The sequence below is a fragment of the Triticum urartu genome, chromosome 4A (assembly GCF_056163025.1).
Source record: "Triticum urartu cultivar PI428250 chromosome 4A, HENAU_Tu73, whole genome shotgun sequence".
NCBI classification, from domain to species: Eukaryota; Viridiplantae; Streptophyta; class Magnoliopsida; order Poales; family Poaceae; genus Triticum; species Triticum urartu.
The window spans coordinates 541,445,770-541,589,948 of NC_141876.1; the positions used below are offsets into that span (position 1 = coordinate 541,445,770).

Sequence of the window (144,179 nt, forward strand, 5' to 3'; positions counted from 1 at the left end):
CCCGCCATGGGCAGCTGGCTGCTGCTGCTGCTACTTGCGGCCACCTCGGCGCGACGCCCGCCCCGGCGCTGCTGCTGCTCGGCGGGGGGCGGCGAAGGGGCCTGCGGCGGCGCGGGATAGGGGAACCCGGGCGGCGGCTGCGCGTGGAGGGGCCCCTGGGCGGGCCGCGGCGGGGGAGCCGGAGCGGTGGGCGGCGCATCGCCGCGGGTTCCGGTGGTGAGAGCCGTATGGGTGGCCCGGGTGCGCGACATCCGCATCCTCCTCTCCTCCAGCTTCAGGTACGCGACGATCTTGGGGAAGGTCGGGTTGGTGATGAGAGGGATGTTGGAGGCGGCGTTCCCGAAGTCTTCGTTCAGGGCGGCGATGAGAGTGCTGAGGAGGAGCTCGTCGGAGACCTTCTCGCCGAGGTCACGGAGCTCGTCGACAAGCTTGTTGAGGCGCATGCAATAATCGTCAACCGACGAGTCAAACTGCTGGCACCCAAAAAACTCGCCGTGCAAGAAAACCTTGCGTTGGAGCGCGTTGTCGGTGAAGAGGCCGTTGAGCTTAGTCCAAACGGCGTGAGCGTCATCATCGACGGAGACCGCCGTGTGAAAGAGGTCCTTCGAGATGGTGGTGTAGAACCAGCGGATAAGAGTGGCGTCGATGGACGTCCACTCCTCGTCGTCCTCCATGAAGCGGGAGTCCACGGAGCCATCGATGTGATCCCGGAGATTGTACTCACAGAACACAAGGGAGAAGTACGTCTTCCAGGCATAGTAGGTGGAGGTGAGGTGATCGAGAACGACGGGAACCCGAGCGAGGATATTGAGATCACGGATGACGACGGGATCGGGGCCGTCGAAGGGGTTGATGCGGCGGCTGCGGGTGGTACCGGTGGAACCGGGGGAGGCTATGGCCGAGAGGGGAGTGCGGCGGCGCATGGTGAAGCGGCGCGGCGAGAAGGATGGCGGCGCGGCGGGTGGCGGCGTTGCGGGTAGCGGGAGGCGGCGCGGCGGGTGGCAGCGGCGGCGGCGGCGAATCACGATGGCGGCATGAGTTAGGGTTAGGATCGTAGGTATGATACCATGTTGGAAACGAATATTTTGGCAATGCTACGCGATGTATTGATCGGTGCATAGTGCACGTATATATAGAGTACAAGATGGACCACAACCTCAACTATATAATGACTAAGAGGTGAAGCCGGACTATACAATGTACATGCACAAATCATATATTCAACACGCGTGGCCTGTGTGCATGCGCCGTCGCGCTGGAGCATGTATGTCGGGCATAAAGGGTTGGCCTGACAGAGCGCGACAAGGCGCATGGCCTCAACTTTTCCCACGTTCAGTGGGTCGTGGCCTAGTCGCCTGCGGCCGAGTTGCCATGAGTGGTTGAAGATTATCATCTCAGAGGATTAGGTAGCACACGCAGCAAGTTCAAGGCTGGGTCAACCTTCCTTCCGTCGCCGTCCCGCCATCCTTTTCCTATGCCACAGGCAAGGCAGGCAATACCAACATGTGTTCTTTCCAATTGTTTATCCTGCTCTGCTCGGGCCACGCCCGTCGAGGGTTCCTGCCCCTTGCCCGCACTCGGCACACGATGCCGCCGGAGACGGCCACGAACCAGGCTTCCCACTTTTCGCCTCCCGTCTTCCTACTAAAATATTGCAGGGTTTGCACTAGGGCTGGCGCGTGCCGTATGGAGGCCTAGCACGCGTTTGTGACCGGCCTCCACGGCTCAGAGGAGGCGCTTGCGGGTGACTCGTTCAACAATGTTCATCGCGGAGACCAGTACGTCGATCGTCTTGGTGAGGCCGGTGAGATCTTCTTTTGTTGTTGCAATGAATCTGGTGAGAGATGTGTGCATGCCTGGCATTTCCGCGTGCATTTTGTTGGCTTGTACCGTTGTATATATCTACGCTGCTTTGACTGCGCATGCGTACCGTCGGTATTACTGGCGGGCCGTATGTATGCATGCATGCATGTACGTATCCATATGGTCGAACCAGACTTGGACAGTGACGTCTGAAGCTGCACTGCGGCTTGCTTTGGTTGCGCGGCCAAGGCACAGTGGGTGGGTCGTCGACCCGGTCGCACCTTTGACTGCTCATGATAACTCTGGGAAGTGGGGACTCGTTTCCATGGAGGAGTAGTCCCTGTTGCATTGCATGGACGTACTACGTCGACCGTGTGTTGATTCTGGAATTTTGACTGCATGCATGTACGTGCTGAGGCTGACTCATTCGAGGGTTCAGACCACAGGGAGAGCCGAGCCAACCAAGGAAGGAGCCGCCACGGCGACCACAAACCTGGATTTTAGTACACTTGTGCATGTGTAACATATATTTTTCGAATGCAACGGATTTTCGCACTTGGACAGGATTAATTTCCACTTGCACGCTGCAAACTGGTCACAAGAAAAAACATACGGTGCTCCACGAACTGAAAGTGCATGCATACCATTCTTGTTCCGAACGAAGTACGACCGCGGACCGCCTGTACTTCAGTTCACGAATGTCCAGAAAGCTCTACGTACTTCAGTTCACGCATGAGCAATCCCACTTCAATTTAAGTAAGAGCAATTTCAATGGGCCTCGACCCAAACGGACATGCATTTTGTTCATTTTTTGTCTGTTTGAATCGGCGAAACGGACATCCGTGTCTCCTTTTTGGTTTGGGTCGCATGTGCGCCCAACAGGTGGCCTGACGCATTTTTGCCATGTTTATCCTGGCATTTCGTCGAACATGTAGCAGGCAGCGGGGTTGGCAACGGCTAGACGGTCGATGCCTTCAGCTACACAGGACCGGCGCGACTGCTTCGCGCGCCGCCTGCTGCGACCTGGCCGCCGCCCCCGCGCCTCCAGCCCGGTCACGCCGGCCGCGGCCGTGCCTGTTCGAGCCGGCTCACTAGTCTTCCCGCGCCCGAGTCACTCCTCCTCGCCCCGCCAAGGCTGCTTCGCGCGCTGCCTGCTCCGCCCCGTGCCCGGCGGCGCCCTTCCCCTGCGTCGCGGCGCCGCGCGGCAGCACGTACGACATGGATGCCGCGGTGCTCGCCGCCACCACCCACAGGTACGCGCCTCCTCCTCCCCCGCACACCGTGGCAAGGGATGAGCAGCGCACGCGTGGCGGAGACGGCGGGCAGGTCGACGAGGAGCACGACGAGCAGGGGCGGCCCGCAGACGAGCAACGCGCGAGGCGAGCATGGCGACGAGGAGCACGACGAGCAGAGGCGGCGCGCAGACGAGCAACGGCGAGGCGAGCATGGCGACGAGGAAGAAGGCCGTCTTGGCCCTCGGCTGCGCCCCCAGCAGCCCGCGCCCTTCTCCGGCGCTACCCCGGCCTCGACCCTTCTCCGGCACTGTCCCACAGCGTGGTTGATGGTCTGGAGCAGGGTGGGTGGGTGGGTGGGAGAAGAGAGAGGAAAGGAGGACAGAGATGAGATGGGTGGTTGGATGACATGTGGGCCATGCAGCACATGCAGTGGGCAGAAGCGAACGAGGAGAGCAAAGAAAACGTCCGTTTTGTGTCTGCCGCCGACACTAATGTGTCCCAAATTTGAGACGAAAATAGATCCACGCGGACACAAAGCGGACATGAAATGAAAATGGGTCTCTGCGTTGGGCAGTCTTTTTGTCCGTATAGATCCAAACAGACATGGGCGGACGAAATGTGTCGTCACATTGGAGTTGCTCTAATCGAGTACGATTATCGATGGTCATTTTCACCATAATTGAGCCCTTTTTAACACTACAATAAAAGCCGGATCGGTCATTTTCTCCGCGTGATGCAACCACAACACTCAAGAGCAAGTGTCACACTGTCAACCGCACCAGGTAATAAAAGTTCTCCAAAGCCTCTACGTCTACGCATCACGCCACACTTTCGCGCAGGAGATATCCTTCTCCGATGTTCATGTGGCCGTCTTTAGTCTTCACCGCCGTTGCACGCAATTGAAACACGCGGCAGACGTCTGCTTCCACCTTCCCTTGTTAACTTGCAGGTTACTGCCCAATGAAACTCGACGGAGGAAAATGAAGGCATTGTGACAACCTGCTCGCCTCATCTCCCGGTCAAATCAGAAATCCTACTATATATCCTGTCTGTAAATATCTGCGAATTTGATAAGCCAACAGTCTATTCTGGCAGCCGCTGTGAAAGCTCGATGCATGCAAATTGCCAACGACGTGTTCAACTATGGAGGAAAACTGGAAAATTTGAGGGATGAGACAAAACTTGAATGGTTGGTGGCTGTATGCACAATCACTTTGAAGATATGATAACATACCGGTAACTTGGGAAGTAGTACAGTCCCGAAAGAACAAAGGCGCCGAGCTGTACTCCCTCCGTCCGAAATTTACTTGTCATAGAAATGGATAAATATGAGTGTATCTAGAACTAAAATATGTTTAAATATATTTATTTTTCTGACAAGTATTTCCGGACGGAAGAAAAATATCTACATAGGGAGAACATCCATGCGTTCTGTTAATCAAATGGTGCTGGAGAAATAGGCCGTATGCAGCAAGATCCTCCGCATAGCAAACAAAGCGTGTGCCTACTTGAAGGACCAGGCTTTCAGCAGGACTAATTCTTGAGATGGCGCACGCCGTGTTCACTGATGACCTCAACCTGCCGCAGCAATAAACAATATTAGTGGGGGAGGCAGGCCGGCTGATTCTATATTAAGGTTATGTTAGTATGTAGACAGTTCAGACAATCATTCCAATACTTCTGTTTCAGCCTGACTAGGCAACAGCAGTGGACAAACGAAGGTGCGAAGTAGGAACACATGTATACCAGCAAACCATATAATAATGTTTTATGTACCGAGGACCGGTTGATGTGTTTTGACTTGGTCCTCGCTGTTCAAAGGTGCACGTGCTTTCTTCAACAACGGCACAAACGGACAGATACATGTGATGCAAGAACTGATATGTACATTTCTTTTTAACGGAAAAGCACTCATTTCTTTTTCAAAAATTCTGAAAAAATACAGATATACGTGAAGGCATAACACATGTGTGTGTAAATTTTTAGAGCAAAATACGTTGAAATGAGGGTTGTGCAAAAAAACAAAAAACAAATCTGAGGCTTTTTAACACATGATACTATTCATCATCCCAGGCCATGAATTATCTTTTTTGTATAGATCGTAATTCAGTGTATTTCATCATAAAAAATTACACATATACACATAACATCCTTGTTTATTTGCACAAATTTTTTCATATTTTTCTGAAACCGGAAAGTTTGAATTTTATTTTATTTTTCAAAAATTCTGAGCTCCAATGGGCTCGGTCACCAAACATCCGTCTCAACAGACACTACAACTAAAAGTTACATTGAAGTCCATGGGGTCGATCGCCTTTGTCCTCCCGAATGGGCCGATGGTTTCCTGACGCATGTTGCTCCGCTGCCGGAGCCGGTCTGTCATTGTTGAACGTGAATAGAAAGTCATCAAGGCTATGGTCCTGCCAGGTCAACGTCCTCAAGAAGAAACCGTCACCGCTAGAACAACAGTAGATCCAAGAGTCAAACCTATATTATATCTCACAGACCTCACGTGGAGGATGCATCGACATGACGGAGATGAAGCCGGAGGACCAAACTGCAAAGGGAAGTCTTTGATGTCGCCGCGCCAACAAACCCTGTGGACCATAATCTCACCGGTTCAGACTACCGCCAGGAAAATACGCCAACGAGATGGGAAGGCTCGACGGAATATTATTCGCCAGAAAACCGCTGCCCATATAATACTTGTTGAGCGCTGCTGCCACCACCGTGGGAAGGGCCGAAGCGACGGAGAATGGAAACCTACCTAAAGAACCCAAATCAGGGAAATCAACATCTCCTTCTGGTAGATCATGGCGTCCCGCATTCCCACACCGGCGGAGCCAACAGAGGAGGAGCGGCAGGGGTGGTGACATACCAGCGGAATAGAGATGGCGATGGGGAGTGCCCAGAGGTTGCCTCTCCTAGGGTTTGGAGTTGAATAATTGGTAGATAAAAGTATGTGATGTAACATTATTTATGACTAGGATAATTGTTATGCTTGAAGGGTGCTGCTAGCCCCTGATTGTTAGTACTCCATTGTTATGTTGTTGACCTTTTGACCCCAATTCTTGTACTACTACCTTCGATGCAAAATTCCTACCTTTTTAGAACTTTACCATTCAAATGAATCTAGCTAGTTCGACCAACTAGATAAACAAAACCTTTTAACATAGAAATATCAAATTGATATGACTAGATTTGTCATGCATGAAATATAATTAAAATGTGTAATTGTTTTTTGGTCAAGTAACATGTGTTGCAAATAAATTGATGGTAAAAGTACCGTGTTGGAGATTGTGTAATTTCCTAAGACAACTTACATTTTGAACCGAAGGAAATAGTTTCCCATATACACATTTCAAATATCTTAAATATGAATATGTACATGTTCGGGAGAACCTGAGATGCTGCTCTTTCACTTGTACACATGATGCAATATCAATGTCAACAAAGTCACCGATACTTATACACAACTATCATATATACATCTTGATGGCAAAAGGACATCAATGATTGTCACAGATAAAGGGCGCTTCTATTCACTCATGTCGTCACATTAAGAAGATACAAGCAACATGAGTTCATACCCGGCCTATGCATAGGTATGTGCCTATGCATAGGTATGATGCACATAGCCCAAAAGGAGGAGAAAAAAAGCCGAAAGGCAAAAACATCACGCCTAATTACTTTGTCTATGTTAAAATGATATTATGTTAACAAAATAATTTACAGCTTGCTATGTGGAGTGTGTTGGGTAACGTAGCAATAATTCAAAATTTTCCTACGTGTCACCAAGATCAATCTAGGAGATACTAGCAACGAGAGAGAGGGAGTGCATCTTCACACCCTTGAAGATCGCTAAGCGGAAGCGTTCAAGAGAACGGGCTTGATGAAGTCGTACTCGTCGTGATCCAAATCACCGATGATCCTAGCGCCGAACGGACGACACCTCTGCGTTCAACACACGTACGGAACGGAGAGACGTCTCCTCCTTCTTGATCCAGCAAGGGAAGAGGAGAGGTTGACGGAGATCCAGCAGCACGACGGCGTGGTGGTGGAAGCAGCGAGATCTCGGCAGGGCTTCGCCAAGCACCAACGAGAGGGAGAGGGAGGCGCTAGGGACTTGGGTGCGGCTGCCCTCCCCCCCCCCCCACTATATATAGGACCCCTAGGGGGGCGCCGGCCCTAGGAGATCCAATCTCCAAGGGGGGCGGCGGCCAAGGGGGGGACTTGCCCCCCAAGTCAGGTGGGGCGCCCCCCACTCCTAGGGTTTCCAACCCTAGGCGCAGGGGGAGGCCCATGGGGGGCGCACCAGCCCACCAGGGGCTGGTTCCCCTCCCACTTCAGCCCATGGGGCCCTCCGGGATTGGTGGCCCCACCCGGTGGACCCCCGGGACCCTTCCGGTGGTCCCGGTACAATACCAATTACCCTCGACACTACTAGGAAAAGGGCTATAGATAGGATTGACACTAATGACGCACCAGGGAAGTAGTGCGCCACTACTATATACTAATGGCGCACCAGTTGGTGATGCGTCATTAGTGTGGAAGACACTAATGGCGCACCAGAAAACTGGTGCGCCACTAGTGATATTTTTTTTTTCATTTTTACATACATACTAATGGCGCATCCTACCTCTGGTGCGCCATTACTAGTTCTAACTAGTAATGACGCACCAGACATGGAGTGCGCCAGTACTGAATTTTTTTTATTCTTTTTTTTTTGCAAAACTACTAATGGCGCACCGCCTCACAGTGCGCCATTACTAGTTTAAACTACTAATGGCGCACCCTGTAAAAGTGCGCCATTAGTATATATATATATATATATATATATATATATATATATATTACTTTTCTGCAAAACTACTAATGGCGCACCACCTGCAGGTGCGCCATTAGTAACCAGGGTTACTAATGGCGCATTTGCAGGTGGTGCGCCATTAGTAACCTGGGACCCCAACAAGAGATATTTTGGACAGCCCCACACCTACCCACTCACTTTCCCCACTTCATTCCCTCCACCTCCTCCAAGCTTTCGGCTGCCTCCTCCTCCTCACCTCATTTCCACCATAGATTCATCAAAATTAAGTGGTGAAATTACCTTTTTTTGATAGGTAAGTAAGGGGAAAGCTATCTTCATGATGTAGATCTACTTTTTTTCTCCCTAGCTCGCTCCAACAATGTGCACATGCACTTTTTGTGGCCTAGCTAGATCTATGTATGTTTGTGGTGTTGCATGTGTTTGTGGTGTTGCATATATGTTTGTGTTTGCAGGTACCGGTATTTGAAATGTGATAGTTGCCAATATTTTGCCGGAATGTTGATTCATTTCCGTTTCGGTGAGAATTTTGGCACTATGCATTCTTTTTGGTCCTATTTTTAGGGAAGGTCATGCCAAATTTTTTCTTGGTTCTAAAATATCATTTTGCTCTACCCCGCAGGCGACCATGGTCCGCACGATGACCGAAGCATCGTGAATAGGTTTTTGAGCTCCGCGAAGGCCGAGATGCTTCAAAAGAATGAGACGGAGATAAGATGTCTGTGTCGAAGATGCAAGCTGAAGAGCCTTATTGCGGACCCGGATTTTGGGCAGGTGCGGGACCACCTGCTCTTGTGTGGTTTCATGGATGGCTATCGGTGGCAAGGTGATGAAGATGACTATGAAGTCGTCCATGGGGGCCGGGCAAGAAAGGAGGAAGGGCAACAAGACAAGTACCACCGCGGCGAGGGCGGGCGAGAAGACGAAGAATCTCCAGGACATGATCACGACGGTGATGCTGTACACAGTCATCATGTAGAAGATGTCGTACATGATGATGAGGAAGATCAAGACGAAGGGCATGATCATGAAGATGAAGATGCCGGAGCAGACGACGATGGAGGCTGGGTGCAGGACCCTCATATTCAAGAGCTGCTTCTCAAGCAGACGGATAACGCAAGAGTTGCCGCCCGAGAGAAAGCCAAGCTGGATCAATTGGAGATAGACGCGGTTACTCCATTGTATGAAGGATGCAGGCCCGAGGATACCCGCCTGAAAGTAACGCTCATGGCTCTGGAGATGAAGGTAAAACACAAAATGACCGACGCATGCTTCGACGAGAACATGTCATTCTGGCACGAACGTCTTCCCAAGGGGAACAAGTGCCCGACCAGTTTCGAGGAGGCGAAGAAAATCGTGTGTCCTCTGGATTTACCGCACGTGAAATACCATGTGTGCATGAACAATTGCATCATTTATCGGGACGAGCACACAGAGTCTACCATATGTCCGGTGTGCGGCGTCACTCGATACAAGAAGAGGAAGAAAGCTCCTCAAAAATCGGTGTGGTACTTTCCGATCACTCCTCGTCTGCAGCGGTATTTCGCGGACCCTAAGGTAGCAAAGCTCCTGCATTGGCACGCGGATAGGGAGGAGAAGAAGCGGGAAGATGACGGAAATGATCCGGAGATAAATAAAAAAGACAAGATGCTGAGTCACCCTAAGGATGCGAGCCAGTGGCAAGCGTTGAACTTCGAATACCAAGAATTTGGGAAGGATCCAAGGAACATCGTGCTGGGCGCGAGCACCGATGGAGTCAATCCGTTTGGCAGCCAGAGAAGCACACATAGCACGTGGCCTGTGTTTGTGTGGATGTACAACCTTCCCCCCTGGTTGTGCATGAAGAGGAAGTACATTCACATGAGTATGCTAATTGAAGGGCCGAAACAACCAGAGAACGACATCAATCTGTATCTGGGGCTGCTGAAAGAGGAGCTAGACACGCTGTGGAAACGCCAGCCAATACGTGGGACGCTGCAGAGAAAGAATATTTCCCTATGAGAGCCGCACTGCTCACGACGGTGCACGACTATCTCGGTTACGAATATCTCGCGGGGCAGGTAGTCCACGGATTTTCTGGATGCGTAAGGTGCATGGATGACACAACGTATCGCCAGCTAGATAGAGATCCCGGATCTTCGAAAACCGTGTTCATGGGATATCGAAGGTGGCTTCGCGACGATGACCCGTGGAGGAAACGCAAGGATCTGTTCGATGGTGAAACCGAACCCCGAAAACGCCCGCGTACGAGGAGCGGCGAGGAAATAGACGAGCTGTTGAAAAATTGGAAAGATTGCCCACTGCCGGGAAAGAAGCAAAAGGCGCCAGAGCCGGGAAAGAAGCGAAAGGCGCCAGAGCCGCTGCTGAAGGTATGGAAAACGAGGTCTGTTTTCTGGGACTTGCCGTACTGAAAGATCCACCGTGTGCCTCACAGCCTTGATACCATGCATATCACGAAGAACGTGTGCGAGAGTCTGCTTGGTACCCTGCTCAACATGCCAGAGAGGACCAAAGATGGGCCGAAAGTAAGGGCAGACTTGAAATCAATGGGCATCAGGCAGGAGCTTCACGCTAATGATGATGATGATGATGAGGCGAAGTAGGACACAGAAACTCGTCGCAAAGGCAAAAAGGCCAAGAAGACCGGAAGTGACTACCCTCCCGCGTGCTTCACTCTAAGGCAGGAGGAGATCGAGCAGTTTTTCACCTGCCTCGTAGGAGTAAAACTTCCTTACGGTTACGCGGGGAAGATAAGCAGATACCTAGACCCAGCGAAGTAGAAGTTCAGCGGGATGAAGTCTCACGACTGTCACGTGCTGATGACGCAGATACTTCCAGTTGCAATCCGTGGGATCATGGACGCGCACGTCCGTGAAACGCTATTTGGCCTATGCAACTTTTTCGACGTCATCTCTCGGAAGTCGATTGGCATGAGGCAACTCAGAAGGCTACATGAAGAGATCGTGGTGATACTATGTGAGCTTGAGATGTACTTCCTGCCCGCATTCTTCGACGTTATGGTGCATCTGCTGGTCCATATCATGGAGGATATCATCCAACTCGGGCCGACGTTCCTGCACAGCATGATGCCGTTCAAAAGGATGAATGGTGTCATCAAAGGATACATTCGCGACATGTCACGTCCAGAGGGAAGTATAGCCAGGGGCTTTCTGACCGAAGAGTGCATCTCCTACTGCACGAATTATCTAGGCATCGAGAACCCCGTTGGTCTGCCCGTCAACAGGCACCTCGGCAGGCTCGCTGGATGGGGTCACCGTGAGGGTCACCGCGAAATGTATGTCGACTTCGAGGGTCGACTCACCGACTTTGAAAGAGCAAACCTAGTCGCGCTACAACACATAGACGTGGTCGATCCTTGGGTGGTATAGCACAAAACCTTTATTGAGAAGACGTACAATGACCGAGGCCAACAGAGGACGGACGGAGATATAATCAAAGAGCACAACTCATGTTTCACGCGTTGGTTCAAGCAGAAGCTTCCGTCGTACCCTTTACATGAGGATTCTTCCGCGGAAGAACAACTCATATTCGCCTTGTCACAGGGCGCCGAGCACAACCTGATGACCTATGAGGCGTACGATATCAACGGCTACACATTCTACACCGAGGACAAGGACATGAAGAGCGATGGTTATCAGAACTCCGGGGTAACGATGGAATCCTACACCGGTAACGACAAGGACAGATACTACGGAAGGATCGAGGAGATCTGGGAGCTGAGCTACGCTGGAGAGAAGGTCCCGATGTTCCGTGTCAGATGGGCCAAGAGCGTCCTAAAAGAAGACCGGTATTTCACCACCATGGTTATACCCGAAGCCAAATCCAAGACCGCGGGCGCAAACGTCATCGCGAAAAATGAGCCATGGGTACTGGCTTCCCAAGTGAACCAATGCTTCTTCATTACCGACCCGTCAAAGCCCAGTCGTGTTGTCGTGAGAAGAGGCAAAAGGAAGATCATCGGAATGGATGGAGTAGCCAATGAGCAAGACTTCGACAAGTACGGCGACCCGAAGATCGAACATGATGACGACGATGAAGTAGCAGCACACACCACAAGAAGAAGCAGGACCACCCTACCTAAAGGACGTCCGTTCCACAGAAGAACTCCATTTGCGAAAAAGAAGGGCAAGACGATTGTGAACAGATAGCTAGCTAAGATTGATTGTATTTAAATCGTAGTCTTCATTTCTCGATTGTATTTCATGGGCACTTTTTGATATCATGAATATTTTTAAATTTCACAGGCACTTTTTGAATTCATGAGGACACTCGATCTCGATCCCCCTCCACCGCCGCCGACGAGCACCCGCCCCCCCCCCCCCCCGCCCCCTCCCCCGCTCCACCGCCGCCAACGGGCCCCCCCGCACCCTCCCCCGCTCCACCGCCGCCGCCGATGATATTTTCAAGTAACAAATTTGAATATATTTTTTAAAAAATTATTACTGTTTTTATAAAAAATATTACTGTTATGATTTAAACAAGTTTGAACATATTTAAACACAAATAAATATCAAATAGCATTTAAAATGAAAAAAAATATTACGGAGCCTGGAAATCAAACCCAGGACCTCCTGGTGTGTGTGCTGCGTGCTGACCAGTCGGGCTAGTGGGCAGGTTCTGATGTGGATTGGGTTAGGTGCAATATAACCTGTGCTCGAACTGTAATAAAAAAATTCTAATGGCGCACCGCTGTGGGGTGCGCCATTGCTATCTAAAAAAAGATTTCTAATGGCGCACCGCTGCGGGGTGCGCCATTGCTATCTAAAAAAAGATTTCTAATGGCGCACCGCTGCGGGGTGCGCCATTGCTATCTAAAAAAAGATTTCTAATGGCGCACCGAGGTCTGGTGCGCCATTAGTAAGCTTCCCCCTAGCTATCTCCTTCGACCCTCTCTCCCACGCCACCAGATCCCCATCGATCGATCGACCCACCCCCAACCCAACCCCAGAAGCGAGCGAGCGACCGCCTAGGGTTTCGACCGCTGCCGTCCGCCGCGCCTCATCCTCCCGTCCGTCGCCTTCGCCGCTCCGTCGCCCCGTCGCCCTCGCCGCTCCGTCGCCCCGTCGCCCTCGCCGCTTCGTCGCCCCGTCGCCCTCGTCGCTCCGCCCCAACCAAGGTGCTCCCTCCACCCCGCCTGCCCCTGCCGTCCTCCGCCACCGGCCCCCTGCTCTCCTTCGACCGCGGCGAGCGAGGAACAGGACGAGCTCGGACCCCGACCCCGACCCCAACCCCTCCGGCGACCAGGTATCTCTCCTCCTTCCTCCTTCCTCCCTCTCTCCACCATTCCCCATTCCCTCCCTCCCCTCGACCGTGGCAGTCTATGGTTGCAAGATTGGGGAGAGCCTCCTCCTTCCTCCTTTTCCACTGCTGGTGGCAACATCCTCAACCCCCATCTTTTTTTTCATTTTTGTTAGTTTGATTATCTGTAAATTGATGTGCCATGACCCAGTAGAGGCACATCCGAATTTTGTGTTTAGTTTTCTCACCCCAAATTGCATCACATGACCCAGTAGACTAGCACAGATGACATGCCATGACCTAGTGCACTAGTAGAAATGTCATGGCAAATTTCACCACCATTCTGTACCATGGTATTTTTGTGATATGTAGTTTTTGATCTGGTTCAGAACTGGTAGGGGTATTCTAGGGCAATTTCCAATATGCAGTGAATGGCAAATTTAGATTCGTTCCACCACAATTTTTCCATTTTGTTTTTAGGGAGAACCAAATTTTGCCGCGGCAAATTCATACGTTCTGCCATCACTACATATGAGTTCTTTCTTGCCATGTCGTAGTTGCCATCAAGTTTTACATTTCTGTCATAGTTTTGATGTGTCAATCGCATTATTTCTTCGAGCTGATGCATTGATTATGCCTTTGAGGCAGTTAGTTAACCTCTCACCTATGTTCATGCAGGGATATTATTCTTGGAAAAGCTACTGTTGGTGACGGAATAGAAATATAAGCAGGTACCTATCTTCAGTCCCAATCTAACAGGGTAGTCCATGGATTCAAACTAGCTAAAGGAGATTCAAACTGCAGAACCTTTAGGTTAACAACTCAACACAAACCAATCCCTGAAAGCAAAAAATCAACACAAACCAAGTGCATTATTTTTGTGACTGTTTTCATGTTTGCAGAACCAATATTTTTGTGCCAACAATCAGTTTACTCCCTCATGCCAACAACCACTCATTTTTCAGTTAACTCCTTACAGTTCAGATCATATTTTGATTGTCAACAATAGTGGACTTTTAAGGCTTTTTTAGAGGCAATACTAGTGGATATTAGGCCTTTTTACAGGCAATAATAGTGGAATTTTAGGCTTTTTTTGGAGGAGTGTGTTTCATGCTGGCCTACAGTGATGAATTAGTCGGAATTGTGTATGATTGTGCCTAAAGTAGATAATCTAAAGATACAGACAAAATAATTAGGGCAGCATGTGTGAATCTAAAGTATATTGTCAACTTCCAACATTTGCTCTGTTGTCCATGTGGTTGAATCAATGAAGTTGAGTGTGTCATTCTTGAGCTGAAATAGAACTTGACAACCTGTACAGTGAATATATGCAGTGAACAGAAATTGATAGGTTTTCTTGACTGAATTCAGTCCTGTACAGTGAATATATGCAGTCAATATACAATCATTGTAATTTTTGGGAGTAATTTTTGGTGTCAAATCACTCAAGCAGTAACTGAATTTTCAAACTGAACTTGACACAATACTATTCAGTTAATTTGCTTGGACAGTAGTATGTATGCTCATCACTTTATGTATGGTGTTATGCCCTATTATCTCTGTTCAGTTGACTAATGAAGCACTAGGCTCATCCATGGTACAAGTTCACCTGTGAACACTTGAAATTAGTTAGGACATCCCGTACTGATAGATGTAAATTGTGTCCAGTAGGCTTTGAAGCACCGGTTTTTCCTGTTTCTAACTCTGAATCTGATATAAACCATACTGTTGGCATAAGTGGTCTTTTGTATATGTGCTGATGCTTTGTTAATATAAAGCTATAGATGATGTTGTACTTGTGATGATGCTACTTGTGATCTTCTGAAATAACCCATTGGCGACTTCATTACGCGGGGATAATGATATTGCAGGTATCTCGAGAGGCCCTTGAGTTTGCCGGAATGTCGATTAACTTCCGTTCCGGCAAATTCGGGTACTCCATATGTCCTATTTTCAGCAAAGGTCATGCTGAAATTTTCCGTGAATTTTAGCATGAATTTGCTAAAAATAGGACATATGGGGTACTTGCGACTAATGCATGGTCCGGGGTATCTTAGTACTTAGTTAAGTAGGATCAACTGCCCCACCATTCTTGCTGCATAGGTGGCAATAGAGCCAAGTGATTAGTGCCAAGTGATTAGGCCCAGCCTAGGGTGCCTCGACATCGATAAACCCTAAATGATGAAAACTTAACTTAGCATTTAGGGTGCCTCGGCGTCGACAAACCCTAAATGATGAAACCTTGGCTTCTATAGGGTGCCTCGGTGTCGATGAGAACCTAAATGATGTACGCTTAGGCTTTTAGGGTGCCTCGGCGTCGACAAACCCTAAATGATAAAAGCTTAGCTTTTAGGATGCCTCGGTGTTGACAAACCCTAAATGATGAGACCATGATCTTGTTCCTTGACAATAACCAACTTTTTGACCAAACTTTTTTCCTATTTAGAGCGAAACATGGCCCACAATGATGAGGCCGGCGGTTCGGGCGGCAAGCAATTCTGGGAGCTGTCCCAGGAGTTGGAGGAAGAACCTCACCGTTATGAGGACGCCGCGGAAGACACCGATCCTGACTACACAAGCCCTAGTGGCGTCGGGGATGACACCACTGATGATGGCGCCGCAGATGCCACCACTGATGATGGCGGCGCACGCACAGATGGCAGCCAACCGAAGAGGCAACGGAAGGACCGGCGCCCGAACGTGCTCGGCACCGCCAGGGAGGAATTTACTGAAGTGAACTCCGACGGGCATCCGACGGCGCCCAAACACGTAGCCAAGGGGTACTCGATTCAGCTCGGGTGCATTCTCCGGAGCACCGCCTCGATCAACACCGAGAACCTAAGGCATAAGGACCGAGGGAATTTGCGCAGCCTCCTCTTCACGAAGCTGCACGAACGATACAAGTTCCCCGTTGAGTTCGCAAACACACGCCTCTCGGGTAATAAAGTGAACGGTGCCGCCCTCACGACGATGAGCATGGCCCTGTCTAATTGGAAAAGCACGGTGAAGGCAATGATTGACAAAGGTGATAGTTATGAGAAGATCAAGGCGAAATATCCTTTGATGAGCGAAGATGACTACAAGGAGTTCAAGATCAAGTGCGAGAGCCCCGCAACCTCCGAATCAAGTCAGTGGGGGAAAGAAATGCGGTAGTTGAACATAGGGGTCCACCAACTCGGTCTCGGCGGTTACAGAGTGGCGGAGCCTGTATGGGACAAGGAGGACGCGGAGCGTGCCGAGCAAGGCCTACCGCCCCGCTTCGAGAAATACAGTGACAAGCAGACCAGGAACTTTCTTAGGGCCCGGTACAAGGAGGACCCGGTAACAAAGGAGCTTACCACAGATCCGAAGACCAAGGAGCTTGAGCTTGTTCTGGTAAGGAATACACCCCCGCGTAATTAGCTCCATATGGTTACATTCTAATTAATCCCCAATATTTCTAAATGGTTCACGTTCCTTCCGCAGGACAAAGAAAGCAGTAGCTCGGGGTCGTCTCAGAGCTCCCCTTTCGACACCCCTTTGAATAGGGCATTGAACGTAATGAAAAACAGGGATAAGCTCGATAAGCCGACGTCAGCTGGTCGTGTGGCCGGCAAAGGCTTGTCCACAAAATGGTCGTCATACTATGGCGCTGGTGGGCAAAAGGAGAAAAAGACCAGCTCGGAAAGCCAGTCGCGCGAGGTTGAAGCACTCAAGGCGCAAGTGGCGCGGATTCCGGAGATGGTCCAAGAGCAAGTGCAACAACAACTGGGATTGACGCTTACCGGCATTATGCCTACCTTGATTCATGGGATAACGACGTGGATTGCGGGTGGCCAACAGGGGCCGCCCCCGATTCCCAGCTTCACGGCCAGCAACTCACACAACGCGCAGGCGGCGCCATTGGTGTCTCCGGCGGCGGCGGTATTGGTGTCTACGGCGGCGGCGCCATTGGTGTCTCCGGCGGTGGCGGTATTGGTGTCTCCGACACCGGCATTGGAGCTTAATGCACCCGGGTGTACGCCGGCCGGCACCTCGCTAGCAAGCGGCCCCTCCGTCAGTTGCACGCCCGCCGTTGGCGGTGCCTCGACATTAGCCGAGCTCGACGGCATCACGGTAACTAAGCCTCTCGGCCGAGGACTTCATCTCCTTGCCTTTGACTGGGCATCCCTGACGCCCTACATGTTTTCGCAGGGCGCCGCCAACGTTCCTTGCACTCTCCTGCACTTCGTGGGCGGCAAGTTGGTCGATGTCGCCAAGGGCAGAATCGTTCAACCGGGCAACCCTGTGTTCCACGGTAATCCGATGCCAGCCACAATGTATAGGGTTGAAGTGGTTCGGGTGCTGCCAGGCTGCGACGAGCTGTTACCTCCGATTCGACCCGCTGGGGCCGACGAAGAAGATGAGATGACCCTCAGCGCCTGGGTAAGCTGTCCCCTGCTTTGGCCGAAGAGCCAGATTCATTTGGGGGTGGGGGACACCACCCCCCAGACAAGACCGCCAGTCGTGCCGGCGCCAAGCCATGGCAAGAACGTCGCAACGCTACCGGACATGCCGGACATCCCTATGGCACAGGATCCGGACATGCATATGGCACAGGATCCGGACGACGACGACAACGACGATGGTACATTTACCAACGTTGATAAGTACTTTGCCGAACATGGGTAGGTGACGAGTTCTGTGGGCCTCCTTCTCAAGAACCCAAACAAGACAACCGCGATCTAGCTAGTACGACGGAGAAACCCAATTGCAATAGGCGTCATCTGGCGTTCAGTTCTCAAGAGACGCCTCCAGCTGCCGCCTTCACCGAGCCTCAGATAGCGGAGGTGCCAAATATTATCAGCCCCAACACGCTCAAGAAGGCGGTCTGTGAGCAGAACTCGGTCCCATTACAGCAGATCAAGAAGAAGGGCCGGAAATGGCCGACTAAAAAGGCCGCCAGTGCGAGCCAGCCGGCACCGAGTATGATCCGTGCTCAGGACGGGCCACCTTCACCTAAGGATATCTCGAGGAGGGTGCATGTGGCGGGTAGGGCGATGCTACCGGCAAATATGCTCAGTGCTGCAACTAGTGCTATGTGGAGTCTGCACGACAGTGTTCTTTCTTTGGAGAAGTGGCGTCTCAGAGAGAATGATGTGGCATACCCGGTTTTCGTGGCCAAGGTGCCAGAGGGCAAGGGCTTTGTGGATGGCGCCATCGGGGGTACGATCGTCCTGCGGTTTGATGACATCTTTGCTATGTTCAACCTTCATCCGCTACACTACACCTTCGTTCGGCTGTTTTCGCTGAGTATGGAGATGTGGATCATTAGAGACAAGACCCCGGACATCGTGATCGTCGACCCCTTCTACATGCGTGCCAAGCTCTTGAGCAGCGCTGGGGACCGCCAAGTCACGAGCTCACACCTCAAAGACATCATTCTGGCAAACCCAGATAAGGATAAATTCCTTGTGCCTTACTTTCCCGAGTAAGTCATCCCTTAACCGCCCCGTAACATATGATTTCTTAGATTTCGATCGTTCTTTTTTTCTAACATTCCGTGTTCTGTGCAGTGACACACATTGCACACTCATCCTCTTAAGCCCGAAATATTCCATGGCCACGTATTTCGACCCGAACCGTAACTCCAAGATAGACTACACAAATATCAAGAAAGTTCTTGATGATGTTCTCCCTGGCTACGCCAAATCTGGAGGCACCTTCATCAGGGCAGTTCGTAAGTACGGCAAGCACGTGTTCGCCCACAATACGACGTTCTGCTGCGTGAAGCAGCCGCCTGGCGGTCAGAAGGATGCCTACTACGCCCTCCATCACATGCAGGCGATCGTAAGGGACCATCATCACCTTATGCTACCAAATAATCTCAAAGATTTGGCCGCGAGCTTGTCGGAAATCCAGGACGCGGACATCAGACAAGAATTCTTTCGCGTCCAGTCGGAGTTTGCGAACATCATCCATCAAGATGTCCTTCATACCTCGGGGCAGTTCTTCCTCAGATATCAACCGTCCAACATTGAGATAGACGGAATGCTACAAATGCAGGCTGACAACGCCCGTGATTTCATGACCATCACGACAGACGGCGGCTTCATCCACGCTCCTATCCATGAGTCGAGTCGAAAGTAGTGATGTGTAGTTCTGAAACATTGATTGGCTCATGTTGTAATTAAACTTTAATGAATTGTATGTCTCTTTGGTTTGGACAGTCGTTCAACTTAGATGTAATCGATGCTATTTATTAGTAAGACCATGAATCGTGCTATTAATGTCTTGCTTTTCTCTTCCGATCCTTTTGTTGCATACTTATATATTGCTTATGTATGTATTGTCTGTTGTTTGGCTTGTGCATAGAGATGCCGTCGTATGTCGTGTACAAGGGTAAGGTTCCCGGAGTCTACGACGACTGGGAGGAGTGTCGGAGACAGGTTCACCGTTTCAGCGGTAACAGTTACAAAGGGTACACCACTAGGGCGGAGGCCGAATCTAGATATGCCCGCTATCTAGCGGGAGAGAGAGGGAGCGTTGGAGGAACCGGATGAAGACCAGTTTGATCGCGATGGTGCTCATCGTGATGACCGCAACTCTCTTCTATGTGATGGTAGTTTAGATGATTGATATTGACTTGTAATGTGAAGACAAACTCGATACTCGCGGTCTCGAGACTTGTAATGTTTTATCTTTGTTCGGTCTTTTGAATTCGGAGACTAATATGATGAATTGTATTCAGAGACTAATCTTCTATTGTATTCGATGAATCTGTTGTTGCTGTGTGCTACTATCTATATTCTGTCAAATAATATATTTTGTAACCTGCGCAAAAATCAGAAAAGTAAAAAAAAACAAATATTCATACTAATGGCGCATCACCACAAGGTGCGCCATTAGTATGCCAAAGGATACTAATGGCGCATCAATACAGAGTGCGCCATTAGTATGCCAAAGGATACTAATGACGCATCAAGACAGAGTGCGCCATTAGTATGCCAAGTATACTAATGGTGCATCTATCCACAGTGCGCCATTAGTGTGCCAAAGCACATGGTTAAATATGGCCCCTGGGAGGCACACTAATGGCGCATGGTGTTATATACTAATGGCGCACTGGATGGTGCGCCATTAGTATACCAGATACTAATTGCGCACCAGTGGTGCGCCATTAGTAAAAATTACTAGTGGCGTGCTACTAGTGGCGCACCGGTGATGCTCCATTAGTAGGCAAAACCGGTGCGCCATTAGTAGGCCTTTTCCTAGTAGTGAGAAACTTTCCCGATGGCCGAAACTAGACTTCCTATATATAAATCTTCACCTCCGGACCATTCCGGAACTCCTCGTGACGTCCAGGATCTCATCCGGGACTCCGAAAAACTTTCGGGTTACCGCATACTAATATCTCTACAACCCTAGCATCACCGAACCTTAAGTGCGTAGACCCTACGGGTTCGGGAGACACGCAGACATGACCGAGACGACTCTCCGGTCAATAATCAACAGCGGGATCTGGATACCCATGTTGGCTCCCACATGTTCCACGATGATCTCATCGGATGAACCACGATGTCGAGGATTTAATCAATCCCGTATACAATTCCCTTTGTCTATCGGTACGATACTTGCCCGAGATTCGATCGTCGGTATCCCGATACCTCGTTCAATCTCGTTACCGGCAAGTGTCTTTACTCGTTCCATAACACATCATCCCGTGATCAACTCCTTGTTCACATTGTGCACATTATGAAGAGTTGTATATGATGCAACCGGAAGATTTTGTCGATCCAAAGGGAGCTAACAAAGTGTGCAAGCTCCAGCGATCCATTTATGGACTGTTGCAAGCCTCTCGGAGTTGGAATAAACGCTTTGATAGTGTGATCAAAGCATTTGGTTTTGTACAGACTTTTGGAGAAGCCTGTATTTGCAAGAAAGTGAGTGGGAGCTCTGTAGCATTTCTGATATTATATGTGGATGACATATTACTGATTGGAAATGATATAGAATTTCTGGATAGCATAAAGGGATACTTGAATAAGAGTTTTTCAATGAAAGACCTCGGTGAAGTTGCTTACATATTGGGCATTAAGATCTATAGAGATAGATCAAGACGCTTAATTGGACTTTCACAAAGCACATACCTTGACAAAGTTTTGAAGAAGTTCAAAATGGATCAAGCAAAGAAAGGGTTCTTGCCTGTGTTACAAGGTGTGAAGTTGAGTAAGACTCAATGCCCGACCACCGCAGAAGATAGAGAGAAAATGAAAGATGTTCCCTATGCTTCAGCCATAGGCTCTATCATGTATGCAATGCTGTGTACCAGACCTGATGTGTGCCTTGCTATAAGTCTAGCAGGGAGGTATCAAAGTAATCCAGGAGTGGATCACTGGACAACGATCAAGAACATCCTGAAGTACCTGAAAAGGACTAAGGATATGTTTCTCGTATATGGAGGTGACAAAGAGCTCATTGTAAATGGTTACGTAGATGCAAGCTTTGACACTGATCCGGACGATTCTAAATCACAAACCGGATACGTGTTTATATTGAATGGTGGAGCTGTCAGTTGGTGCAGTTCTAAACAAAGCGTCATGGCAGGATCTACATGTGAAGCGGAGTACATAGCTGCTTTGGAAGCAGCAAATGAAGGAGATCGGATGAAGGAGTTCATATCCGATCTAGGTGTCATACCTAGTGCATCGGGTCCAATGAAAATCTTTTGTGACAATGCTGGTGCAATTGCCTTGGCGAAGGAATCCAGATTTCACAAGAGAACCAAGCACATCAAGAGACGCTTCAATTCCATTCGGGATTTAGTCCATGTGGGAGACATAGAAATTTTCAAGATACATACGGATCTAATTGTTGCAGACCCGCTGACTAAGCCTCTTCCACGAGCAAAACATGATCAGCACCAAGGCTCCATGGGTGTTAGAATCATTACTGTGTAATCTAGATTATTGACTCTAGTGCAAGTGGGAGACTGAAGGAAATATGCCCTAGAGGCAATAATAAAGTTATTATTTATTTCCTTATATCATGATAAATGTTTATTATTCATGCTAGAATTGTATTAACCGGAAACATAATACATGGGTGAATACATAGACAAACAGAGTGTCACTAGTATGCCTCTACTTGACTAGCTCGTTGATCGAAGATGGTTATGTTTCCTAACCATAGACATGAGTTGTCATTTGATTAACAGGATCACATCATTAGGAGAATGATGTGATTGACTTGACCCATTCCGTTAGCTTAGCATTTGATCGTTTAGTTTGTTGCTATTGCTTTCTTCATAACTAATACATGATCTTATGACTATGAGATTATGCAACTCCCGTTTACCGGAGGATCACTTTGTGTGCTACCAAACGTCAAAATGTAACTGGGTGATTATAAAGGTGCTCTACAGGTGTCTCCGAAGGTACTTGTTGGGTTGGCGTATTTCGAGATTAGGATTTGTCACTCCGATTGTCGGAGAGGTATCTCTGGGCCCTCTTTGTAATGCACATCACTTAAGCCTTGCAAGCATTGCAACTAATGAGTTAGTTGTGGAATGATGTATTACAGAACGAGTAAAGAGACTTGTCGGTAACGAGATTGAACTAGGTATTGGAATACCGACGATCGAATCTCGGGCAGGTAACATACCGATGACAAAGGGAACAACGTATGTTGTTATGCAGTTTGGCCGATAAAGATCTTCGTAGAATATGTAGGAACCAATATGAGCATCCAGGTTCCGCTATTGGTTATTGACCGGAGATGTGTCTCGGTCATGTCTACATAGTTCTCGAACCCGTAGGGTCCGCACGCTTAAAGTTCAGTGACGATCGTAATTAGGGTTTTTGTGTTTTGATGTACCGAAGGTTGTTCGGAGTCCCGGATGTGATCACGGACATGACGAGGAGTCTCAAAATGGTCGAGACATAAAGATTGATATATTGGAAGCCTATATTTGGATATCGGAATCATTCCGGGTGAAATCAGGATTTTACCAGAGTACCGGGGGGTTACCGGAACCCCCCGGGGGGTTAATGGGCCTACATGGGCCCTAAGGGAGAAGAGGAGGGCCGGCCAGGGTAGGCCGCGCGCCCCCTCCCCCGTAGTCCAAATAGGACAAGGAAGGGGGGCGGCGCCCCCTTTTCTCTTTCCCCCTTCCCCTTTCCTTCTCCAACAAGGCAAGAGGAGGGAGTCCTACTTCCGGTGGGAGTAGGACTCCTCCAGGCGCACCCCTAGGGGCCGGCCGCACCGCCCCCTCCCTCCTTTATATACGGGGGCAGGGGGGCACCCCATGACACACAAGTTGATCTTCGTGATCGTTCCTTAGCCGTGTGCGGTGCCCCCTTCCACCATATTCCACCTCGGTCATATCGTAGCGGTGCTTAGGCAAAGCCCTGCGTTGGTAGAACATCATCACCGTCATCACGCCGTCGTGCTGACGAAACTCTCTCTCAACACTCGGCTGGATCGGAGCTCAAGGGACGTCACCGAGTTGAACGTGTGCAGAACTCGGAGGTGCCGTACGTTCGGTACTTGGATCGGTAGGATCGGGAAGACGCACGACTACTTCCTCTACATTGTGTCAACGCTTCCGTTGCCGGTCTACGAGGGTACGTAGACACTACTCTCCCCTCTCGTTGCTATGCATCACCATGATCTTGCGTGTGTGTAGGAATTTTTTTAAAATTACTACGTTCCCCGACAGTGGCATCAGAGCCAGGTTTTATGCGTTGATGTTATTTGCACGAGTAGAACACAAGTGAGTTGTGGGCGATATAAGTCATATTGCTTACCAGCATGTCATAGTTTGGTTTGGCGGTATTGTTGGATGAAGCGGCCCGGACCGACATTACGCGTACGCTTACGCGAGACTGGTTCTACCGACGTGCTTTGCACACAGGTGGCTGGCGGGTGTCAGTTTCTCCAACTTTAGTTGAACCGAGTGTGGCTACGCCCGGTCCTTGCGAAGGTTAAAACAGCACCAACTTGACAAACTATCGTTGTGGTTTTGATGCATAGGTAAGAACGGTTCTTGCTAAGCCCGTAGCGGCCACGTAAAACTTGCAACAACAAAGTAGAGGACGTCTAACTTGTTTTTGCAGGGCATGTTGTGATGTGATATGGTCAAAACGTGATGCTATATTTTATTGTATGAGATGATCATATTTTGTAACCGAGTTATCGGCAACTAGCAGGAGCCATATGGTTGTCGCTTTATTGTATGCAATGCAATCGTGCTGTAATGCTTTACTTTATCACTAAGCGTTAGCCATAGTCATGGAAGCATAATTGGCGAGACGACAACGATGCTACGATGGAGATCAAGGTGTCGCGCCAGTGACGATGGTGATCATGACGGTACTTCGGAGATGGAGATCACAAGTACAAGATGATGATGGCCATATCATATCACTTATATTGATTGCATGTGATGTTTATCTTTTATGCATCTTATCTTGCTTTGATTGATGGTAGCATTATAAGATGATCTCTCACTAAATTTCAAGATAAAAGTGTTCTCCCTGAGTATGCACCGTTGCCAAAGTTCATCGTGCCCAGACACCACGTGATGATCGGGTGTGATAAGCTCTACGTCCATCTACAACGGGTGCAAGCCAGTTTTGCACACGCAGAATACTCAGGTTAAACTTGACGAGCCTAGCATATGCAGATATGGCCTCAGAACACTGAGACCGAAAGGTCTAGCGTGAATCATATAGTAGATATGATCAACATATTGATGTTCACCATTGAAAGCTACTCCATTTCACGTGATGATCGGTTATGGTTTAGTTGATTTGGATCACGTGATCACTTAGAAGATTAGAGGGATGTCTTTCTAAGTGGGAGTTCTGAAGTAATATGATTAATTGAACTTAAATTTATTATGAACTTAGTACCTGATAGTATCTTGCTTGTCTATGTTTGATTGTAGATAGATGGCCCATGTTGTTGTTCCGTTGAATTTTAATGCGTTCCTTGAGAAAGCAAAGTTGAAAGATGATGGTAGCAATTACATGGACTGGGTCCATAACTTGAGGATTATCCTCATTGCTGCACAGAAGAATTACGTCCTGGAAGCACCGCTGGGTGCCAGGCCTGCTGCTGGAGCAACACCAGATGTTATGAACGTCTGGCAGAGCAAAGCTGATGACTACTCGATAGTTCAGTGTGCTATGCTTTACGGCTTAGAATCGGGACTTCAACGACGTTTTGAACGTCATGGAGCATATGAGATGTTCCAGGAGTTGAAGTTAATATTTCAAGCAAATGCCCGGATTGAGAGATATGAAGTCTCCAATAAGTTCTATAGCTGCAAGATGGAGGAGAATAGTTCTGTCAGTGAACATATACTCAAAATGTCTGGGTATCATAATCACTTGACTCAATTGGGAGTTAATCTTCCTGTTGATAGTGTCATTGACAGAGTTCTTCAATCACTGCCACCAAGCTACAAGAGCTTCGTGATGAACTATAACATGCAAGGGATGGATAAGACGATTCCCGAGCTCTTCGCAATGCTAAAGGCTGCGGAGGTAGAAATCAAGAAGGAGCATCAAGTGTTGATGGTCAACAAGACCGCCAGTTTCAAGAAAAAGGGCAAAGGGAAGAAGAAGGGGAACTTCAAGAAGAACAGCAAGCAAGTTGCTGCTCGGGAGAAGAAACCCAAATCTGGACCTAAGCCTGAAACTGAGTGCTTCTACTGCAAGCTGACTGGACACTGGAAGCGGAACTGCCCCAAGTATTTGGCGGATAAGAAGGATGGCAATGTGAACAAAGGTATATGTGATATACATGTTATTGATGTGTACCTTACTAGAGCTCGCAGTAGCACCTGGGTATTTGATACTGGTTCTGTTGCTAATATTTGCAACTCGAAACAGGGACTACGAATTAAGCGAACACTCGCGAAGGACGAGGTGATGATGCGCGTGGGAAATGGTTCCAAAGTCGATGTGATTGCAGTCGGCACGCTACCTCTACATCTACCTTCGGGATTAGTATTAGACCTAAATAATTGTTATTTGGTGTCAGCGTTGAGCATGAACATTATATCTGGATCTTGTTTGATGCGAGACGGTTATTCATTTAAATCAGAGAATAATGGTTGTTCTATTTATATGAGTAATATCTTTTATGGTCATGCACCCTTAAAGAGTTGTCTATTTTCGATCAATCTCGATAGTAGTGATACACATATTCATAATGTTGAAGCCAAAAGATGCAGAGTTGATAATGATAGTGCAACTTATTTGTGGCACTGCCGTTTAGGTCATATCGGTATAAAGCGCATGAAGAAACTCCATACTGATGGACTTTCGGAATCACTTGATTATGAATCACTTGGTACTTGCGAACCGTGCCTCATGGGCAAGATGACTAAAACTCCATTCTCCGGTACTATGGAGAGAGCAATAGATTTGTTGGAAATCATACATACAGATGTATGTGGTCCGATGAATGTTGAGGCTCGTGGCGGATATCGTTATTTTCTCACCTTCACGGATGATTTAAGCAGATATGGGTATATCTACTTAACGAAACATAAGTCTGAAACATTTGAAAAGTTCAAAGAATTTCAGAGTGAAGTTGAAAATCATCGTAACAAGAAAATAAAGTTTCTACGATCTGATCGTGGAGGAGAATATTTGAGTTACGAGTTTGGTCTACATTTGAAACAATGCGGAATAGTTTCCAACTCACGCCACCCGGAACACCACAGCGTAATGGTGTGTCCGAACGTCATAATCGTACGTTATTAGATATGGTGCGATCTATGATGTCTCTTACTGATTTACCGCTATCGTTTTGGGGTTATGCTTTAGAGACGGCTGCATTCACGTTAAATAGGGCACCATCGAAATCCGTTGTGACGACGCCTTATGAACTGTGGTTTGGCAAGAAACCAAATTTGTCGTTTCTGAAAGTTTGGGGCTGCGATGCTTATGTGAAAAAGCTTCAACCTGATAAGCTCGAACCCAAATCGGAGAAATGTGTCTTCATAGGATACCCAAAGAAGACTGTTGGGTACACCTTCTATCACAGATCCGAAGGCAAGACATTCGTTGCTAAGAATGGATCCTTTCTAGAGAAGGAGTTTCTCTCAAAAAAATGAGTGGGAGGAAAGTAGAACTTGATGAGGTAACTGTACCTACTCCCTTATTGGAAAGTAGTACATCACAGAAACCGGTTTTTGTGACACCTATACCAATTAGTGAGGAAGCTAATGATAATGATCATGACACTTCAGATCAAGTTACTACCGAACCTCGTAGATCAACCAGAGTAAGATCCGCACCAGAATGGTACGGTAATCCTGTTCTGGAAGTCATGCTACTAGATCATGATGAACCTACAAACTATGAAGAAGTGATGGTGAGCCCAAATTCCGCAAAATGGCTAGAAGCCATGAAATCTGAGATTGGATCCATGTATGAGAACAAAGTATGGACTTTGGTTGACTTGCCCGTTGATCGGCAAGCAATTGAGAATAAATGGATCTTCAAGAAGAAGACTAACGCTGACGGTAATGTTACTGTCTACAAAGCTCGACTTGTTGCGAAAGGTTTTCGACAAGTTCAAGGGATTGACTATGATGAGACCTTCTCACTCGCAGCAATGCTTAAGTCTGTCCGAATCATGTTAGCGATTGCCGCATTTTATGATTATGAAATTTGGCAGATGAATGTCAAAACTGCATTCCTGAATGGATTTCTGGAAGAAGAGTTGTATATGATGCAACCGGAAGGTTTTGTCGATCCAAAGGGAGCTAACAAAGTGTGCAAGCTCCAGCGATCCATTTATGGACTGGTGCAAGCCTCTCGGAGTTGGAATAAACGCTTTGATAGTGTGATCAAAGCATTTGGTTTTGTACAGACTTTTGGAGAAGCATGTATTTACAAGAAAGTGAGTGGGAGCTCTGTAGCATTTCTGATATTATATGTGGATGACATATTACTGATTGGAAATGATATAGAATTTCTGGATAGCATAAAGGGATACTTGAATAAGAGTTTTTCAATGAAAGACCTCTGTGAAGCTGCTTACATATTGGGCTTTAAGATCTATAGAGATAGATCAAGACGCTTAATTGGACTTTCACAAGGCACATACCTTGACAAAGTTTTGAAGAAGTTCAAAATGGATCAAGCAAAGAAAGGGTTCTTGCCTGTGTTACAAGGTGTGAAGTTGAGTAAGACTCAATGTCCGGCCACCACAGAAGATAGAGAGAAAATGAAAGATGTTCCCTATGCTTCAGCCATAGGCTCTATCATGTATGCAATGCTGTGTACCAGACCTGATGTGTGCCTTGCTATAAGTCTAGCAGGGAGGTACCAAAGTAATCTAGGAGTGGATCACTGGACAGCGATCAAGAACATCCTGAAGTACCTGAAAAGGACTAAGGATATGTTTTTCGTATATGGAGGTGACAAAGAGCTCATCGTAAATGGTTACGTAGATGCAAGCTTTGACACTGATCCGAATGATTCTAAATCGCAAACCGGATACGTGTTTATATTGAACGGTGGAGCTGTCAGTTGGTGCAGTTCTAAACAAAGCGTCGTGGCGGGATCTACATGTGAAGCGGAGTACATAGCTGCTTCGGAAGCAGCAAATGAAGGAGTTTGGATGAAGGAGTTCATATCCGATCTAGGTGTCATACCTAGTGCATCGGGTCCAATGAAAATCTTTTGTGACAATGCTGGTGCAATTGCCTTGGCGAAGGAATCCAGATTTCACAAGAGAACCAAGCACATCAAGAGACGCTTCAATTCCATTCGGGATTTAGTCCAAGTGGGATACATAGAAATTTGCAAGATACATACGGATCTAAATGTTGCAGACCCGCTGACTAAGCCTCTTCCACGAGCAAAACATGATCAGCACCAAGGCTCCATGGGTGTTAGAATCATTATTGTGTAATCTAGATTATTGACTCTAGTGCAAGTGGGAGACTGAAGGAAGTATGCCCTAGAGGCAATAATAAAGTTATTATTTATTTCCTTATATCATGATAAATGTTTATTATTCATGCTAGAATTGTATTAACTGGAAACATGTGTGAATACATAGACAAAGAGAGTGTCACTAGTATGCCTCTACTTGACTAGCTCGTTGATCGAAGATGGTTATGTTTCCTAACCATAGACATGAGTTGTCATTTGATTAACGGGATCACATCATTAGGAGAATGATGTGATTGACTTGACCCATTCCGTTAGCTTAGCACTTGATCGTTTAGTTTGTTGCTATTGCTTTCTTCATAACTAATACATGTTCCTATGACTATGAGATTATGCAACTCCCGTTTACCGGAGGAACACTTTGTGTGCTACCAAACGTCACAATGTAACTGGGTGATTATAAAGGTGCTCTACAGGTGTCTCTGAAGGTACTTGTTGGGTTGGCGTATTTCGAGATTAGGATTTGTCACTCCGATTGTCGGAGAGGTATCTTTGGGCCCTCTCGGTAATGCACATCACTTAAGCCTTGCAAGCATTGCAACTAATGAGTTAGTTGTGGAATGATGTATTACGGAACGAGTAAAGAGACTTGCCGGTAACGAGATTGAACTAGGTATTGGAATACCGACGATCGAATCTCGGGCAGGTAACATACCGATGACAAAGGGAACAACGTATGTTGTTATGCGGTTTGACCGATAAAGATCTTCATAGAATATGTAGGAACCAATATGAGCATCCAGGTTCTGCTATTGGTTATTGACCGGAGACATGTCTCGGTCATGTCTACATAGTTCTCGAACCCGTAGGGTCCGCACGCTTAAAGTTCGGTGACGATCGTAATTAGGGTTTTTGTGTTTTGATGTACCGAAGGTTGTTCGGAGTCCCGGATGTGATCACGGACATGACGAGGAGTCTCGAAATGGTCGAGACATAAGGATTAATATATTGGAAGCCTATATTTGGATATATGAATCGTTCCGGGTGAAATCGGGATTTTACCGGAGTACCGGGGGGTTACCGGAACCCCCTGGGGTTAATGGGCCTACATGGGCCCTAAGGGAGAAGAGGAGGGCCGGACAGGGCAGGCCGCGCGCCCCCTCCCCCCTAGTCCGAATAGGACAAGGAAGGGGGGGCGCCCCCTTTTCCTCTTTCCCCCTTCCCCTTTCCTTCTCCAACAAGGCAAGAGGGGGGAGTCCTACTCCCGGTGGGAGTAGGACTCCTCCAGGCGCACCCCTAGGGGCCGGCCGCACCTCCCCCTCCCTCCTTTATATACGGGGGCAGGGGGCACCCCATGACACACAAGTTGATCTTCGTGATCGTTCCTTAGCCGTGTGCGGTGCCCCCTTCCACCATATTCCACCTCGGTCATATCGTAGCGGTGCTTAGGCGAAGCCCTGCGTCGGTAGAACATCATCACCGTCATCACGCCGTCGTGCTGACGAAACTCTCCCTCAACACTCGGCTGGATCGGAGCTCGAGGGACGTCACCGAGTTGAACGTGTGCAGAACTCAGAGGTGCCGTACGTTCGGTACTTGGATCGGTCGGATCGGGAAGACGTACGACTACTTCCTCTATGTTGTGTCAACGCTTCCGTTGCCGGTCTACGAGGGTACGTAGACAACACTCTCCCCTCTCATTGCTATGCCTCACCATGATCTTGCGTGTGCGTAGGAATTTTTTTGAAATTACTACGTTCCCCAACATTGCACAAGCATGAAATTGTCATGCAAAGATCTGCCCTTGACGAAAGCACTTCGGTGATTACCAACCAGTTTAGGTAGATCTTCCACGAGTCTACACGCAAGCACCTTCTCGAAAATCTTCACTGCCCCATGCACAAGGTTGATGGGTCTGAAGTCACACACCTCCAGGGCACCATCTTTCTTGGGCAAAAGAGAGACTAAGGACTTATTAATGGCCGCCAAACCCCTCATGTCACCATTGTAGAAGTAGCCCATCGCTCTCATGAAATCCTCCTTGATTATACTCCAGCAAGTAGCATAAAATCTGCCCATAAAACCATCAGGACCCAGCGCTTTACCCCGAGGCATTAACTTGATCACTCCTTCAACCTCCTCCTCCGTAAACGACCGCTTAAGATGCGCCAGGTTTAGGCATGGAAGGCCCAGCTCATCCAGGTTGAGCGCATATCCACGAGGGCATGCACCTCGAAATGCCTCACCAAAATAGGCATCCACCGCCGAAGCCACCTCATCCTGGCCGGAGTATAATCAATCATTGTACTTGACCGTCCTCAAAACATTCTTTCTTTGCCTATGACTTGCTTGTTGATGGAACAACCTCATGTTCCCGCCACCCTCACGCAGTTGCAGCATTCTAGATCTCTGCCTAGCGATTGTTCGCTCCAACGAGCTCAAACCCAAAAGCTTCCTCTTTAAACACTTGCGCAAATCCCTCTCTGCATCCGATAGCGTCCTTGCGTCCATAGCAATATACAGTTGCTTAATGACCTCGATAGCAATGGCAATTTGAAGCTTCACGTTGCCAATCCAACGATCACTCCACTTTTGCAGACTCCGTGCCGTAGCCCTTAGCTTGCTTTGTAAGGTGAGGTAGTCATTAGAGGCCGCCAGAGTCATAGTACAAGCCATCTTGACCACATCAAAGAAACCCTCCGCACGAGTCCAGAAGGACTCAAACTTGAACCTCTTCTTTGTGCAGATGCAGACATTCATATCCAACATTAACAGGCAATGATCGGAGACTGCAGTGCCCAGAGTTGAGTGGAAACACGTCGGGTACGCCTCATCCCACTCGTTTGACACGAACACATGGTCGATCTTCTCCAAAGTAGCCATCTGCCTCTCATTAGACCACGTATAGCGTCTCCCATTTAGATAGAGCTCCTTCAGCTCAAGCAAGTTCAACTTTGCTCTGAACCGGTCCATCATCCTATGGTTGATCAAATCATTACTTTTGTCCTCCTCTCTAGCAATTAGATTAAAGTCTCCCGCTACCAACCAGGGCCCTACGTGTAGGCCCCGAATGTCAACAAGGTCTTGCAAGAAAACCACTTTGTCCACCTATTCTTGTGGCCCATAGACACATGTGAGCCACCATGGCCGGTCGTCCTCCGGGCACATCACAAGCGATGTTAATGTATGATTCGTGTAGTGCGGATTCGATAGTCGCGTGACCGTGACATCCCAAGCCACCAAAATCCCACCTCGTGTACCCACTGCCAGCAAGTAGAAAAAGTTTTCATATTTACCACCAAGGCACTGACGCACAATGTTCACGGATACATCTTGCAGTTTTGTTTCTTGAAGGCACACAATAGACGGTCCTGCCGAGTTAACCACCTGAAATATGGCATTCCTGCGGGCCGGAGCATTTAGCCCACGGACATTCCACACCATCATCCTCAATGACTGCGCATTCATGATCAGAACCAACCATGACCACCAGCCAAGCGGCTAGTGCACCACCTCACTCGCCAGCGGCATTGCCGGCGACTCCCATCCGAACAAAGCAAGTATCGCCACGATGTGAGCATCCGAGAGTGGCCGAGAAAACAGGTCCACGTACATCCTTAGTGCTTCCTCCGAGATTACCTCCCCTTCATGCGCCAAACATAATCTTCTAATGAGGACTTGTTGCTGCTTGGAGGCACCCATCTTTGCCAATCGCGCACTCCTCCTTGGAGTGACGTCCACCCTCTGCTTCTTTCTTAGGTTCCGGGCTTGTAACCCACATGCACGACTTGGTGGACACGGAAAAATTGGTGTTAAGGACCGGCACATCTGCGCCCGCATGGCTTCAATGTCCTGTAGCAAGGGGCCCTCCCCATCGGCCCTCTGCGGTGTAACCACGGTTTGTATAGGGCTGGGAAGCCTGGCCTCCTCTACCACATCCCCTGGACTCGCCAGCCCCACCGTACGTAGCGACGTCGGGGAAGGAGTGCATGGTGCATGAGCGCAGCCCTCCTCTGATAGGCTCACACAGAACGTATCACCAGCCTCCACCTGTCCATGCAGCATTCGCAAGCATCCACTCGCCGAATCCTCCTCGAACAACGAGTCCAGCCCATCCCATCTGTCCCTGCATGAGGAGGCATCCCCATCATGCACTGGACCCCGCAAGGGGATATGGTACGATCCAATTTGGACGGATCCCTCCCCCTGCCGAGCAGCAACCGGCTCCAGATCCGAGATCCTATCCACCTCGGGCTCATGCGCATCTCTGTCTGCCCACGCCCACTTGGACAGCTGGACCGAGGCGGGCGAGACAACGGAAACCTGCACCTCATTCCCCCGCACCAACGCAGCACAATGGACCGCCGATCCTTCTTTTTGACCAGACCCCACCTGCACCGACATGTCGGCCTCCACCATTGGCTGGCCACCAGAACCGCCAGCCTGCGGACCCACAGGATCAGCGCAAAGCGATCCAGTGACGATGGCCATGCGGTTGTCGCTGACCGAGCCACTACCTGCCGAAACCATGCCGGCCTGAATGCCGCGCGTCGCCGGCGGCGGCGCCGCGCGTCGACGACTCCACCGTATTGGCCGAAGCCACGGGCACCGCAGGGTTGCGGGCCTCCCTTCTCGGTGGCCCTCGCACCTGATCGTCACTCCCAGAAGGTGGCGATGGCGGAGGAGGCCGCCGACCACCATCCTCATCATCCTCCCCATCCACCATCCGCGGCTCCTCCAGAACCCGGATATCGATCGGATACCAGAGCGTGCTGGCGTGCCGGCCAACAGAAGAACGCCGGACCTCCTCTTCGGCCCAGAGGTTTCGCCGGGGCTCATCGATGAACAGCAACCGACGACGAGGGATCTGATGAGGCCGATCCGTGCGCAGCCACAGCCGGAAATCCGCCATGTCGAGCCGGCGAGCCGTGGAATTATCCACCCCCACAACGTAGTCGAGACCACGCAGAATCACAGTCGCCGTCCTCTGGTTCCACGCATGCGCAGACACTCCCCTCAACGAGATCGGCACCAGGTAGGGGAGCGAGGCCGCCGTCGCATGCGCCTATTCCATGGCCAGAGGTTGAGCTCAAACCAAGACGAGTTAGCGTGGCCTGCGCGCACCATCCGGTCCCGGACCTCCCCATTGCGGCATAGGACAAGAAAATCATCGGGGAAAAGGCGCGGATAGACATATCCGCCGGACCAATGCCGAACGTCGCGTGCAGCGCCTCCGCCGCAGAGGCTAAATCCACCGAGGGCCTGTTGCCGGTGACTGTGACGAGCACCGCCCGAGCAAGCTCGGCCTCCAACCGCCGTGTGTCATCACCCGCCTCCAAGAAGCAAACTTCCATCGGCGCATCCTGAACTACGGCCACCCCGGGCGGCGCCGACTCCAGCGGGCCGAACGGCATCGAGAACTCCGGGCCGGCAGCAACCCGCACGTCCCGGGACGCCGCCCTCACCACCTCACTCCAGAGCCTGACCGCGCCAGGCGGCGGGGGGGGGGGGGGGGGGGGGGGGGGGGGGGGGCGGCAGAGGCGGCAGGATAGTGGCTGAGTGCCGCGACGACGCAGGGACGGATGCCTCCACCTGACGACGCAGAGAAGGAGGCGGGCGCGCAGGTTGTTCCACCGGAGACGGACTATGCGGCCTGGTGGAGCCACGGGAGATGTGCCCCAAACCGCGGCACCGGACGCAGAACGCCGGGTTGGTGCAGTCCACCGAGATGTGCCCGTCGCTCCCGCAGTTGTAACAACATCCATGCAGCTCCGCCGGCAGGCGCGAAGACGGCGGCGGGCGAGCAGCCGGCAGCACGCGGGTCCGGCCAGCAGGAGCACGACGCTGGGGGCGCTGCAAAGCCCGAGGACGGCAACTGGTCTTGGTCTGCCAGCCACCCCCAACCCGCAGCGGCGCCGGCGTGCGCGACGGCCCTCCCCCTCCGCCCTGGACGATAGGGCTGAAGGCCGTGCCCAGGACCTGCGGCACAATGATGGAGCGCAGCAGAGGCCGTGGCTGCGTCGGAGCCGGAGCAGAGGGGCCGGCATGCGGGGGTGGCGTGGGATCTCGCCGCGCCACAGGGGACGGAGAAGGCGGGGGAAGGGAGGACGCGGAGGAGATGGAGCCCGACAGCGAGACTCTGGACGCCATAGCGCCGCAGGGGGAGAGGTGGCCGCCGCCTCCGGAGTGGAGAACGGCGGGAGGTGGCCGCCGGCGCCGGAGTGGCCGGCGCAGCGCGCAAGAGCAGGGGAGCGCAAGAGCGCTATCGCAAACATTATCCATGACTAAGATTGTTCTCCATTTTTTTTGCCTGAAGGTTGATGCAGGCCCCTAGTCCTAATGATTGACTTGGACCGGCAGGTAAGCCTGGTAGTTAGCCTCCGAACAAGTAGTTTGTTCCATGTCTACTATATCCCGTCAATCTTCTGACCAAAAATCCAACAGCCGATTTTCAACCCTAAAATAAACTGCAGCAATCAAACCATTGCATGACGAAACACGCGTACGCTTTCGTTCATTGCCCACTAGTCGCCCGAGGCACCGCGTTCCTATTTTTAAATTGCTGGGCCGTGAACAACTATGCCGAGTGTTGCTTTCGGTTTCAGACATGAACTGCGTTTTTCTATCAGAGTTGTATATTCTGTTGCTTGCTCGTGGCTGCTTGACTGCTTCCCTTTTCGCTTCGTCCTTAGCAGCAGTTGGTTCACCTACTCCTAACGAACCTTAACTAAGCCAAGAATTTTCTGCAGACTCGGGCTCCAGAATGGTCTGATAACTGTTTTTTGCTGTCGAACTCAAAATATTAAAGAAGTCAAGCAACGCAGTTCTGATTTGGGAGGCAAGTTATGTGACCTTCTCGAAGGGTTTTTGGTCTTTCGACACCTGCAGCCTGCAGCTACAGGGGTGCTGCGCATGATGACTTCATCTGTCATGTCGTGGCCACGTTTTTCTCCATACATCATGGCTGCATTTGATCTAGCATCGCCGCGAAAGATCCCCGGCTGCCGTGCGCCCGTCACGTAGTCGACGATGCTTCACACAAGCGACCACGCCAGCTCCATTTTTTTTTCAACACCGGCCAGGGGTATCCTGCTGTACGTGGCGGTAAAATGACGCATGAGACGGAGAAGTTAATTTGCCTTTGCCATCGCCATTGCCTTCGGTGGTAAGACACGAACCTCGCGTCATGACGCTTTGATTCACACGTGCAGAAACCAGGTTAATTTACAGGTGCTGGAAACATATCCTGTCGCCCCCTTGACGTGCTTTTTTCCCTATATAATGGTTGATTGATGCTTCGATCCAGGCTGCTAGCAGATGTAGGTACTCCCTTCGTTCTTAAATATAAGTTTTTTTAGACATTTCAGATGAACTATAATATATAGATATATGTAGACATATTCTAAAGTGTAGATTCATTTATTTTGCTTTGTATGTAGTCATTTGTTGAAATCTCTAGAAAGACTTATAGGGAGGGAGTATATGTTAGATCTTCGGCAGTGGGGATAGGATAAAGGTGGCGGCTTCTCGAATTGCAGCACGCGGTATGATGCTTCCGTCATGCGACCAGGCATCGTTCTATCAAGCCTCTGTCATGCGGGACTATGCGGGTGGTGCGCGTGACCCCCTATTTCGCGCACAGGGCGGCGCCGCGCACCAAACGCTCACACCCCGCGCACGCTTTGGGGGCGCCCCAGTTTTTGGGGATTTAATTTATTTATAAATTCCAAAAAATGTTCACTAATTTCAAATATGTTCAAGACATAACAGACATTTCATGATTTTTTTAAAAAAATTACGACTTTGTAAAATGTTCTGAATTTTTTCACTCGCAATTTTATTTTCTGAATTTCATATATTGTCCATGATTTTGAAAAAGAATGTTCGTGAATTAAAAAGGAGGTTCATAAATTTTTTAAATGCTCACTGATTCAAAAAATACTACCAAATTTCAACATCATTCCAAAATTTCAGAAAAAAAACATTGATTCAAACTATGGTGAATTTATTCCCAAATTTTTAAAAATCTTCACAAATCTTGAAAACAATTCTTGGATTTCAAAAAATGTTAATTAATTTGAAAATTGTTCATGATTTTCAAGACAGTTCATGAATTTAAAATTGTGTTCATGGTTTTAAAAAAGGTTCAAGGATTTGAAAAAAGCTAACGAGTTTGAAAAATCACATATTTGAAAAGAAAGATAAAAAGGGAAAGAATTTTTTTTTAGAAAAGGATGATATAAAAACCGGAAACGAATAAAAAACCATTTCAGGGAAGGTTCTAGTGGTGGGGAGAAAAATCGCAATGGGCCTGCCCATATAGCACAGGGCACTCGCCTGATCGCGTCCCGAGTGTGTTGTGGGAAGGCAGCCTAACCTACAGCCGATGCTGGGCCTGGGCAGTAGGAATGTGGGTTCACCATGTTGACTTCATGCTGCCATCTTGCTGATTTTATTTTTTTCTTCCTTTTTATATTATATTTATACTTGAAATGTATATATTTTAAAAACATAATTTTTTTTAAAGTGCCATCAATTTGAGAAAATCTTAACACAGTATATAGAAACGTTAGGGCAACTAAAACAGTGTTAATAGATTTCCAAATAAATGATTGTGACAATGAAAAAATGTCCCCACGTTTCGAAACATTGTATGTGAATTATTCGAAAATTGTGTATACAATTTTAATAAAATGTTTGCGTTATATAAAAAATATATTTTGTATCATATAAAAAAATTATGTGACATTTAATAAGAATATTTTATTTTTACTAAATATTTGTGGCATTTAAAAAAATGTTTGTACAATGTAAGAAAATGCCTCTTTATAAAAAAGGATATTAGCACAAAATTTTCAACGTGTTTAAAAAAATCTTGACCATGTTGATGTATACAAAAAATGTAAAATGTGTAAGAAAAAATAGGCATCAGAACATGTATTTGAAAAATAACAACCAGTATAAAAAGTAATATTTGTGATGTGTACAAAAAATGTACAATAAGTATGAAAAATAATAGACATCAAAATATGCATTTAAAAAATCATGTATAAAAATTATATTTTGGATGTATACAAAAATGTAAAATGCGTGTGAGAAAAGTAGACATCCAAACATGTATTTTAAAAAATGTTTAAATAGTAGAAAAATAATGTTTTGGTGAAGATCATGATTCAAGAGAAGAAGCAAATTAAAGTTGCTGAAGAGAAGCAACTTGAATCTACAACTTGCGATTTTCACAAGAGAAGCAAATTCAAGTTGGTGAAGATCATGATTTGGGCAGCACGGTAGCATGAGAGAAAGACACGACAAATCATGTTTTCCCATTTTGGATGATTTTGACCATTGTTTGGAACATTGACTCCTATCCTTTTTTCCCAAAGATTTCCCGAGGCCGCATCTCAAGCGAGACGAGGACTCTGTCACCCAAGTGTCAGAGTCGAAACCCTATAACTTGTTGTGGCTGACAAACCTCAACAATGCACACACAGACTCTCCGAGGCCGTGTACTAGAGGAGATGATGACTTCATCACCCAAGTGACCAGAAATGTCACTCGATGGCACAAAGGCACTCTTTGGAGTCCTAACTCTGCCTTCCACACCGGTCCCGATGGCTGGAAGTTGGCATGCAACATCATATGAAATAAAATGTCTCACATTTTCATTGCATTTGAGCATATGGTTATCACAGGAGTTTATCATCCATAACCAACTCATTTGTTTGTATCGTTGGCTTTCTTTCACAAACCACAACTATCCAACGTGAAGTAACTTTTGAGAAACATAACATGCCTTTCTAGTGTGCCTCTCAGGTCAATCATAATGCGTTCAAATGATATTAGTTATCACTCTTAGTGTCGGTGGCTCATTTAGATATTCAAAAAATTAAGGAGAGTTTGTGCATTTTTGGTTTTCTACAACTTCATTGTGGAAGGCGTGGTGGAATGTTGAGGTGTGAATGAAGGAACTGGAGACCAGTACCTAACTAAGCCCTATTCCCGATTTTTTCTGAATTTTCATGACTTTTTTGTAAGAAAGGCGCAATATTTCTTGGTTTTAGATCAATGGAGCTACAAGCCGACAACAGTACATAGTTTAAATAGGGTAGAAAAATAAGGTAACCCCATATTATAGACCAGGGCTCGATCGAGGAGCAAGTGTCCAGTAAAAGATAAAAATAAAGACAATAGGTGGCACGAAATTTTAAGCTACATGTCTTTTCATGGCATGGATAGTTCTAATCTTGCTCACCACGACACTCATCGTCAATCCGTTCTTCCTCTTTTCCAGAAGCAACCACAGCTGAAAGAAAACATACCATTTAAAGATGTACCTAGATGATTAACTCAAAATAATACCTCCAATCAAAACCTTTTATCGCACATCCAAAGAATGTAAGATAATGCCGCCATTCTAGGGTTTTGCCCTTGTAAACCCATGAGCAACTCTAGATCCTGAGAAGAGTGGGGTCCCATTTGCACCCAAATCTCTCCCTAATGCGACTCCAAAGATATTTGGTCGACCGAGGATTGAATAAGATGTGGCTCGCATCTTCGGGTTCTCTACAGAATGTACAAGTACCATCGCCAAGAGGTATTATTGTCGACCAAAGGAACTTAGCGTGACAGATGGAAGGGCCTATAATAAGATTAACGCCCATGGATTTGACCGTGAAGCAGCCCTAAGCTTCCAGATCCTAGCGCACCTTGTCCTTTCCTCTGAAAAGTGGTCATGGATTAGGTCAATTTTTAGGGCATCTCACGAGCTACACTCTATGGAATTAAGGTTGCACATGAATGTGATATTGGCTTGACTATTTCTTAAGCCCTCCTCAACGAGAATGTTCAGCTCCGTGCTCAACACAAAAAGGTTAGGGTACTTAAGGTATAGCGGGTTTGATCAACCCATTTTACCGGACATAATTTGGCGTCCTCTTCGTTACCTACGAAAAATATGGCGCTTACATTAGACACCTCCTTGCATTGATCCTATTCAAATTTGCGTCCCCTCATCCTTGCCGAGAAAAAGCTCGAAAACTATTTAGCTTTTAAGATCTGCTACATAGTGTCGAAGCATTCTGAGAAAGTTCTCAAGCTCATTTGGTAAGTACCATTAAGTTCAGTCTTTTGCTGTTGATGACTCCAAGCCCATCTTGGGCATTTGGAGCACATATATCCTCCCAGTGTATCATATGGTATTTGTTTTTGATGGTGTCTCATTTTTCACAAGAATCTCGAGCTAATCTTATTAAATTGGTGATGGGCCCCTTTTCCTAGGAGGAATAGGCCCATTGCGTATGATGGGATGACCGAGACAAGGTTTCATAAGAATAAGTCTAGCGCCCGAGAACATGAGATTTCCTTATCACATGTCAACACTTTTAGTCACCTTCTGAGCCATGGGCTCCGGTCCGAACCAATTTTTCATAACTCGTGTTTGTTTAATTTTTTTTGGTCTATTGTACCAAATATGTTTAATTATTCAAATCAGATTTAGGAAAAGGAAAAATGACAGAAAGAAAGTGTTCGGACATATTTGTAACCGGAATCATGTCCCTAAAATTGGGTGGCTGCCCCTAAAAAAATGGGTGGCTGCATATATACATTGCTAGGACCTACTTTATTGATATATACGACGAAGTGTAATAACAGGAATCATGAGAAATATGTCGTGTGATTTATTTATTTATAGTATATGATGATGATGACATTAAAATAATATTTTTTCCGTTTCAAAATAGATGACTCAATTTTATACTAACTTTAGTACAAAATAAGTATAAAATTGGGCCATTTATTTTGAAACGGAGGGAGTATCACATAGTACCCTAAAAAAACGAATAATTACGTAGTACTCCCTCCGTTCCTAAATACTTGTCTTTCTAGACATTTCTACAAGTGACTACATACGGAACAAAATGAGTGATTCTACACTCTAAAATATGTCTATATACGTCTGTATGTAGTAGTCGTTTGAAATGTCTAGAAAGACAAATATTTAGGAAGGAAGGGAGTAGTATAACCCATACGCATCGTGACTGTGCGGCGTGGCGCGGAGACCTCTCGGCCTCGGCGCCGCGGGTGCTCTAGCCGGACAGGAAGTCCAGCCTCATAAGGCTCTGCAAGTTGGGCCCGGACGTCGGGTGCGGCAATATGTCCCCGCCGCTGAGCGGCCCGGCCTGCCACACCGTGTTCTGCTGCGTGGAGTTCCCCGGCAGCGCCACCGTCGCGTAGATCGTGTACGCGCCGGCCGCGTACTCCGCGGTGGGCGGCACCGGCACGTCGAGCTGGAGGGTGGTGTTGTCCAGGGCCGGGGCCGTGGACCTCAGGATGGTGGTGAGCACAGACACGGCGCCGCTGCCGCTCTGCGAGGCGACGAACACGTTGCTGCCGGCCATGCCGGCGCCGACGGGGTTGATGCCCCAGGCGACCCACCCGGCGCTGCCCGACGTCGCGCGGAAGGCGAGCTCGGCGGTGCCGTTGGCCGCGTGGTACGTCCAGTGCAGGCTGGCCCCGAGCACGGGCAGGGTGTTGCACCGCTCGAACGACCTGCCCGCCGGGAACGTCGCGTTCTCGCAGCCCTGCCGCTGGGCCGTCGCGCCGGCCACGAGCAGCAGCACGGCGGTGGCCACGATAACGAGGAATCGCGCCATGGTATGGTAGTAGAGCGCACCCCGTACGGGGACTCTTGCTCGTGCCGGAATCGCTTGGTTTCGGCTCCGGTCGAGCTGGCCGGAGTTGCAAGCGCGGCGTGTGGTGGTGGCATGGAGGTAGACAGAGGCTATTTGTAGTGTACGGCGAGGTGAAAGCTGGGATGTTGGAGCAGGTTCGTGTACGGGTGGAAAACTTCAGAGTTGACGGCCAGTTATCCCTTTTGCTAAGCATCCCATTTTGACCAGCTCAAAAACATGTCCCGTTTTGACATTTCGCCGGATGGGCGACCACGTATGAGAAATGAGATCTCACGTACGCCGGTTTCGTGGCAGACAGTCAGGGAAACGAAACGATGGAGCCCGCTGTCTCAGTCACCATAAGAAATTCTCTGCAAAATACACGAGCCGCGTGTCTAGAAAAATGGAGGACGACGATCGGCAGGTGCATGCCTCGCCGAAGCAACCCATTCGTCCTGATTAGGGCTGGAAATTAAACTCCAAGTTGACTCGACTAGTTTGAACTCCTGGACTCGAGTTGTAATCCGAGCTCGTTAACAAAATAAGCTTAATGACTCGAGCTAACAAGTTACTCATTTAACTCATTAATATTAATATTAGTAAGAAGGGACAGGAGATAACTGAATATCCGATTCGGTTCCCAAACTCATCTACACCCTATGAACAGTACATTAAAGAAAGCTAGAAATATTCAAATATTGAAGCAAAATTAGGGTGAAAGATGCTTGAGTGTGTGATGTCCGTGCCAAGTTTCAAGTCTTTCGGACATCTGAGTAGCTCTCAACAAAAAAAATGGTCTAAACAGTGCAAAACACTAAACTTTTTCACAAACCCTAAATTTATTCTTTTGCTAAGAGTTTGTCAGATGTTCAAATGCGCTGAATTTTTGCACGGACATCACGAACTCAAACATCTCTCACCACAAAAGAAATAGATTTTTTTTAATTTTTTTACTTCCTCCGTCCCATAATGTAAACCGTTTTATATTATGGGACGGAGTACTACTATTTTTGGTGAATTTACCGTTCACTCTCAGGCTCATCTGAGCCCGGATGCCAAAACGCCCCGTCCCTGTCGATTGCTATCATTTGTAGATTGCATCATGCGCCCTTTTGATGTGTGTCGTTATTGCTATGATTTATCGGGAAAAATACATGGCCATGACTATCTTTTATAGTTTATTGAGTATATCTTCTATCTTCGTATATAACACACATACTTTTTTGCCCATGTTTATAATGAGTTAAACGAGCCAAGTGTGTGTTAAATGAGTCGAGCCGAGTTAGAATTTGAACTGGTTATGTCAACGAGCCGAGCCAAGCTAGCTCGTTAGCTTGATGAGCTCTAGCGAGTCGAGTTGAGTTCGACTCAGCTCGAATTCTAGCCCTAGTCCCACTACTGCCACCTTTGCCAGACGTTATCTACTAGTGACCGAAGAAGATGACATAGAGCTCTTGGAGGAGATCCTCATAGCTAAACCATAAGCGAGCAGTACCTGATCACGGCTTGAATCCGAGCCCATCTTCTTGCGAGAGGTACTCATGGCTCATTGCTCTAAGCAACCTAATTCCCCTTCGCAGGCCTAGGCATCACCCGCTAATAAGTGTGTGAACTGACTGCTAAGAGCATTGGTCCACTCATGAGCAGCCCATGGCACGGTCTACTATCATTGATCATCACCTTGTGCCACTGTATGCTCGGATGGTGCCCACTGTTGAAGCGACTACCGATCAATATGTCGACACAATGACGCCGCCTATCACAGTGGAAACTCACAACAAGGGTAATGGTCATAGTGCGACAAAGCCAGCGACCAAGCACAAATAGAGCCATAGTGAAAAGACCACACAACTCCACAACAACATAGAGATTATCTAAAATAACAATTAGATGCTCGACCCAACAGAACTGCTCAAACAGCGGATCAATGTAGAAGCTCTCACATGTTCATAGTACGCCAAATATTTGCCCGCTACAATATAGTGTGATTGTGCATGTCTCTACATACGTGTACACCCAATTTTTTTCTTGAAGAAAACGTCAAAAAGAAAGGTAAAATTTGTAAGAGGTTACACAATTTTAGCATGAAGATACGGGTCTTGTGGCATACTACGATTCACATTTCCTTACTAAACCAAGTTTTACCGCTATGCACTTTGAGGAGTTGCCTCTCCATTATAACTTTAGTAAAATCAATGTGTCTCTTGTGCGATGCTTCACATAGTGAGTACTTCAAAACTCTGTCAACTTTTCTCTAAAAGGTTGTAAATGATAAACCATAACTCTTTTGTTTTTCTATCATGAAATCGGCCGATCAAAAAACAAAGAGGGAGATGGTGGGTTCCTTAGACCCACAATGAATCGGGCGTATAGTAATCTATAGCGATAGGGTTGGTACCTTCAACTATGTCGTGAAGGCGTTCATCCACCTACAATGGGCAAATTTCATTCTACTTCCATACTGCAAGAAGTAAGTTAACTATACAACCATATCAAGTTGATTGTGTTTGATTAACATAGCTTGTAAGTTCGTGGTTTTCTTCTTTGTAGGGACCATTGGTTTTGATTGCCACCACAGGAACGACTTGAGAGGCACATGGGGCAAACCTCTGGAGCACGTGTTCAGTATAGACAAGTGGATCGTGAATCCACCATGCACGGGTTCAATTGTCGTCGATCGCCCATCGCATTATTGCCAATTACAAAAATGCAATTTTCCATATCCTCAGTCTGCTAGACCAAAGCCTCCTCAATGGCTCAAAGTGTAGAGTTGCCTGCTAAGAAAAGAAAAAAGCCATGTCCTCTAGTGGTCAAGTTCCTGCTTCTGATAGTGATCTTCCATAGTCCTCTGCTCAGGACATAAGGGTCATGATGACTTGGCCTCATCCTCTCCTTCCTCCGGCTTAACACCGGTGATCTGTTCAGGGTTTTTAACTCATGATCACAACTAAACACGAGGGTTACCTGTTGCGAGCATGGGTTTTCATAACCCTGTTGCGCAAAAATGGGATGCAAATAGAGCTCTTGCACATTTTTGTTAATCCATGGAAATAATATATGCATGTAGACACATGATCCGCATGCCTCAATCGAAAAAGATGCGATAAGATACCGAAATCATTTTTTCAGAACTTTATACCCTAAAGTAAACGAATACTTGTTCCTATGATATTCATGTGTTCAAGTTGCTAAATAAATACATTGTTGATGTATATGCGCCAAAAGAAATAAAAAGAACAGATTATATCTTAGGGATTAAGTTGTTCTTAGCCATATGCCACGACCATATCTTTACACAAAATTCTAGTGTCCTCAGCCGCCATAAGGGACCAATCTTTATGGATTTTATATTTTGAATTAGGTATTTTACCTGGACGTGCAAAATTACATCGCACACGGTTATGTACATCTGAGTGTGCCCGATGGACAGAAAAAGCGCGCGCGCGCACACACACACACGCACACACGCGCGCGCACACACACACAGGTGAATCGAACCGTGTGCGATGCACCTATCGTCGCACTTGGTACCACACAACAAATTATGTGCGATGAGAACCTAGAACAACACGCTTTAATCATTTTGAACCATGTGTGATAACACCTCATCCCACACATGAGCTTCAAATCAACCATGTCTGATGCTAAAAGCAATGTCACTCATATACTAGAAGGCCATTGTGTGCAATGGCATGATCCATCGCACATATTTATCCAGATAAATCATGTGCTATGGTTCAAACAATCACCCACATTTACAGTTTCTCGAACCGTGTGCGTGTAGGAAATATGCCCTAGAGGTAATAATAAAGTTATTATTTATTTCCTTATTTCATGATAAATGTTTATTATTCATGCTAGAATTGTATTAACCGGAAACATAATACATGTGTGAATACATAGACAAATAGAGTGTCACTAGTATGCCTCTACTTGACCAGTTCGTTGATCAAAGATGGTTATGTTTCCTAACCATAGACATGAGTTGTCATTTGATAAACGGGATCACATCATTAGGAGAATGATGTGATTGACTTGACCCATTCCGTTAGCTTAGCACTTGATCGTTTTAGTTTACTGATATTGCTTTCTTCATGACTTATACATGTTCCTATGACTATGAGATTATGCAACTCCCGATTACCGGAGGAACACTTTGTGTGCTACCAAACGTCACAACGTAACTGGGTGATTATAAAGGTGCTCTACAGGTGTCTCCGATGGTACTTGTTGAGTTGGCATAGATCAAGATTAGGATTTGTCGCTCCGATTGTCGAAGAAGTATCTCCGGGCCCTTTCGGTAATGCACATCACTATAAGCCTTGCAAGCAATGCAACTAATGAGTTAGTTGCGGGATGATGCATTAAGGAACGAGTAAAGAGACTTGCCGGTAATGAGATTGAGCTAGGTATTGAGATACCGACGATCGAATCTCGGGTAAGTAACATACCGATGACAAAGGGAACAACGTATGTTGTTATGCGGTTTGACCGGTAAAGATCTTTGTAGAATATGTAGGAACCAATATGAGCATCCATGTTCCGCTATTGGTTATTGACCGGAGACGTGTCTCGGTCATGTCTACATAGTTTTCGAACGCGCAGGGTCCGCATGCTTAAAGTTCGGTGACGATCGGTATTATGAGTTTATGTGATTTGATGTCCCCACCAGCAGGACGCTCTAGAAGCATGCGCGGGAGCCGGCAGGGTGGAGGAGATGCTCGGCTTCTCGCCACCGAGCAGAGCGGTCGCGCCCCCCCAGACCTGCTCCGCTGGGACGTCCTGGTGCACATTGATCGCGTTGAAGACTGGACGCCGCTCCCCCCCGCTCCTCGCACTCTGGACAAAGAGGACTCCCCTCCTCCCCCGACGACGATCGCCCGTACCCGCGCTACCCACACACGGGTGGCTGGGTGGCAGGCGTGGAAGACGACAAGCCAACGCAGGGCTCGGGGTCACGCCTCCGCCCCCCACGCAGGTGGCGTCCTCGGGCTGCAAGGGCATGCCCTCGGCAGGCCACAGGCGCAGTCACGACGGCGACGACAGCCAGAGGAGGACCCAGAAGGACACGTTGCTGGCGCGGGGCCACGGCAAGGAGCCAGCCGCGCTCCCCCCATGGAGCGCCACCGCAGCCGCACGCCCACCTCGCGGCACAGCGGGAGCCGCCCCCGCGACGGACGCCATGGCCACGCTGCCAAGACGGGCAGGCGCCGCCCCGGCCCCTGCCAAGGGCATCGGGCGGGCCATCGTACGGCGGCGACCCGGTGGCAGTTTTCTTCGACGAGGTGGGAAAGGAGCTGCCCCCCTCCACGGGTGGACCTGAGGAGGGCCGCGGTGGACAAAGCTGCTGCAGCCACCATCGACAAGCCCCTCTGCTTCAAGGAGAACGCAGATGCAACCAGCAACCTCGATGACATCATCGACATGGGCCCGACCCTCTCCCTCGCCCAGCACACCCCCGGAGCGACCACAACGCACTCCCTGCAGCTCGGCGCGGTCACCTCCCAAGTGTGCCACCTGCAAATCTCCGAATACGGTGGTAGCGGCGCCCCGCCGGGCCAGCTGTTCACCACCCCGGTGCCATCCGTACTGGAGAAGGCCCCGTCTCACGCCAAGACGCCGGCACGCTCCAGGCCTGCAGCACCGCCGTCCCGCTAGAGTGCTCGTCAGGCGGCCAACCCATCCAGCGTCCCGGTCAGCCAGAGGGCCACGCTACGCATCGTGCACAGCCTGGGCATCCTGGGACCGAAGGAGACCATGACGGCCAAGGCTGCAGAGGCACTGATCTGCCGCTTCGACGAGCCTCTCTCTGACTCCGACATCAAGGCCATTGCCAAGCTCACCAACCTCGACGCCGCGGCCCTCAAGATAGCCGCGGGCATGCACGGACAAGACGGAGAGGCCGCTCAGGCCAATGCTTCCCCATGTTAGATTCCATCAGTAGTTTTAGCGTCCGGCGGCGCTCAGCGTGCGGCTGGGTAGAGATAGGTTTCTCCATGTGCTGTAATAGTCTAAGGTGCTCTCGTAGCAGGGGCATAGCTGATCGCCGACGGAATTTGGGGCCTATTGGTGGCCGCCGGTGATCCCCCGGACTGATGGTGGTGTACCTGTGTTTGCTTTCTAGTAGTTGTAGTCATCGGAGCTATAACCCATTTCCCCATGATTGACACAAACTACCAAATCATGTGCTGGAACGTCCGAGGGCTCAACTCGCCGGCCCGGCGAGCCGTAGTGTGCGAGATGGCAGAAACACACAAGCTGGCCCTTCTCTTCCTGCAAGAGACTAAAATCGACGAGTGGAGTAGATCGCTAGTTAGAAAGGTTGGCCGGTGCAGGCTCGCTGATTGCGTCGTCCTCTGATACGTCTCCAATGTATCTATAATTTTTGATTGCTCCATGCTATATTATCTACTGTTTTGGACTATATTGGGCTTTATTTTCCACTTTTATATTATTTTTGGGACTAACCTATTAACCGGAGGCCCAGCCCAGAATTGCTGTTTTTTTTGCCTATTTTAGTGTTTCGGATAAACAGAATATCAAACGGAGTCCAAACGGAATAAAATCTTCGGAAACATGATTTTCTCACCGAACGTGATCCAGGAGACTCGGACCCTACTGCAAGGGATCAAAGAGGTGGTCACGAGGGTGGGGGGCGCCCCCCCTAGGGCGCGCCCCCTGCCTCGTGGGCCCCTCGGTGCTCCACCGACGTACTCCTTCCTCCTATATATACACACATACCCCCAAACGATCAGAACAAGAGCCAAAACCCTAATTCCACCGCCGCAACTTTCTGTATCCACGAGATCCCATCTTGGGGCCTGTTCCGGAGCTCTGCCGGAAGAGGGCCGTTATCACAGAGGGCTTCTACATCATCCTAGCCCCTCCGATGAAGTGTGAGTAGTTTACCTCAGACCTTCGGATCCATAGTTAGTAGCTAGATGGCTTTTTCTCTCTCTTTGAATCTCAATACAAAGTTCTCCCCCTCTCTTGTGGAGATCTATTCGATGTAATCTTCTTTTTGCGGTGTGTTTGTTGAGACCGATGAATTGTGGGTTTATGATCAAGTCTATCTATGAATAATATTTGAATCTTCTCTGAATTCTTTTATGCATGATTGGTTATCTTTGCAAGTCTCTTCGAATTATCCGTTTGGTTTGGCCAACTAGATTGGTAGTTCTTGCCATGGGAGAAGTGCTTAGCTTTGGGTTCGATCTTGCGGTGTCCTTACCCGGTGACAGAAGGGGCAGCAAGGCACGTATTGTATCGTTGCCATCGAGGATAACAAGATGGGGTTTATTTCATATTGCATGAATTTATATCTCTACATCATGTCATCTTGCTTAAGGCGTTACTCTGTTTTTAACTTAATACTCTAGATGCATGCTGGATAGCGGTCGATGAGTGGAGTAATAGTAGTAGATGCAGAATCGTTTCGATCTACTTGTCATGGACGTGATGCCTATATACATGATCATGCCTAGATATTCTCATAATTATGCACAATTCTATCAATTGCTCAATAGTAATTTGTTCACCCACCGTAGAATGCTTATGCTCTTGAGAGAAGCCACTAGTGAAACCTATGGCCCCCGGGTCTATTCTCATCATATCAATCTCTATCACTTTTATATTATCTTGCTATTTACTTTGCTTTTAATTTTTACTTTGCATCTTTATATCAAAAATACCAAAAATATTCTATCTATCAGAGCTCACTCTCGTAAGTGACCGTGAAGGGTTTGACAACCCCTAATCGCGTTGGTTGCGAGTAGCTATCGCTTTGTGCAGGTACGAGGGACTTGAGCATGGGCTCCTACTGGATTGATACCTTGGTTCTCAAAAACTGAGGGAAATACTTACGCTACTCTGCTGCATCATCCCTTCCTCTTCGGGGAAAACCAACGCAAGCTCAAGACGTAGCAAGAAGGATTTCTGGCGCCGTTGCCGGGGAGTCTACGCAAAAAGTCAACATACCAAGTACCCATCACAATCCCTATCTCTCGCATTACATTATTTGCCATTTGCCTCTCGTTTTCCTCTCCCCCAATTCACCCTTGCTGTTTTATTCGCCCCCTCTCTCCCTATCCTCCCTCTCTATTTGACTCTTTTGTCCGCTTGCTTTTTCTTTGCTCGTGTGTTAGATTGCTTGTTTGTCGCGATGGCTCAAGATGCTACTAAATTGTGTGACTTCACCCATACCAATAATAATGATTTCCTTAGCACTCCGATTGCTCCTCTTACCGATGCTGAATCTTGTGAAATTAATACTGCTTTGTTGAATCTTGCTATGAAAGATCAATTCACCGGCCTTCCTAGTGAAGATGCCGCTACTCTCCGATTGCTCCTCTTACCGATGCTGAATCTTGTGAAATTAATACTGCTTTGTTGAATCTTGCTATGAAAGATCAATTCGCCGGCCTTCCTAGTGAAGATGCCGCTACTCATCTGAATAGCTTCGTTGATTTATGTGATATGCAAAAGAAAAAAGATGTCAACAATGATGTCGTTAAATTGAAGCTATTTCCTTTTTCGCTTAGAGATCGTGCTAAAGCTTGGTTTTCGTCTTTGCGTAAGAATAGTATTGATTCATGGAACAAGTGCAAAGATGCTTTTATCTCTAAGTATTTTCCTCCCGCTAAGATCATCTCCCTTAGAAACAATATAATGAACTTTAAACAACTTGATCATGAACATGTTGCACAAGCTTGGGAGAGAATGAAATTAATGATACATAATTGCCCTACTCATGGTTTGAATTTGTGGATGATTATACAAATTTTTTATGCCGGATTGAATTTTGCTTCTAGAAATCTTTTAGATTCGGCCGCGGGAGGCACTTTTATGGAAATCACTTTAGGAGATGCTACTAAACTCCTAGATAATATCATGGTTAATTATTCTCAATGGCATACTGAAAGAACTTCTAATAAAAAAGTGCATGCGATAGAAGAAATTAATGTGTTGAGTGGAAAGATGGATGAACTTATGAAATTATTTGCTACTAAGAGTGTTTCTTCTGATCCTAATGATATGCCTTTGTCTACTTTGATTGAGAATAACAATGAATCTATGGATGTGAATTTTGTTGGTAGGAATAATTTTGGTAACAACGCTTATAGAGGGAATTTTAATCCTAGGCCATATCCTAGTAATCCTTCTAATAATTATGAGAATTCCTACAACAACTCTTATGGAAATTATAATAAGATGCCCTCTGATTTTGAATCTAATATTAAAGAATTTATTTCTTTGCAAAAGAATTTTAATGCTATGATTGAAGAAAAATTGCTTAAGATTGATGATTTGGCTAGGAACGTTGATAGAATTGCTCTTGATGTTGATGCTTTGAAACTTAGATCTATTCCACCTAAGAATGATATTAATGAGTCTCTAAAAGCCATGAGAATTTCAATTGATGAGTGTAAAGAAAGAACCGCTAGGATGCGTGCTTCCAAAGATGCCTTTATTAAAGCGTGTTCTTCTAATTCCTATGAAAATCAAGATGAAGATCTAAAAGTTATTTGATGTGTCTCCAATTAAATCTTCATTTTGCAATATGAATCTTGATGAAACTGAATATGATCTTCCTTTACCTAGAAGGCGTCCTAAAAATTCGGAGTGTTTAGATCTTAATGATGAAATTGATGAAAGTGGGATGGAAAGAAATAGAAATCTAGATGTTGCTAAACCCACTATATTGGATTTCAAGGAATTTAATTATGAAAATTGCTCTTTGATTGATTGTATTTCCTTGTTGCAATTCGTGCTAAATTCTCCACATGCTTATAGTCGAAATAAAGCCTTCACCGAACATATTGTTGATGTCTTGATGCAATCTTATGAAGAAAAACTTGAGTTGAAAGTTTCTATACCTAGAAAACTCTATGATGAGTGGGAACCAACTATTAAAATTTAAATTAAAGATCATGCGTTTTATGCTTTGTGTGATTTGGGTGCTAGCGTCTCTACTATTCCCAAGACTTTGTGTGATTTACTAGATTTCCGTAATTTTGATGATTGCTCTCTAAACTTGCATCTTGCGGATTCCACTATTAAGAAACCTATGGGAAGAATTAATGATGTTTTTATTGTTGCAAATAGGAATTATGTGCCCGTAGATTTCATTGTTCTTGATATAGATTGCAATCCTTCTTGCCTATTATTCTTGGTAGACCTTTCCTTAGAACGGTTGGTGCGATTATTGATATGAAGGAAGGGAATATTAGATTTCAATTTCCATTAAAAAAGGGCATGGAACACTTTCCAAGAAAGAAAATAAAATTACCATATGAAACTATCATGAGAGCCACTTATGGATTGCCTACCAAAGATGGTAATACCTAGATCTATTCTTGCTCGTTATGCCTAGCTAGGGGCGTTAAACGATAGCGCTTGTTGGGAGGGAACCCAATTTTATTTTTATTCCTTGCTTTTTGCTCCTGTTTAGTAATAAATAAATTATTTAGCCTCTGTTTTGGTTGTGTTTTTTTGTGTTTAATTAGTGTTTGTGCCAAGTAGAGCCGTTGGGAAGACTTGGGGAAAGTCTTGTTGAACTTGCTGTAAAAACCAGAAACTTTAGCGCTCACGAGAACTGTTGTCATTTTTATTTGAAGAGTGATATTGTAACACCCTGGATGTAATTTACCTTATATGTACTCCAACTCTTGCCGTTTCCGGCGCTAAGTTATTTTATTTCCTCGGGTTCGGGTTTTTGTCTCCGTGTGTTGTTGTCGTTGTCATGCATCTCATATCATGTCATCATGTGCATTGCATTTGCATACATGTTCATCTCATGCATCCGAGCATTTTCCCCGTTGTCCATTTTGCATTCCGGCGCTCCTATCTCCTCCGGTGGTCCTTTCTACCTTTTTTTCATGTGTGGGGGTTAAACATTTCCGGATTGGACTGAGACTTGCCAAGCGGCCTTGGTTTACTACCGGTAGACCGACTGTCAAGTTTCGTACCATTTGGACTTCGTTTGATGCTCCAAAGGCCGAGAAGGCCTCGTGTGTGTTGCATCCCAACACCCTTCCATTTTGGCCCAAAACCCACCTAAACCCTCTCCATCATCTAGAGCGTTCGATCACGATCACGTGGCCACAAACCGCACCTCATTTGGACTCTCCTAGCTCCTCCTATGTCTATATATAGAACCCCCTCCGAAATTCCTAGATCCCCTCCTTCCTAAACCCTAAAAATCGCCCCCCCCGCCGCCGGACATGTCCGCCGCCTAATCGGACACATCTCCACCACCGCCCGCAGCCAACCGGGGTCCGCCACGTGGCGCGCCGCCACCCGCAGCCACACCGGCCCGCGCGGCCCGCTGCGAGCCCCCGTGGCCCGAAGGAGCGCGCCTCCCCGCGCCCGCTTCTTCCTCACGAGCGCCGCCCGCGCCCGAAGCAGCCTCGCCGCGCCGCCGTCGTCGTCCGGTCACCGGCGCCGCCTCCGCCTCGACATCGCGCCACCTCCACCGCCCGGTCGCCGCCACACCTTGCCGCGCCGGCGCCGCCACCTCGCCGCCTGAGGAGCTCCGGCCGGCGCCCTCCTCACCAAGTCCCCCGACGAACTCCGGCGAGCGCCAAGTCCGGCGACGACCCCGGCAAGTCCGCCGAGTTCATCCTCAACCCCGGAGAACCTCGTTTCCCGTGCTGCTACAGTGATCTCAGATCTAGATCCGGACGGTTGACTTTTATCCCCAAAACCCTAGATATTTTGCGTTTTTCATCATGCCGTAACTCCGCATCCATAACTCCGTTTTGGGCGTGTAGCATATAAAAATGTTCATCTCAGAGAGTACATCATTTCATATCATTGCATCATTTTCATTTAAGCTCATCTTGATGCCCGAAATGCTGTTGGAAGAGAGCTATTTGAGTTAATTGTCAGATCTGCTGCATCAAATAGCTATTTGTCATTTTTGCCATAATTATTGTGTGCATGATATGCTCCTGAGCTTTACATGTATTTTGTTATATGCCATGCCATCTTTACAGAGGTGCCTACCATGTATTTTTGTGACATGTGTGGTGACTAGCACAAGCTTGCAAAATAGTGCATTCGTTAATGCTGATTTCAGGGACTTAGAATTTCTCAGTCTTTGATCTGTTTTTATCAATATGCCATATGTTTATGTTGTTTCTTAGTGATCCGTGCCTCTTTTGAGGATGATCAGTAAGGATGATTTTTTAATATTGTGATGCTCTATCCATCCTTGTCTTTGTTTGCAATTATGGAGAACCCTAGCTTGAGTCAATCGAGCTCTACTTTTGCTATTTCGTGAATCCTGGCAGATTGTTTACTTGTTAGCGATTTTGCCAAGGATGTTGTTGTTGATCCGTGCATGCTATGTTGTTGTTCTTGCCATGTCTAGCTTATATGATATGTATTCTTGATGGGTGTATGCTTAGTTTGTCATGCCATGCTCTGTAGTAAGTGCATCGAGCTCGTGAACATGCCTACTCGTTAACATATTTGCATGCTCCAGTTTTTCACTAAGTCTGTAATCTGATTATGTTTTCGCCATGTTCACATGCTTGCAATTGTATTTTATGATCCCTTTTGGCTCAAGGTCATTAAGGGACTTTTGTTAAGTGCTTGGAGTAGCTTCATGTCGTGCCTTTCTTTTCCATGTAAAGTTCCTGTAGCATATAGTTTTCATGCTCCAAAGTGTGCTACCTGATCTAAAATTCCAGACTTGTGTTAATTTCACTAAGTCTGAAACCTGTTTATCATTTGCGTTTTTGCCATGCTCTTTGAACCTGTTAATGGATGAATTTGCTGTAGCTCAGTGTTCATTTTTTGTCAAGCATCATGAGTGCATACCTGACATGTATTTTGTTGTCATGCTTGAGTGCTGTAGCATATTTATCTTGATGCATTTAGATGGCTACTTGCTGTTTATCGCAGACCAGTGCCATATTTGTTTTGCTTGCCATTTCCAAACCGTGCATCCGATTCCGGTGATCTTTATATCGATTTCAACCGAAATCACCTCACCTTTCCAGTGGCACTCTTGGATTTCCAATTTGAGGCCAGGTTCAATCATTCCTTGTCAAATCTTGCATATGCATCACATATCGCATCCCGCATAGCAATACCATGTTTGCATCATGTTGTTCGAGCATTTGCACGTGGTTGATTGTGTTCCTTTTGCTTGTTTGTCTTGTTTGGGTAGAGCCGGGAGACGAGTTCGTTAACGAGGAGCCCGTTGAGTTTGTTTCCGAGGATCCAGTCAACTCTGACAACTCTGCAGGCAAGATGATTATACCCTCGAAATCGCTTCTATCTTTGCTTGCTAGATGCTCGCTCTTTTGCTATGCCTATGCTGCGATGCCGACTACTTGCTTATCATGCCTCCCAAATTGCCATGTCAAACCTCTAACCCACCATGTCCTAGCAAACCGTTGATTGGCTATGTAACCGCTTCGCTCAGCCCCTCTTATAGCATTGCTAGTTGCAGCTGAAGATTGGAGATCATTCCTTGTTGGAACATTGTTTATTTGTTGGGATATCACCATATTATATTGTTATCTTAATGCATCTATATACTTGGTAAAGGGTGGAAGGCTCAGTCTTTTGCCTAGTGTTTTGTTCCACTCTTGCCGGCCTAGTTTCCGTCATATCGGTGATATGTTCCCGGATTTTGCGTTCCTTACGTGGTTGGGTGATAATGGGAACCCCTTGATAGTTCGCCTTGAATAAAACTCCTCCAGCAATGCCCAACCTTGGGTTTACTATTTGCCACCTAGCCTCTTTTTCCCTTGGGTTTCCGGAGCCCGAGGGTCATCTTTATTTAAACGCCCCCCTGGGCCAGTGCTCCTCTGAGTGTTGGTCCGACCGAGCAGACTGCGGGGCCACCTCGGGGCAACTTGAGGTTTGGTTTTACTCGTAGGATGTCTCATCTGAGTGTGCCCTGAGAACGAGATATGTGCAGCTCCTATCGGGATTTGTTGGCACATTCGGGTGGTGTTGCTGGATCTGTTTTACCTAGTCGAAGTTGTCTTGTAGAACCGGGATGCCGAGTCTGATCGGAATGTCTCGGGAGAAGGTTTATCCTTCGTTGACCGTGAGAGCTTGTGATGGGCTAAGTTGGAAATCCCCTGCAGGGATTTAAACTTTCGAAAGCTGTGCCCACGGTTATGGGTAGTTGGGAATTTGTTAATGTCCGATTGTAGATAACTTGAACCTTAATTTAATTAAAATGAATCAACTGCGTGTGTTACCGTGATGGTCTCTTCTCGGCGGAGTCCGGGAAGTGAACACGGTGTTGGAGTAATGTTTGCCGTAGGTTGTTCTTTCGTTCTTCGTTCATGCCTTGCCTTCTCTTCTGGCTCTCTTTTGCGAACAGGTTAGCCACCATATATGCTAGTCGCTTGCTGCAGCTCCACATATTATCTTGCCTTACCTATAAGCTTAAATAGTCTTGATCGCGAGGGTGCGAGATTGCCGAGTCCCCGTGACTCACAGATTACTTCCAAACCAGATGTAGGGCCCGATGACTCCGTTCCAGATGATGCGCTTGAGCTCAAGTGGGAGTTCAACGAAGACTCACGACGTTACTATGTGTCTTTCCCTGATGATCAGTAGTGGTGCCCAGTTGGGGCGATCGGGACCGTGTCACATGTTGGGGTTGATCTTTTATTTTGGTACCATAGTCGGACCATGAGTGTATTGGATGATTGTAATGTTATTCATGTACTTTGTGTGACGTGGCGAGTGTAAGCCAACTATGTACCTTTCCCCTTATTATCTATTTACATGGGTTGTTGTGAAGATTACCTTACTTGCGACATTACTTTCAATGCGGTTATGCCTCTAAGTCGTGCTTCGACACATAGGAGATATAGCCGCATCGAGGGCGTTACAAGTTGGTAATCAGAGCCTTCCCCGACCTTAGGAGCCCCATTGCTTGATCGAATTAGCTGACGAGCTGAGTCTAGAAAAATGTTTTGAGTCATTTAGGAATTATATATCGGAGAGTTTAGGAATTCTTTTTACTCCCCAGTCCCTTCATCGCTCTGGTAAGGCATCCTGACGTAGAGTTTTGACTCTTCTCTTCTCAAATTTCACTATTTTTTTAGGATCACGCGGTTATCTTGGAATTGTTCCGATCGATTTGTGACAAGAACATTGTTCTTGGTGCCTCCTGTCATTTAGGGGTTGTGGCAGTGTCCCGGGGAGTTGAGCTCCGAGGTGTTGTCACCACAATTTTATCGGTACAGTTCGGGAATACCTGAGTTTAGTTCGCCGACATCGAAAATCTCTTTTATGCAGTTGTTGGTGAGATAACCTCGACGCCACCCAGTACTGGGGCGGGAGTTCGGGAGTATTGCCATAACTTGTATAACATATGCTTTTCGAAGGTTGAGGTAGACAATTTCCGAAGTTGTCTCGGTTATGTGTTGAAGGATGGATACAGCTAGATGTAGGATTTGCTAGATTTGGGTGAGATATTATGCTTCCCCTGTATCCCCAACACCTGATTGCATAACCGAAAAGGTTCAGGAGTTTCATAGGTGGGAATTCTTGTAGCTCTAGTTCTTCTTCCACGGATATTTGGTTTGAGATTGGGTGGTCCTTATCGAGTATTCGTTCTTGCTCCGTACCTTGTTGATTTTATTCCTCTACCTATATTCTAAGTGGCTTCTCAATTTATGGATATGTGACCATTTCAATTGTTATGCATTCGTTCATTTTGTTCGGATGTGAAGACTATATGTTGCAATTTCTAGCCATTTGATTCAGCTTCAATATTTGTTTGTCAATGTGCTAATGGATGTCAACCTCTTCAGGATGGCTCCTCCAACGCGCACGACTCTGAATCCTGATCCGCCACCACCACCTCCACCTCCGGAGGCATGGCAAGCTGTGATGGCCGCTACCAATGCAAACACGCAGTTGATCATGCAAATTCTTCAAGAGCGCAGCCAAGCGAACCAAGGCAACCAAGGCAACAATCAGAACCACTTTGCTACACTCAACCAGTTCCTTGCTAACCAGCCAAAGACCTTCAGCAATTGCGTTGAGGCAACTGACGCTGATGATTGGCTCGTGGACTTGTGCAAGCATTTCGAGTGCAGTAACGTCTGGCCTGAGGACTTTGTCAAGTTCGCTTCCTTCCAACTCAAAGACCAAGCTGCAGAATGGTTTCAGCAGTACAAAGATTCCAGAGGAGGCCGTGTGATTACCTGGGATGAATTCCATCAAGACTTCAAAGCTCACCATATTCCTCAGAGCGTGGTTGAAAGCAAGCGTGAGGAATTCCGCAACCTGAAGCAAGGCTCTATGTCTATCTATGACTACAACAAGATGTTTCAGAAGCTCGCCCGCTTTGCTAAGCAGGACGTCCCTGACGAGAAGAGCATGATATACCAGTTCAGGGATGGTCTTAGAGAAGAAATCCAGCTAGCTCTTGTCCTCTTTGAGCCCAGGAGGTACGATGAGTTTTACAACATGGAATTGAAGCAAGAGGCTGCTCAACTAAAGTGTGATGCTTCCAAGAAGCGAGTCAGAGATGCTACTCCTTCTTCCTCAACTCAAGTGGCTAAGCAGCAGAAGTATTGGCTTCCTCCTCCTCTGTTCCGTCAGCCTTATCAGTAGAAGAGCAAAGGTGGTAGTGGATCTTCCCACCCACCCAACCCTGGCTTTTAGAACAAGACTTCGTCTCAAGCTCCAAGATCGAGTGCTCCGTATCACCGTCCGCTTTCAGAGGTCACGTGCAACAAGTGCCAACAGAAGGGTCACTATGCCAACAAATGCTTCAATCAGAGGCGCCTCCCTCCTCCTCCTCCTGTGAGATCAGCAAGTACAGCTGTGGTCAAGCATAACCCCAAGCACGCCAAGGTCAACTTGATGAATGCAGCTCAGGCAGAGGACTCGTCAGATGTCATCATGGGTAACCTTCCTGTTAACAATGTTCCTGCAAAAGTACTTTTTGATACTGGTGCATCGCATTCTTTCTTGTCATGCCCATTTGCATCGAAGCACAATGTTGATACTGAGGTTATGCCCAAAGTCATGCAAGTTGTTTCTCCCAGCAAGCTTTTGACTTCTAGTTTGGTTGCTCCCGATGTCTCTATCACGTTGGGAGACTACAAGTTTCTGTCCTCTCCGGTGGTTCTTGGAAACTTGGATATTGATCTTATTCTCGGAATGGATTGGCTTTCTAAGCACAAGGCGCATCTTGATTGTGCTGCCAGGCAGATTCAATTGACTCATTCGTCTGAGGATGTAATTGTCTTTGCCGCTCGTGATGATACCATCCGTCTGTTTTCTCTCAATGAGAAGGGTGAACTGGATGCCATCTCGCAAATTCCAGTTATTTGTGAATATCAAGATGTCTTTCCAGAAGAGCTTCCGGAATGTCTCCGCACCGGCCAATTGAATTCGTCATCGATCTTGAGCCTGGCACGGAACCTGTTTGCAAACGTCCTTACAAGCTCGGACCTAAAGAGTTGAAGGAGCTGAAGAAGCAACTCGATATTCAAGAGAGAATGGGTCTCATCCGACCTAGTTCTTCTCCATGGGGTTGTGGAGTACTTTTTGTGAAGAAGGATGGAACAGACTGACTTTGTGTTGACTACCGTCCATTGAACAAGAAGACTATCAAGAACAAGTACCCACTTCCCAACATCAACGAGCTGTTTGAACAACTCAAAGGTGCCCAAGTATTCTCCAAGCTTGATCTCCGTATGGGTTATCACCAGATTCGAATCCATGAGCAAGATATTCCCAAGACGGCTTTCAGAACAAGCTATGGTTCATATGAATACACTGCCATGTCTTTTGGCCTCGTCAATGCTCCTCCGATTTTCTCCCGCATGATGAACTTCATCTTCAACGCCTACACAAATGACTTTGTCTTGGTCTACCTCGACGACATTCTGGTCTTTTCGAAGAACAAGGAAGATCATGCTAAGCACTTGCGTTTGGTGCTCGATAAGCTCAGGGAACATCAGTTCTATGCCAAGTTCTCAAAGTGCGAGTTTTGGCTCGATGAGGTTCTTTATCTTGGGCATATCATCTCTGCCAAGGGCATTGTGGTGAATCCTGAGAAGGTGTCTGCAATTGTGAATTGGGAACCACCTCAGAACATGAAGCAACTCCGCAGTTTCCTTGGTCTCGGAAGCTACTGTTGAAGGTTCGTTGAGAACTTTTCAAAGACCGCGAAGCCTCTTTCAAACCTTCTCCAGAAGCACGTCAAGTACGTTTGGTCTCCGGAATGTGACATCGCTTTCAACACTTTGAAAGAGAAATTGGTCACTGCTCCAGTTCTGACTCCTCCTGATGAATCCAAACCGTTCGAGGTCTTCTGCGATGCCTCTCTTCAAGGTCTTGGTGCAGTGTTGATGCAAGAGAAGAAAGTTGTGGCTTATACCTCTCGCCAGTTGAAGCCCAACGAGAAGAACTACCCCACTCATGACCTCGAGTTGGTGGCAGTTGTGCATGCTCTTTTGACGTGGAGACATCTCTTATTGGGAAGAAAAGTGGACATCTTCACTGACCACAAGAGTCTCAAGTACATCTTCACTCAGCCTAATCTCAACCTCAGGCGGACTCGTTGGGTCGAAATGATTCAAGAGTATAATCCGAGTATCGAGTATACTCCAGGAAAGGCCAATGTGATTGCTGACGCTTTGAGCAGGAAGGCTTATTGCAACAGTTTGATAATCAAGCCTTACCAACCCGAGCTTTGTGAAGCTTTCCGCAAACTCAATCTGCAAGTTGTTCCTCAAGGTTTCCTCGCCAACCTTCAAGTCTCTCCTACTTTGGAAGATCAGATTCGCGAGGCTCAACTTCTTGATGCTATGGTGAAGAAGGTGAAGATTGGGATTGCCAAGAGTCAACCCAAGTACAAGTGCTATCGCCTTGATGACAAGGATACTCTCTTCTTTGAGGATCGTATTGTTGTGCCCAAAGGTGACCTTCGTAAAGTTATCATGAATGAGGCGCACAATTCACTCCTCTCCATCCACCCTAGGAGTACGAAGATGTATCAGGACCTCAAACAGGCTTATTGATGGACTCAAATGAAGCGCGAGATTGCTCAGTTCGTGAATGAATGTGATGTTTGCAGAAGAGTGAAGGCAGAACACCAACGGCCAGCTGGTCTCCTCCAACCTCTTGCCATTCCAGAATGGAAGTTTGACCACATTGAGATGGACTTCGTGACTGGGTTTCCAAAGTCCAAGCATGGCAATGATGCTATATTCGTTGTCATCGACAAACTCACTAAAGTGGCTCACTTTCTGCCTATCAAAGAGTCTATCACTGCAGCTCAATTGGCGGAGCTTTATACCTCTCAGATTGTCTCTCTGCACGGCATTCCACAGGTGATCTCTTCAGACCGTGGCAGCCTCTTTACCTCCAAGTTTTGGGATTTTTTTCAGAAGGCCATGGGCACCAACATCCGCTTCAGCACAATTTCCATCCTCAAACTAGCGGTCAAATCGAGCGTGTCAATCAGATTCTTGAAGATATGCTCAGGGCTTGTGTGATCTCCTTTGATATGAAGTGGGAAGATTGTCTTCCATACGCCGAATTCTCCTACAACAACAGTTTTCAAGCAAGTTCGGGCAAGGCCCCATTCGAAATTCTGTATGACAGGAAGTACCGTACTCCTTTAACTGGTCAGAGACCGGTGAACGTCAACTTCTTGGAAATGACTTGATCACAGAGGCAGAGGAGATGTGCAAAGTCATTCGTGATAACCTCAAAGCAGCGCAATCGCGCCAGAAGAGTTACTATGATAGTAAGCACCATGATTTGGCTTTCGAGATCGGAGATCATGTTTACCTCCGTGTCTCTCCAATGAAAGGTACTCGTCGCTTTGGTATCAAAGGGAAGCTTGCCCCTCGATACGTGGGTCCTTTCAAAATTGTCAGCAAGAGAGGCGATCTCGCCTATCAACTTGAGCTTCCTTCAAACTTTGCGAATGTGCACGACGTGTTCCATGTCTCTCAGCTCCGTAAGTGCTTCAAGACTCCTGACCGCATCGTCAAATTCGAAGACATTGATCTCCAAGAAGACCTTTCTTATCGTGAGCACCCAGTTGCTATTCTAGAAGAGACTGAACGCAAGACTCACAATAAGTCAATCAAATTCCTCAAAGTCAAGTGGTCACACCATTCTGACCGTGAAGCCACCTGGGAACGCGACGATCACCTCCATTCTGAGTACCCGGCGTTTTTCCAGTCCTAGATCTCGGGACGAGATCCTTTCGTAGTGGTGGAGTGTTGTAACACCCCGGATGTAACTTACCTTATATATACTCCAACTCTTGCCGTTTCCGGCGCTAAGTTATTTTATTTCCTAGGGTTCGGGTTTTTGTCTCCGTGTGTTGTTGTCATTGTCATGCATCTCATATCATGTCATCATGTGCATTGCGTTTGCATACATGTTCGTCTCATGCATCCGAGCATTTTCCCCGTTGTCCGTTTTGCATTCCGGCGCTCCTATCTCCTCCGGTGGTCCTTTCTACCTTATTTTCGTGTGTGGGGGTTAAACATTTCCGGATTGGACTGAGACTTGCCAAGCGGCCTTGGTTTACTACCGGTAGACCGCCTGTCAAGTTTCGTACCATTTGGACTTCGTTTGATGCTCCAATGGTTAACCAAGGGACCGAGAAGGCCTCTTGTGTGTTGCAGCCCAACACCCTTCCATTTTGGCCCAAAACCCACCTAAACCCTCTCCATCATCTAGAGCATTCGATCATGATCGCGTGGCCGCAAACCGCACCTCATTTGGACTCTCCTAGCTCCTCCTATGTCTATATATAGAACCCCCTCCGAAATTCCCGGATCCCCTCCTTCCTAAACCCTAAAAATCGCACCGCCGCCGCCGGACATGTCCGCCACCTTATCGGACACATCTCCGCCGCCGCCCGCAGCCAACCGGGGTCCGCCACATGGCGCGCCGCCACCCGCAGCCACGCCGGCCCGCGCGGCCCGCGGCGAGCCCCTGTGGCCCGAAGGAGCGCGCCTCCCCGCACCCACTTCTTCCTCCCGAGCGCCGCCCGCGCCCGAAGCAGCCTCGCCGCGCCGCCGCCGTCGTCCGGTCGCCGGCGCCGCCTCCGCCTCGACGTCGCGCCACCTCCACCACCCGGTCGCCGCCGCACCTTGCTGCGCCGGCACCGCCACCTCGCCGCCTGAGGAGCTCCGGCCGGCGCCCTCCTCACCAAGTCCCCCGACGAACTCCGGCGAGCGCCAAGTCCAACGACGACCCCGGCAAGTCCGGCAAGTTCATCCTCAACCCCGGCAAACCTCTTTTCCTATGCTGCTACAGTGATCTCAGATCTAGATCCGGACGGTTGACTTTTATCCCCGAAACCCTAGATATTTTGCATTTTTCATCATGCCGTAACTCCGCATCCGTAACTCCGTTTTGGGCGTGTAGCATATCAAAATGTTCGTCTCAGAGAGTACATCATTTCATCTCAGTGCATCATTTTCATTTGAGCTCATCTTGATGCCCGAAATGCTGCTGGAAGAGAGCTATTTGAGTTAATTGTCAGATCTGCGGCATCAATTAGCTATTTGTCATTTTTGCCATGATTATTATGTGCATGATATGCTCCTGAGCTCTACATGTGTTTTGTTATATGCCATGCCATCTTTACAGAGGTGCCTACCATGTATTTTTGTGACATGTGTGGTGACTAGCACAAGCTTGCAAAGTAGTGCATTCGTTAATGCTGATTTCAGGGACTTAGAATTTCTCAAAGTCTTTGATCTGTTTTTATCAATATGCCATATGTTTATGTTGTTTCCTAGTGATCCGTGTCTCTTTTGAGAATGATCAGTAAGGATGATTCGTTAATATTATGGTGCTCTATCCATCCGTGTCTTTGTTTGCAATTATGGAGCACCCTAGCTTTAGTTAATCGAGCTCTACTTTTGCTATTTCGTGAATCCTGGCAGATTGTTTACTTGTTAGCGATTTTGCCGAGGATGTTGTTGTTGATCCGTGCATGCTATGTTATTGTTCTTGCCATGTCTTGCTTATATGATATGTATTCTTGACGGGTGTATGCTTAGTTTTTCATGCCATGCTCTGTAGTGAGTGCATCGAGCTCGTGAACATGCCTACTCTTTAACATATTTGCATGCTCCAGTTTTTCACTAAGTCTGTAATCTGATTATGTTTTTACCATGTTTACATGCTTACAATTGTATTTTCTGATCCCTTTTGGCTCAAGGTCACTAAGGGGCTTTTTTTAATTGCTTTGAGTAGCTTCATATCATGCCTTGCTTTGCCATGTAAAGTTCCTGTAGCATATAGTTTTCATGCTCCAAAGTGTGCTACCTGATCTAAAATTCCAGACTTGTGTTAATTTCACTAAGTCTGAAACCTGTTTATCGTTTGCGTTTTTTCCATGATTGTTTGAACCTGTTAATGGATGAATTGGCCGTAGCTCAGTGTTCATCTTTTGTCAAGCATCATGAGTGGATACCTTCCATGTATTTTGTTGCCATGTTTGAGTGCTGAAGCATATTTATCTTGATGCATTTAGATGGCTACTTGTTTATCGCAGACCGGTGCCATATTTGTTTTGCTTGCCATTTCCAAACCGTGCATCCGATTCCGGTGATCTTTATATCGATTTCAACCGAAATCACCTCACCTTTCCAGTGGCACTCTTGAATTTCTAAGTTGAGGCCAGGTTCAATCATTTCTTGTTAAATCTTGCATATGCATCACATATCGCATCCCGCATAGCATACCATGTTTGCATCAAGTTGTTCGAGCATTTGCACATGGTTGATTGTGTTCCTTTTGCTTGTTTGTCTTGTTTGGGTAGAGCTGGGAGACGAGTTCGTTAATGAGGAGCCCGTTGAGTTTGCTTCCGAGGATCCAGTCAGCTCTGACAACTCTGCAGGCAAGATGATCATACCCTCGAAATCACTTCTATCTTTGCTTGCTAGATGCTCGCTCTTTTGCTATGCCTATGCTGCGATGCCGACCACTTGCTATCATGCCTCCCAAATTGCCATGTCAAACCTCTGACCCACCATGTCCTAGCAAACCGTTGATTGGCTATGTAACCGCTTCGCTCAGCCCCTCTTATAGCGTTGCTAGTTGCAAGTGAAGATTGGAGATCGTTCCTTGTTGGAACATTTTTTATTTGTTGGGATATCACCATATTATCTTGTTATCTTAATGCATCTATATACTTGGTAAAGGGTGGAAGGCTCGGCCTTTTACCTAGTGTTTTGTTCCACTCTTGCCGCCCTAGTTTCCGTTATATCGGTGTTATGTTCCCGGATTTTGCGTTCCTTACGCGGTTGGGTGATAATGGGAACCCCTTGACAGTTCGCCTTGAATAAAACTCCTCCAGCAATGCCCAACCTTGGGTTTACTATTTGCCACCTAGCCTCTTTTTCCCTTGGGTTTCTGGAGCCCGAGGGTCATCTTTATTTAAACGCCCCCCTGGGCCAGTGCTCCTCTGAGTGTTGGTCCAACCGAGCAGACCGCAGGGCCACCTCGGGGCAACTTGAGGTTTGGTTTTACTCGTAGGATGTCTCATCTGAGTGTGCCATGAGAACGAGATATGTGCAGCTCCTATCGGGATTTGTCGGCACATTCGGGCGGTGTTGCTGGATCTGTTTTACCTAGTCGAAGTTGTCTTGTAGAACCGGGATGCCGAGTCTGATCGGAATGTCTCGGGAGAAGGTTTATCCTTCGTTGACCGTGAGAGCTTGTGATGGGCTAAGTTGGAACTCCCCTGCAGGGATTTGAACTTTTGAAAGCCGTGCCCGCGGTTATGGGCAGATGGGAATTTGTTAATGTCCGATTGTAGATAACTTGAACCTTAATTTAATTAAAATGAATCAACTGCGTGTGCTACCGTGATGGTCTCTTCTCGGCGGAGTCCGGGAAGTGAACATGGTGTTGGAGTAATGTTTGCCGTAGGTTGTTCTTTAGTTCTTCGTTCGTGCCTTGCCTTCTCTTCTCGCTCTCTTTTGTGAACAGGTTAGCCACCATATATGCTAGTCGCTTGCTGCAGCTCCACATATTATCTTGCCTTACCTATAAGCTTAAATAGTCTTGATCGCGAGGGTGCGAGATTGCTGAGTCCCCGTGACTCACAAATTACTTCCAAACCAGATGCAGGGCCCGATGACTCCGTTCCAGATGATGCGCTTGAGCTCAAGTGGGAGTTTGACGAAGACTCACGCCGTTACTATGTGTCTTTCCCTGATGATCAGTAGTGGTGCCCACTTGGGGCGATCGGGACCGTGTCGCATGTTGGGGTTGATCTTTTATTTTGGTACCGTAGTCGGACCATGAGTGTATTGGATGATTGTAATGTTATTCATGTACTTTGTGTGACGTGGCGAGTGTAAGCCAACTATGTACCTTTCCCCTTATTATCTATTTACATGGGTTGTTGTGAAGATTACCTTACTTGCGACATTGCTTTCGATGCGGTTATGCCTCTAAGTCGTGCTTCGGCACGTAGGAGATATAGCCGCATCGAGGGCGTTACAGATATTTAGTTAATTCTTTTTGCAGATGATTATTAGATAAATTCCTCACTTCCAGCAATTTATTTTAGAATTTTTGGGGTTCCAGATTTTGTGCTAGCTACAGATTACTACAGACTGTTCTGTTCTTGACAGATTCTGTTTTTCGTGTGTTGTTTGCTTATTTTGATAAATCTATGGCTAGTAAAATAGTTTATAATCCATAGAGAAGTTGCAATACAGTAGGTTTAACACCAATATAAATAAATAATGAGTTCATTACAGTACCTTGAAGTGGTCTTTTGTTTTCTTTCGCTAACGGAGCTCACGAGTTTTCTATCTTGAGTTTTGTGTTGTGAAGCTTTCAAGTTTTGGGTGAATTCTTTTGATGGATTATGGAACAAGGAGTGGCAAGAGCCTAAGCTTGGGGATGCCCATGGCACCCCCAAGATAATCCAAGGACACCAAAAATTCAAAGCTTGGGGATGCCCCGGAAGGCATCCCCTCTTTTCGTCCACTTCCATCAGTAATTTACTTGGAGCTATATTTTTATTCACCAACATGATATGTGTTTTGCTTGGAGCGTCTTGTATTATTTGTGTCTTTGTTTGTTAGTATGCCACAATCATACTTGCTGTACACCTTTTGAGAGAGCCATACATGAATAAAAATTTGATAGAATACTCTATGTGCTTCACTTATATCTTTTGAGCTAGATAATTTTGCTCTATGTGCTTCACTTATATCCTTTGAGCTAGATAATTTTGCTCTATATGCTTCACTTATATCCTTTGAGCTAGATAATTTTTCTCTATGTGCTTCACTTATATCTTTTGAGCGTTATAATTTTGCTCTATGGGCTTCACTTAAATCTTTTAGGGAACGGTGGTGGATTCATTTTAAAGAAACTATTGATCTCTCATGCTTCACTTAAATTAATTTGAGAGTCTGTTAATAGCATGGTAATTTGCCTAATAATAATATGCTTGGTATTCAAGATTTGTGAAACTTTATTTTGAGTGTGTTGAATACTAAGAAAAGATTGAAGCATGATAATTGTTTTGAGATATGGAGGTGATAATATTAAAGTCATGCCAGGGACGGTCCTGAGATTTTGGGGGCCTGGGGCGAGACTAAAACCCGGGGCCCTTAATGTAGACATCATAACAAAAAAATTCAATACACATATATATGAAATTTTACCAATAACACTTTAAATGCATCCAAAATCAGTATATGAATCAAATAATTTATAAATATTACGTAAAAATGTCCTAATCCATCATTTGCTAAGGATCTCCGATTCCTGCATCCTGCTAATGCAATACTTGGAGACCTGACATCAGAAGCAAAAAACTTTGTCGACATCTATTTAATAACTAGCCACTTTCAATCATGTTCCTTCCCATTGCTTAATTTCCTATGGTAATGAGCATATGAAAAAATGTCTTCCTGCATCATCTAGATGGTATGTCATTTTTTGTCCTCTCACATAGGCCCTTTCTCAACCAAGATGTCTATTGCTTTATTATCAAGATTTTTCCAATTTCTTTCATAAATATCAGCAGTATAAACTGCTTGTTCATAAACAGTAGGCGGACTGTGCATGTGAATTACCTACATGCTCAGAGGCACTTACATTCCTATCGTCGATGTTGGTGTCGACATTTCTTCTTACTGCTCAAATTCTGAACTTCCATTAGTTTGTTGCCCTTCCTCAACTATTGCCAACTCTCTTCAAAAAAAATTATGAATATTTCACGCTCTGATTGTACCAAGTCACAATGCTGAAAATAAATAATTTATCACTACCAGTTGAATAATACTTTCTTCCAGACAACAGAATAAGACACAATGCTGAAATATATATATATATATATATATATTTGCATCAATAGACAATTGTTGAGCAGTGCCGATGTGCGGCTATTCATCTGCGAGACCAGGAACCTCGATATGAGTAGAAGATATACCTTGGATGGCCGAATCGTTCATAGATGTAGAGCAAATCAGGGTTGCGACGGCTCTCAGGGAATTGAAATTTGGCGGATGATCTGAATTAGGGAGGAAAATTGGATTTAGGAGAAAAGGGAAAAGGAGCGGCGAGCGCGCAATCACGTAGAGAAAAGCGTCAGCGGCCGCTGGGAAATTGAGAATCGCTGTGTGAAATGCATTGTGATGGAATAGGAAGGGATCAATTAGTTTCTTTTTTTGGGCATGCACTTAATGGAATAGGAAGGGATCAATCAGTTCCTTTTTTCGGCATGGACTTACTAGCTAACGAATTGAAAGGATCAATAACTTCCTTTTTTCGATGTGCTCGTATTAACTTTTTTTTGAGGTGTACGTGCTCGTATTAACTACGAACGAATCAATCGCTGGCTCCCTTCCTGGCAACTAGTACGTGCGTACGTTCCAGCCTGCTGCTGCATGAGGCCCAGTCGTCAAAATTGATGATTGAAAATATGTTTCGCCATAGCCTACCTCTGTACACACCCCTTCTAAAAAAACCCTCTGTACACACCCTGGCAAGGGGCCCTCGATTTGGGGGGGCCGGGGCGGCCGCCCCCCTGCCCCCCTCAGGGCCGGCCCTGAGTCATGCTAGTTGAGTAGTTGTGAATTTAAAGAATACTTGTGTTGAAGTTTGTGATTCCCGTAGCATGCACGTATGGTGAACCGTTATATGATGAAGTCGGAGCATGATTTATTTATTGATTGTCTTCTTTATGAGTGGCGGTCGGGGACGATCGATGGTCTTTTCCTACCAATCTATCCCCCTAGGAGCATGCGCGTAATACTTTGCTTTGATAACTTCTAAAATTTTGCAATAAGTATATGAGTTCTTTATGACTAATGTTGAGTCCATGGATTATACGCACTCTCACCCTTCCACCCTTGCTAGCCTCTCTAATACCGCGCAACTTTCACCGGTATCATACACCTACCATATACCTTCCTCAAAACAGCCACCATACCTACCTATTATGGAATTTCCATAGCCATTCCGAGATATATTGCCATGCAACTTTCCACCATCTAGTTCATCATGACATATCCATCATTGTCATATTGCTTAGCATGATCATGTAGTTGACATAGTATTTGTGGCAAAGCCACCGTTCATAATTCTTTCATACTTGTCACTCTTGATTCATTGCATATCCCGGTACACCGCCGGAGGCATTCATATAGAGTCATACTTTGTTTTAGTATCGAGTTGTAAATAAATAGAAGTGTGATGATCATCATTCAATAGAGCATTGTCCCAAAAGAAAGAAAGAAAGAAATGCCAAAGAAAAAAAAGAAGGCCCAAAAAAATAAATAAATAAAAAGGGGCAATGCTACTATCCTTTTTTCCACACTTGTGCTTCAAAGTAGCACCATGATATAGCAAGTCTCATATATTGTGCTTGAAAGTAGCACCATGTTCTTCATTTAGAGAGTCTTATATGTTGTCACTTTCATATACTAGTGGGAATTTTATGTTATAGAACTTGGCTTGTATATTCCAATGATGGGCTTCCTCAAATTGCCCTAGGTCTTCATGAGCAAGAAAGTTGGATGCACACCCACTAGTTCTTTTGTTGAGCTTTCATACATTTATAGCTCTAGTGCATCCGTTGCATGGCAATCCCTACTCACTCACATTGATATCTATTGATGGGCATCTCCATAGCCCGTTGATACGCCTAGTTGATGTGAGACTATCTTCTCCTTTTTGTCTTCTCCACAACCACCATTCTATTCCACCTATAGTGCTATATCCATGGCTCATGCTCATGTATTGCGTGAAGATTGAAAAAGTTTTGAAAAAGTTAGAGTATGAAACAATTGCTTGGCTTGTCATCGGGGTTGTGCATGATTTAAATACTTTGTGTGGGGAAGATGGAGCATAGCCAGACTATATGATTTTGTAGGGATAACTTTCTTTGGCCATGTTTTTTTGAGAAGACATAATTGCTTTGTTAGTATGGTTGAAGTATTATTATTTTCTATGTCAATATAAACTTTTGTCTTGAATCTTTCTAATCTGAATATTCATACCACAATTAAGAAGATTTGCATTGAAATTATGCCAAGTAGCACTCCGCATCAAAAATTCTCTTTTTATCATTTACCTACTCGAGGACGAGCAGGAATTAAGCTTGGGGATGCCTGATAGGTCTCCAACGTATCTATAATTTTTGATTGCTCCATGCTATATTATCTACTGTTTTGGACTATATTGGGCTTTATTTTCCACTTTTATATTATTTTTGGGACTAACCTATTAACCGGAGGCCCAGCCCAGAATTGCTGTTTTTTTGCCTATTTCAGTGTTTCAGATAAACAGAATATCAAACGGAGTCCAAACGGAATAAAATCTTCGGAAACGTGATTTTCTCACCGAATGTGATCCAGGAGACTTGGACCCTACTGCAAGGGATCAAAGAGGTGGTCACGAGGGTGGCCCCCCCCTAGGGCGCCCCCTTGCCTCATGGGCCCCTCGGTGCTCCACCGACGTACTCCTTCCTCCTATATATACACACGTACCCCCAAACGATCAAAACAAGAGCCAAAACCCTAATTCCACCGCCGCAACTTTCTGTATCCACGAGATCCCATCTTGGGGCCTGTTCCGGAGCTCCGCCGGAAGAGGGCCGTCATCACGGAGGGCTTGTACATCATCCTAGCCCCTCCGATGAAGTGTGAGTAGTTTACCTCAGACCTTCGGGTCCATAGTTAGTAGCTAGATGGCCTTTTCTCTCTCTTTGAATCTCAATACAAAGTTCTCCCCCTCTCTTGTGGAGATCTATTCGATGTAATCTTCTTTTTGCGGTGTGTTTGTTGAGACCGATGAATTGTGGGTTTATGATCAAGTCTATCTATGAATAATATTTGAATCTTCTCTGAATTCTTTTATGCATGATTGGTTATCTTTGCAAGTCTCTTCGAATTATCCGTTTGGTTTGGCCAACTAGATTGGTAGTTCTTGCCATGGGAGAAGTGCTTAGCTTTGGGTTCGATCTTGCGGTGTCCTTACCCGGTGACAGAAGGGGCAGCAAGGCACGTATTGTATCGTTGCCATCTCTCTACATCATGTCATCTTGCTTAAGGCGTTACTCTGTTTTTAACTTAATACTCTAGATGCATGCTGGACAGCGGTCGATGAGTAGAGTAATAGTAGTAGATGCAGAATTGTTTCGATCTACTTGTCATGGACGTGATGCCTATATACATGATCATGCCTAGATATTCTCATAATTATGCACAATTCTATCAATTGCTCAACAGTAATTTGTTCACCCACCATATAATGCTTATGCTCTTGAGAGAAGCCACTAGTGAAACCTATGGCCCCCGGGTCTATTCTCATCATATCAATCTCTATCACTTTTATATTATTTTGCTTTTACTTTGCTTTTACTTTTTACTTTGCATCTTTATATCAAAAATACCAAAAATATTCAGTCTCGTAAGTGACCGTGAAGGGCTTGACAACCCCTAATCGCGTTGGTTGCGAGTAGCTATTGCTTTGTGCAGGTACGAGGGACTTGAGCGTGGGCTCCTACTGGATTGATACCTTGGTTCTCAAAAACTGAGGGAAATACTTATGCTACTCTGCTGCATCATCCCTTCCTCTTCGGGGAAAACCAACACAAGCTCAAGATGTAGCATCCTCCCGGCGATTGGCACTCGTGGAGGCGTCGCGATCTTCTGGGACAAGAGTCACGTAGACGTGCAATCCAGCGCCATTGGCCATTTCTCCATCACGGCCAAAGTCACCCTAGCGGCAACAGCTTCATCCTTTTGGATGACGATGGTGTACAGACCCGTCGACGATGGGAGGAAAGATGAGTTCCTGGCCGAGCTAGCCCGTGCTGCACCGCCAACAAATGCCCCCTGGTTCATCAATGGCGACTTCAACCTGATCTATGAGGCGCGAGAAAAGAACAACAGCAACATAAACCGCAGAATCATGGGCAAATTTAGAGCTGCAATCATGCGGCAGGACTGAAAGAGATCAAATGCAAAAACAGAAAATTCACTTGGAGCAACGAGCGGTCGACACCAACCCTAGTTAGCATAGACAAAAATTTCTGCAATATGGCATGGAGCTCCATGTTCCCATCATATCTCCTCCATGCCGCTTCAACAACGTGCTCCGACCACTGCCCCTTGCTGTTGTCTAAAGCTTCTTCACCCCGTCGCGCGGCCTGTTTTCGCTTTGAATCCTTCTGGCCGCGCTTTCCTCGCTTCCATGTGACGGTCCAGCGCGCGTGGAACCGACCGGTCACCTCCAGCTACGCTTTCCAGCGTCTCAACACCAAGTTGGCTAGAACGGCAAAAGACCTGAAGATTTAGGCGAAGGGTTTCTTCAGTGAGACAAGACTTCAGATGCACATGGAAAATGAGATCATCCTGCATCGTGACATTGCCCTGGAGCGCAGGCAGCTATCGAGTGAAGAACTGCAGCTTTGGAAACAGTTTAAGTTGCGCATCCTCGGCCTCGCTGCGATCGACAGAGCCCGCAAATGGCAGGCATCGCGTGTCATGATGTCTACTACACAACCTTCTTCTTGTAGACGTTGTTGGGCCTCCAAGTGCAGAGGTTTGTAGAACAGTAGCAAATTTCCCTCAAGTGGATGACCTAAGGTTTATCAATCCGTAGGAGGCATAGGATGAAGATGGTCTCTCTCAACCAACCCTGCAACCAAATAACAAAGAGTCTCTTGTGTCCCCAACACACCCAATACAATGGTAAATTGTATAGGTGCACTAGTTCGACGAAGAGATGGTGATACAAGTGGTATATGGATAGTAGATAATGCTTTTTGTAATCTAAAATTATAAAAACAGCAAGGTAACTAATGATAAAAGTGAGCACAAACGGTATTGCAATGCGTTGAAACAAGGCCTAGGGTTCATACTTTCACTAGTGCAAGTTATCTCAACAATAATATCATAATTGGATCACATAACTATCCCTCAACATGAAACAAAGAGTCACTCCAAAGTCACTAGTAGCGGAGAACAAACGAAGAGATTATGGTAGGGTACGAAACCACCTCAAAGTTATTCTTTCCAATCAATCCGTTGGGCTATTCCTATAAGTGTCACAAACAGCCCTAGAGTTCGTACTAGAATAACACCTTAAGACACAAATCAACCAAAACCCTAATGTCACCTAGATACTCCAATGTCATCTCAAGTATCAGTGGGTATGATTATACGATATGCATCACACAATCTCAGATTCATCTATTCAACCAACACATAGAACCTCAAAGAGTGCCCCAAAGTTTCTACCGGAGAATCACGACGAAAACGTGTGCCAACCCCTATGCATAGGTTCATGGGCGGAACCCGCAAGTTGATCACCAAAACATACATCAAGTGAATCACGTGATATCCCATTGTCACCACAGATACACACGGCAAGACATACATCGAGTGTTCTCAAATCTTTAAAGACTCAATCCGATAAGATAACTTTGAAGGGAAAACTCAATCCATTACAAGAGAGTAGAGGGGGAGAAACATCATAAGATCCAACTGTAATAGCAAAGCTCGCGATACATCAAGATCGTACCACCTCAAGAACACGAGAGAGAGAGAGGGAGATCAAACACATAGCTACTGGTACATACCCTCAGCCCCGAGGGAGAACTACTCCCTCCTCGTCATGGAGAGCACTGGGATGATGAAGATGGCCACCGGAGAAGGATTCCCCCTCCGGCAGGGTGCCGGAATGGGTCTAGATTGGCTTTTGGTGGCTACGGAGGCTTTTGGCGGCAGAACTCCCGATCTATTGTGCTCCCCGATCGTTTTAGGGTATATGGATATATATATAGGCGGAAGAAATACGTCAGGGGAGCCACGAGGGGCCCATGAGGGTGGAGGGCGCTCCCCCTACCTCGTGGCTCCCTCGTTTCTATCTTGACGTGCACTCCAAGTCTATCAGGTTGCTTTCCTTCCAAAAATAACTTCTCCAGAAGGTTTCATTCCGTTTCGACTCCGTTTGATATTCCTTTTCTTCAAAACACTGAAACAAGGGAAAAAATAGGAACTGGCACTGGGCTCTGGGTCAATAGGTTAGTCCCAAAAATAATATAAAAGTGGATAATAAAGCCCAATAATGTCCAAAACAGAAGATAATATAGCATGGAGCAATCAAAAATTATATATACGTTGGAGACGTATCATGTCACCTGGCTACGTGCGGGCGACGCCAAGACGGCGTTTTTCCAGGCCAAAATCAACTCCAGGCGTCAGAAGAACTTCATCCACGCCCTCCGCAGCGGGGACGCCATTGCCACCTCTCATGGAGACAAGGAGCAGATCATCCATGAGCACTTCAACTCCACCTTGCGGACGGCGACACCGTGTAGCTGCACCATCAACTGGGACGCCGTCCACCTACCAACCTTGCCCGCGGCCGGCCTCGACAACCCGTTCACCGAGGAGGAGGTGTGGGCGGCGATCTGCAAGTCTCCACAGGAAAAGTCCCCAGGGCCAGACGGCTTCAACAGCTCCTTCTTCCGCTCCTGCTGGCCCATCATCAAGGACGACGTCATGGCAGCCTTCCATCAGTTCTACAACCTCGCGGGGCGTGACATGTCCGTGATCAACAACGCGGCGATCATCCTACTGCCAAAGAAGGACGGGGTGACGGAGATCACAGACTACAGGCCCATCAGCCTGATCCATTCAATCGCGAAGATCATCTCCAAGGTCCTCTCCATTAGGCTTGCCTCCATCATCGGCTCAATCATCTCGCCCGCGTAGACGGCATTCCTCAAGACAATGTGCATCCATGACAGCTTCCTTTACGTGCAAAACTCCGTCCGGGCCCTGCATCGCCGCAAAACACCGTGTCTTCTATTAAAGCTGGACATAGTGAAAGCATTCGACACCGTGTCCTGGGAGTATCTCCTCGAACTGCTTCAGAGACTAGGGTTTAGCACGCTGGCGGGACTGGGTCGCGCGTCTTCTCGCCACTGCTTCATCTTTGATCTCCCTCAACGGCACGGCAGGACCAAAGATTCTCCACCTGCGGGGGCTGCGATAGGGCGACCCACTGTCCCCCTTCCTCTTCATCCTAGCCATCGATCCGCTACATCACCTCATCGCCACGGCTGTGGTTCAGCAGCTCCTCCACCACCTCCTTGGACATGATCTTGCGCTACGGCTGAGCCTATATGCTGACGACGCCGTCATCTTCTTAAACCCTGGACGCGACGAGCTCGACTCCCTGCTGCGCATTCTAGGTGACTTTGTAAGAGCAACCGGGCTCCGCATCAACCCGGCCAAATCCACAGTCTCCCTCATCCGATGCGAAAACATCAACATTGGGGAGGTGCTGCAGGGTTTTGCGGGCTCTGTCGCCCCCTTCCCCATTAGGTATCTAGGCCTCCCGGTCACCACGGGCCATCTACGCCTCATTCACCTCCAGTTTATCATCGATAGAATCAAGGCGAGATTAGCGGGATGGAAGGGTAAGCTGCTGCCGATGGCGGATCGCCGAGCGCTCGTCTGCTGCGTGTTGAGCGCCATGCCGACCTTCGCGCTCACTGAGGGAGTCCTAGATTAGGGGGTCTCCGGACAGCCAGACTATATCCTTTGGCCGGACTGTTGGACTATGAAGATACGAGATTGAAGACTTTGTCCCGTGTCCGGATGGGACTCTACTTGGCGTGGAAGGCAAGCTAGGCAATACGGATATGTATATCTCCTCCTTTGTAACCGACCTTGTGTAACCCTATCCCCCTCTGGTGTCTATATAAACCGAAGGGTTTAGTCCGTAGGACAACATACAATCATACCATAGGCTAACTTCTAGGGTTTAGCCTCTTTGATCTCGTGGTAGATCAACTCTTGTAATACTCATATCATCAAGAACAATCAAGCAGGACGTAGGGTATTACCTCCATCAAGAGGGCCCGAACCTGGGTAAACATCATGTCCCCTGCCTCCTGTTACCATCCACCTTAGACGCACAGTTCGGGACCCCCTACCCGAGATCCGCCGGTTTTGACACCGACATTGGTGCTTTCATTGAGAGTTCCACTGTGTCGTCATCATAAGGAGGATGGCTCGCCTCGTTGTCAAGGACAACATCACCTCTGGGGGAGCCCTGGCTATAGGACAAACTCTCCGACTAGGCGGCTTCGTCATGAACGCCTGCTCGGCCGCGGCGCCGACGATGACTTCTCGAGTTATCGAAAATAGCCTCCACATTGGCTCGAAATTTGCCGAGCAGATGGATCCAATGGAGCTCTCCTCTTTGAACGAGCTCTTGGATCGCATCGCCGCTCTGGGAGTCACTACGGACTGCGATCGGATCGGGCTTAAACCCGACCAAAGGGAGATTAACTCTCCGCCGGTCACCCATCAGATAGCGGTGGTGGAGGAGCAATGCGGCGATTCTCCCTCTATCCTGAGGATGAACTATGTCCGGATTCCCAAGCTCCCCGAGCCGGATACTCGCTCATGGGAGGACACCGCCCTAACCCTGAATCCATAATCAGGCCGCATACCGAACCCACAGGGCAACATCCCGGAGCCCGAACTTCGAAGATCGGAAACTCCCCTACCCCGAGATCACAGATTGGGTCAAGGTTTGGACTTAAATCCACCCACCCACCCAGATACAAACGATCTTTCCCACATTAGGCAAGCGCCCCAAGAGACAGTACATCACTATTGGGCCAGATTCCTCCTTGTAATGAACAAGGTCAAGGACTGTCGCGAGGAAGACGCAATTTCGTTCTTTTGCAACAATTGCACGAACAAGGGAGTCCTCAACGCCATAAGTCGCCGTGACATAGCACACTTCGCTGACTTGGCGGCCATAGTACGGAAATACTATGCGATGGAAAGTGCCTGGAAAACCCAAACACAATTTTGGGATAATCCGGCTCTGACAAAACCCCCAGTCCGAACTAAAAGGGTGCACTCTCATAAGTCGCCCGACTCAATTACAAAGAAGCAAAAGCCCACTACAGGGCGTGGAACCGTATTGGAGGGATGGCTTAACGGGCCCTGCAAAATCCATAGTACAGCGGATACCTATCAACACACAGCCTTAGAGCATGTTGGGTACTCCGGCAGGTGGCCAAAAGCGGTGAGGATCTCCTCATCCAAAATACCTCAGAGCACCTTCCCACGGATAACAATACAGTATTAACGGTCTTCGAGACCTTCGCCTCAAATAATAGGCGTAAGCGAGCACTCCGCAGCCTTGCCGAAGTCTACCACGTGGCAGCAATAAATCCATGGAGCGACACGGCTATCACCTTCAATGCCAGTGACGAACCTAAATTCCGAACAGCCCGAGCACCAGCCGCTTTGGTCCTCAGTCCAATTGTGGACGGCTTTCAGCTCACTAAGGTGCTCATGGACGGCGGCAGCGGATTAAACCTCATTTATGAGGAAACTCTCCAAAAATGGAAATAGATAGCAACCGTATTGAGCAAAGCAGTACGACCTTCCGAGGAATCAACCCTAGTCGGGAGGCACATTGCGCTGGGAAAATCACACTTGATGTGGTATTCGGCACTCCGGAAAATTACAGGTCCGAAGAAATTACATTCCAAGTGGCCCCATTCAGTAGCGGATACCACACCCTTCTAGGGCGGGAGGCATTCACAATTTTTCAAGCCATACCCCATTACGGGTACATGAAGCTCAAAATGCCCAGACCCAATGGAATCATCACTCTAGTTAGTGATCCGGACATAACACTCCGCACCGAGAACAAAACAGCTGCACTAGCCCTCGAGACATTATCCGAAGCCCATGTGGCGGAGGAGTTAACCGCGCTGCACTCCTCGGTGGATAGGGACAACGTGATACTAGACAAAAGATCCAAGTCCACCTCCTTTAAAACAGCGGACGAAATAGTCAAATTCCAAGTCCATCCAACGGACCCCACAAAAACAGCATCCATCGGGGCACAGTTAAACCCCGCTGTAGACGCCGCACTACGGGAGTTTCTGCGCGAGAATTGGGGCATATTCGCCTGGCATCCTTCAGACATGCCAGGAATCCCACGCAGATTGGCCGAGCATAGCCTTAATGTTCTAAAAGGATTCAAGCCGGTCAAGCAGACTCTTCGGCGTTTCTCTGAACCTAAGCGACAAGCCATGGGAGAAGAGCTAGCCAAGCTACTGGAGGCCGGATTTATTAGAGAAATAAAACATTCGGACTAGCTAGCAAACCTGGTGATGGTACCAAAGAAGGACAAATCCTGGCGCCTATGCGTCGACTTCAAAGACCTTAATAAGGCTTGCCCAAAGGATCCCTTTCCACTCCCTCGCATCGATCAAATCATCGACGCTATCGCAGGACACGAATCATTGTGCTTCCTCGATGCATACTCCGGTTACCACCAGATTAAGATGGCGGAGTCTGATCAAGCCGCAACGGCATTTATCACGCCATACGACCCCTTCTATTTTAACACAATGCCCTTCAGGCTCAAAAACGCCAGCACAACATATCAGCGCATGATCCAGACATGTCTGGAAAAGCAGATCGGCAAGACTGGGGAGGCATATGTAGACGATGTGGTCATTAAAACCAGACACGTCGACTCTTTAATAGATGACTTGAGGCTCACGTTCACCAACCTCCGAACATACGACATTAAGCTCAATCCAGAAAAAAATGCGTTTTCGGCGTTCCTGCCGGAAAGCTCCCGGGCTTCATCATCTCCAGTAGAGGAATTGAAGCAAATACGGCCAAAATCCGAGCTCTGTCGTAGTTGGCTATCCCAACTGACCTCAAGAAAATCCAAAAATTGACTGGATGTGTGGCGGCTTTAAGCCGCTTTATCTCCCGATTAGGAGAAAAGGCACTTCCCCTTTATCGCCTTCTTCGGCGCACCGAACACTTCGAGTGGACGGACGCAGCCACAGCCGGACTAGAAGAAATAAAAGCCATCCTGGCCACCAACCCAATCTTGGCTGCGCCAACTGTTGGTGAACCAATGCTATTATATATAGCGGCAACTCATCAAGTTGTAAGCGCAATGCTCGTCGTCGAATGAGAGATGGACGGACATAAATTCCCACTTCAAAAGCCGGTATATTATGTATCCACCGTCTTCACTCCATGCAAACCACGGTACCCACATTATCAAAAGATAGCATACGCGGTATTCATGGCATCCTGGAAATTACGACACTACTTTCAAGAGTGTTCAATCACGGTGGCGTCCGAAGTACCACTCAATGACATAATAAACAACCGCGATGCCATGGGCCGGATTGCCAAATGGGCCATCGAGCTCCTCCTGTTCGACATAACATACAAACCACGGCGAGCCATTAAGTCACAAGTATTGGCCGATTTCGTCGCCGAATGGACGGAAGCCGAACTCCCTAAAGAGTACAGCGCATACTCCAATTGGATCATGCACTTCGACGGCTCTAAAATGCTGGCTGGTCTGGGGGCCGGCGTCGTCCTGACGTCCCCCACTGGAGATACAGTGCAATACGTACTCCAAATACTATACACAGACTCCAATAACGCAGCCGAGTATGAGGCCCTATTACACGGTCTCCATATGGCAGTCTCCATGGGCATCCAACACCTAGAGGTGCGTGGGGACTCGAACCTCGCAATATCCCAAATAAATGGAGACTTCGACGCCAATGATCCGAAAATGGCGGCATATCGCAATGTCGTCCTCAAAATGTCAGCTCGGTTCGAGGGGCTTGAATTCCACCATGTGGCTCGGGAAAACAACCAGGCGTCGGACATCCTCGCCCGTATCGGCACAAAACGCGCCCCTGTCCCACCGAACATCTTCCTGGAAAGACTGTTTAAACCATCCGTGGTATGGGAAGGGGACACTGCCAAAAATAGTCCAGACCCGGCCACAACCCCAGATACCGAACACTCTGACACAATCAGAGGCTCTGCCACCGAAATAACACCTTCAGCCCACGTGATAATGGTCGTCATCGCCCCATGGATAGAACCATTCCTGGCCTACCTAACTAGGCAGGAATTACCCGAGGACCAAAATGAGGCATGCTGCATAGTGCGGCGATCTAAAGCCTACAAGGTCCACGAGGGAGAGCTTTATAAGAAAAGCACAACCGGAGTCCTTCAAAGGTGCATCTCCGAAGAGGAAGGGCGGAATCTTTTGGCAGAAATCCATGCCGGACTCGGTGGCCACCACGCCGTAGCCCGAGCCCTTGTAAGCAAGGCCTTCCGTACAGGTTTTTATTGGCCGACGGCCCAGGCAGATGCACAACATCTGGTACAACATTGTGTCGGTTGCCAGCTTTTTGCAAACCAAAGCCACATGCCACCTGCCGCCCTCCAAACAATCCCCATTACTTCGCCCTTTGCGGTCTGGGGGCTTGATATGGTCGGACCCCTCAAAGGGGGAACCCATAAGAAAAAATACTTACTGGTCATGGTGGATAAATTCACCAACTGGATAGAAGCCAAACCTGTCAAAACGGCTAAATCCAGACCGGTGATAGACTTCATATCCGGGGTTGTACACCATTATGGCGTCCCCCATAGCATCATCACTGACAACAGCACGAACTTTACAGCCGACGAGGTGAAATTTTGGTGCAGCAACATGGGCATCAAGCTCGATTATGCTTCTGTCTATCATCCGCAAACTAACGGTCAAGTTGAACGAGCAAATGGTCTTATCATGAGCGGCATTAAACCCAGATTAGTGCAGTCCTTGAAGAAATCAGACAATCATTGGGTAGAGGAGCTCGACTCCGTACTATGGGGGCTGCATGTTGGGGAACGTAGCAATAATTCAAAAATTTCACACGTGTCACCAAGATCAATCTAGGAGATACTAGCAACGAGAGACAGGGAGTGCATCTTCATACCCTTCAAGATCGCTAAGCGGAAGCGTTACAAGAACGCGGTTGGTGGAGTCGTACACGCAGCGATTCAGATCGCGGTCGATTCCGATCTAAGCGCCGAACAACGGCGCCTCCGCATTCAACACACGTACAACCCGGTGACGTCTCCCGCGCCTTGATCCAGCAAGGAGATAGGGAGAGGTTGGGGAAGACTCCGTCCAGTAGCAGCACGATGGCGTGGTGATGGTGGAGGAGCATGGCACGCCAGCAGGGCTTCGCCAAGCACTGCAAAAGACGAGGAGGGATAGGGGTAGGGCTGCGCCAAGAGGGACAGAGACTCGTGTGTTGGGCAGCCCCAAAACCCCCACTATTTATAGGAGGAGGGGAGGAGGGTGCGCCCCCTCTAGGTTTCCCACCCCTAGGGGGGCGGCAGCCCTAGATGGGATGGAGGGGGGCGGCCAAGAGGGGGAGAGAGGGGCGCGCCCTAGGGTGGGCCTTAGGCCCATCTGCGCCTAGGGTTTCCCCCTTCTCCTCCTAGCTGCGGCTTGGGCCCTGGTGGGAGGCGCACCAGTTCACTCAGGGGCTGGTCCCTTCCCACTCTTGGCCCATGCAAGCCTCCGGGGCTTGTGGCCCCTCCCGGTGGACCCCCGGAACCCTCCGGTGGTCCCGGTACATTACCGGTGACGCCCAAAACACTTCCGGTGGTCAAAACCTCACTTCCTATATATTATTCTTTACCTCCGGACCATTCCGGAACTCCTCGTGACATCCGGGATCTCATCCGGGATTCCGAACAACATTCGGTAACCACGTACAAACTTTCCCTATAACCCTAGCATCATCGGACCTTAAGTGTGTAGACCCTACGGGTTCGGGAATCATGCAGACATGACCGAGACAACTCTCCGACCAATAACCAATAGCAAGATCTGGATACCCATGTTGGCTCCCACATGTTCCACGATGATCTCATCGGATGAACCACGATGTCGAGGATTCAAGCAATCTCGTATACAATTCCCTTTGTCAATCGGTACGTTACTTGCCCGAGATTCGATCGTCGGTATCCCAATACCTCGTTCAATCTCATTACTAGCAAGTCAGTTTACTCGTTCCGTAATGCATGATCCCATGACCAACTACTTAGTTACAATGAGCTCATTATGATGATGCATTACCGAGTGGGCCCAAAGATACCTCTCCGTCATACGGAGTGACAAATCCCAGTCTCGATTCGTGCCAACCCAACAGACACTTTCGGAGATACCTATAGTGCACCTTTATAGCCACCCAGTTACGTTGTGATGTTTGGTGCACCCAAAGCATTCCTACGGTATCTGGGAGTTGCACAATCTCATGGTCTAAGGAAATGATACTTGACATTAGAAAAGCTCTTAGCAAACGAACTACACGATCTTGTGCTATGCTTAGGATTGGGTCTTGTCCATCACATCATTCTCCTAATGATGTGATCCCGTTATCAATGACATCCAATGTCCATGGTCAGGAAACCATAACCATCTATTGATCAACGAGCTAGTCAACTAGAGGCTCACTAGGGACATGTTGTGGTCTATGTATTCACACATGTATTATGATTTCCGGATAACACAATTATAGCATGAACAATAGACAATTATCATGAACAAAGAAATATAATAATAACCATTTTATTATTGCCTCTAGGGCATATTTCCAACAGTCTCCCACTTGCACTAGAGTCAATAGTCTAGTTACATTGTGATGAATCGAACACCCATGGAGTTCTAGTGTTGATCATGTTTTGCTCTAGGGAGAGGTTTAGTCAACGGATCTGCCATATTCAGGTCCGTATGTACTTTACAAATATCTATGTCTCCATTTTGAACACTTTCACGAAGGGAGTTGAAGCGACGCTTGATATGCCTGGTCTTCCTGTGAAACCTGCGCTCCTTGGCAAGGGCTATAGCTCCAGTGTTGTCACAGAAGAGAGTCATCGGGCCCGACGCATTGGGTATGACTCCTAGGTCGGTAATGAACTCCTTCACGCAGATTGCCTCTTGTGCTGCCTCTGAGGCTGCCATGTACTCCGCTTGACATGTAGATCCCGCCACAACGCTTTGCTTGCAACTGCACCAGCTTACTGCCCCACCATTCAAAATATACACGTATCTGGTTTGTGACTTAGAGTCATCCAGATATGTGTCGAAGCTAGCATCGATGTAACCCTTTACGACGAGCTCTTCGTCACCTCCATAAACGAGAAACATATCCTTAGTCCTCTTCAGGTACTTCAGGATATTCTTGACCGTTGTCCAGTGTTCCATGCCGGGATTACTTTGGTACCTTTCTACCAAACTTACGGCAAGGTTTACATCAGGTCTGGTACATAGCATGGCATACATAATAGACCCTATGGCCGAGGCATAGGGGACGACACTCATCTTTTCTCTATCTTCTGCCGTGGTCGGGCATTGAGCCGTGCTCAATTGCATACCTTGCAATACAGGCAAGAACCCCATCTTGGACTGATCCATATTAAACTTCTTCAATATCTTGTCAAGGTACATACTTTGTGAAAGACCAATGAGGCGTCTCGATCTATCTCTATAGATTTTGATGCCTAATATATAAGCAGCTTCTCCAAGGTCCTTCATTGAAAAACACTTGTTCAAGTAGGCCTTTATGCTTTCCAAGAATTCTATATCATTTCCCATCAATAGCATGTCATCCACATACAATATGAGAAATGCTACAGAGCTCCCACTCACTTTCTTGTAAATGCAGGCTTCTCCATAAGTCTGCGTAAACCCAAACGCTTTGATCATCTCATCAAAATGAATGTTCCAACTCCGAGATGTTTGCACCAGCCCATAAATCGAGCGTTGGAGCTTGCACACCTTATCAGCATTCTTAGGATCGACAAAACCTTCCAGCTGCATCATATACGATTCTTCCTTAAGGAAACCATTAGGGAATGCCGTTTTGACGTCCATTTGCCATATCTCATAATCATAGAATGCGGCAGCTAACATGATTCGGACGGACTTCAGCTTTGCTACGGGTGAAAAAGTCTCATCGTAGTCAACCCCTTGAACTTGTCGATAACCCTTAGCGACAAGCCAAGCTTTATAGATGGTTATATTACCATCCACGTCTGTCTTCTTCTTAAAGATCCATTTATTTTCTATGTCTCGCCGATCAATGGGCAAGTCAGTCAAAGTCCATACTTCGTTTTCATACATGGATCCTATCTCGGATTTCATGGCTTCCAGCCATTTGTCGGAATCCGGGCCCGCCATCGCTTCTTCATAGTTCGAAGGTTCACCGTTGTCTAACAACATGATTTCCAAGACAGGGTTGCCGTACCACTCTGGTGCGGAACGTGTCCACGTGGACCTACCAAGTTCGGTAGCAACTTGATCTGAAGTTCCATGATCATCATCATTAACTTCCTCTCTAGTCGGTGCAGGCACCTCAGGAACATTTTCTTGAGCTATGCCACTTACCGGTTCAAGAGGTAATACTTCATCAAGTTCTACTTTCCTACCACTTATTTCTTGGAGAGAAACTCTTTCTCTAGAAAGGACCCATTCTTGGCAACAAAGATCTTGCCTGCGGATCTGAGGTAGAAGGTATACCCAATAGTTTCTTTAGGGTATCCTATGAAGACGCATTTTTCCGATTTGGGTTCGAGCTTTTCAGGTTGAAGTTTCTTGACATAAGCATCGCATCCCCAAACTTTTAGAAACGACAGCTTAGGTTTCTTCCCAAACCATAATTCATATGGTGTCGTCTCAACGGATTTCAACGGAGCCCTATTTAAAGTGAATGCGGCAGTCTCAAAAGCATAGCCCCAAAATGACAGCGGTAGATCGGTAAGAGACATCATAGATCACACCATACACAATAGAGTGCGATTACGACGTTCGGGCACACCATTAAGCTGAGGTGTTCCAGGCGGCGTGAGTTGTGAAACTATTCCACATTTTCTTAAGTGTGTGCCAAATTCGTGACTCAAGTATTCTCCCCCACGATCTGATCGCAAGAACTTGATTTTCCTGTCACGTTGATTCTCAACCTCACTCTGAAATTCCTTGAACTTTTCAAAGGTCTCAGACTCGTGTTTCATTAAGTAGACATACCCATATCTACTCAAGTCATCAGTGAGGGTGAGAACATAACGATAGCCACCGCGTGCCTCAACACTCATTGGACCGCACACATCAGTATGTATGATTTCCAATAAGTTGGTTGCTCGCTCCATTGTTCTTGAGAACGGAGTCTTGGTCATTTTACCCATGAGGCATGGTTCGCACGTGTCAAATGATTCGTAATCAAGAGACTCCAAAAGTCCATCGGCATGGAGCTTCTTCATGCGTTTGACACCTATGTGACCAAGGCGGCAGTGCCACAAGTATGTGGGACTATCATTATCAACCTTACATCTTGGTATTCACACTATGAATATGTGTAACATTACGCTCGAGATTCATTAAGAATAAACCATTCACCAGCGGAGCATGACCATAAAACATATCTCTCATATAAATAGAACAACCATTATTCTCTGATTTAAATGAGTAGCCATCTCGAATTAAACGAGATCCTGATACAATGTTCATGCTCAAAGCTGGCACTAAATAACAATTATTGAGGTTTAAAACTAATCCCGTAGGTAAATGTAGAGGCAGCGTGCCGACGGCGATCACATCGACCTTGGAACCATTCCCGACGCGCATCGTCACCTCGTCCTTCGCCAGTCTCCGCTTATTCCGCAGCTCCTGCTTTGAGTTACAAATGTGAGCAACCGCACCGGTATCAAATACCCAGGAGCTACTACGAGTACTGGTAAGGTACACATCAATTACATGTATATCACATATACCTTTAGTGTTGCCGGCCTTCTTGTTCGCTATGTATTTGGGGCAGTTGCGCTTCCAGTGACCACTTCCCTTGCAATAAAAACACTCAGTCTCGGGCTTGGGTCCATTCTTTGGCTTCTTCCCGGCAGCTTGCTTACCGGGTGTGGCAACCCCCTTGCCGTCCTTCTTGAAGTTCTTCTTACCCTTGCCTTTCTTAAACTTAGTGGTTTTATTCACCATCAACACTTGATGTTCCTTTTTGATCTCCACCTCCGCTGATTTCAGCATTGAATATACCTCAGGAATGGTCTTTTCCATCCCCTGCATATTGAAGTTCATCACAAAGCTCTTGTAGCTCAGTGGAAGCGACTGAAGGATTCTGTCAATGACCGCGTCATCCGGGAGATTAACTCCCAGCAGAGTCAAGCGGTTGTGCAACCCAGACATTTTGAGTGTGTGCTCACTGACAGAACTATTTTCCTCCATCTTACAACTGAAGAACTTGTCGGAGACTTCATATCTCTCGACCTGGGCATGAGCTTGGAAAACCATTTTCAGCTCTTCGAACATCTCATATGCCCCGTGTTGCTCAAAACGCTTTTGGAGCCCCGGTTCTAAGTTGTAAAGCATGCCGCACTGAACGAGGGAGTAATCATCAGCACGTGACTGCCAAGCGTTCATAACATCTTGGTTCTCTGGGATGGGTGCGTCACCTAGCGGTGCTTCTAGGACATAATCTTTCTTGGCAGCTATGAGGATGATCCTCAGGCTCCGGACCCAGTCCGTATAGTTGCTGCCATCATCTTTCAGCTTGGTTTTCTCTAGGAACGTGTTGAAGTTGAGGGCAATATTAGCGTGGGCATTTGATCTACAAGACATAATGTAAAGATTTTAGACTAAGTTCATGATAATTAATTTCATCTAATCAAATTATTCAATGAACTCCCACTCAGATAGACATCCCTCTAGTCATCTAAGTGAAACATGATCCGAGTCAACTAGGCTGTGTCCGATCATCACGTGAGACGGACTAGTCAACATCGGTGAACATCTTCATGTTGATCATATCTTCTATATGACTCATGCTCGACCTTTCGGTCTTCCTTGTTCCGAGGCCATGTCTGTACATGCTAGGCTCGTCAAGTCAACCTAAGTGTATTGCTTGTGTAAATCTGGCTTACACCCGTTGTATTCGAACGTTAGAATCTATCACACCCGATCATCATGTGGTGCTTCGAAACAACGAACCTTCGCAATGGTGCACAGTTAGGGGGAACACTTTCTTGAAATTATTACGAGGGATCATCTTATTTAAGCTACCGTCGTTCTAAGCAAATAAGATGTAAAACATGATAAACATCACATGCAATCAAATAGTGACATGATATGGCCAATATCATTTTGCTCCTTATGATCTCCTTCTTCGGGGCGCCATGATCATCATCGTCAGCGGCATGACACCATGATCTCCATCATCATGATCTCCATCATCGTGTCTTCATGAAGTTGTCTCGTCATCTATTACTTCTACTACTATGGCTAACAGTTTAGCAATAAAGTAAAGTAATTACATGACGTTTATGTTGACACACAGGTCATAAATAAATTAAGACAACTCCTATGGCTCCTGCCGGTTGTCATACTCATCGACATGCAAGTCGTGATTCCTATTACAAGAACATGATCAATCTCATACATCACATATATCATTCATCACATCCTTTTGGCCATATCACATCACATGGCACATGCTGCAAAAACAAGTTAGACATCCTCTAATTGTTGTTGCAAGTTTTTACGTGGCTGCTATAGGTTTCTAGCAAGAACGTTTCTTACCTACGCCAAAACCACAACGTGATATGCCAATTTCTATTTACCCTTCATAAGGACCCTTTTCATCGAATCCGATCTGACTAAAGTGGGAGAGACAGACACCCGCTAGCCACCTTATGCAACTAGTGCATGTTAGTCGGTGGAACCAGTCTCACGTAAGCGTACGTGTAAGGTCGGTCCGGGCCGCTTCATCCCACGATGCCGCCGAATCAAGATAAGACTAGTAACAGCAAGTAAATTGACAATATCGACGCCCACAACTGCTTTGTGTTCTACTCATGCATAGAAACTACGCATAGACCTAGCTCATGATGCCACTGTTGGGGAACATAGCAGAATTTAAAATTTTCTACGCATCACCAAGATCAATCTATGGAGTTATCTAGCAACGAGGGAAAGGGGAGTGCATCTACATACCCTTGTAGATCGCGAGCGGAAGCATTCAAGAGAACGGGGTTGATGGAGTCGTACTCGTCGTGATCCAAATCACCGATGACCGAGCACCGAACGAATGGCACCTCCACGTTGAACACACGTACGGTTGGGAAGACGTCTCCTCCTTCTTGATCCAGCAAGGGGGAAGGAGAGGTTGATGGAGATCCAGCAGCACGATGGAATGGTGGTGGAAGCAACGGTGATCTCGGCAGGTGAGGGAGTCCTGGATCAGGGGGTGTTCGGGTAGCCAGACTATACCTTCAGCCGGACTCCAGGACTATGAAGATACAAGATTGAAGACTTCGTCCCATGTCCGGATGGGACTTTCCTTGGCGTGGAAGGCAAGCTTGGCGATGCGGATATTCAAGATCTCCTACCATTGTAACCGACTTTGTGTAACCCTAACCCTCTCCGGTGTCTATATAAACCGGAGGGTTTTAGTCCGTAGGACAACTTCATCATACAACAACCATACCATAGGCTAGCTTTTAGGGTTTAGCCTCCTTGATCTCGTGGTAGATCTACTCTTGTACTACCCATATCATCAATATTAATCAAGCAGGACATAGGATTTTACCTCCATCAAGATGGCCCGAACCTGGGTAAAACATCGTGTTCCTTGCCTCCTGTTACCATCCGGCCTAGACGCACAGTTCGGGACCCCCTACCCGAGATCCGCCGGTTTTGACACCGACATTGGTGCTTTCATTGAGAGTTCCTCTGTGTCGTCGCTTTTAGGCCCGATGGCTCCTTCGATCATCAACAATGATGCAGTCCAGGGTGAGACTTTTCTCCCCGGACAGATCTTCGTCTTCGGCGGCTTCGCACTGCGGGCCAATTCGCTTGGCCACCTTGAGCAGATCGAAAGCTACGCCCCTGGCCATCAGGTCAGGTTTGGAAGCCTAAACTACATGGCTGACATCCGCGGGGACTTGATCTTCGACGGATTCGAGCCACAGCCAAGCGCGCCGCACTGTCTCGATGGGCATGATATAGCTCTGCCGCCGAACAGCGCCTTGGAGGCCGCACACGCATTGGTTCCGACCATTGATTCGGAGCCTACTGCGTCGATCAAGGATCAGCGGTTGGACGTTGCCTCAGGGGTTGCGATCTCAGAGGCAATCGAGCCGAACTCCAGCCCCGCACTCCGCATGGCCCATGACTCCGAGGAGCCGGATTGCTCTCCGAACTCCGAGCCCCCCGCGCTCCTGCCGATCGAATCCGATTGGGCGCCGATAATGGAGTTCACTGTCGCGGACATCTTTCAGCACTCGCCCTTCGGCGACATCCTGAATTCTCTAAAGTCTCTTTCTTTATCAGGAGAGCCCTGGCCGAACTACGGTCAGCAAGGTTGGGATACGGACGATGAAGAAATTCAAAACCCACCCACCACCCACTTCGTAGCCACTGTCGACGACTTAACCGACATGCTTGACTTCGACTCCGAAGACATCGACGGCATGGATGACGATGCAGGAGACGAACAAGAACCAGCACTTGTAGGGCGCTGGAAGGCCACCTCGTCATATGACATATATATGGTGGACACTCCAAAGGATGGAGATGGCGATGGAACAGCGGGGGATGATACCTCTAAGAAACAGCCCAAGCGCCGGCGTCAGCGGCGCCGCTCTAAATCCCGCCAAAGCAAAAACGGTGATTCCGGCACGGGAGATAATACTACTCCGGATAGCGCCGAAGAACACCCCCTCCAGCAAGATTTAGCACAGGAGGACAGAGAAGCCAGCCCTCACGAGAGGGCGGCGGACCAAGAGGTTGAGGATGATAATTATACGCCTCCCTCCGAAGACGAGGCAAGCCTCGACGATGACGAGTTCGTCGTGCCAGAGGATCTCGCCGAACAAGAGCGTTTTAAACGCAGGCTTATGGCCACGGCAAGCAGCCTCAAGAAAAAGCAGCAACAGCTTAGAGCTAATCAGGATTTGCTAGCTGACAGATGGACTGAAGTCCTTGCGGCCGAAGAGTATGAACTCGAACGCCCCTCCAAGAGTTACCCAAAGCGCAGGCTGCTACCCTGACTAGAGGAGGAAGCACCTACATCACCAGCGCATGACATGGCCGACCGGCCACCTCGTGGCCGCGACAGAGAGGCCTCTTGGCCCTCCACTCAAGCCATGCCCCGACGCCGTGTCAAGCATACTAAGGCACGGGAAAATGCACCCGACCTGTGCGACATACTGGAAGACAAGGCAAGGCAAGCAAGATCGATCTACGGATCGCGCAGGCGCCCCACGGCACGTGACGGTGATCGTCACTCCAGATGCAATAATCCGGTCGGGCCGAACTCAATAGACAAAGCTCCTTCGAGCTGCGTCGTGATATAGCCCAATACAGAGGCGCTGCACACCCACTATGCTTCATAGATGAAGTAATGGATCATAAAATCCCTGAGGGCTTCAAACCCGTAAACATCGAATCGTACGATGGCACAACAGATCCTGCGGTATGGATCGAGGATTATCTCCTTCATATCGACATGGCCCGCGGTGATGATCTACACGCCATCAAATACCTCCCACTCAAACTTAAGGGACCGGCCCGACATTGGCTTAACAGCTTGCCAGCAGACTCAATCGGTTCTTGGGAGGACCTGGAAGCCGCATTCCTTGACAACTTCCAGGGCACTTATGTGCGACCACCGGACGCCGATGACCTAAGCCACATAATTCAGCAGCCAGAGGAATCGGCTAGGCAATTCTGGACACGGTTCCTAACAAAGAAAAACCAAATAGTCGACTGTCCGGACGCAGAGGTCTTAGCGGCCTTCAAGCATAATATCCGTGACGAGTGGCTTGCCCGGCACCTGGGACAGGAAAAGCCGAAATCTATGGCAGCCCTCACGACACTCATGACCCGCTTTTGCGCGGGAGAAGACAGCTGGCTAGCTCGCATCAACAATTTAACCAAGAACCCTGGTAATTCGAATACCAAGGACAAAAGCGACAGGTCGCGTCGGAACAAACAAAAGCGCCGCGTTAACAGCGACAGCAACGAGGATACGGCAGTTAATGCTGGACTCTGAGGCTACAAATCCGGTCAACGGAAAAAGACATTCAAAAGAAATACTCAGGGCCCGTCCAATTTGGACCGAATACTCAACCGCTTGTGCCAGATACATGGCACCCCCGAAAAGCCAGCCAATCACACCAACAGGGATTGTTGGGTGTTCAAGCAGGCAGGCAAGTTAAGAGCCGAAAACAAAGACAAGGGGCTGTATAGCGACAACGAGGAGGAGCCCAGGCCGCCGAACAACGGTGGACAGAAGGGATTTCCCCCGCAAGTGCGGACGGTGAACATGATATACGCAACCCACATCCCCAAGAGGGAGCGGAAGCGTGCGCTACGGGACGTATATGCGATGGAGCCAGTCGCCCCAAAGTTCAACCCATGGTCCTCCTGCCCGATCACCTTTGATCGAAGGGACCACCCCACTAGCATCCATCACGGCGGCTTCGCCGCATTGGTTCTAGACCCAATCATTGACGGATTTCATCTCACAAGAGTCCTCATGGATGGCGGCAGCAGCCTGAACCTGCTTTACTAGGATACAGTGCGAAAAATGGGCATAGATCCCTCGAGGATCAAGCCCACCAAAACGACCTTTAAAGGCGTCATACCAGGTGTAGAAGCCAACTGTACAGGCTCAGTCACACTGGAAGTGGTCTTCGGATCTCCGGATAACTTCCGAAGCGAGGAGTTAATCTTCGACATAGTCCCGTTCCGTAGTGGCTATCACGCACTGCTCGGGCGAACCGCATTCGCAAAATTCAACGCGGTACCGCACTATGCATACCTCAAGCTCAAGATGCCAGGCCCTAGAGGATTAATCACGGTCAATGGGAACACTGAACGCTCCCTCCGAACGGAGGAGCACACGGCAGCGCTTGCAGCAGAAGTACAAAGCAGCCTCTCTAGGCAGTTCTCCAGTTCGGCCTTCAAAAAGCCGGACACTGTCAAGCGCGCCCGGAGTACCCTACAACAAGACCGCCTGGCACATTCTGAGCTAGCGTAGCAATGCGGCCCCAACCCTAGCCCTCGCGATATAGTGAAACCAGTGCCTCACGTACATAACTACGCTCTTGAAATACCATGGGCATAGGGGAAGGGGCACTATCACGGCACGCCCAAAATACGGCTTAAACCGCACCAGGGGCTGCCGGATTCCTTTTTTTCTTTTTTTTACTCTCAGGACTCCATACTTCAGATGACCCGTTCGGCAATTCAACTGCCACACAAACGATGCAAGATCCAGGAAAGCAGACAAGCCACGCCGCATTATGGAACTCCCAGGTGGTCTCTATTGCGAGCAGTATACCTGTTTTTAATACAATTCCGCGGCCTGCCCCTGGCCAGGACATGTTAAATAGTCCAATTTCTTTTGCTTATCGCACTATTTGTATCGTTCCGCTTTCATAGCAGCCTTTCTATAAACAATGCATAGTTTTTTGTCTATTTTTTGCATTATCCTCTTTTTATATATATGTTTATCAATAACATGTTGCATCCGTACACTGTGGTACGGCAAAAATACGCCAGGGGCTTCAGTACCCATCAATATGGCGTGAGAAGTCCGTACACTTTCACAAGTGCGGCACCCCGAACTTATAGCACTATATGCATCGGCTCCAAATCATGATTTGGGTCAATAGTTGGGTTTGCCCGGCTCCTATGTTTTGGTGCCTTACATTCCGCTATATCGTCTAAGGTAGCACTAGGAGAACTACTGCGATTGTGCCCCAGTTGAGCTGGGCTGAGCACCTTAGTAGAGAAAGCTAAAACTGACTGTCATGATGAGGCGAGAGACCGGTCGCTGTTCGAGAGGTTTTTCGAGTCCTTAAAGACTTATGCCGCTTCGAGCGAGGAACCGGCTTTGTCCGGCCAAGGCGTGGATAGCGCCCCGAACTCGGTCTTCCGAATACTAGGGGCTTCGCCGAAATTTAAAATTATAGAGTTCTATGGCTAAGTGAGAGTGTTCAAGCATTATAGTCTGATTGCCTTGTTCGTTGTGCTGAGCGCCTCCCTCGACAGACCCAATCATGGAAAAAAGAGCGCTTAGGTTTATCCCGAACACCCCAGCACTAGTGGCATGGGGGCAGAAGCCGACGACTGGCCATCTCTCAATTTTTTGATAAACGGCCGCACAGAAAGTAATATTTTAAATTCAAGCATTGCTTAGCGCATATGAACAAGTTTTCAGCGCACAGGATAACACGAGCGAGTTCATTCAAAAATTACATCCTTGGTGCATTCATCCGCCATAAGGCGGGCACCGGCCAGAACAACCTTGTAATAGTTCTCGGGCTTGCGATGCTCCTTCCCCGGCGGCGGCCCGTCCCTCACAAGCTTCTCACCGTCCAGCTTACCCCAGTGCACCTTTGCACGGGCAAGGGCCCTACGGGCACCTTCGATGCAGACGGAGCGCTTGATGACCTCGAGCCTTGGACAAGCCTCCACCAGCCGCCGCACCAGTCCGAAATAGCTCCCAGGCAGGGCCTCTCCAGGCCACAGCCGAACTATGAAGCCCTTCAGGGCCTATTCGGCCGCCTTGTGGAGCTCGACCAGCTGCTTCAGCTGGTCGCTCAAGGGCACAGGGTGTCCGGCCTCAGCGTACTGAGACCAGAACACCTTCTCTGTCGAGCTGCCTTCCTCGGCTCGGTAGAATGCGGCAGCATCGGATACGCTGCGGGGAAGATCTGCGAATGCCCCTGGAGAGCTCCGGATTTGGGTAAGTAACAAGTAGTTTACTTTTATATGTCTGCTTTGCATAGAGAATGCCTTACCCGCCGCTATATTTTTCACCGCATCCAATTCCTGGAGGGCCTTCTGGGCTTCGGCCTTGGTAGATTTGGCAGTTTTAAGGGCCGCAGCAAGCTCGGACGCTCGCGTTTTCAAGTCGAGCTCCAAACTCTCATGTTTTTTCATGAGAGCCTGAAGCTCTTGCTGCACCTCGCCAACCTGCGCCTCAAATTTCTCCCGCTCGGTGCGCTCCGTGGCCGCTCTCTTCTTGGCCTCGGACAGCGCCTGCTTGAGGGTCGGCACCTTAGTTGTGGCCCCTACAATAAGCAGTATACTCCTGTCATTTTTTGCAATTGCGTCTTCTTATAGGCATTTTTTCTATAAGGTATCTCTTACCTTCTTTCTCCTCGAGCTGCCGTTTGGCAAGGCCGAGCTCTTGCTTGGTCCGCTCAAGGGCCTGCTTCAGGGCACCCACCTCCGCAGTCAGTGCGGCGGTGGCCAGCAGCGAAGCCTGCATACGTATATTGACTCCTTTTTAGTTAGACTCTTGCGATATTTAATAGATCCTCTATTCGGCTTTTCTTTCCGAATGCCAAACAGAGCATCAGGGGCTACTGTCTATGCGGTAATATTTTTACATATTTCTACTTACCTCGAAGCCTGTTAGAAGGCTAGCACAAGCTTCAGTAAGTCCGCTTTTGGCGGACCGAACCTTCTGGACCACCGTACTCATGATGGTACGGTGCTCCTCGTTGATGGAGGCGCCCTTAAGCACCTCCAGCAGATTGTCCGGCGCCTCCGGTTGGACGGAGGACGCCGGCTCAATAGGCTTGCTCCTCTTGGCAGGAGTTCGCCTGCCGTGGTCCGGAACCGTTGATGATTCCGGCGCGGTGTCTGGCTTAAAGCCGGACTTGGAGCCCTGGGGGGTCTTGTCCCCTTTACTCCTGGAGTCCGGGAGGTCGCCTCAGGGCTCCTCCTGGACCACCTCATCTTGCCCCGGAGCTTGTCGCGACGCCACTTCGGCGTCATCCGCAGCACAGGGGGAGGCAGCAGGCGGAACTGAATTCACGTCCGATGAATCTAGGGAGCCGCTCGACGACTCGTCGAGCCCGTCCTTGGGCGGGCTGCATGATTATATTCGACATTAAGGAAAGCTGCGCAACAAAGGGAATATCATGAGTTACTCTGATATCCGAACACTTACAATTTCGCCGGACGCTTGGCCCTGTCCGGCCACTCCTCTTCGTCCTCGTCGGCGTCGGGGGCGTAGTCCGGCGGAGGGGTTTTCCTCTTCTTGGACCCTTCGGCCTCCCCTACTAGGGCGGCCTTCCTCTTCTTTCCTCCCCCCGCTGGAGGGGGAGAGGTCTCTTCTTCCTCCTCCTCGTCTTCACGGGAGGAGTGCGTCTCGGACTCATCGGACGACGAGTCCGACACCACCATATGTCGGGAACTCTTTCGAGTCCCCGTGGCCTTCTTCTTCTTGGCCTTCTTCTCTGGCACCACATAAGGTGCCGGAACCAGCAGCTTCACTAGGAGAGCAAGGGCTAGGTCTTCGGGCAAGGGAGCCGGATAGTTAATCCGTCCGGACTTCGCTTGCCAATCCTGTCAAAGGTGAGGGAGTTTAGATCCTGCATAGAGTCAAACTATGAAAAAACTTAACATCCTATAAGAGATGAAAATATCTTACCTCGCTAGCAGGACGCTGCAAGCTGAATCCGCGGTCTTCGAAGGCGGATGTGGGAGCCTCAGCGCCTTTGGTTAGCCCCTTCCAGGCATCTTCGTACGTCGTGTCGAAGAGCCTGCTCAGAGTTCGGTGGTGCGCCGGGTTGAACTCCCACAAATTGAAGTCCCATTCTTGACACGGAAGGATCAGGCGGACGAGCATGACCTGGACTACGTTGACAAGCTTGAGCTGCTTGTTCACCAGGGACGGGATGCATTTTTGCAGTCCGGTCACCTCTTCTTCGTCGCCCCACGACAAGCCCGTCTCCTTCTAGGACGTGAGCCGCGTAGGGGGTCCGGATCGGAATTCAGGGGCTGTGATCCACTTCGGATCGCGTGGCTCGGTGATGTAAAACCACCCTGACTGCCACCCCTTCAAGGTCTCCACAAAGGAGCCCTCGAGCCATAGGACGTTGGCTATTTTGCCCGCCATGGCACCTCCACACTCCGCCTGGTTGCCGCGCACCACCTTTGGCTTGACGTTGAAGGTCTTGAGCCAAAGGCCGAAATGGGGGCGGATGCAGAGGAAAGCCTCGCACACGATGATAAACACCGAGATATTGAGGATGAAGTTCGGGGCCAGATCGTGGAAATCTAGGCCATAGTAGAACATGAGCCCGCAGACAAATGGGTGGAGAGGAAAACCCAGTCCATGGAGGAAGTGGGGAAGAAATACTACCCTCTCATGGGGCCTTGGGGTGGGGAGAAGCTGCCCCTCCTCAGGAAGCCGGTGCGCGATGTCTTTGGACAAGTATCCGGCCTTCCTTAGCTTTTTGACATGGTCCTCCGTGACGGGGGAGACCATCCACTTGCCTCCCGCTCCGGACATTGTTGGAGAAGGTTGAGGTAGGAAGTGCGGGCTTGGGCGCTGGAGCTCGAGTGCGCAGAAGATGGATAGGCAAAGGAGGAAGAAGGCGTTGGTAAAAAGGTGGATCCTTATCCCCTTATATGGGCGGATGCGACTATGCGTCCCCACCAGCCTAGTAAAACTCACTTGCCTCCCAAGCGCCGTGATAAATGGCGCAGTTGGGTTACCCACGTCCGTATTGATGAGAATCCTGTAAATGGGGGACACGATCTCTGCTTTGACAAGACGTGCCAAGGAAACCGCCTCGCAAAACACGCTGAGGTGGAAAAGTGAAAACGATTCGAATAAAGGCTTGGCCGTAGTGTGATGTCATGCTGCGAAATACGTCAGCAGATTAGATTTGTGTTAATATTATTCTCTCTGTGGCAATACGTGGAAACTTATTTTGCAGAGCCGGACACTACTCTTGGTGTTTACAAACTTTTATGAAGAATTTGGAGGAGGAACCCGCCTTGCAATGCTGAAGACAATCTACGCGCCGGACTCGTCGTCATTGAAGCCTGGTTCAGGGGCTACTGAGGGAGTCCTGGATTAGGGTGTGTTCAGGTAGCCGGACTATACCTTCAGCCGGACTCCAGGACTATGAAGACACAAGATTGAAGACTTCGTCCCGTGTCCGGATGGGACTTTCCTTGGCGTGGAAGGCAAGCTTGGTGATGCGGATATTCAAGATCTCCTACCATTGTAACCGACTTTGTGTAACCCTAACCCTCTCCGGTGTCTATATAAACTGGAGGGTTTTAGTCCGTAGGACAACTTCATCATACAACAACCATACCATAGGCTAGCTTTTAGGGTTTAGCCTCTTGATCTCGTGGTAGATCTACTCTTGTACTACCCATATCATCAATATTAATCAAGCAGGACATAGGGTTTTACCTCCATCAAGAGGGCCCGAACCTGGGTAAAACATCGTGTTCCTTGCCTCCTGTTACCATCCGGCCTAGACGCATAGTTCGGGACCCCCTACCCGAGATCCGCCGGTTTTGACACCGACAACAGGGCTTCGCCAAGCTCAGCGAGAGGGAGAGGTGTCACGGGAGGGAGAGGGAGGCGCCAGGGGCTTGGTGCGGCTGCCCTCCCTCCCCCCACTATATATAGGGCCCCTAGGGGGGGGGCGCCGGCCCTAGAGATTGGATCTCAAGGGCTGGCGGCCAAGGGGGGTGGCTTGCCCCCCAAGCCAAGTGGGGCGCTCCCACCCCTAGGGTTCCAACCCTAGGCGCAGGGGGAGGCCCAAGGGGGGCGCACCAGCCCACCAGGGGCTAGTTCCCTTCCCCACTTCAGCCCATGGGGCCCTCCGGGATAGGTGGCCCCACCCGGTGGACCCCCGGGACCCTTCCGGTGGTCCCGGTACAATACCGGTGACCCCCGAAACTTTCCCGATGGCCGAAACTGGTGTAGACCCTACGGGTTCGGGAGACACGCAGACATGACCGGGACGACTCTCAGGCCAATAACCAACAGCGGGATCTGGATACCCATGTTGGCTCCCACATGCTCCTCGATGATCTCATCGGATGAACCACGATGTCGAGGATTCAATCAATCCCGTATACAATTCCCTTTGTCAATCGGTACGTTACTCGCCCGAGACTCGATCGTCGGTATCCCAATACCTCGTTCAATCTCGTTACCGGCAACTCACTTTACTCGTACTGTAATGCATGATCTCGTGATCAACCACTTGGTCACATTGAGCTCATTATGATGATGCATTACCGAGTGGGCCCAGAGATACCTCTCCGTCATATGGAGTGACAAATCTCAGTCTCGATTCGTGCCAACCCAACAGACACTTTCGGAGATACCCGTAGTGCACCTTTATAGTCACCCAGTTACGTTGTGACGTTTGGCACACCCAAAGCACTCCTACGGTATCCGGGAGTTGCACAATCTCGTGGTCTAAGGAAATGATAGTTGACATTCGGAAAAGCTCTAGCAAACAAACTACACGATCTTTGAGCTGTGCTTAGGATTGGGCCTTGTCCATCACATCATTCTCCTAATGATGTGATCCCGTTATCAATGACATCTAATGTCCATAGTCAGGAAACCATGACTATCTTTTGATCAACGAGCTAGTCAACTAGAGGCTCACTAGGGACGTGTTGTGGTCTATGTATTCACACATGTATTACGATTTCCGGATAACACAATTATAGCATGAAAAATAGACAATTATCATGAACAAGGAAATATAATAATAACCATTTTATTATTGCCTCTAGGGCATATTTCCAATAGGGTCCTCTGGTTGTGGAGATGGGCTGTTGACCTCCCTTACAGCTTTTCGTAGTTCCTGCCGTAAAATGGCAAGGTGAGTACCTACGACGAAGAATGCGAGAAGAATGGGAGTAAAGAGGTATAACTCACCCAGCTTGGAGGGTTGTACATGGAGAATCCATCCCGTGGCTTGATACAGATGAAGTCCTCTTCCTCTCCCTTGAACAACTCGGACATAATTTTTGCTAAAGCAGCAGCGGAGTCCGGTCCCTTACGCCCGCAACGGGTGGCATCATCTTCCCAGTTAAAACACCACAGGGGGTGCCCTCGATATTGAAGTGGCTGCACTCCCCGCATTATGCATATTGACATAACCTCGGTTATTGTCAAACCTGATTGAGCCAGTGCTTTAATCCGGTTCATCAGGTAAAGGACTTCTCCGTTGTCTTCCTCTTGGGGGCTCCGTGGGCGCCAGCTTCGGTGTTTCTTTAGAGGAGCATTGTTGAACTCAGGAAGACCCCACCGAACAGGGTCTGGAAGGGGGACGTCCTCCATATAAAACCACTCCGAAGGCCAGTCTTCAGACGTCTTCTTCAGAGTGCCGGATAGGTATCCGGTCTCGGTGATGCACCATATTTCGGCTCCGCCCACCTGATAAAGTGACCCCTTCTGTATGCGGGGCACAAGGCAAAATAACCTCTTCCACAGCTCGAAATGAGCCTCACAGCCCAGAAACAGCTCACAAAGGGCAACATAACCGGCGATGTGTAGTATGGAAGCAGGGGTGAAATTATGCAGTTGGAGGCCATAGAACTCCAGGAGCCCGCCGAGGAATGGATGAATTGGAAATCTGAGTCCCCTTAGTAGGTAAGGGACGAGGCATACCCACTCCCCCTTAAAGGGGCTGGGGAAGCTCTCCGCTTGCTCCCCACCATTATAAGTGGCGAGCCTGGCTCGGACGGGGACCATATACGCTGGAGGGAGAAATCCCTGAGTCTGCAGCTCTACTAATCGACTATGCGGGACGGAACACCTCTCCCAATCACCAGGCTTAGGGCTACGGGGGCGGGAGGAGGAGCTGCGGTGGTCGGCCATGTTGGAATGGATTTTTTCCGAGCGCGCTCCGATGGATTCTCGTCGTGGGAGGATGGTGTGGATTGGATCTAAGAATCCCCATCCCTTTAATAGACAATTTATTTACCTGGCTAGGGGACGAATGTAAAAACGCCCTGGCTCCTCGCATTCGCTCGACGCGTGGAAGATGGCCCTTATTGGGCATAGAAGCCAAGAAGTCCAACATTTATGGGAGCCGGACACTACTTAACAGATATTCAAGATTTGGAGAGGAACCCACCTTGCAATGCCGAAGACAATACTGCGCGCCGGACTCATCGTCATTGAAACCTGGTTCAGGGGCTACTGAGGGAGTCCTGGATTAGGGGGGTCTCCGGACAGCTGGACTATATCCTTTGGCCGGACTGTTGGACTATGAAGATAGGAGATTGAAGACTTCGTCCCGTGTCCGGATGGGACTCTACTTGGCGTGGAAGGCAAGCTAGGCAATTCGGATATGTATATCTCCTCCTTTGTAACTGACCTTGTGTAACCCTAGCCCCCTCCGGTGTCTATATAAACCAGAGGGTTTAGTCCCTAGGACAACATACAATCATACCATAGGCTAACTTCTAGGGTTTAGCCTCTTTGATCTCGTGGTAGATCAACTCTTGTAATACTCATATCATCAAGAACAATCAAGCAGGACGTAGGGTATTACCTCCATCAAGAGGGCCCGAACCTGCGTAAACATCATGTCCCCTGCCTCCTGTTACCATCCGCCTTAGACGCACAGTTCGGGACCCCCTACCCGAGATCCGCCGGTTTTGACACCGGCACTCACCGTCCTCCGTGTCCCAAAGAAGATCCTCGGGGAGGTCGACAAGTGAAGGCGGCGCTTGCTTTGGCGCCAAGACAAAGAGATCACTAGTGCCAGTTGCAAGGTCAACTGGCCGACGGTGTGTGCCTCAACGGAGCAGGGAGGCCTAGGCATCCCTGACCCACAGCGCTTTGGTAGAGCGCTCCATCTGCGTTGGCTTTGGATCGCCTGGCATCACCCAAAAAGACCCTGGGTGGGCTCTGCACTGCCATGTGATGATGCAGACATGGCTCTCTTCTCGGCCTCGACGAAGGTGACGATCGGAGATGGGACGCGGGCATCCTTCTGGCTCTCCCCGTGGCTCGGACATGGAAGTCTCTCGCAGCGCTTCCCCAGGCTCTTCATCCACTCTCGATGCAAGCACAGATCAGTCCACGACTCAATGAGCGACGACACCTGGATCCGCGACCTTGCCCACGGACAAAACCAGCACCTCCTCGGGGACGTCCTAGCTTTGTGCCGCGAACTACAGCGATCGGCGCAGCCTCTCCGACCAGGAGTGCCGGGCGAACTCACATGGAAGCTCTCGAGCTCGGGGACGTACTCGGCAAGGTCTGCATACCAAGCACAGTTTCAGGGCAGGACGGCGACCAACTTCGATCAATTGATCTGGAAAGCCTGGGCGCCGGGGAAGATCAAAAAATTTTCATGGCTGCTGTTGCGGGACATGCTTTGGTGCAATGACAGATTACAGAGGCGGGGCTGGCCGAATAGCTACTTCTGCCAACTCTGCGTCAGAAGCCTCGAATCCTCGGGTCACCTGTTCTGGAACTGCGCGGAGTCCAGGCACGTATGGAGCGCCATTGGACAATGGCACGGCTGCTCCGCGCTCTCCCTTGCGAGCTGCTGGAGCCGCGGAAACTCCAGCACGATCATCCAGAACATCTTGGCGTGCACTGATCCACCACGGCGGCACGGTGCGCTGTCAATCTTGCTGCTGGCATGCTGGGAGATTTGGCAAGAAAGAAACAACTGCACCTTTCGACACAGCCTTCCGAGCGTGCGAGAAATTATCAGGCGCATCCGAGATGGCATCGAGCTCTGGAGGATCACAGGAGCAACGTGCATCGAGAGCCCATTCGGGGAACCACCTTGTGAGAAAAATCTTGCCTGTCCTAGGGTTTGTCGGCCGCCTGTGGCCAACCCTATGCACCTGATCCTCAGATCTTCACCCCCTGTTTGTTCTTCCGCTGCTTCCTGCTATAATCAATGAAAAGCCAGCATTTGCTGGATCTTTCAAAAAAATGTACCGAAGGTAGTTCGGAGTCCCGGATGTGATCACGGACATGACGAGGAGTCTCGAAATGGTTGAGACATAAATATTGATATATTGGACGAGTATATTTGGATACTGGAAGTGTTTCGGGTGATTTCGGAGAAAACCGGAGTGCCGGAGGGTTACCGGACCCCCCCCCCCCGGAGAAGTAATGGTCCACATGGGCCTTAGTGGAGAGAGAGAGAGAGGGCTGGCCAGGGCAGGCCGCGCGCCCCCTCCCCCTCTGGTCTGAGTTGGACTAGGGAAGGGGGGGCGGCGCCCCCCTTTCCTTCTCCCTCTCCTCCTTCCTTTCCCCCTTCCTAGTAGGAGTAGGAAAGGGGAGTCCTACTCCTACCAGGAGGAGGACTCCTCCTCCTGGCGCGCCTAGCAAGGGCCGGTCGGCCTCCCCCCTTGCTCCTTTATATATGGGGGCAGGGGGGGCACCCTAGGACGCACAAGTTGATTTGTTCCAAACCGTGTGCGGTGCCCCCCTCCACCATAATCCACCTCGATCATATCGTAGCGGTGATTAGGCGAAGCCCTGCGTCGGTAGCAACATCATCACCGTCATCACGCCGTCGTGCTGACGGAACTCTCCCGTGAAGCTCTTCTGGATCGGAGTTCGTGGGACATCATCGAGCTGAACGTGTGCTGAACTCGGAGGTGTCGTACATTCGGTACTTGGATCGGTCGGATCGTGAAGACGTACGACTACATCGACCGCGTTCTTATAACGCTTCCGCTTACGGTCTATGAGGGTACGTGGACGATACTCTCCTCTCTCGTTGCTATGCATCACCATGATCTTGCATGTGCATAGGAAAAATTTAAAATTACTACGTTCCCAGCAGTGCGATATTGCCTAAAATGCAAATGTTTCTCCTTCCAGGACTCTCAGCGATTGGCTGCCAATTATACACATTTTCTTTGCCAAAAATGTATGCCATAGTTGTCTAAATGCAAAGAAATTTTGGATTGTGTGTGATGGTTCATACACGTTTCATTATATAAAAAAATGTGTGCGATGGACCGCCCCATCACACATGTTTCTTTGGATTGTGTGTGATGGTTCAGTTGCCCGTTCGTGATGCGGGTTTTGAACCATGTACAATGACCCAATCTGCAATAGGCAAACCAACCTTTGCATTGTGCATCTCAGGCTGATCATATCGCGTTCAAACACTCTTAACTTCCTATATCTTAATGTCGTTGGCTCATGCAAAATTTCAAACTTTTAACAAGAGTTTGTGCATGTTTGGTTTTGTACCGGTTCTACACAGGAGGCATGATGGAACTCTGATGTGGGAACGACAGAACTAGGGACGAGTACTTCATGGAGGCTTATTTTGACCTAAATGTTAATGATTTGACGTCAGCTCGGACGTTTTTGAGCAAACTCGTTGCTCAGATGGCAAATCCTGTTTTTAGAGCATGGCAATTTTCACCTGTTCCCTTTGATGCAGCATGTCAATTTTTTTCCAGTGAGCATGGCGAATCCTCAACAAGTTTGAATTTTTTTAAACTGACAATTCTCCATGTTGCATCATGGCAAATCCTAAAAAACACACGACAATTACCTGCTGCAGCTCAGTTACTCTCTTGCTCGAACTTATGCGAAGTAAAAATTTATCGAATTCGATCAGCACAGTAAATTCCTGACAATCTTTCTACGCATGTACAACGTGGCAAAACTTTATACAATAACATCACACATGTATTTGTTTTAACGTGACAATTCTCGATCTTCCATTGGGAGTGGTTTTTGGAGGGAACACTCTCAGATGGCGACATTTGGTCGGGTGACCTCCCTGAGGAAACGTTAATGCAATATTGATGTCCTACTTTTTAACTCCCGGTTCCTCCGAATTTTCGTAACTCTTGTTTATTTCAGTTTTTTGATCCGTTATACTCCAAATTCGTTTAATCAATCAAATACTAATGTTTGAAAATATTAATCACCGTAAGTCATGTCCCTGAATTTGGCTTAGAGCGTATTTGATACGACGTCTAATTGCAGGAACACGAGAAATACGCCGTGCGGTTTATTTATACATGATCATGACACCGACAATATTTGCGTATACGAACATACGCGTCGCCGCAGCGTGGCCTGGAGGCCTCGGCGGGCGCTCTAGCCGGACAGGAAGTCCTGCCTCTTGACGCTCTGCAGGTTGGGGCCGGACATCCGGTGCGCCATTATGGCCCCGCCGCTGAGCGGGCCGGCCTGCCACACCGTGTTCTGCTGCGTGGAGTTCCCCGGCAGCGCCACGGTGACGTAGATCGTGTACGCGCCGGCCGCGTACTCGGCGGTGGGCGGCACCGGCACGGCGAACGAGAGGGTGGTGTTGTCCAGGGCGGGGGACGTGGTCCTCAGGATGGTGGTGAGCACGGACACGGCGCCGCCGCCGCCCGGCGAGGCGACGAAGACGTTGCCGCCGGCCATGCCGGCGCCGCCGGGGTTGATGCCCCAGGCGACCCAGCCGGTGGCGTCGGACTGCGCGCGGAACGCGAGCTCGGCGGTGCCGTTGGCCGCGTGGTACGTCCAGTACAGGCTGGCCCCGAGCACGGGCAGGGTGTTGCACCGCGCGAACGACCGGCCCGCCGGGAACGTCGCGTTCCCGCAGCCCTGCTGCTGCTGGGCCGTCGCGCCCCCGGCGGCGGCGAGCAGCAGCAGCACGGTGGTGGCCACGAGTGCGAGGAGGAGCCGCGCCATGGAGCCTTGCTCGTGCCGCGTCGTTGCTTCGTTTCGGGGTCTCCTCCGAGCTGGAGGTGCAAGTGCGAGTGGTGTGGCTGGAGGTGAGGGAGGCTATTTATAATACGGCCGGCGACGTGAAAGTTGGGATGCCGGAGGTACGTGAAGTGCAGTGCAGTGCACGGGTGGATGAGACGCTCCAGAGTTGACGCCGGGTTACCTCTTGCGATTTCGGACCCCTCGGCAGCATCGCAGGCATAACTTCCTCCGCCGTGCCGGTCGTACTTTCCATTTCTTTCATCAGAGGACAGAGGGCAATTTTTGGCTACTCTGTATATCCCCTGTGCTAAGCATACCATTTTGACTATGCGCCGCGAGATTTTCTACCGTGCGTGGCGTACGCCGAACCTGAAGAAATTTCACACGTTCTCAGCCGTGGCCGGTGTGCTGCGCACGCACGCGGACGCAGCGGCGTGTCCAAAAATCTGGGGGGCGACCGACGGTTGCAGGCCTCGTGACGTCCGTCCGTGCACGCCGTAGCAGCCCATTCGCCCTGCTGCTGCCACCACCGTCGTTATTTTCTCCATGACGACAAGGCTTCGTTCATCCACACACAAGATACATGCTGCAGCGTGCCCGTCGTTACGGGCAGCTGATCGTTACACCTACAATTCAGCAGTCGCAAATGGCGGCTCAATCAAGCTGCCGCAGGCGCCGGCGCGTACTGCTTGTCTAGAAAAACAGACCGCATTGTTGACGGTGCAAACCTGCTACAAACACAAAGAAAAGTTAACAACCATCAAGTAGTTCACTGACCTCCCACATCCCACATGTGAAACACCAAGCAGACCGTGCAACGGTTGCACTTAGAACAGATAAAACCATCAAGCCAAAAATTTCCACGACATCTTATCTTCCGGGTCAACAAAATCTATCCTTGACATACCATCAACAAAGCAAGCCCGCGCACGCCACGACTCGCGGCGACAAAAAACCGCCCGGCTGAAAAAGCAAACGATCTAGATTTTCGACATTATCCAAAAGCAAAATTTACATAACGCTAGGAGCTAGCTAAGGTTTCCTGAGCATATCCCACTCTCTCCCTCCTAATGATGCTGTCTAGTGCTTCTTGGACTTGACGACCAAGGCCTGGCAGCATGAGGCGAAAGCATCTGACGCGTCGAGGATTGGGGGGAGAGTGAAAGGGGGGAGGACGCCCCCGCCACTGTTGTGCGCAAAGTTCAGGGCGTTGCCACCGAGGGTGTGCGCCATCGCGGTCTGCTGCTTGTTGAGCCCCTCCATGATGCATGAGAATGCTGCGAAGGTGGCGCAATTCTGAAGCAGTGCTTGTGGTGTACCTGGATTCAGACAAACAAGCTTGTAAGAAAACCATGCCACCAAAGCCTCAACAATTTAACAAAATGATAGTGGTTCATATTAATAATCATAGCCAATTAAAGGTAGCAGCCTGGGGTAGCAAATGCAGATATGATCTTGACTAAACAAAACCATGCTTGAAATATCCTTTCGGTGCAAACTTCCTCTTTCGTTAGAACAACTGAAGACTGCCGCCTAGAGTTCCTTAAGACACTTGAATACTACACTTGTTGAAATGGCATGACTGAAATGACCCAGAAGCACATGTGCAGGTAAAGCAACAGAGAGATGCAGTGTGAACAGAGTAGGTATTTGTGTTGCATAAGATTGTGTTTAGCACATCACCAACTTGACTATATCACCACCACTAAATTACCCTGATAAATACATGTGCAGTCCAGTTTAATTGGACTGCAAGATCTGAAGTCCTTGACAAAAAAAATCAAGGGCTTGCTCAGTTAAATGGACTTTTTGCATTCTTGTCCAGTGGCTGCAGGACTCCATTAACAAGCAAGACAGGCAGTGAGCGTCTTTTACTGTTAAAATTATAGATGGTGCTTCTTTTTATCATGCAAAGAATAAGGCTCCTGATTTTAGTAATTTCTTACAAGTGATATTGGGCTTCTTGTAAATTAAATTACTTGAAATTCTAAAATGATAATCAGTAATCTAGTCTTGTATTTCTAGGCAAACATCAGTGTATGTTCGTACTCGGATTCTCTAAATAAGTATGATAACAATATACAGCATGAACTGGATGCACAGCTGAAATTAAACTTCATCACTCAATGGATAAATTACACAGTCGGATAACAAACTACTAACCTAATTATAACATGTTTAAAGTGTTGATTACAAAGGGCCATCCCAGAATCCATGCATAGGAGCTTACCAATTCATATTGACAGAAATGACATTTTAGATAATCTAAAGAACAACGACCTTTTTTAGGTACCAGCAACAAGAATAACAATACAGAGTGTCCCCTAAAAAATAAATAACAATACAAAGTAACTTGGTCGCCAGAAATTTTAGACAGAGCCAAAAAATGCTTGCAACTACTAACAACTTTTTTCACAGCGTTATGCAATACCACAGAATATCTCATCACAACTTCCTCATATTATACTAAACAATGTCAAGCACAATAGTAAGTAAGCTGTGAAAATTGTTGTTAGTTCAATGTGAATGTACCTGGAAAGCTCAAAGCAAGACCTGTGCAACAACCAGCAATTCCGGAATTGATGACTGCAAAAGGAACATGTTAGTTCATACTATGTATCCAACTCCCAAGGTGTTAACAAAAAGCTGATCGCTGAACAGATACACATACTATCATCTTTCCCACGCAGCTTCCTCAACAAGCACAAAACCAAACTCTGGACGCCAGAAAGAACTGCAAAACTCTGGTTCAAGAAATTTATATCATGAGCAAGCTGTTTATGAAAATGATATGGAAATTTCCTAGTTAAGAACATGCACACAAAGGTGAACGCTAACTTTGGCAGAAGACCCTGCATTGCCGAGTGAGCCCTTCAAGCCCTTCTTAGATAGCAAACCTTGTCCTGAAAACAGAATAGGACATGCAATATAAAGATTTTGTGTGAGGAAGTTAAATCGGGTGTCACAGTCACAGGTGTTGTTAGTGAGAAGATGTATACCAATAGTGCTTCCGTTATGCTAACACAACAAGGATCAAAATCAAGATTTAATGAATACAAGAATTGGAGATTAAATGAACACAAGGAATTGAAGATTAAATGAATACAAGGAATTGTATCAAATGTGGACAATCTTATTCTCCTAGCCTAGCAAGAACTGGGTGCAAAACCTAAGGCAACCAAATTTCGTATAATCAAGTTCGTAATAATAACTGAACAACTATAATAGAGAAATTCATGAGAGTACCCAAGAAAGGATTAACAAAAGCACCACCGCAGAGCAGAGTAATCCCGGAAAAGGATAAGAGGGAGAGGGGGGTGATTACCATATCCAAAGATAGATCCGACGAAGGCGCCGCCGGCGAAGTCCCCGGCGGACCGGAGGACGCATACGGCTGGTCCGGCAGCTAGAGGCGGCAGGGACAGGGACGAGCCCCCCTCGGCGGGATTGGTGCCCACGTCGCCGTCCGACTCGTTCTCGCTCCTCGCCGCCATGTCCGTCCTCTCTGCGAGTTTCGTTATCGTTTCCTGTTTCGTTTGCCCAAGGCCCAGGGTTGGAGTATAGGACGGGACTCCAGCCTCTGGTAAGCGGGTCCCGCTGCCAGTCCCTCCAAGGTTGTTGGGTGGTAGGCCGGCCCGCCGGCTTTACAAGCCCAATCGAACAGCCATATTAAACAAGCCCAATCGTAGCGCAGGACAGAGAGATCGCCCACTTGCACAAATCGTCCGTTGCAGAGGTGCCCTCTGAAAAAACAGTTCTTCCGACTTTTTTTTTACGGGAGTTCTTCCGACTTGATTTCTAGGGTAAATTGTGGAACTCTCTTTCTTTTTTCTTTTTTTTGAAAAAACTCTCTTTCAATATTTTGTACTTGAACTTTGAAACTTTTTTGCCACATCCGCATACACAAATCGTTTAATACATTTAATCATGCACGTTCAACAACAACAAAAATTCACCCATAGGGAGGAATAGGGATATCTGAACTCCGCAAACGCAAAAGACGAGCACCGTGAAATGCTTCAAAACAAAATGTCCCATGTTGTGTCATTGACGATGCATATACCATCTACAGTTCCTGCAAATTACCGCGACCTTGTTACGTTTGCCCCAATGGCAATTTGTACCGAACTTGCAACGCTTCGCCACAAAACATTAGGCGCCACCTCAACTGCTCAGGAACCCAACACAGGGTTCTTCCTATTATTGTTGCTATATATATCTCTGTGCAATCGGCCCAAGCAGTTGTTGGCAGATGAAGGCAGTACTCATTACATTAAGTATGCCGATAGCTCACACAATTAGCTTCTATCAGTTGATGAAGACCAACCACTGATTGCATGTCTACTGCAACACATCTTGGGGCATATAATCACAGATGTCACCAACTTCCTATGGTCAGAGGGGAGCTTAATGGGAGTTCAGCTGCAGGCGCCTCCAGTGTCACCTGAGAGATAGAGATAATGAGCCCGAGCAAGGAAAGATGGAGCAGTAAGTATTGACTACTGCTGTTGCAATAGACTAATATGTTTTTATACATCCGTGGCATACTTGCAGTGGTGTCAACATCTTGTAAAACATGCCGAGACAACAAGCTTGCTGTTACTAGCAACACATGCAGTTGCTTGGATTAATTAATCGAACATCATAGTACCAGAGAAGTCATGGAGGATTTGAAACATTTTTAGTGAAAAATCTGTAGTACGCTAAGATAGTATTTGCAGAAATGGGAGTGTCAAAAATCAATACCTCCTTAAAAACTGCACTATGGGAAGCATCCTTGAAGCCCTGAGTTCAGACCACAGAACATACAATTATGATCCAGTAATCAGAAACAAACGAGGAAAGGGGGGAAGAATGGTGGGTTCATCTGCTCACCAATTTTCTGAAGAGCTTTAACGATGCAGTATTTGAGTCACTAATTTTTGCTCTGAAAGTGTGAATTCCGTATTTCTCTACTGCAAACGACATCATCATTAAGGTCACTTCTTGACCTAGTCCCTTTCCACGGCTGCAACACGAAGCAATGGAAGTATGGAACCATGAGTAATATACCTAAACAACATCAGTCTATTACAATCTCATTTCTAAACAATCTGCTAAACTCTATATCATGGATAAGTACTGCAGAAATAATAGTAGAGGTAAAGAAACTGCGAATTATGTTGTGTTAGTTAACAATTTAATTACTTTATAACAAACACTGAGATCATGTCAAGTGCTTTCAGGATCATCAGCGTTTGCGCAATACACAGGTTAAAGATTCGCAACAACAAGTTATATCATCTCTCTGCTGCAGGTAAACAAAACGGACTGAGAGAAAACGTAATTCTAGCGAATTATTAAATCGTGTACCATACTGATGAAATTTCCTGCGAGTGCAGTTGGTGAAAAGGTACTAGTGTATCACACTACTGATAATTACTAATAATTCAAAGGATAATAAGTTGAGTGGTTGCAATTGTTACCGATTTAAGCTAAAACAAATACTTAGGACATACAGAATTCAATGTGATGCCCAAATTGGACTATCAAAGTCTACTGGCTGTGAGAATGGACAGAACATGCATGTAATTTCCAATGAATCAAAATAATGAAATATAGAACATATATCTAAGGTGGTGAGAAGAGGTACTAAACCAATACTAAAAAGATGGTACCTCTTATGCTCAGCTATCATAATCTCTATCTCTGCAAGTTCCAAATCATCAGGGTCATTCATATAGATGTTAACATCGCCAATCATAGCTGCAACGGATTAGGAAGAGCATTAGCACTAGCAGGACCTGGCAAGCTGCTGAGTAATGAAATCAACGCAAATTTAATTAATCAGTCATATATAGATGCTTTGAATAGGGCAGCACTGGATTGTTTGGAGGAGGAGACCTTGTTTGCGCTAAACCAATCTATTGCTAGGAGATTCTTGTACATTGGTTGGAATTCTGACTTTATGTTCATAAAGCATACATAGATGCTTTCAATAGGCCAGCACTAGATTGTTTGGAGGAGGAGACCTTATTTGCGCTAAACCAATCTATTGCTAGGAGATTATTTTGTACATTGATCGGAATTCTGACTTTATGAACATATACTAGTAATGAAGGCTGAAGGACAGGTAAGTGAGCTACAAAAGCTAGAGAAAGAGAACAGTCCTGTCTTAACTGTTGTACGCATAGACGCTATTGTTAGCCCATTAGATTGCTCAAACATTAAATTTCATTTTCCCAAACCGTTCCTCTTTTGAGGAAATTCATTCCGTAATGGCCTACGCATTCCATCTCACCTGACTACAGAGAATAACTAAAGGTGCAGAAATGACATGGTTTTGTCTTTTGTGTTCGCATTCTGAACAATCGGGCTTCAGTCAATCTACGCTTACACCAGAAGCCACAACATCCTCCTCGAAACATGTATGCAGAATTGCAACCAGAATCGTACCAGATCCATGTAACCTCTGATTCCCAATTCATGACCATGGACTGAATTAAGCAAGTAAACATTACTAAAAGTGCATCAGAGAGTAGCAAACCTTCAGTGTGTGAGTTCCCGACCACGAACTCTCCCTCGATCAACTCCTTATCCAGCACTATGAAAGTATGCTCTGCAAACAAACAAGCATCTCGCCGAATCAGTCACAGCATGCCAGCCCACCACCAAATCGAGGCAAACTAGAGGGAGGAGATCAGGGGAAGCGGCGAGGGGGGCAGGAGCCGAACTGAGAGGGTCGAGGGTCCAGGAGCGGTGGACCTCGAACTCCTGGGCGAGGGAGAGCGGCTCCGACGCGGTGGCCTCCAGTAGCGCCGGGTCCTGCATCCACTCGTGGTACCGCGGCACGTGCTCCCGCAGGTACGGCACCAGCACCGCGCGCTCCCCCACCGCGTACCAGCTTCCCTTCCGACCCCTCCCGTCGTCCTCCCCGCCCACGGCCGCCGCCGCCGCCTCCATTGCAGCCGCAGGGTTTCAACTTCGCCCCACGGTTTTCTCAGAATTTGTTTTTTGCCCCACGGTCCACGGAACAGCGGGCCACCGTGTCAAACAACTACTTTGCCCTGAGCCCCTGAGTACGCCACCAGGCAAGGAAAACGTACTCTACTCTGTAAACATGCCACTGGTATGCTACTACAGCGAAACAATTACAAGGAGAAATTCGGAACTGAAGCAGTGGAAACTTCATGGCGTCACGCAGATCAGATGGGTCTCTGATTCGTTAGCATGCATAGGGACTGAATGACTAAACACGCGTATTGACAATTGGACATGGGGAAGGGGTGATCGAGAAAACCCGGATGAGTCGGGAGGTATAAATATAGCCATGGCTAGTCTATTTGTAACCAGAAAAGGAGAAACGTACATACATATAGCGAACAGCAGCAAAAGTGCAGAGCAACGTGACTCGTGCTAGTGCAAAATGAACTGGGATGCTGGAGGGAACTGATACCGGGAAGCCTTTTCATTTGCGACGTTCTCCAGAGCTATAGTGAGCTGCTAATGATGTGAACATCCACAAGAAGGATCCGAATCTTTATGGATAAATCCTTCTTCTTAGTGGACATGACAAATTTCAATTTGTTAAGGTCATATAGTTCAGCAGGTAGAGCAGTGTCTTCGGATTAGGTTGGTCATGTGGTCAAGAAATACTCCCTTGTTTTAGTTTGGCAGAACTTTGAAAAATCTTCGTTTGGATTATACAAATTCAGACTGCCCTACACGAGAGAGTGGAGCATATCTAGCAAAGGCTTAGTGGAAACTCCTACATTATATAGTTATTATTGGTTCTATGTGTTCTCTTCAAAATAAACTATACTTTTTTTTCTACTTCTCATCAAAATATATATGAATTTAGACGATTCACTTTGTTTTCTACAACCTATTTGGCATTATCAACCATAGCTGCAATAGATTGGGCAGAGCATTAGCACTAGCACAAGCACGGCCTGACAAGCTGTTAAATATGAGATCAAAAGTAAGCTTAAACATTTCATCTCATCTGACCGGCCACAGAGAAGCATTAAAGGTACAAACATGACATGTTTTTGTGTCGATATTCTAAACATTCGAGTTTCAGTCAATCTATGGTTACACCAGAAGCCAACATATTCATATGGATGTTGGCATTGCCAACCATAGTTGTAACGGATTAGGCAGAGTGTTAGCATAAGCACAAGCAGAACCTCTCGAAACAGGCTTGCGTCCCGCTATATTAATATAGCAACCATATGGAACAACTGCTGGGGCGAACATCACATCAAACCCAAAAAAATAAAAAAGAAGAAAAGAGAAACAAATGCCAACGACGACAGCTCGATGACACGAGGGTAACCCGCCACCGCTACGCCCTCCGGAATCGTCCCACCACATACCAAGCACTCTGGAACGCCGCGTACCAAGCAACACCTTCAGGATCGAATGCAACTACGACGACACTGTTGCCCGGACAAGTCCTAAGGTTTCCCCTAGCACGCGGCGGGAAGAGGGAACTGGGAACACCCGACGCCCTTCGAGAAGGGATGGCGGCACACGCAGGCGTCACCACGGCGAAGTCAGACGAGCCGACAGGGATTTCTCCCAACCCCAGAACACCACTACCCAACCGCTCCGAAGCCTTCCATCCAACTACCCAACCGCTCCGAAGCCTTCCATCCAGTTTGCCACCCACCAGTATGCGCCACCACCGTCTTGACGCCACCCACGTTGTCTCACTGTGGTCACCATGGTCACCCCGCCGTCGCACCAGACCTTTGCCGCCTGGATGCACTGCCTGGAACCGCTCCTCCCCATGCAAGAGCCGCATCGGGAGGGGAAAAGCAGTGGGCCGCCGGCGCCGGCGTCACCCAGGCCGAGCCCAGCGACGCACGTGCGGTGACGGTGTTGGAAGAGTAGGTGGGGGAGGCTCTAGGAGAGGAAGACGGGGGCGCAGCCGGTCGCCCGCGGGGGGCAACGCGGTCTCAAGAGGGGAGGGGGGAGCTTTTGCTGTCTTCAAGGAGGCAGGTCTCCTCCAATGTGCAAGCTTCGAACAAGTAGAACCTGGCAAGCTGCCAAATATGAAATCAAAGGTAAGCCTGAACATTTCATCCATCTGACCACAAAGAATCACTCTCTCCGTCTCATAATATAAGAACGTTTTTTACACTAGTGTAGTGTCAAAAACATTCTTATATTATGGGGCGAAGGGAGTAATAAATGTACAAAAATGACATGATTTTGTGTTGGTATTATACAATTGGAGTTTCACTCAATCTTCACTTACGACAACAGAAACCAACCTATTTCATATAGATGTTGAACCAACCATAGTTGCAATGGAAGAGGCGGAGCATTAGTACCACCATAGGAACGACCTGACAAGCTACTGAATGTGGAATCAAAGGTAAGCCTAAAACATTTCATCTCATCTGACTGTAGATAAGAATTGAAGGTACGAAAGTGACAAGGTTTTGTGTTGGTATTCTAAACATTCGAGTTCAAGGCCATCTACGCTTAGGCAGAAACCCCTGCATGATATAGTGATACGTCTCCAATGTATCTATAATTTTTTTACTATTCCATGCTATTATATTATCTGTTTTCGATGTTTAGTGGGCTTTAATATGCTCTTTTATACTCCCTCCGTTCCTTGATATAAGGTGTATAGATTTTTTTTAGAAAAAGTTCGAAATATAAGGTGTCTTGCGTTGCACCACTCGTTTGAATAATTTTTTTAAGGATTTGATTACATTTACTTATATTAGGCAAACTCCTCTATTTTCTCATGTCAATTAGTCAGGTGTAATCTCGTCCAAAACTTGTGAAATTTTCACTCCACGTGCGTTCTTTAATTTTCGTGCCAAAAACTATACACCCTATATTTAGGAACGGAGGGAGTATTATTTTTGGGACTAACCTATTAACCGGAGGTCCAGTGCCAGTTTCAGTTTTTTTGCCTATTTTAGTGTTTCGCAGAAAAGGAATATCATACGGAATCCAAACAGAATGAAACCTTCGCGAGGATCTTTCTTGAAACAAACGCAAACCAGGAGACTTGGAGTGGAAGTCTGGAAGTCCGCGAGGCGGCCACGAGATAGGAGGGCGCGCCCCCACCCTCATGGGCCCCGTAGAGGTCCACCGACGTACTTCTTTCGCCTATATATACTCTTATACCCTAAAAACATCAGGGGTGTAAGGGCATATTTATCCCTAAGGTGTTTTGGTGATTGATGACAATGCTTTTGCGGACTAATCGTGTGCTTTGAGCATTTCAGAGATTCATCCTTTGGCCCGAGATGATTCTTTCCCCTCGGAGTTTTTATTCAAGACGGTGTAGCTCTTTCGTTTCTTGTTTGGTGGACTTGTCTCGTAGGAGTCACCGTACTATCAAGAGGGGGGCCGCTTTGGTAAGGCTAGGGTGGAATCAACGCGTACACTTCCTTTTCGCACCCTCTGAGCCTTCCCGCGTCGATGGAGGTCTCTTTCCCTGCTTTATGAGCTTGTTTTGGTCCGAGCGGTAGTACCGCGGTGCCCAGCGGTAGTACCGCTTGTGGGTCCTCAGCCGCAGTACTGTTGTGGTACCGGGCTCCTACCGTGTCGACTAGAGGGGGTCGCCTCTCGTGTCGAATTGTGCGGCACTAAGCAGCGACAGTAGAAGCGGTAGTACCGCTCGAGAGCGGTAGTACCGCCCTACCACCGCGGCAGTCCCGCACTGGGTCTGTTTCCTGCTCATACACCAGCCCTCCGAGACTGCACGACAATACTGCGAGGGGGAGCGGTAGTACCGCTGGTCCCAGTGGTAGTACCGCTGCCCCCTGCGGTAGTACCGCCCTCTGCGGGGCTGTTTTAGGGGGTAATGGTTGGATTGTTCTCCCCTCTATAAAAGGGGGTCTTCTTCTTCAACGTTGACTTACCTCTTCCCCCAAAAGCTCCATTAATGCTCCAAGCTTCATTTTCGCCCGATCTCTCTCCCTAGCCAATCAAACTTGTTGATTTGCTCGGAATTGGTTGAGAAGGCCCCGATCTACACTTCCACCAAGAGAAATTTGATTCCCCCACTAATCCCTAGCGGATCTTGTTACTCTTGGGTGTTTGAGCACCCTAGACGGTTGAGGTCACCACGGAGCCATATTCCATTGTGGTGAAGCTTCGTAGTGTTGTTGGGAGCCTCCGATTAAGTTGTGGAGATTGCCCCAACCTTGTTTGTAAAGGTCCGGTCGCCGCCTCCAAGGGCACCAATAGTGGAATCACGACATCTCGCATTGTGCGAGGGCGTGAGGAGAATACGGTGGCCCTAGTGGCTTCTTGGGGAGCATTGTGTCTCCACACCGCTCCAACGGAGACGTACTTCCCTCAAAAGGAAGGAACTTCGGTAACACATCCTCGTCTTCATCGGCTCCACTCTTGGTTATCTCGTACCTTCACTTGAGCAAGCTTATTTGTATTATTTACATTGCTTGCTTGTGTGCTTGTTGTTGTTGCATCATATAGGTTACTCACCTAGTTGCACATCTAGACAACCTACTTTGATGCAAAGTTTAATTTGGCAAAGAAAAGCTAAAAATTGTTAGTTGCCTATTCACCCCCCTCTAGTCAACTATATCGATCCTTTCAATTGGTATCAGAGCCTCATCTCTTTTTAAGGACTTTGCCGTCCGAAGAGTATGGTTGACGTCGTAGATGATGTGGAGGAGCACTCTGGTGCAAATCCGGTCTCGTCTACGGGAGATGGGGGAACCTCGGTCTCTCGTGAGGAATTCAATGTGGCCTTGGAGACATTGAAAACCTCCATGACGACCGAGGTTGAAAGCATGTTTACTAAATTCATTGAAGGGCTTAAACTATCCACCGCACCGTTGAAAGTGGATGATCCCACTAACAAGGTGACGGATGCTAACTCCGACAAGGGGGATGCTACTAGTGAAAAAGCTCCTTCTTTTAGTGGTAAGAATGGCACCGGCATCTTTGCCCATGTGGAACCGCCACTTGTCTATGGTGGACCGATTCCCTCTACTCATTTGAATCATGTCGGTCCTCCCCCTAAGTTGTGAAAAATGAGGACTTTGATTCTTGGGTTTATCACTTTAAGTGTCATTTAAATCATGTGAATACTAATCTTTGGAGAATCATTGAAGAAGGTTTCTATCCGCATGATCCAAGCAACTTCACCCCTAGAGAAGCCGTGGATAATCAATTCAATGAGAATGCTCTCTTCATCATCCAAGATGCAATTCAATCCAAAGATCTCCCTCATCTTCGGCCTTTCGCCTTGGCCAAAGATGCATGGCTTTGTGTTGTCTCCCTCTATCGGGGAAGCGCAAGCATTCAATGCTCCAACTATGAAGTGGTGCAAGATGAAGCCGATGAGTTTGCAATGAAAGAAGATGAAGAACCTCGTGAGCTTTATCGGAGAGTAACCAAACTCGCGGTCTCACTCCGAGATCATGGGAGCAAGGACAAGGATGAAAATTGGATCAAGCGCAAATTCCTCAAGGCAATGATGCCCTACCACAAGGCCATGTCCTCCGTCATTCGTCAAAGGCTGGACTTCCACACTTTGTCCTTAAGTGAAGTGTTGGATGAGTTTGCGGCCATGAGCATCTTGGACAAGACCGCCGACAATGCCGTGCTACGGTCTCAAAGAGCAAAGAATCCCAACCTTGCATTAAAGGCCGAGGTTAGTGCGAAAGAAGAGGACGAAGAAGAAGAAGAAGAGGAGGGCAACCCGGAAGATACAAAGTATGCCTATCATGAACACATGGCTCTTGCTTCAAGGCAATTTTGGAGCAAGAAAAACTCAAGGCCCAACATCTACAAGAACAACTCAAGTGGCACAAAGGGCAAGCAACATGTGAGGACTTGCTATAATTGTGGCAATGTGAGCCATTTTGTTGCGGAGTGCCGTATGAGAAGAGGGAAGACAATGGTGGCAAGCTCATCCGAAAGGACAAAGCCAAGTCATTCCCAAACAAGAGCAACTTCACCAAGAAGTCTCCTCCCAAAGCATCGGTGGTACAAGAAGAGTACAATGAGGATGATGAGGATGAGTTGGTTGCCATGGCCTTCATTGCCATTGCGACAACTCCATGAGTGTCACTCTTCGACTCACCCAATGAGAGCATCACCGCCAAGTGCCTCATGGCTAAAGCCACCAACAAGGTAACCCCCAACATCAAAACTACCAACATTAATAATCCTTCTTTGACAGATTGCATTGATGAACATGATGGACCTAATGTGGAGGAGAATGAGTTTGAGTCCTTTATTTGCAAACTCAAGGGTAAATCCAAGAAGCACTTCGTTGATCTCTTGGAACAACTTGGTGAAGCCAATGACATGATCGAAACTCATGAAGATACCATCTCTAAGATGGAGGGGCATAGTCGTGACTATGCCGATGAGATTTTGGATCTTTCCAATGCTCTTGAGAAAGAGCGTGGTCTTCATTTGGCTCTTGAGGAGTCACACAACGATGATCACGCTAAGTTAAAGAAAGATCTTGATCATGTTATTGTTGTTTCTCATGTGCTAAACTCCGAGAAGGCTAAGCTTGGGGTTGATCTTGCTAGACTCAAAGAGGAGTTTGACCTAATTGACAAGGCTCACAAGTCTGGAAGGGTACTCATGCTAGCCTCAAAGAGTCTCATGATCAACTTCAAGTAAAGCTAACCAAGGAGAAAGCCACATTTCCTCATATGGTGTTAATTGATAATGCAAATGCTACTAACCCATGTTGTGAGCATGTGTTGAGGAGATGCCAAGTTGAAGGAGCAACTTGAGAAAGGCCTTGTTTCTTGCATACAAGGCGAGAAGAATCTCAACGACCTCTTGAGCAATCAAAAGGGGTTTGTGGCCAAGGAAGGGATTGGGTACGCACCCGAGTCCAAGAACAAGAAGAAGAGTGACAAGGCCAAACGACCTCCCCCTCTCAAGCAAACCTTTGTGAAGGAGGGAGAGGGTGCTCCTAAGGATAAGAAGAAGAACACCAAGAAGAGTGGTGATGCCAAGAAGGGCAACACTTCTCTTCCCAACCAAGCCAGCAACTTTAACCCTTCTTATGTGTTGTGTGATACGTCTCCAACGTATCTATAATTTTTTATTGCTCCATGCTATATTATCTACTGTTTTGGACTATATTGGGCTTTATTTTCCACTTTTATATTATTTTTGGGACTAACCTATTAACCGAAGGCCCAGCCCAGAATTATTGTTTTTTGCCTGTTTTAGGGTTTCGAAGAAAAGGAATATCAAACGGATTCCAAACGGAATGAAACCTTCGGGAACGTGATTTTCTCATCAGATAAGACCCAGGAGACTTGGACCCTCCGTCAAGAAAGCCACGAGGCAGTCACGAGGGTGGAGGGCGCCCCCCCTAGGGTGCGCCCCTGCCTCGTGGGCCCCTCGAAGCTCCACCGACGTACTTCTTCCTCCTATATATATCCACGTACCCCCAAACGATCAGAACAGGATCCAAAAACCTAATTCCACTGCCGCAACTTTCTGTATCCACGAGATCCCATATTGGGGCCTGTTTCGGAGCTCCGCCGGAGGAGGCATCGATCATGGAGGGCTTCTACATCATCATCCAAGCCCCTCCGATGAAGTGTGAGTAGTTTACTTCAGACCTACGGGTCCATAGCTAGTAGCTAGATGGCTTCTTCTCTCCTTTTGGATCTCAATACAATGTTCCCCCCCTCTCTTGTGGAGATCTATTTGATGTAATCTTCTTTTTGCGGTGTGTTTGTTGAGACCGATGAATTGTGGGTTTATGATCCAGTCTATCTATGAATAATATTTGAATCTTCTCTGAATTCTTTTATGTATGATTGGTTATCTTTGCAAGTCCCTTCGAATTATCAGTTTGGTTTGGCCTACTAGATTGGTTGTTCTTGCCATGGGAGAAGTGCTTAGCTTTGGGTTCGATCTTGCGGTGTCCTTTCCCAGTGACAGAAGGGGCAGCAAGGCACGTATTGCATCGTTGCCATCGAGGATAATAAGATGGGGTTTTTATCATATTGCATGAAACTATCCTTCTACATCATGTCATCTTGCTTAAGGCGTTACTATGTTTTTAACTTAATACTCTAGATGCATGCTGGATAGCGGTCGATGAGTGGAGTAATAGTAGTAGATGCAGAATCGTTTCGGTCTACTTGTCTCGGACGTGATGCCTATATACATGATCATACCTAGATATTCTCATAACTATGCTCAATTCTGTCAATTGCTCAACAGTAATTTGTTCACCCACCGTAGAATACTTATGCTCTTGAGAGAAGCCACTAGTGAAACCTATGGCCCCCGGTCTCTTTATCATCATATTAATCTCCATCACTTTATTATTGCTTTGCATTTACTTTGCTTTTACTTTTTACTTTGCATCTCTATACCAAAAATACAAAAAATATATTATTTATCATCTCTATCAGATCTCACTTTCGTAAGTGACCGTGAAGGGATTGACAACCCCTAAGCGCGTTGGTTGTGTTGAGCTATTGTTTTTGTGTAGGTACGAGGGACTCGAGCGTGGCCTCCTACTGGATTGATACCTTGGTTCTCAAAAACTGAGAGAAATACTTACGCTACTTTGCTGCATCATCCCTTCCTCTTCGGGGAAATCCAACGCAGTGCTCAAGAGGTAGCAAGAAGAATTTCTGGCGCCGTTGCCGGGGAGTCTGCGCAAAAGTCAACATACTAAGTACCCATCATAATCCCTATCTCCTGCATTACATTATTTTCCATTTGCCTCTCGTTTTCCTCTCCCCCACTTCACCCTTGCCATTTTATTCACCCTCTCTCTCTATCCTCCCCCTCTCTCTATTTGCCTCTTTTGCCCGTTTGCTTTTTGTTTGCTTGTGTGTTAGTTTTCTTGTTTGTCACGATGGCTCTACCTAGATTTGGTGATCTTCACCTTAAAAGGTTAGAGGAGATCGAAAACAACGTTAGGAAGTTTATGGTTTTGCAATTTGAGCATAATAATTTCTTTAGAAATGAGCTTAAGGAACAAAAAAAATTCATGAATTATATGAATAAAGAGCTCGATGATATATCTAAATAATTTAATGGTATAAGATCCCAAATTGCCCATCTTGAAAAATTAACTGCTGAAATTTCGGATATGCAAGCTACCTTAGTCAATAAGATGGCCGCTAAACCGGATTCCTATGAAAATAATGATGAAGATCTAAAAGTTATTGATGTGTCCCCTATTAAATCTTTGTTTTGCAATATGAATCTTGATAATGATGGGACTGAATATGATCCGCCTTTACTTAGAAGGCGTTCTAAGAATTTGGAATTTGTTGATCTTGATGCTAAATTTGATAAAAGTGGTATTGAAGAAATTAAAACCCTAGATGTTGATAAACCCACTATATTGGATTTCAAGGAATTTAATTATGAAAATTGCTCTTTAATTGATTGTATTTCCTTGTTGCAATCCGTGCTAAAATCTCCTCACACTTGTAGTCAAAATAAAGCGTTTACTAAACATATCATTGATGCCTTGATGCAATCTTATGAAGAAAAACTTGAATTGGAAGTTTCTATCCCTAGAAAACTTTATGATGAGTGGGAACCTACTATTAAAATTAAAATTAAAAATTATGAGTTTTATGCTTTGTGTGATTTGGGTGCTAGTGTCTCTACTATTCCCAAAACTTTGTGTGATTTGCTAGATTTCCGTGATTTTGATGATTGCTCTCTAAACTTGCATCTTGTGGATTCCACTATTAAGAAACCTGTGGGAAGAATTAATGATGTTCTTATTGTTGCAAATAGGAATTATGTGCCCGTAGATTTTATCATTCTTGATATAGATTGCAATCCTTCTTGCCCTATTATTCTCGGTAGACCTTTCCTTAGAACGGTTGGTGCAATTATTGATATGAAGGAAGGGAATATTAGATTTCAATTTCCATTAAAAAAAGGGCATGGAACACTTCCCTAGAAAGAAAATAAAATTACCATATGAATCTATCATGAGAGCCACTTATGGGTTGCCTACCAAAGATGGCAATGCCTAGATCTATTCTTGCTTGTTATGCCTAGCTAGGGGCATTAAACGATAGCGCTTGTTGGGAGGCAACCCAATTTTATTTTTATCCCTTGCTTTTTGATCCTGTTTAGTAATAAATAAATTATTTAGCCTCTGTTTTGGTTGTGTTTTTTGTGTTTAGTTAGTGTTTGTGCCAAGTAGAACCGTTGGGAAAACTTGGGGAAAGTCTTGTTGAACTTGCTGTAAAAAACAGAAACTTTAGCGCTCACGAGAACTGCTGTAATTTTTATTTGCAAAGTGATATTTAGTTAATTCTTTTTGCAGATGATTAATATATAAATTCCTCATGTCCAGCAATTTATTTTAGAATTTTTGGGGTTCCAGATATTGCGCTAGCTACAGATTACTACAGACTGTTCTGTTTTTGACAGATTCTGCTTTTCGTGTGTTGTTTGCTTATTTTGATGAATCTATGGTTAGTAAAATAGTTTATAATCCATAGAGAAGTTGGAATAAAGTAGGTGTAACACAAATATAAGAGAATGAGTTAATTATAGTACCTTGAAGTGGTCTTTTGTTCTCTTTCGCTAACGGAGCTCACGAGTTTTCTACTTTAAGTTTTGTGTTGTAAAGTTTTCAAGTTTTGGGTAAAGATTTGATGGACTATGGAACAAGGAGTGGCAAGAGCCTAATCTTGAGGATGCCCATGGCACCCCCAAGATAATCTAAGGACACCTAAAAGCCAAAGCTTGGGGATGCCCCAGAAGGCATCCCCTCTTTTTCGTCTACTTCTATCGGTAACTTTACTTGGAGCTATATTTTTATTCACCACATGATATGTGTTTTGCTTGGAGCGTCTTTTATGATTTGAGTCTTTGCTTGTTAGTTTAACACAATCATCCTTGCTGTACACACCTTTTAGAGAGCCATACATGATTTGGAATTTGATAGAATACTCTATGTGCTTCACTTATATCCTTTGAGCTTTATAATTTTGCTCTAGTGCTTCACTTATATCTTTTAGAGCACGCTGGTGGATTTTTTAATAGAAACTATTGATCTCTCATGCTTCACTTAGATTATTTTGAGAGTCTTAATAGCATGGTAATTTGCTTAAAATCCTAATATGCTTGGTATGCAAGATTAATAATAAAACTTTCGTATGAGTGTGTTGAATACTAAGAAAAGTTTGATGCTTGATGACTGTTTTGAGATATGGAGGTAATAATATCAAAGTCATGCTAGTTGAGTAGTTGTGAAATTGAGAAATACTTGTGTTGAAGTTTGCAAGTCCCGTAGCATGTGTCGTGGTTCTAAGTCTGACAGTAATGTAGGGGGGGTAGGTATGGAGAGGCAAGATCTTAGCTATGGAGAAGTTGTAAGCACACGAGGTTTACGAGTTTAGGCCCTTCTCGGAGGAAGTAACAGCCCTACGTCTCGGAGCCCGGAGGCGGTCGACTGGATTATGCGTGTATGAATTACAGGGGTGCGAACCCTTTACACTAAGGAGGGGGGTGGCTTATATAGAGTTTGCCGGACCCCTTCGGCCCTCAGTTATGCAGGGTTTAAAATACATTAAGGTCGGGCGTTACTGGTAACGCCCTTAATAAAGTGCTATGATGACCATAAAAGCTACTTAAAAACCGACCGTTAGCGTGCGGAGTGCCTTTAGGTCTTCTCCCCGTCGAGTGGTTTGGTCTTGGTCGAGTGTCTTTGAGTCTGTCGAGTGGAACACCTCCAAGTCGATTGAAAGGTGGTTTCTTCTAGAGATGTCCTTGGATAGGGCAGTTTGGACAGGTCCATGACCCTACCCTAGGTACATATCTTCATCATTATCCCCCGAATGGATCGAGGTTTGAGTGGGGAAGGAGTTGAGAATTTCCCCGACTCATTTTTCATGCCATGAGCATATCTGATTTCGGATCAATGAACCTGAGTGATGACAGCAACTTCCTTTTCAGTCGCCTTGATCCATTCTTAGTTTTTTTTTCGAGTGAGTTTCTTTACTTGATAGGCTCCGAGTGATGGTGTGGAGGAGATCTCTGGTCTGACAAGTTGTTCTGCTGCCCGCAGATTTCACAGGATCCGAATTTTGGGAAGCGCGCGGGACGGGGGAGGCCGCAGTAATCGGATGGGATAGGGCGGAGCCGCCTCGATCCCCCGCGCCACCTTTTTCGCCATGTATCACGCGCGCGATTGCTATGGGATTTGACAGGACCGCCCGGGCCTACCAGTCAGCCACTCGGAAGCGGCCTCATATAAGGCATCGGACCAGGGTCTCTTGAACAGTGCGTTCCCATTATCTCTTCTCCTCTTCAGCCTCCCTCATCGCGCTCGCTCTCGCCCCAGCGCCATTGTTCCGTACGCGTCTCGCCGGTGACGATGGGGAAGGAGAAGACAACGGCTCTGGAGCGGGCGAAGAAGGCGACGGTAAGGGCGAAGGGGAAGGCGACCAGTCGGGGTGGATCTTCCTCGCGAACCGGCATGCCGAAGGGCTGGATCCAGGGCGACTGGATCCGCTCGACGATCACCCAAGAGGACCTTGATGACCTAGCCGAGGGAGGGCTGATTCCCTATGAATCGGCGCGGCTTCCGGGGAAGGAATCCGAGCCGCAACCTCGGGAGGGTGAGCGCTTTCTCCTTGCCACCCATGTCGACCATGGATTTTCCTTGCCTCCTCACCCTTTCTTTCGGGGATTTCTGAACTTCTTTGGGGCTCAACTCCATCACTTCACTCCCAACACAATCATTTATCTCGCCGCTTTCGTTTCTTTGTGTGAGAATTTCCTGGGTTGTCGGCCTCACTGGGGCCTTTTCAAGCACATTTTCACTTGTCGCTCCCAGACGGTGAAAAAGGCCAACCCGAGTGATGAGAGGACTCAAGTGCTTCAGATGTGTGGGGTCTTGGTGTTCAGATGAGAGGGAAAAGTTCCTTTCCGGCCATGATTCTTCCCGACTCGGTTCGCAGATGGCAGTCGACCTGGTTTTACTGCAAAGACCAGTCGACGCCAGGGCAGTCGACTGGCCTCCCTCCCTTTACCATGGACCGAGTGAGGAAACCCTCCCCTTTGAAGGTGCTCCCGGAGGAGAAGGCGCTGGTGAGGGTGCTGGTCGAGCGAGTGGTCCAGCTTATCCGTGACGGGGTCACCGGTATGGATCTCTTGGAGGTCTTCCTTCAGCGGCGCATCCAGCCTCTTCAAGCTCGAGACCATCCGATGTGGATGTATTCGGGTCTTGAAGACTCCACTCGGATTCACCCGGAGGAGGTCGATGACGACACACTGGAGAAGTGGCTGTCGAGCATGACCGGAAACAAGGACAACCCCAGGGGAGCCAGGAGAGTTCCTCCATTCGACCAGTCCCATGTACCAGAGAAGGTCCGATTCTGAGCTTTTGATTGTAATCTGAATTCACTCGCGCAGCTGTCTATACTGCGTCGACTGACTTTGTTCTCCCTGCTTTCTTTCAGGCCATTATCGAAATGTATTCAATGCCCAACGGAGAGCAAGAGTAGGACGCAGAAGGAGAGGCGAGCGGCGGCAACAGTGGCGAATGGGACTCTGACGGTGAAGGGGACGAAGAAAGCGATGACCTGAGTGACGAAGAAGAAGTCGAGTCGCCCCCTCGCAGGGAGAGGCGGTCCAAGCTTGACCAAGAACGACCGAGCGCCCGTGAAAAGGCGATTGCTCAAGCTGGTCAGTCTTCAAATCATCCTCGGACCTCTTCGCTGACTCCAGCTGAAAAAGCATCAAAGCATCCCAAAGTCGCAGAGCCGAAGCTTCGGAAGGCGTTGCCGAAGATCAAGATTGACATCCCCGTCGCTTCTGCGTGAGTGTCTCCCTTTATATTCACTCGACGCCCCGTGATGTTTGTTTTTCTTGTTTTAACTAGACGAACTTTGGAACTGGCAGCGCTGCTACTTCCGGGACCTCAGCTTACAGGGACGATGATGAGGTGATGGAGGATGCGGTCACTTCTAATATGGGTATGATTTCTGCCATTCTGTCTTTATTTTGGTCGATTCAACTGCAATGTGTACCATTGGGTGATGTGATTTTGGCGACTGAACTTTACACAGCTCCCAACATTATCGACCTCCCCGATGATGATGAAGAGCCCGAGAGGCCTTTGATGAGGAAGAATAGGCAAGCTCCTGCGAGCAAGGTGTCACAGTCGACGCCGAGGGCGGAACCAGTCGTTCAGGACACTGGCGACGCCAATCGGGGTTCTGTTACCTTCGCCGTGCCATTGTCAAGTGCCTTGCCTTCTTCGTCGACTGCTTAGGCCCCTGTCGACCCACCTTCAGTTTTTGCGACCCATCATGTCCCAGAGGACGAAGTGAATGCTGCCACGGAAGCCATACGCCAGGCGGGCATCATGATGGAGAAGATGAAGACGGTGCGGGACGCCAGTCAGGCCGCCTACGACGCCAGCTCGGCTCTCCAAAGCAACGTTCAGGTTAGTTGGTCACCGCTTGTTCTGTTAGGATATGCTATCTGAAGATTCTTTCCGAAAATCTTTGCATCTGTACACCCACTGGATGCGTCGATTGAATTTTTGAACTAGTGGGGGCACGCTGAGTGCACCCACTGGGTGTAGTCCCCGAGACTACGGTGGACTGCTGGCAGTCGAGTGTAGTCTTTGTATTTTGTCGAGTGTAAACCGAACTGGTAGTTTGTCTCTTCCACTCGGTCTGGTCGAGTGGGATCAGAACCGGTGGGGGCACGCCAAGTGCACCCACTGGGTGTAGTCCCCGAGACCGCGGTCGACTGCTGGCAGTCGACTGTGGTCTGAGTTCTACTTTCTCTCCTCTTTTTTTTAACTCTCTGCACTCGACTCCGGCAGGCCGGTCGAGTGGGATCAGAACCGGTGGGGGCACGCAAAGTGCACCCACTGGGTGTAGTCCCCGAGACTATGGTGGACTGCGGGCAGTCGACCGTAGTCTTAGTACTTATTGTCTTTGTCGTTTTTCGCTGTAAAATAACTTCTCCTCTTTGATTTCAGAAATCTTGTGATCTTGGAGCTCGCTTTGCTGACTTGGAGAAACAGCAGATCCAATTGAACCTTGACTTGGAGCTGGCCAAGATAGAGCTGCAAAAGGTCAAGGACGGCACCACTGGTAAGACAAGTTTGTCGACTGGTCTGTCTTAGGCTTGAGTATCCTTCTGCTCTTTCTGAATCAAGCATCGTTTCTTTGCAGAAAAACTGTGAGAAGCTCTGGCGAAGAAGGATCAGGATTTGGCTACTGCTCGAAAGGAAGCTGACGATAGAACCGCTCTGGCTGAACAAAAACTGGCTTCGGTCGGCCAGTTGGAAGAAGAGAATACCAAGCTGAAATCTGCTCTGAACGAAGCCAACAAGGAGTGCTCGCGCTGGAAGAAGGAGAACCTCAACCTGTGCGAGAAGATGGAAGGCATCGCTCGCAGGAGGGACGATCTGGAGAGCTATCTGAGGAGCCTTGCCAATAAGTTGTTCATCAAGCTTGAAGGTGCACATTTTGCTCCGACTAATTTTTTTTTGTGTCGACTCAGCGTACGAAAGTTGACTTATCCTTGGACCGTGAATGCAGAGTTTTGCCAGAACTTCGAGGAGGAGACTGGGCGGATTGAGCTAGGTTTGGACCCAATCAATTCCCCCGTGAAAGATGAAACTGCCATGAATCTGCTCCGACTGGAATCTCGCATCGACAGTGTCGTGGACTACTTGGCTCGATTGAAGGTCGCCATGTCACGGATCGACCCGGCACTTTGGCCAGAGGCCATGCTCCAGAATGATCTTGAGTCCCTGATTACTCGACTTAACGAAATCCCTGACTGAGTGCAGGAGTGGAAGAAATCTTCTGCCCGGTGTGGTGCTGATGTGGCTCTGTCTTTGGTTCGCGTCCATTGCAAGGAGGTGCAACAAGATAAGCTGGCAGCAATCAAGGTCGCCAACACCCAGAAGCATGACTCCCGATCTTTTATGGAGACTTTCATCGCTGCAGCCACTCGGATCGCCGACGGCGTCGACTTAGACGAGTTCGTCGAGCCTGCTAGTCCTCCTCCCGCGGAGTGAACAAACTTTTATGCCTCACCTTAAATTTGCCTCAGAATGCCGAGTGGTTTTTGTAACCGTTAAACTCTTTCAGGCTGAATGCCCGAGCACTTCGATCTGTGGTCCGGAACCTTTAGGTTTTATCTGAACTTGGTTTATCGTTGAATATCTTCATGAATCCTCCGTCGAGTGGAAATCGTTCTTTACTCGAGACAACCTTTGTATTTGTGGCGCAACTCCGAAGGAGAAGGTAGCAGTCGACCTGCACCTCGCCGTCCTTGTGGGTCGGCTATGGAGCGTACATCGTATTTGTGGCGAGGCTCCCAAGGAGAAGGTAGCAGTCGACCTGCACCTCGTCGTCCTTGCGGGTCGGCGGTGGAGCACACATTGTATTTGTGGCGAAGCTCCCAAGGAGAAGGTAGCAGTCGACCTGCACCTCGTCGTCCTTGCGGGTCGGCAGTGGAGCGCACATTGTATTTGTGGCGAAGCTCCCAAGGAGAAGGTAGAAGTCGACCCGCACCTCGTCGTCCTTGCGGGTCGGCGGTGGAGCTCACATTGTATTTGTGGTGAAGCTCCCAAGGAGAAGGTAGCAGTCGACCTGCACCTTGTCGTCCTTGCGGGTCGGCGGTGGAGTGCACATTGTATTTGTGGCGAAGCTCCCAAGGAGAAGGTGGCAGTCGACCTGCACCTCGTCGTCCTTGCGGGTCGAGATGTGTTTCGTACTTAGGCGAGTACTGGACTGCAGCTAAGCCCCCGAGTGGGAGACTATCTCACCACTCGGTAGGATTTTCAAATACTTAGGCGAGTACTGGACTGCAGCTAAGCCCCTGAGTGGGAGGGTCGCTCACCACTCGGTAGGATTTTCAAATACTTAGGCGAGTACTGGACTGCAGCTAAGCCCCCGAATGGGAGGGTCGCTCACCACTCGGTAGGATTTTTAGATACTTAGGCGAGTACTGGACTGCAGCTAAGCCCCCGAGTGGGAGGGTCGCTCACCACTCGGTAGGATTTTCAAATACTTAGGCGAGTACTGGACTGCAGCTAAGCCCCCGAGTGGGAGGGTCGCTCACCACTCAGTAGGATTTTCAAACACTTAGGCGAGTACTGGACTGCAGCTAAGCCCCCGAGTGGGAGGGTCGCTCACCACTCGGTAGGATTTTCAAACACTTAGGCGAGTACTGGACTGCAGCTAAGCCCCCGAGTGGGAGGGTCGCTCACCACTCGGTAGGATTTTCAAACACTTAGGCGAGTACTGGACTGCAGCTAAGCCCCCCGAGTGGGAGGGTCGCTCACCACTCGGTAGGATTTTCAAACACTTAGGCGAGTACTGGACTGCAGCTAAGCCCCCGAGTGGGAGGCTGGCTCACCACTCGGTAGGATTTTCAAATACTTAGGCGAAACAGGTTCGCAACTAAGCCTCCGAGTGGGAAGCTTGCTCACCACTCGGTAGGATATTCAAACACTTAGGCGAGTACTAGACTGCAGCTAAGCCCCCGAGTGGGAGGGTCGCTCACCACTCGGTAGGATTTTCAAACACTTAGGCGAGTACTGGACTGTAGCTAAGCCCCCGAGTGGGAGCGTCGCTCTCCACTCGGTAGGATTTTCAAACACTTAGGCGAGTACTGGACTACAGCTAAGCCCCCGAGTGGGAGGGTCGCTCACCACTCGGTAGGATTTTCAAACACTTAGGCGAGTACTGGACTGCAGCTAAGCCCCCCGAGTGGGAGGCTGGCTCACCACTCGGTAGGATTTTCAAATACTTAGGCGAAACGGGTTCGCAGCTAAGCCTCCGAGTGGGAGGCTGGCCCACCACTCGGTAGGAAATTATTTTTACAAACTTAGGCGAAACGGATTCGCAGCTAAGCCACCCACTGGGGGATTTTCTCACGCAAACAAAAACAATAACAATCACTGGGAAATTATAACGCTCTTGTCTTTGATAAACAAACTACATGAGTTTTTCTTATTACATCTCATCTGAGTGAGAATTCAAGTATAAAAGGGGCGGAGTAGCTCCGCATTCCAGGCTCGTGGCTCATCAATCTGGTGATCAACATTGTAGACGTGGTACGCTCCATTGTGGAGGACTCTGGTGACTATGAAGGGGCCTTCCCAAGTAGGAGCGAGTTTGTGTGGTTTCTGCTAATCCACTCGGAGGACTAAGTCTCCTTCTTGGAAGGCTCGACTCTTCACATTTCTGGCATGGAATCGATGCAAGTCTTGCTGGTAGATGGTCGATCGGATCATGGACATTTCTCTTTCTTCTTCCAGGAGGTCGACTGCGTCCTGCCGGGCTTGTTCTGCTTCTTCTTCAGAGTAGAGCTCGACTTAGGGGGCGTTGTGAAGCATGTCACTCGGCAAGACTGCTTCGGCTCCGTAGACCAGAAAGAATGGGGTTCTTCCGGTCGATCGGTTCGGGGTTGTCCTCAATCCCCAAAGGACTGATGGAAGCTCGTCGACCCATGCACCTGCTACGTGCTTGAGATCGCGCATCAATCGAGGTTTTAGTCCTTTGAGAATTAGGCCGTTTGCCCTTTCCGCTTGTCCATTCGACTGGGGGTGAGCGACCGAAGCGTAGTCGACTCGTGTGCCCCGAGAGGCGCAAAAGGCCCTGAATTTGTCGGAATCGAAGTTCGACCCATTATCAGTGATGATGCTGTGCGGAACTCCGTATCTGAATATCAACTCTCTGATGAAACTGATAGCAGTGCAAGCATCAGCTGCTTGATTTTTCAGTCGGGGTATGTGATGAAGTTCTAACCCCTCGAATTTCTTCTCCAGCTTTCTCACTTCATTGCAATAACCAGTCATGGCTGGACTTCTGACGTCCCACTCCTTCATCACCTGATTAACCACCAAATCTGAGTCGCCATAGACCATGAGGCGACGGACGCCGAGTGAAATGGCCATGCGCAACCCATATAAAAGTGCTTCATATTCTGCCTCGTTATTGGATGAATCAAAGTGGATTTGAAGAACATATCTGAGCTTATCTCCTCGGGGGGAGACCAACACCACTCCGGCACCGGAACCATTCAGCATCTTGGAACCATCGAAGAACATGGTCCAATGCTCCGAGTGAACCTGAGTCGGCAGTTGCTGTTCAATCCACTCGGCGACGAAATCTGCGATTGCCTGGGACTTGATAGCTTTCTTTGCCTCAAACTTGATATCTAGAGGAAGGAGTTCAATCGCCCATTTTGCCACTCGACCAGTTGCATCTCTGTTATGCAGGATCTCTGACAATGGAGCGTCGCTGACGACTGTAATGGAATGATCAGAGAAGTAGTGAGCAACTTTCTTTGTGGTCATATAAATCCCATATACAAGCTTCTGATAATGAGGATATCTTTGCTTTGACGGGGTCAAAACTTCAGAAATATAATATACTGGGCGCTGAACTTTGAAGGCTTTTCCTTCTTCTTCCCGCTCGACCGTAAGTACCGTACTGACGACTTGTCCCGTGGCTGCGATGTAAAGCAGCAAAGGCTCCTTGCTGATTGGGGCAGCGAGCACCGGCTGGGTGGAGAGCAGAGCTTTGAGCTCTGCAAACGCTGCATCAGCTTCGGGAGTCCACTCGAACTTGTCAGACTTCTTCATCAATCGGTAAAGAGGCAGTGCCTTTTCACCGAGACGAGATATGAATCGACTTAAAGCGGCCAAGAAACCAGTAAGCTTCTGGACGTTGTGCACTCATACAGGACTTTTCATTCGGAGTATTATACCGAATTTTTCTGGATTGGTGTCGATTCCCCGTTCGGAAACGAGAAAACCGAGTAATTTTCCGCTAGGGACTCCGAATGTGCACTTTGATGGATTGAGCTTGATATCATACCTCCTGAGGTTGGCAAAGGTTTCAGCAAGGTCAACCAGCAGGTCGGAACCCCTCTGTGACTTGACCACAATGTCATCCATGTATGCTTCCACATTCCGACTGATTTGAGTGAGCAAACACTTATGAATCATCCTCATGAATGTGGCTCCGGCATTCTTGAGGCCGAACGGCATGGTAACGTAACAGAAGCACCCGAATGGAGTGATAAAAGCTGTTTTGATCTCATCAGGTGCATACAGATGGATCTGATGGTACCCGGAATAGGCGTCTAAAAAAGACAATCGCTCACATCCCGCAGTCGAGTCGACTATCTGTTCGATGCGGGGGAGAGGAAAATGATCTTTTGGGCAGGCCCGATTGATATGTTTAAAGTCAATGCACATGCGAAGTGACTTGTCCTTCTTGGGGACCATGACAACGTTGGCGAGCCACTCGGAGTGGTAGATTTCTCGGATGAACTCTGCTGCTAAGAGCCGAGCCACCTCCTCGCCAATAGCCTTTCTCTTCTGGACGGCAGACCATCGGAGATGCTCTTTGACAGGTTTTACTTTTGAGTCGACTCTTAGGCGGTGCTCAGCCAGCTCCCTGGGAACACCCGGCATGTCAGAAGGCTTCCATGCAAAAATGTCCCAGTTCTCACGGAGGAACTGGATGAGCGCTTCTTCCTATTTGGAGTCGAGTGTCGTTGAGATATGAGTTGGAGCAGCGCTGGGATCGGTCGGGTGAATGTGAGCTGTCTTCGTTTCGCCAGACGACTGAAAAGATGATTCTGTAGCGGGCTTCTTGGCTCGCAACAAATCACTCGGGTCTGCAGTCTTCTGGTATTCCTGCAACTCCACCACTTCCATCTGAGCATCAACGATCTTTGAACCTTTCTGAAAACATTCTTCTGCTTTCTTCCGATTGCCCGTAACAGTGATCACACCTTTGGGGCCAGGCATCTTCAATTTGAGATACACATAACATGGTCGGGCCATGAAGCGTGCATAAGCCGGCCTGCCCAAAATAGCGTGATAGGCACTCTAGAAGTCTACAACTTCAAACGTCAACATTTCTTTGCGGTAATTCTTGGAATCACCGAAAACCACATCAAGAGCAATCTAGCCGAGTGATTCAGCCTTCTTCCCAGGAATGACTCCATGGAAACTCATGTTGCTGGTACTGAGTCTGGACATCGGAATGCCCATCCCTTTCAACGTCTCAGCATATAATATGTTCAAACCACTGCCACCATCCATCAAGACTTTGTTCAGTCGAGTGCCTTCAACAACTGGGTCGACCACCAAAGCTTGCCTCCCAGGGGTGGCGATGTGCGTTGGGTGATCGGACCGGTCGAATGTGATGGCAGTCTGAGACCATTTCAGATAACTGGGTGTCGCTGGAGCAACCATATTCACCTCTCGGTTGATAACTTTCAGACGACTTTTGCTTTCAACATCAGCAAAAATCATCAGGGTGGAATTGACCTGGGGGTATCCATCATCACTATCATCCTTGTCCTCAACTTTGTCCGACTCTTTTTCCTTATCTTTGGGCTGCTTGCCCTGGAACTGTTGGATCAAGAGTCGACACTGTCGAGTGGTATGTTTCGGGTAAATGAAATTACCCTCTTCATCTTTCTTGGTGTGGACGAGACATGGCAAATCCAACACATCATTTCCGTCCTGGTCTTTAACTTTCTTGGGGTTCCAAGGTCCTTTGGGTTTCCCCTTAAACTTTCCTTGGGTTACAGCCAAGGCTTCCCCAGGAGCAGCTGGCTCGGCTTTCCGCTTCTGTTTCCGATTGGAATTTCCTCTGGTTTCTTGAGTGACTGACTTGAGCTTGCCACTCCTGAGTCGATCCTCATCTTCACCATTAGCGTACTTGGTGGCAATCTCCATCATCCGATTCAGAGACATATCTCCGGTCCGACCGAATTTCAGATTCAGTTCTCTGTACTTGATGCCTTCTTTGAAGGCACAGACTGCTTGGTGGTCAGGCACATTCTCTACCGTGTGATGTAACGTGATCCATCTCTGGATGTAATCCCTCAAAGTTTCATTCGGCTTCTGCATGCAAGACCGCAGTTCCGTCAGCCCTGCCAGTCGCTTGCATGTTCCTTCAAATGTGGTGACAAACACTCGGGCGAGATCTTCCCAAGTGTAAATGCTGCTGGGTGCTAACTGGTTCAGCCACGCTCTGGCCGAGCCCTCCAACATGAGAGGCAGGTGCTTCATGGCCACTTCATCATTGCCGCCGCCAATCTGGACGGCCACTCGGTAGTCTTCAAGCCAAGTATCGGGCTTGGACTCACCAGTGAACTTACTGACTCCAGTCGCCAACCTGAAGTTGGGAGGAATCACAGCGGCCCCGATGGCTCTACTAAAGCACTCTGGCCCCGAAACATGCGCTCTGCTGCTGGTAGGTGCATCTCTGTCGTGACCTTCTCGGTGAGCTCTATTCCTGTCGACCAAACCTTGAACGAGAATGGATCTCGCATCAAAGCCTGGCTCCCTGGAGTCGACTGGAATCCTTCGCCCAACACTACGAGGGCGCGTGTCATCCTACTGTCGAGGCACATATGACCCGCTCCTCGGGGGAGGGGTGGGCACTCGACATCGATCGTCACGATCAAATCGGTGATCATATTGCTCACGGTTCCCGTACTGATTACGCCGGTCCCCACGTCCCTCACACCTCGGGGGCGATCTTGGGCTATGAGCCGACTGGACTGTGTCTGCAGCAACGGATCTGCTATGAATCCTATTCCGCGACTGAGAAACAGCGAAATTCTGGTCTCCTGCTGCTCGAAGTAACGCTCTGATCTACAGCAAGCCTCTGCCAGCCTCCGACTGGGAAGGCTGAATCGACTCTGCTATACGGGCTGCAGATGCTAAATTCTGAATCGGAGTCCGATATACCTGCGGGGGCGGGAAGAGCTGACATCAACTGGATTCTGGAACCCGTTGTCGCGCACGCTCGTCGAGTGCTCGCTGGAGGTTCTCCAATCGAGTGCGCTCGGCCAAGTTTGCCAGGCGCGCGTCCTCCAAGGCACGAGCCTCGGGGGTTTCTCCAACGATAGAGTGTGCAGTGCATCCATGTTCCAGCGACGAAGTTCTTCTCTCTGCAGCGACGTGAGAGGTTCGGGGAGATATTCCTCATGGGGACGCGACGGGTCGCCTCCACCTGCACCTCCGTCAGTGTGGGGAAAACCGGGAGGACTGGGCGGTCCATCGACCATCAGAACCTCTGCCGCCGGATCACCGCTGTCGCACTCGGATGCGGTCTCTGTGGAGCCAGTCGACAGATCGATCAAGCCGTAGAGGGATTCGTTGGGCTCGGTCGCCGCGACTTGAGGGGTGGCCGACTGGCGTGCCACCGCGTGTCTCACCCACCGCTGAAGTCTCGACCGACCGGAGCGCTTGCGCCGGCGGGAAACAGGGAGGGAGGACAGCACAAGAGCCGACCGATAGTGGGTCGACGGTTGCCAAAAGAGGACGCCGCGGACGCACGCGCGAAAGTGCGTCGCCCCGCGGACAGGGAGCGCATCCACGTCGAGCGGAGCCTCCTGGAGCCAAGCGGAGTCGTCAGCGATGAACGTGAGCGTGCCGAGGCGGATCTCGCGGCCCTCCACCAAAACTCCGCCAGAAACCATGCTGATTCGGGTCGGAAAAGATCGCAACTCCTCCAACAAATCGCTAAAACACCTGCCCCACGGCGGGCGCCAACTGTCGTGGTTCTAAGTCTGACAGTAATGTAGGGGGGTAGGTATGGAGAGGCAAGATCTTAGCTATGGAGAAGTTGTAAGCACACGAGGTTTATGAGTTCATGCCCTTCTCGGAGGAAGTAACAACCCTACGTCTCGGAGCCCGGAGGCGGTCGACTGGATTATGCGTGTATGAATTACAGGGGTGCGAACCCTTTACACTGAGGAGGGGGGTGGCTTATATAGAGTTCACCGGACCCCTCCGGCCCTCAATTATGTAGGGTTTAAAATACATTAAGGTCGGGCGTTACTGGTAACACCCTTAATAAAGTGCTATGATGACCATAAAAGCTACTTAAAAACCGACCGTTAGCGTGCGGAGTGCCTTTAGGTCTTCTCCCCGTCGAGTGGTTTGGTCTTGGTCGAGTGATCGCTTCTTGGTCGAGTGTCTTCGAGTCTGTCGAGTGGAACACCTCCAAGTCGATTGAAAGGTGGTTTCTTCTAGAGATGTCCTTGGATAGGGCAGTTTGGACAGGTCCATGACCCTACCCTAGGTACATATCTTCATCAGCATGCACATATGGTAAACATTATGCAACAAATTTGAAACATGAGGTGTTATTTGATTGTCTTCCTTATGAGTGGCGGTCGGGGACGAGCGATGGTCTTTTCCTACCAATCTATCCCCCTAGGAGCATGCGCGTAGTGCCAAGGTTTTTGATGACTTGTAGATTTTTGCAGTAAGTATGTGAGTTCTTTATGACAAATGTTGAGTCCATGGATTATACGCACTCTCACCCTTCCATCCTTGCTAGCCTCTTCGGTACCGTGCATTGCCCTTTCTCACATTGAGAGTTGGCGCAAACTTCACCGGTGCATCCAAACCCCGTGATATGATACGCTCTTTCACACATAAACCTCCTTATATCTTCCTCAAAACACCCACCATACCTACCTATTATGGCATTTCCATAGCCATTCCGAGATATATTGCCATGCAACTTTCCATCATTCCGTTCATCATGACACATTCATCATTGTCATATTGCTTAGCATGATCATGTAATTGACATAGTATTCGTGGCAAATCCACCATTCATAATTATTTCATACATGTCACTCTTGGTTCATTGCATATCCCGGTACACCGCCGGAGGCATTCATATAGAGTCATCTTTGTTCTAGTATCGAGTTGTAATCATTGAGTTGTAAATAAATAGAAGTGTGATGATCAGCATTATTAGAGCATTGTGCCAAGTGAGGAATATAAAAAAAGAAAGACCATAAAAAAGAGAGAAGCCCCCCCCCCACAAATAAAGGCCACAAAAAAGGCCCAAAAAATGAGAGAAAAAGAGAGAAGGGACAATGTTACTATCCTTTTACCACACTTGTGCTTCAAAGTAGCACCATGATCTTCATAGTAGTGAGTCTCTCATGTTATCACTTTCATATACTAGTGGGAATTTTTAATTATAAAACTTGGCTTGTATATTCCAACAATGGGCCTCCTCAAGTGCCCTAGGTCTTCGTGAGCAAGCAAGTTGGATGCACACCCACTAGTTTCTTTTGCTGAGATTTCATACATTTATAGCTCTAGTGCATCCGTTGCATGGCAATCCCTACTACTTGCATTAACATCAATCGGTGGACATCTCCATAGCCCATTGATTAGCCTCGTTGATGTGAGACTTTCTCCTTTTTTGTCTTCTCCACATAACCCCCCTCATTATATTCTATTCCACCCATAGTGCTATGTCCATGGCTCGCACTCATATATTGCGTGAAAGTTTATGAGAGAATTCCTTATCTGGCCCGTTCTTAAAATTTGCTTCCTTATTTGACCCAAAATAATTTTTTCTACCCTATTTGACACCTAAAGTAAATTTTGTTCCTTATATGACACTTCCGTCCATTTTAGACACTAACCAAGTTAAATGTGAGGCAAAAAGACCATTTTGCCCCTAATGCATTGTGTAACTATCCTAGATGTAGTAAAAAAGCAATCAGTTCACCCATGTTTTTAGGATGTTCAATGGATGATGCACATCTATATCTATGCTCCAATAGTTTTTTCCTTACGTAATCTGTTCAGCGTCTATGTGAGGAAAATGTAACTTTGATCTATCAAAGTACTGTTGTATGATGTGTAGGTCTTTAATCGCTGCTGCCGCGCACATCTTTAATCGCTGCTGCCGTGCACCTATAGACGATGCCGGCGCTGTCCACAAATCATAGCACCACGTATGAGCAGTCGCGCCCGTGGCGCCATGTGTGGACTGGTGGACGCCCAAGGCCAAGACCGCTACAGCGCCGTTGGATAATCGATGGCCGTCGACTCTGTAGTACAAATAATAGATATGCTAGTATAATTTCTACGGATGTTTTATACAGCTTTTAAACGCACAAATCAGTTTACCTAAGAAACAAAATATTGAAGCATACACATACATGTGCAGCATCCTTCCAACATCGCTAAAATATGGATGAACTGGGTTGCTTTTTTTACTACATCCATGATATTTGCAAAATGCATTAGGGGCAGAATGGTCTTTTCATCTCACACTTAACACAGTTAGTGCCTAAAATGAACGAAAGTGTCAGATAAGGAACAAAATTTACTTTAGATGTCATATAGGGAATAAAATTTTATTTGGGTCAAATAAGGAAGCAAATTTTAAGAAAGGGCCAAATAAGGAATTCTCTCAAAGTTCATAGGTTTGAGATTACTAAAGTATGAAACAATTGCTTGGCTTGTCATCGGGGTTGTGCATGATGAGAGCATTCTTGTGTGACGAAAATGAAACATGACTAAACTATATGATTTTGTAGGGATGAACTTTCTTTGGCCATGTTATTTTGAGAAGACATAATTGCTTAGTTAGTATGCTTGAAGTATTATCATTTTTATGTCAATATGAACTTTTGTCTTGAATCTTTTGGATCTGAATATTCATACCACAATTAAGAAGAATTACAATAAAATTATGCCAAGTAGCACTCCGCATCAAAAATTCTGTTTTTATCATTTACCTACTCGAGGACGAGCAGGAATTAAGCTTGGGGATGCTTGATACGTCTCCAACGTATCTATAATTTTTGATTGCTCCATGCTATATTATCTACTGTTTTGGACTATATTAGGCTTTATTTTCCACTTTTATATTATTTTTGGGACTAACCTTTTAATCGGAGGCCCAGCCCAGAATTGATGTTTTTTGCCTGTTTTAGGGTTTCAAAGAAAAGGAATATCAAACGGAGTCCAAACGGAATGAAACCTTCGGGAACGTGATTTTCTCATCAGATAAGACCCAGGAGACTTGGACCCTCCGTCAAGAAAGCCACGAGGCGGTCATGACGGTGGAGGGCGCCCCCCTAGGGCGTGCCCCCTGCCTCATGGGCCCCTCGAAGCTCCACCGACGTACTTCTTCCTCCTATATATATCCACGTACCCCCAAACGATCAGAACATGAGCCAAAAACCTAATTCCACTGCCGAAACTTTCTGTATCCATGAGATCCCATCTTGGGGCCTGTTCCGGAGCTCCGCCGGAGGAGGCATCGATCACGGAGGGCTTCTACATCATCATCCAAGCCCCTCCGATGAAGTGTGAGTAGTTTACTTCAGACCTACGGGTCCATAGCTAGTAGCTAGATGGCTTCTTCTCTCTTTTTGGATCTCAATACAATGTTCTCCCCCTCTCTTGTGGAGATCTATTCGATGTAATCTTCTTTTTGCGGTGTGTTTGTTGAGACCGATGAATTGTGGGTTTATGATCTAGTCTATCTATGAATAATATTTGAATCTTCTCTGAATTCTTTTATGTATGATTGGTTATCTTTGCAAGTCCCTTCGAATTATCAGTTTGGTTTGGCCTACTAGATTGGTTGTTCTTGCCATGGGAGAAGTGCTTAGCTTTGGGTTCGATCTTGCCATGTCCTTTCCAAGTGACAGAAGGGGCAGCAAGGCACGTATTGTATCGTTGTCATCGAGGATAACAAGATGGGGTTTTTATCACATTGCATGAAACTATCCCTCTACATCATGTCATCTTGCTTAAGGCATTACTCTGTTTTTAACTTAATACTCTAGATGCATGCTGGACAACGGTCGATGAGTGGAGTAATAGTAGTAGATGCAGAATCATTTCGGTCTACTTGTCTCGGACGTGATGCCTATATACATGATTATACCTAGATATTCTCATAACTATGCTTAATTCTGTCAATTGCTCAACAGTAATTTGTTCACCCACCATAGAATACTTATGCTCTTGAGAGAAGCCACTAGTGAAACCTATGGCCCCCGGGTCTCTTTATCATCATATTAATCTCCATCACTTTATTATTGCTTTGCTTTTACTTTTTTACTTTGCATCTCTATACCAAAAATACAAAAAAAATATTATTTATCATCTCTATCAGATCTCACTTTCGTAAGTGACCGTGAAGGGATTGACAACCCCTAAGCACGTTGGTTGCGTTGAGCTATTGTTTTTGTGTAGGTACGAGGGACTCGAGCGTGGCCTCCTACTGGATTGATACCTTGGTTCTCAAAAACTGAGGGAAATACTTACGCTACTTTGCTGCATCATCCCTTCCTCTTCGGGGAAATCCAACGCAGTGCTCAAGAGGTAGCATTGTGTCATGCTAGTGATGGACATGTTTATGCCAAATTTGCTGGCTCTCCTTATGAGTACATTGAATGGTCTATTTGGGTTCCTAAGACCCCTGTTACTAACATCAAAGGACCCATTACTAAATGGGTACCTAAAACTAAGCATTGATCTCTTGTGGGTGTTTTCTTCTGGTGGGGGATCATGGTTGCTCGATAGTGGAGCCACTAATCATATGACCGGAAGCAAGGAACTGGTGGTGGATGTTCACAAGATTCCATCTATGCCCACCAATGTCGAGTGGGGTGATGCCTCGTCCTCCAAGGTATTGGGGCTTGGCAAGGTTGTCATTTCTCATGATCTCACGATCGAGAAGGTCATGATTGTTGAGTCCATTGCATACAATTTACTTTCCGTTCGTCAACTTGCACTCATGGGCTTTGCCAATTTCTTTGATATTGGTACCGTGGCCCTCTTGTGGAGCAAGACTCTTAAAGTAGCCTTTGTTGGGCATGTCGAGAATGGTCTCTATGTGATTAACTTTTCGGAGCGACCCACTAAGACCGCGACATGGGATGGCTTTGGCATCGCCGTCTAGCCCATGTCAATATGAGATCTTTGCAAAGTCTTCTCAAGGAGGACCATGTCCGTGGACTAACAAATGTTAGTTTTGCTAAAGATCGTGCTTGCAGTGCGTGCATCGAAGGAAAGCTACATGAGAAGGCTCACCCTCCCACGACTATCATCTACTCGAAGAGGCCTTTGGAGCTCCTTCATATGGATCTCTTTGGGCCTCCATCCTTTGATAGTCTTGGGGGTAGAAAGTATTGCTTGGTGATTGTGGATGATTATTCAAGATACACCTGGGTATATTTCTTCTAGAGGAAGAGCGAGACCCAACAAACCGTCATTGACTTTGCAAATGAAGCCCAACATCAACACAATGCAAAGATCTTGACTGTAATAAGTGACACGGCACCGAGTTCAAGAACTACACCTTGGATGAGTTTCTTAGTGATGAGGGGATCAAGCATCAATATTCTGCACCATACACCCCTCAACAAAATGGTGTAGCGGAGAGGAAGAGCCGGACGTTGATGGATGCGGCAAGGACCAAGATGGCGGAGTTCAAGTCTCCATACAACTTTTGGGCCGAAGCCATCAACACCGTGTGTCATGCATCAAATCGGCTCTATCTCCGCAAAGGCTTGAACAAGACTTCATATGAGATACTCACCGGTAACAAGCCCAACCTCAAGTACTTCCGGGTGTTCGGGTGTAAGTGTTTCATTCTGAAGAAAGGTGTTCGTTTGTCTAAATTTGAGGCCAGAGCTTATGAGGGCATATTTGTTGGTTATGCTACAAACTCTCATGCTTACCATGTCCTCAATAAGTCCACGGGGCTTATTGAGGAGACGTGTAATGTGGAGTTTGATGAGAATAACGGCTCCCAAGTGGAGCAAAGTGGCACTTGTGATGTAGGTGATGAAATTCCTCCTCAAGCCATAAGAAGAATGGGTGTTGGTTTTATCCTACCCATTGAGGAACCCCTTGTGGCCGAAGGAGAAGGACAATGCTCCACTCAAGTGGAGCCATCACCAACCCAAGGCCCACACGCTTCCGAAGAACAAAGTGAAGGCCCTCAACCTCAAGAACAAGATCAAGGGCAAGGTCAATCTCAAGATGGTGTTGAAACGTCAAGTGATGCCCAAGGTCAAGTTCTCACCACCGAGCATGTTCAAGATCAAGAGAAAGCTTGAGATCACGAACAAGCTCAAGATGATCAAGTTGACGCTCCTCAGGTCTCTCCAGAGGAGGAATTAGAGCGTCGTGCCGCCAAGATCACATCCAAGCTATCCACCAAAGACCATCTCATGAAAAATGTGCTTGGAAGCTTAAGAAAGGGGGTAAGCACTCGTAGACAATTAGCAAACTATTGTGAACACCACGCATTTGTCTCTTGTGTTGAACCCCAAAAGGTCTATGAGGCTCTCGAAGATCCGGATTGGCTCAATGCCATGCATGAAGAACTCAACAATTTAGAGCACAACAAGGTGTGGAGATTGGTGCCAAGGCCAACGGGGAACCATAATGTCATTGTAACCAAGTGGATATTCAAGAACAAGCAAGATGCTCATGGGATTATCATTCGCAACAAGGCTCGTTTGGTAGCACAAGGCTACTCCCAAGTCGAGGGTATTGACTACGGTGAAACCTTTTCTCCCGTTGCACGCCTTGAATCCATTTGCATGTTGATTGCATATGCCTCTCATCATAACTTTAAGTTACAACAAATGGATGTGAAGAGTGCTTTTCTTAATGGTCCTATTAATGAGTTGGTATATGTCAAGCAACCCCCCGGGTTCGAGGATCCATACTTTCCCGAGCATGTGTATCAACTCAATAAGGCACTCTATGGCCTTAAGCAAGCCCCACGTATGTGGTATGACCACCTTATCGAGTTGTTGCAAGATCATGGTTTTGAAATTGGGAAAATCGACCCCACTCTTTTTACTAAGAAGGTCAAAGGGGAGTTGTTTGTGTGCCAACTATATGTTGATGATATTAGCTTTGGTTCCCCTAACAAAGCTTTCAATGAGGAATTTGCCGCGCTCACGACCTCCAAGTTCAAGATGTCCATGATGGGAGAGTTGAAGTTTTTCCTTGGTTTTGAAGTCAAATAAAGAAGAGAAGGGACCTTCATCAACCAAGCCAAATACACTCAAGACATGCTCAAGAGATTCAAGCTAAGTGATGTCAAGCCGGCTTCCACTCCCATGCCCACCAAGTGCCAACTTGACATTGATCCCAATGGTAAAGCGGTGGATCAAAAGGTATATCGCTGCATGATTGGCTCCTTGCTTTACCTTTGTGCATCTAGACCGGATATCATGTTGAGTGTGGGAATTTGTGCACGGTTTCAAGCCGCACCTAAGGAAAGCCACTTTGTGGTGGCCTAGCGAATCTTTTGATATTTGGCTCATACCCCAAACTTTGGCTTATGGTACCCAAGAGGAGCAAACTTCAAGCTTGTAGGATATTCGGACTCCGATTGGGCGGGAGACAAAGTGGATAGGAAGTCCACTTCCGAAGGGTGCCAATTTCTTGGTTGCTCTTTGGTGAGTTGGTCTTCCAAGAAACAAAGTTGTGTGTCTCTCTCGTCCACCGAAGCGGAGTATGTGGCGGCCGGTAGTTGTTGTCCACAACTTCTTTGGATGAGGCAAACTTTAAAGGATTACGGTGTCATTTGTGACAAATTGCCTCTTTGGTGTGACAATGAAAGTGCCATCAAGATTTCTCTCAACCCGGTCCAACACTTCAAGACGAAGCATATTGAGATTCGGTATCACTTCATCCGGGATCACATTAGGCGAGGGGAGATCGAGCTCAACTATGTCAACACTCATGACAACCTTGCAGATATCTTCACGAAGCCCTTGGACGAAGCAAGATTTCACGAGTTAAGGCATGAGCTAAATATCATTGATTCAAGCAATGTTGCTTGAACCTTTCACACCCCATCATACTCAACTTGATGTCTTATTTAGATGTAGGCAAGGACATAGGGGGAGTGTGGTTCTCTCAATGAACCTTCCCTCCCCCCATTATGCATAAACTAATCAAACTCTTTCACTCTAGCCATTTTTGATGGTTCTTGTGCGTCAAAGATGAGTTTTGGTCATGGGCCCAAGGTTAAAATCTTCGCGGCACCATACCTCCAGACTCAAACATAGGTGGCCTCGGCCACCGCCCTCTCTTGTAGAAGTGTGTGTTCTTCGTCTTCTTTGTGTTGGTTTTGCGTGTATGTTTTCTCTTGTTTTCTTGTAGTTTTCTCTTCTTGAGCTAAGCCGTTTTGGCCAGTCTTTTGCGTCTGAGCGGTACTACCGCTGGGTGCACGGTACTACCGCTGATGAACGTCAAGCAGTACTACCGCCCACCCCAGCGGTACTACCGCTACGGGGCGGATGATGGGGGTTATGTTGGGGCCGGGGGAGTTGCTTTTCTCCCCATACCCATTCGCCCCACTTGCTCGTCTTCCTTGTCGCTTCAGCGACGTCTTGCCGCAGGAGGGCTTCAACCGGCCGCCGTCTTTGTGCCGTCCCTCTCCAGTTCCTCCGGTGGAGTCGCTCCCCACCGCGTCCTCTTGCCATGGATGCTGGTATTGCCCCCGTTCCCGTTCTCTCTTTGCCTAGATCTCACATCTAGTTGTTAGGGGCAATAGGCATTGCTTTTCTCATTTTTTGGCTTAGTCGAGGCTTGAGTAGGATGGAGATGGCATCTAGGCCTCTGGATTGCTGATTGGTAGGCTTATTTTTGAATTTGGCATCCCCGATAGTGCCGGATCTGTCCACGGTAGTAGGGAACTGTCGTTCCCCGTCTGGAGCGGTACTATCGCTCTTCTTGCACGGTACTAACGCTCGAGCGGTACTGTCATGGTGGGGTCGCGGTACCACCGCTGTACGCCCAATTCCATCATCTCCTACCAC

At 47.8% G+C, this 144,179-nt stretch overlaps 6 protein-coding genes across 6 annotated transcripts; 1 reads left to right on the plus strand and 5 right to left on the minus strand.

Moving 5' to 3' along the window:
• Positions 1 to 31,295: 31,295 nt before the first annotated feature.
• On the minus strand, positions 31,296 to 31,973 carry LOC147976489 (uncharacterized). Its single transcript, XM_087520879.1, has one exon. It carries the CDS (start codon positions 31,971 to 31,973, stop codon positions 31,296 to 31,298), a length of 678 nt encoding a protein of 225 aa, XP_087377005.1.
• An 8,720-nt stretch (positions 31,974 to 40,693) lies between these two features.
• LOC125554104 (cytochrome b561 and DOMON domain-containing protein At5g47530) lies at positions 40,694 to 41,774 on the minus strand. Its single transcript, XM_048717712.2, has one exon. It carries the CDS (start codon positions 41,651 to 41,653, stop codon positions 41,087 to 41,089), a length of 567 nt encoding a protein of 188 aa, XP_048573669.2. The 5' UTR covers positions 41,654 to 41,774; the 3' UTR covers positions 40,694 to 41,086.
• A 5,654-nt stretch (positions 41,775 to 47,428) lies between these two features.
• Positions 47,429 to 75,712, plus strand: LOC147976490 (uncharacterized). Its single transcript, XM_087520880.1, has 3 exons — positions 47,429 to 47,581; positions 74,371 to 74,853; positions 75,272 to 75,712. Exons 1-3 carry the CDS (start codon positions 47,429 to 47,431, stop codon positions 75,710 to 75,712), a joined length of 1,077 nt encoding a protein of 358 aa, XP_087377006.1.
• A 27,987-nt stretch (positions 75,713 to 103,699) lies between these two features.
• LOC125554105 (cytochrome b561 and DOMON domain-containing protein At5g47530-like) lies at positions 103,700 to 104,811 on the minus strand. The gene has a single exon (XM_048717713.2). The coding sequence runs from the start codon at positions 104,550 to 104,552 to the stop codon at positions 103,971 to 103,973; it is 582 nt and encodes a 193-aa protein (XP_048573670.1). The 5' UTR covers positions 104,553 to 104,811; the 3' UTR covers positions 103,700 to 103,970.
• Positions 104,812 to 105,415: 604 nt separating this feature from the next.
• Positions 105,416 to 108,127, minus strand: LOC125552593 (chloroplastic import inner membrane translocase subunit TIM22-2-like). Its single transcript, XM_048716195.2, has 5 exons — positions 107,896 to 108,127; positions 107,409 to 107,473; positions 107,242 to 107,314; positions 107,103 to 107,156; positions 105,416 to 105,889 (listed from the first exon to the last, which is right to left on the minus strand). Exons 1-5 carry the CDS (start codon positions 108,062 to 108,064, stop codon positions 105,651 to 105,653), a joined length of 600 nt encoding a protein of 199 aa, XP_048572152.2. The 5' UTR covers positions 108,065 to 108,127; the 3' UTR covers positions 105,416 to 105,650.
• Positions 108,128 to 108,564: 437 nt separating this feature from the next.
• On the minus strand, positions 108,565 to 111,602 carry LOC125531131 (Acyl-CoA N-acyltransferases (NAT) superfamily protein). The gene is made up of 6 exons (XM_048695538.2): positions 111,284 to 111,602; positions 111,097 to 111,168; positions 110,228 to 110,315; positions 109,446 to 109,578; positions 109,317 to 109,355; positions 108,565 to 109,014 (listed from the first exon to the last, which is right to left on the minus strand). Exons 1-6 carry the CDS (start codon positions 111,510 to 111,512, stop codon positions 108,949 to 108,951), a joined length of 627 nt encoding a protein of 208 aa, XP_048551495.2. The 5' UTR covers positions 111,513 to 111,602; the 3' UTR covers positions 108,565 to 108,948.
• Positions 111,603 to 144,179: the final 32,577 nt, after the last annotated feature.

What these genes read in the sequence shown, in the direction of transcription:
- LOC125531131 (XM_048695538.2), bottom strand. Translation starts at nt 111,512, where the DNA reads ATGGAGGCGGCGGCGGCGGCCGTGGGCGGGGAGGACGACGGGAGGGGT. An exon ending in CTGGACCCTCGACCCTCTCA is followed by an intron (nt 111,169 to 111,283) that starts GTTCGGCTCCTG and finishes GTTTGTTTGCAG; the next exon opens with AGCATACTTTCATAGTGCTG. An exon ending in CGGGAACTCACACACTGAAG is followed by an intron (nt 110,316 to 111,096) that starts GTTTGCTACTCT and finishes AATCCGTTGCAG; the next exon opens with CTATGATTGGCGATGTTAAC.
- LOC125552593 (XM_048716195.2), bottom strand. Translation starts at nt 108,064, where the DNA reads ATGGCGGCGAGGAGCGAGAACGAGTCGGACGGCGACGTGGGCACCAAT. An exon ending in CGGATCTATCTTTGGATATG is followed by an intron (nt 107,474 to 107,895) that starts GTAATCACCCCC and finishes TTCTGTTTTCAG; the next exon opens with GACAAGGTTTGCTATCTAAG. An exon ending in TCTTGCTTTGAGCTTTCCAG is followed by an intron (nt 105,890 to 107,102) that starts GTACATTCACAT and finishes GTCTGAATCCAG; the next exon opens with GTACACCACAAGCACTGCTT.
- LOC147976490 (XM_087520880.1), top strand. Translation starts at nt 47,429, where the DNA reads ATGACGGCCAAGGCTGCAGAGGCACTGATCTGCCGCTTCGACGAGCCT. An exon ending in AAGACGGAGAGGCCGCTCAG is followed by an intron (nt 47,582 to 74,370) that starts GCCAATGCTTCC and finishes GCGTTTTTCCAG; the next exon opens with GCCAAAATCAACTCCAGGCG. An exon ending in TCGCGAAGATCATCTCCAAG is followed by an intron (nt 74,854 to 75,271) that starts GTCCTCTCCATT and finishes GTGGTTCAGCAG; the next exon opens with CTCCTCCACCACCTCCTTGG.
- LOC147976489 (XM_087520879.1), bottom strand. Translation starts at nt 31,973, where the DNA reads ATGGACCGGTTCAGAGCAAAGTTGAACTTGCTTGAGCTGAAGGAGCTC.
- LOC125554104 (XM_048717712.2), bottom strand. Translation starts at nt 41,653, where the DNA reads ATGGCGCGATTCCTCGTTATCGTGGCCACCGCCGTGCTGCTGCTCGTG.
- LOC125554105 (XM_048717713.2), bottom strand. Translation starts at nt 104,552, where the DNA reads ATGGCGCGGCTCCTCCTCGCACTCGTGGCCACCACCGTGCTGCTGCTG.